The sequence below is a fragment of the Anolis carolinensis genome, chromosome 2 (genome assembly GCF_035594765.1).
Source record: "Anolis carolinensis isolate JA03-04 chromosome 2, rAnoCar3.1.pri, whole genome shotgun sequence".
In the NCBI taxonomy this organism is placed as follows: domain Eukaryota; kingdom Metazoa; phylum Chordata; class Lepidosauria; order Squamata; family Dactyloidae; genus Anolis; species Anolis carolinensis.
This window is the reverse complement of record NC_085842.1, coordinates 90,145,468-90,289,646: the sequence shown is the minus strand read 5'-3', so window position 1 is coordinate 90,289,646 and position 144,179 is coordinate 90,145,468. Positions and strand designations below refer to the sequence as shown.

At 41.3% G+C, this 144,179-nt stretch overlaps 2 protein-coding genes across 11 annotated transcripts in view; both read left to right on the top strand.

Annotated features, from left to right (window-relative positions):
* LOC103280688 (serine protease inhibitor Kazal-type 1) overlaps nucleotides 1-3,145 on the top strand; it is an 8,835-nt gene extending 5,690 nt beyond the window's left edge. Inside the window, exon 5 of the mRNA XM_008120511.3 lies at nucleotides 2,968-3,145. Within this exon, the coding sequence (XP_008118718.2) occupies nucleotides 2,968-3,013 (46 nt within the window). The 3' untranslated portion in view covers nucleotides 3,014-3,145. The remainder of the gene's footprint in view (nucleotides 1-2,967) is intronic.
* Nucleotides 3,146-52,543: 49,398 nt separating this feature from the next.
* On the top strand, nucleotides 52,544-124,603 carry hrh2 (histamine receptor H2). 10 transcript variants are annotated; one of them, XM_062970220.1, is made up of 10 exons: nucleotides 52,544-53,030; nucleotides 80,108-80,176; nucleotides 91,602-91,663; nucleotides 93,771-93,974; nucleotides 94,258-94,400; nucleotides 95,166-95,440; nucleotides 98,082-98,196; nucleotides 107,185-107,249; nucleotides 108,700-108,891; nucleotides 124,238-124,603. In XM_062970220.1, the coding sequence occupies exons 6-10, from the start codon at nucleotides 95,286-95,288 to the stop codon at nucleotides 124,422-124,424; spliced, it is 714 nt and encodes a 237-aa protein (XP_062826290.1). In that variant the 5' UTR covers nucleotides 52,544-53,030; nucleotides 80,108-80,176; nucleotides 91,602-91,663; nucleotides 93,771-93,974; nucleotides 94,258-94,400; nucleotides 95,166-95,285; the 3' UTR covers nucleotides 124,425-124,603. The 10 variants fall into 10 exon arrangements, with proteins under 10 accessions (XP_062826290.1, XP_062826291.1, XP_016852855.2 ...); XM_062970221.1 differs by lacking the exon at nucleotides 94,258-94,400; XM_016997360.2 differs by having other exon boundaries at nucleotides 52,565-53,030; nucleotides 107,185-108,891.
* Nucleotides 124,604-144,179: the final 19,576 nt, after the last annotated feature.

Below are 144,179 nucleotides of genomic sequence, written 5' to 3'. Positions count from 1 at the left end.
TCTTGGATTCTGTTTTGTTGCAGATCTGGTTCTTCCAGGACAGAGTGCTTAATAAAATAGATTAGGTGTCTATATCTTTATTTATTCAAAATACATTTATGGTTTATTTGAAATCTCCAAAGTGAATTTTTACTAAATATTAACATATATTTGTGTGCTTTCTATTTTGAAACACATTGCATGCCTCATACAAAAACCGTAGTCCTTGAGGCATTCTCCACAATGTGGAGTTCATGTTCTTTAAAGACTGACCACTCGCTGGTTTCATCATCAACAACCAGAGATTTACTCATTCCTCTTTTGGTCTACAACTCTCAGAATCCCCAACCCAACATAAGGATTAAAAGGATCAGACCCTATGTTTTCCCCCATGGCTTTTTAAAACTTCAAGCAGCTCTTCAAGGGATAGATCAATCAAATAATTGTTTCTGGTCATTTGGCAAGTCTCATTTTGGCAAATTGAATAAATGCCATTGTTAATCTCAACTAGAGTGGAACCATTAAATCAAAGGAATTTGCAGCTTAAGCACTAGTGCAGTAGCTCAGCAGTGACTTCTGGTTCAATGCCCACAATCCTGTGGGCAGCTGCTGCTGCTGCAATGATAGGCAACTGTTCCCATCAATTAGGAAGCAGCTGAGTGACATCCTCACCCCATGCGGTCTCAGTCACAATGCCCCCTTGCACTGGAGATCACTCATCCAAGCAGTGGGTGGGTATGTCAGCACCAGTTGATTCCCAATTGATAGGGGAACAGAGCCCCATTGATCACAGAAGCTGCTGTCCAGTAAGTGGGGATGGGGAAATTATCATGGTCCCTTTGTATCTCCTAAACAAGGGGATGCCTAGGGTTTGTGGATAGAAACCAGTCACAAATGGACAACTCTAGGTTATGCATTGCAAATGGTTTTACTAAATTCTAGCCTAACTTAGAATCATAGAATCATAGAATAGTAGAGTTGGAAGAGACCACATGGGCCATCCAGTCCAACCCCCTGCTAAGAAGCAGGAAATCGCATTCAAAGCACCCCCGACAGATGGCCATCCAGCCTCTGCTTAAAAGCCTCCAAAGAAGGAGCCTCCACCACGGCCCCGGGGAGAGAGTTCCACTGTCGAACAGCTCTCACAGTGAGGAAGTTCTTCCTGATGTTCAGGTGGAATCTCCTTTCCTGTAGTTTGAAGCCATTGTTCCGTGTCCTAGTCTGCAGGGCAGCAGAAAACAAGCTTGCTCCCTCCTCCCTATGACTTCCCTTCATGTATTTGTACATGGCTATCATGTCTCCTCTCAGCCTTCTCTTCTGCAGGCTAAACATGCCCAGCTCTTTAAACCGCTCCTCATAGGGCTTGTTCTCCAGACCCTTAATCATTTTAGTCGCCCTCCTCTGGACGCTTTCCAGCTTGTCAACATCTCCCTTCAACTGTGGTGCCCAAAATTGGACACAGTATTCCAGGTGTGGTCTGACCAAGGCAGAATAGAGGGGGAGCATAACTTCCCTGGATCTAGACGCTATTCCCCTATTGATGATGATTGAACTTACTCTAGATTCAGTGGGTGTACCCTGATTGGGACTAGCAGTCAAATATTAATCTGTTGAATTTCTTCATGATTTCAGATAGTTTGTCCTATGTTGAACTATAACTTGTTTCAGAGAGGCAAAGTGTTTGTTCTACTGATCTTAGGATGATACTCCAGGCTCTGTTTTCTTTTCAGCTTATGATGTGTTTGTTTTATCTAGTTTTTATTTCTGTGGTTATCTGAATGTTGTGTTCAAGCATCCATGAAGAAAAGGCAGAGTGGGCTTCCAACATCAGTGGGGTGGGAAACCCTACCTGCAAAATAGGTTCAGTACCTGCTATATCTCTTTTAAGATTCCAGAAAGAACCACCACACTGACATTGGAACTAACCATTTTCTCCTGAGCAAGGAGAGCATTTATAAACAAATCAAATGAATACACTTTAAGGAATGCACAGCAATGTTTGATAACAGTATGCCAAAATAGGTAACTGACATTTAACTGAACAAAATAGCCATCGTGCATGTAGTCCTGTTCAAAGGTTATTTTAGATTTACATCTGTTTTAGAGTTGCTCATGGCCCAAGGGCTAGCATGTGTCTTGGCTTGCACCATAGGGTCAATTATACTGACAAGTCATGTCAAAAAGTCTTATCTCCGAGGCAAGCAAGAAGTCAATGCATGTGCTCAGGTTCCCACTCTGCTTAATCTGAAATCCTCCCTCTTTTGGGCAGCAGAACAGAAAGTGTTCCTTAGTATTGAGAATGAGGGAAATTTTATTTTGTTCAGGAATTTTAAAAAATAAGAGCTTACCAAAATTTTCAGATCTTTTCATGTGATCAATGGAAAGAAACTGAGAGTATTTAAAACAATAGCAACAGCTGAATATTAGAATAACCAAGATTCACAGATTTGTTCAATTTGAATGCTTTTATTTTAAGAATTCTTTGTGTCTGTGTGCATTTAGCTACTTGGGGCTGCCAACTATTTTGTGGGGAGGGGGGGGCTGACAAAATTTTCATTACTAATAACTATATGTCACTGGGGATATAAAAACATTCACATGTTTGTCAACATGTCAAGGTACCCAACTAAAAGAAGAAAAAATCAACTGTCATGACAGGTATTTGTTGGCATTTGAAGACTTCTGTGAAAATGTCATAAAGATTTTTTTGTACAAGTTTTGTATAAAATAAAATATTTTGAATTTTAAAAACTTTTAGTGAAAAATCTCAAAATGCATAAATAAATACATAACAATAAAGATAAAGATATAAAGTGCACAGAAACTATTAGAAAATTTAACTGGCACTGTTTATGGCTAAGAATTTCATTTGGTTTCTCTTGATAAACATTAATTCAAATATATAGAGGTATAAATAGCATGTGTGGGATAAAAGAAAGGACAAACTTGTGCACATCCTTATTCAGTACATTTTATACCATTTTTCAGGAAAAGGAATTTGCACATCAAAATTAAGAAATCTGGAAACTGCTGAGAAGGGAGTATCACCTCTACCAAAGAACACAAGTGAAGCTTTCCTGGATGCTCCTGTGGAAAATATGCAGTTTACAATTATACTGTTAACTACACGTAAGATTTTTCAGTCAATAAAAATGAAAGCATAGCACCTTTCTGAATGAATCCTCATCATTGACCTGGAAAGGAATTCCCTACCCTCTTCTACCATCATCCAACAAGGCAACAAACTGGCTTGTTATATGTGAATGCATAGAAATAGTATATAAACTGATCATATCTCTTCTTCATTCACTCAGTTGTTTACGACTCTTTGGGACCTCATGGACCACTCCACGCTAGAGTTCCCTGTCGGTCGTTGCCGCCCCCAGTTCCTTCAAGGTCAAGCCAGTCACTTCAAGGATACCATCCATCCATCTTGCCCTTGGTCGGCCCCTCTTCCTTTTTCCTTCCATTTTCCCCAGCATCATGATCTTTTCCAAGCTTTCCTGTCATTTCATGATGTGGCCAAAGTACTTCATCTTTGCCTCTAATATCCTTCCCTCCAGTGAGCAGCTGGGCATTATTTCCTGGAGGATGGACTGGTTGAATCTTCTTGTGGCCCAAGGCACTCTCAGAATTTTCCTCCAACACCAAAGTTCAAAAGCATCTATCTTCCTTCGCTCAGCCTTCCTTATGGTCCAGCTCTCACATCCATAGGTTACTATGGGGGATACCATTGCTTTAACTGATCATAGCAAAAATACAGTAAAATCCACTTGCCATAATGTTTTCACGGCTTTAATACAGAAAACATCAGGCAGACTTGCTCAACATTTAAATATGCTTGCTCAGCTGAAAGAAAAATATATACTATTTTACCAGCAGGTGACAGACTTGTACTGCAAAATGCCTCAGGTCAATTACATTTAGTAATCTAAATACAATTGATAGGAACACTGGAATCATAGAATCATAGAATAGTAGAGTTGGGAGAGACCTCATGGGCCATCCAGTACAACCCCCTGCCAAGAAGCAAGAAATTGCATTCAAAGCACCCCCGACAGATGGCCATCCAGCCTCTGTTTAAAAGCCTCCAAAGAAGGAGCCTCCACCACAGCCCGGGGCAGAGAGTTCCACTGCTGAACAGCTCTCACAGTGAGAAAGTTCTTCCTGATGTTCAGGTGGAATCTCCTTTCCTGTAGTTTGAAGCCATTGTTCCGTGTCCTAGTCTGCAGGGCAGCAGAAAACAAGCTTGTTCCCACCTCCCTATGACTTCTCCTCACATATTTGTACATGGCTATCATGTCTCCTCTTAGCCTTCTCTTCTGCAGGCTAAACATAACCAGTTCTTTAAGCCTCTCCTCATAGGGCTTGTTCTCCAGACCTTTGATCATTTTAGTTGCCCTCCTCTGGACACATTCCAGCTTGTCAACATCTCCCGTCAACTGCCCAGAATTGGACACAGTATTCCAGGTGTGGTCTGACCAAGGCAGAATAGAGGGGGAGCATGACTTCCCTGGATCTAGACGCTATACCCCTTTTGATGCAGGCCAAAATCCACATTGTTGGCTCATGTTTAACTTGTTGTCCACAAGGACTCCAAGATCTTTTTCACATGTACTGCTGTCAAGCCAGGCGTCCCCCATTCTGTATCTTTGCATTCCATTTTTTCTGCCGAAATGAAGTATCTTGCATTTATCCCTGTTGAACTTCATTTTGTTAATTTTCACCCATCTCTCTAGTCTGTCAAGATCATTTTGAATTCTGCTCCTGTCTTCTGTACTGTTGGCTATCCCTCCCAAGTAGTTACTTGAATACACAAGTAACTACTAGGGTTTGGCGAATTTTTCGTATGCCCATTAAATTCGTATCAAATTTGGATTTAAAGCACTTTTGAAGCATGTTTTGACGCGCCTGCTCACTGCCATCCTAATATTAAGAATTTGAATCAAAAGGCACTTTTTTTGTCTGTCTCGGATGTCTTCGGATGTAGCTATGACCAAGCCCCGCTGAGAGGTGAAGCCAAACATGTTGGCATGCCTCTCAGCCAATCAGTGCTGACGGAAGAGGGAGGGAGAGGCAGGGCCATCGTTCTTGCAGCCTTTTAAAAATGTTGTTTAAAAAAACTGTGAAAATTCCTATAATATCAGTGGATGGGCCAAACATTATCAAACTTGATAGGCAAAGAGTGGTAAATGTTTTCTGCGATTCTGGCAAATTTCATGCTAATAGCTTTAAAAATGGAGAACAGAGCCTCTGAATTTTCCCCATTTATTTAAGGGGAAGCAAGAAGCCATATGCCAGGATGAAACTACATTTCCCAAAAAGCGGGCATAGTACTATGCCCGCTTTAAAACTACAATTCCCAGATGTCCCAGGCCCTCTCTGCTCTTAACATTCCCCACCCCCTTTTGTCCTCACTTGACTATCTTGACCAAACTTTCATATGTGAATTCTTGGAAGGTATAAGAAGTTTAGAGAGAGAGAGGGAGTGGGAGGGAGAGAGGGAGAGGTTTGAGGGCTGGACTTCAATTGTGGCTTGATTCCTCACTCAGCCATGGAAACCCACTTGGGCAAGTCACACATTCTCAGCTCCAGAAAATCCAATGAAACAGGAAATAGCATCTTCAAACCAGGAACAGATTTCCTTATTCAGAGGCTGATGGCCCTCTGTCAGGAGTGATTTGATGGTGTACTATGATTTTTGTTTCTGAGTGATAAATGTCATTTCCTAATATGTTCTGTCATAGAAACATGTCTAAACTTTATTACACTGCCTGTACTTTGTCCTTGCGCAAGAGACATGGTGCTATGATAGCACAATATGGTTTCCTGGGACACTGTGTCCACCAATTTCACTGAGTTTCAGCCACAAAAACAAAGTTTCTGAAGTAGAACAATGACTTTCGAAGTAAAGACAACCCAATGAAACAGGAAATAACACTTTCACACCAGGAACAGATTTCTGCAATTATTAAAAAATGTTTTTATATAAGCTATGAAAATTCGCCAAAAATCAGAGGATAAAGGAAATGTTCTGAATTTTGGTGAGCTAGCAGTGTTAAATGTGTTCTACCACTGTACCAAGTTTGAAGAGACTAGCTCAAAAAATGAGGATGGGAGAGTCCTGTAAATTTCCCCCCTGGTGCTGTTTTTGGCTACTGCGCATGCGCATCCACCATTAACGAATTAATCATGAATATTCTGAATATTTGTTAAGTTTCAAAATGTTGGGGGTCAAAATTTGGAAGTAGTTTCAGAAACGAAACACCAGCACCCCCTACTTTAGAAGCAATCATTGAACCATTTTTTTTCATGGATCGCACATGCCTTGTAACTACATTCCCATTCATTCATTGGAAATATTGTTGTTAGGATTAACTGAAGTGAGGCTACAAAATTCCAAAAGTTGTATATTTCTTCCCCATGTTTATAGGGAACATGTTCATTTTTCTCAGTAACCAGTAAATACAACAAAATCCACAAAAACAACAATATGTTTGTGGACCAACTGAAAAGCACAAAATATATTGTTCAAGCTTTTAAAGATGAGAAGAAAAGTAATGATGGTACAGTCACAGGCTTGCATTCTGTCCTAAGATGTTACTTCCGTTGTTAGTTAAGATGAAGATGTAGCATGCACCTTAAGACAAAATGTAAACTGTATATATTTAATGTTTGTTTTCTGATGAAAAACCAGATGTCCCAGCCAGCATGGCCAATAGTAAAGGACTGTGATAGAATTACAGAAAACAAACCAGCTCTATCTTCAATATTATGTCTTTACAAATATTAAAACTTGATTTTATTATCTCCTCTTAACTTTCTCTTCTCCAGGGTAAGCAAACCCAGCATCCTAAGCTGTGGCATTGTTGTAGTCTAAAACATGCATAGGGTCTCAGATCCCCTCAACATATAATATTACTTGGTGTTCTATAGAATGATGATACATGTGGTGAAATTTCAGCAAACTATCCCTCAGATATGGCACCAATTAAGTACTAGGAGACATGATAGCCATGTACAAATACGTGAGGGGAAGTCATAGGGAGGAGGGAGCAAGCTTGTTTTCTGCTGCCCTGCAGACTAGGACACGGAACAATGGCTTCAAACTACAGGAAAGGAGATTCCACCTGAACATCAGGAAGAACTTTCTCACTGTGAGAGCTGTTCAGCAGTGGAACTCTCTCCCCCGGGCCGTGGTGGAGGCTCCTTCTTTGGAGGCTTTTAAGCAGAGGCTGGATGGCCATCTGTCGGGGGTGCTTTGAATGCGATTTCTTGCTTCTTAGCAGGGGGTTGGACTGGATGGCCCATGAGGTCTCTTCCAACTCTACTATTCTATGATTCTATGATTCTATGATTCTAGGTATCTTGCAACTGCTGAATGAAAGCAATGATGTCTAAAATGTCTAAATCCAAGATGTGAATACAAGAATACTGGAATGTCTTGTTGCTTTGACTTCATGGCTCACTGTCCCAGAAATGCCCGTGGCTGCTGGAGCAACAAAGCTTCGGGGGATGGATTAGGAGAGACCTATCACAATCCTTACCTGCCCTCTGAAATACTGCTTATTGCTCCCAGTGTGACAACCACCACCACTGTCCATTCCAATCATCATTACTGTCCACCCCAAATCTAAAATCACCCTGGATTCAGTGATAAAAAGATTTTCCCCCTGCCTAAAAGAGCCTTCGTCCCTTGCATTTAATGGTGGCAGCGGTGGGATTCGAACCCACGCCCCCGAAGAGATGCATTTTTGCAACTAGATCCATTCAGAATCCCAGAATTTATTGGGCCACCTATGCTATCACTACTAACAGGGCAGCAAAAGCATTTTAAAAAAGTAATCCAGTTAATCATGAGGAGGGAAAGGAGTTTAGAACAAAGTGTCTTCTGCTCACTATCACTTCCTTACATTATACAATTCCCATGGAGCCTCAAGCTTGGCACTTTGCAGGTCATGGCTGTTCTGACCCACCTTTTTGAACAGTGTTGGCAGGAACATAAGCCAGAGAAGAATGTCAGAATGCCTAAAATTTGTTCAGTGAAACTCAGCACTGAACAAGAAAATTAGAGGTAAGTGACAGCCCATATCCAGGGGCTGAGGAGCACACTAGATACTCCCACCCAGCCAAAACCTTAACCCATCTCATAACCACAATTTCTTCCCTCCAAAATAGGTATTTGAACAGGAATTGACCAACTGTGTCCCAGGAGATGTGATTGCACTTTTGGAGACATTTTCCATCCCACTTAGCTTGTTTAAGTTTAGTGGTGGAAGTTATATAGCCCTCAAAATGTTTAGCTGCCAGCACAGCCAATGTTCAGGAATGCTGCAAATTGCAGCCCAGTAAGGTCGAGTGGCCTGCATGTTTTCTACCCCTATTTTAGGCTTGTGGTGGCCCTTTCCCCAAAGATGAAAGTGATGTCACTTCTAATATGGAAACAAAATGGTCAGAGATCTAAACATTTTGATAAAGTGAACCACTAAGACCAAGATGCTGATACTGGTGACTGATGGCTTCCATGGCTGTTGAGCTGATAATTCATTATGTTTTCTAATCTGAGCTTTGAAGATAATACCCACCCAAGGTGCTGAATTATATCATTGAGTCCCTATATCACAACTCAGGTTAATAATAAAGTAAATAAATAATATCCCTAAAATAGATGCAGAACCTTGGATAGATCCTTTAAAATTCAGACTGGATTCACCACATTAATGAAATGGGAATAAGCAGCTGACATTCAGTGCTGACTGGGAAAAAATAACCTGGTTTCAATATGAGGTATGGGAAAGTAAGATTCTGCACAGTGTATAGGTTTGAGTCTTGCACTTTGACTCTAGAGATCTGAGTTTGATTCCTTGTTCAGTCACAGACACTGACTGGATGGCCCTGGGAGATTAAAGTACTCTCCATCCTAGAAAGCCCTAGAATAGGGTCACTGTAAATCACAAACAATTTGAAGGCACCCAATAACAATGGGAAAGTGTGCAAGATTTGTTTTTTGCATGTAAAGAGGGAGTGGAGGGCAGGCTATATAATTGTAATGTTGTAATACAATGTTCCACAGGATCAAGGTCTGTTCTTGATCTTGACACAAGGTGGCAGTCTACAGCAGCAACTAGTCCAAAAATAACTCTGCAATCTTGCTCTGTGAGTAGTAACTAACAGTATTTCTTGTCATCACCATGTCAGAAATGTTGGGTGAGCAAAGTTAGATCTTTAAGAATGGAATTCAGGGTCAAAGAAGCCAAGTTTCTCCCAGCAAGATTGCCTTAGGCTTTTTAACAAGACTCAAGAAGCAAGGTTATAGATAACTGCACAATTCAATTGGTACACTGAATTTTGCATCTTTAAAATTAATTTAGAAGCCACGTGAATATTTCCTCACATTTTTTGACTGTACAGGTTGAGAATCCCTTATTCGTAATACTTGGAACCAAAAGTGATTTGGATTTCAGATTTTTGAATGCCTACATTTGTATATTCGTATAGATACATAATGATGTATCTTGAAGATAGAACCAAAATAAAAACAATAAATTCATTTATGTTTCTTACATATCTTATGTACATAGCCTGAATGTAATTTTAAACAATATTTTAAATAATTTTGAGCACAAAACAAGGTTTGTGCACATTGAACCATTAGAAAACATAGATATCACTGTTTTAGCTTACTATGTTGACAATTTTGCACTTCAGATTTCAGAATTCCATATAGGGGATGTTCAACCATGTCAGAGTAATTTCCCAAAGCTTTGTATCTGAGCAGGTGTTTGTATCAAAAACTTTACTTAAAATTTTAAAAACCTTAATTCAAAATATTCACGGAAACAAGTAGATTTAGAAAGAATGTCAGGTTTGTTCTTTAAATTGACAGTTTATTAATATTGTATTACAACACAATTGTTTTATACCTTCAAGTCTGACTTATGACTGCCATATTATATGGTTTTCTGGGCAAGATTTATTCAGAGGAGGTTTGCTTTTGCTGCCCTCTGGGGTTGAATGTGACTTGTCCCAAGGTCTTTTGCTGGATTTCCAGGACTGAGTACGGAGTTGAACCTGAAACTCTCAGAATCCTAGTCCGACATTCAGATTGTTACATCATGCTAGTATCCCTACGCACTGTGTACTAGTTTGATTATTTGCAGTTTAATGTATACATATCCTGAAAAGATGAAATGCACAAGCCTCTTTCAGGTATTAATCTCCATGTAAACAAATGTGGTGGAGTGGGACCCTGCTTGACAGGATGTTCATTCACTGTCAACCTTTCCAATGTATCCACCTATGTCTCTAAAAAGCGGGTTAAATAACACCCTAGATAGGTTTGGCAAACTGCTCCTCTGAAGATATTCCCCTCAATGTGTGGATAGGTTGGAGGTGGGTTAGCAAAAACAGTCAACCTCCCCACCTTCCTCTCTTTCCAGAGTCTTAAACGCATGAAGTGTGAACATGGGTATGAAATAGCTCGCATTTTTTGAGCAGGACCAGAAATTACTTTCATCCAAATATGCACTGAAATCAATAGGACTTTACTCGTGACTTCATGTACTAGTGATGTTAACAGGTCTGCTCTAAATGTGAACCAATCCATTTATTTTTGGGGAGGAAACTTACTTACTTAGGTGATCCCTCGTAGGTCGAAGACAATTGTCTTCCATTTCTGGTGTCTTGGGGGTGGGTCTGTAGGTGGCTGAAGAGACCTATTCTTGACCCTCATGTTCTCCCGCAGTGAGGACATTGGGTTCCAGGTGGAAGGCGGTCCCGGTCCTTCTTCTTGGCCCGTTTCTCCCTTAAGCCCTCCGTTTGTGCCTCTTCGAACTCCGCAGCACTGCTGGTCACAGTTGACCTCCAATTAGAGCGCTCAAGGGCCAGGACTTCCCAGTTCTCAGTGTCTATGCCACAGTTTTTAAGGTTGGCTTTAAGCCCATCTTTAAATCTCTTTTCCTGCCCACCAACATTCTGTTTTCCATTCTTGAGTTGGGAGTAGAGTTACTGCTTTGGGAGAAGGTGATCGGGCATTCGGACAACGTGGCCAGTCCAGCGGAGTTGATGGCGTAGGAACATCGCTTCAATGCTGGTGGTCTTTGCTTCTTCCAGCACTCTGACATTTGTCCGCCTGTCTTTCCAAGAGATTTGCAGGATTTTGCAGGAGGCAATTTTCAGGAGGCAACGCTGATGGAAATGCTCCAGGAGTTGAGTGTGACGTCTGTAGACCGTCCATGTTTCGCAGGTGTAGAGTAGGGTTGGGAGGACAATGGCTTTATAAACGAGCACCTTGATATCTCTACAGATGTCCTGATCATCAAAAATGCTGTACTCGTAGAGCTCAAGCGGTGTTGTATTTCAGTGTCAATGTTGACTTTTGTGGAGAGGTGGCTGCCAAGGTAGCAGAAGTAGTCAATGTTTTCTAATGTTACACCATTAAGCTGTATTCCTGGCATTGCAGAGGGGTTAGCTGGTGCCTGTTGGAAGAGCACTTTGGTTTTCTTGATATTCAATGAGAGGCCGAGCTTCTCGTATGCTTCTGCGAAGGTGTTTAGAGTGGCTTGTAGGTCTTCTTCTGAATGTGCATAGACTACATTGTCATCGGCATATTGCAGTTCTATAATAGATGTTGTGGTGACCTTGGTTTTGGCTTTCAGTCTGCTGAGGTTAAATACCTTGCCATCTGTCTGATAGATGATTTCCACTCCGGTGGGAAGCTTCCCATCAACAAGGTGAAGTATCATAGCGATGAAGATGGAAAATAAGGTGGGGGCAATAACACATCCCTGCTTGACACCTGATTCCACCTTAAATGGGTCACTTTGGGAGCCATTGCTGTCCAAGACTGTTGCCATCACGTCATCATGGAGGAGCCGAAGGATGTTCACAAATTTGTCAGGGCACCCGATGTTTTGGAGGATGGTCCAGAGAGCGCTGCGATTCACTGTGTCGAATGCCTTTGCAAGGTCAATGAATGCCATGTACAGAGGTTGATTTTGTTCCCTGCATTTTTCTTGGAGCTGCCGTGCAGTGAAGATCATATCCACTGTTCTTCTGGAGGGGCGGAAGCCATTCTGGGATTCCGGGAGGGTGTCTTCTGAGACAGGAAGAAGGCGGTTTGCAAGGATTCTTGCGAGGATTTTCCCAGCGGAGGTTAGAAGAGAGATACCGTGATAGTTCCCGCAGTCTCTTCTATCCCCTTTCTTGCAAAGGGTGATTATGGTGGCATCCTTCAAGTCTGCTGGGATTTTCTCGGTCACCCACACTTTTTCAATGAACTGGTGGAGTTGTTGTATCAGCTCAGGTCCACCCTCTTTGAAGATTTCAGCAGGGATCCCATCAGGTCCGCTGGCTTTGTTGTTTTTTTTTGTTGGCTGATGGCATTGCTGACTTCTTCCAAACTAGGCAGTGCTGCAAGCTCATCCCTGGTTTGTTGTTGTGGGATTTGTGAGAGGGCCTCTTCGGCCACATTGGAGTTGCGATTCAGAAGGTTCTGGTAGTGCTCTTTCCAATGTAGTGCAATGGAAGTTTTGTCCTTCAGAAGTTTGGTTCCATCTGATGAGCGTAGAGGCTGTATGCCATGGTTTCTTGGTTCGTAGATTATCTTTGTGGCTTTGAAAAATCCCTGAGCATCATGGGTGTCTGCAAAGTGTTTGATTTCTTCAACCTTCTTTGTCCACCAGATGTTCTCTGGTCCTTCTTTGGACCTCAGCTTTTGCACTGGCATAGATCTTTTTTTTAGCAGCACAGCTGGTGTCTCTCTGCCATGTTTGGAAGACTTTCCTTTTGTTATTAATTAACTGTTGGATTTCTTTGTCATTATCGTCAAACCAGTCTTGATGTTTCTTAGTTTGATATCCAATGGTTTATTCACAGGCTATGATGTTGGAGGTCTTCAGTTTGTTCCAGTATTCCTCAATGTTTTCGGGGTGTCCTATGGGTAGATGATCCTTGAGTGTTGTTTGGAGAAGGGCTCGTTTGAAGAGTGTTGTTTGGGGAGGAAAGCAGTATCCTGGCATAAGTAGTAGTTCTGAAATCCAATAACAGTCTTTTGTTACTTAAAAGATACTTCTCAGAGTTGTTTCACCTTTGGAAAGGCTGCATAAAAATGCTCAGCACCTTTTTTTTAGAAGTAATCTGTCAAGTAATCACAGATTTGTGTTGCTATTATTTTCCTCATCAACATCTCTTGCACTAGGTGTGCTTTATTTTGTGGTTGATCACGTGAAGTTAGACATAGGCTTAATATATGAAGAAATTGTGCTGTGGATAGGTAAACGGCTTAATAGGCAAACACATTCCCCTTAAAATCTAGTTTGATTCTCAAAGAACATCTCCCTGTATTTAATGGGACAAACTTTCTCAGTAAGCTTGTTTGGATAGTTTCAGCATGTCTCTCCTGCAGTAAGCTCCATTTAGTTTCCCATTATATCAGTCACTTCTTAAGTTTCTGTGTAATTCAGATCATAGACAATGCAATTGAGCTAATACATTAAATGAAGAGGGGAAAGAAGTAATTTGATATAATGTGGGGAAGTTGTCATTTTATTTCGTGTGAGTCACACCATTGTGTCATCCTGTATTCCAAGGGATAGCACTTCTGAAAACTATTGTGTGGGATAGCTTTGAATATATTTAAAATGATGCTATTAGGAAACAGGGTGGGAAGCCTGTAATAGCTTAGGAAGACGCCAATTTGTCATTCAGCTGATCCCTTCCAACTTTTGAGCTTGTTCAGCAGCTACTTGTGAAAAGAACACAAGAAGCAGCATCTGCATAGAAATTATGATTGAGATGCTATAATTAAACTTTTAACATTTACATACACAAAGGAATCAAGACCTTGTTGAAATTAACTAATGTAAAACTTTAGGCAGGCTACATACTCCCCCACACATTGGTAGGGGCTGTAATCCAAAGAATCGACCTGGTTTTATAAGCATTTGATTCTGGAGAAACTGGACATAAGAAATGTTCAACCACAACCCATGAGAGACAGATTGACTTTGCTTTCAGACAGTTTCTCTTTAAAAGACAGAGTTCCAGGATGAAGAAAGGTCATTTGTGCCAAGAAGTAGAAAACATAAAAAGTTGCCTGAAGGATAGTTTTTTGTGAAGAATCAGTAGGACAATGTGCTTGTTATTGGACTGTCACCCCCATTAGCCCTAGGCAACATAGTTTATGTCATCTGGAGGGCCATGTCATCCTTCTTTCCATCATTTTTATATGGCAGCTATTTCGTAATTTTTTTTCTCATGTCAGGAGTGACTTGAGAAACTGCAAGTTGCTTGTGGTGTGAGAGAATTGGCCATCTGCAAGAATGTTGCCCAGAGCACGCCCAGATATTTTGATGTTTTACCATCCTTATGGGAGGCTTCTCTCATGTCCCCTGTCAGCTGGAGCTGACAGAGGGAGCTCATCTGTGCTCTACCTGAATTCGAACCAGCAACCTTAAGGTCGGCAACCCAACCTTCAGGTCAGCAATCCTGCAGGCACAAGAGTTTAATCCACTGCGCCACCAAGGGCTCCTATTTCATAATGTGACATGGGGTATATCTTCACAACACAGTTATAACAGCTTCGTATCATTTTAACTGCCATGGCTGTACTGTATGGGATTCTGGGATTTGTAGTTGGGGTGGGGGTCTTAAATTACTCTGCAGACAGGCATTAAAGCTCTCTGGCATCTTACCAAACTCAAAATCCCAGAATTCCATAGGAGAGAACAACAAAAGTGAACATGGTAAGAAACGAATGTAACAGTATGGTGCAGGTACACAGTGACTTTTTCTATGGGACAAAGCTTTGAGGGGAATTTAAAACAATCAAGTGACCAAATAAGTAAACATAATGGTATCAACTCACCTTCCCTATTACTTTTTTTCATTTTTTCCTCTTTTCACTTTCTCATTATTATGAGTTTTATTACGTCATCCCATGGGATAAGTAAAATGTTTGGGATCGTTGGTTTTCCCTTAAGCCTCGCAATGCCCCGTCTGGAAATTAAACAGATTATTTCCCTTCTTCCACCACATCTTGTCCTTTTCTTTGCTTTCTTTAGGATTTATCAGCTTAATTTGCCATTACACGGGAGAGATTTGTTTTCTCCCATTGTCCCTCCAGGATTTTATTATTTATCTTAAAAAAAAAACATCACCCAGAAGTGGTTTTAAATTAACCCTGGTATTTCTCCCAGCTTCTGCACTGGGATCGTCAGGGAAATGGGCATTTCAGCTCCGCCCACACATGGCCTCATTGTTTTATTTACAAGTGGGCAACAGGGATTGCCAACACATGAAATTGGCCATTTTTCCCATCTCTATGCAGGGAATTTAAAAATAAATCGATTGCCAACCGGTTTAGGAATCATTGGGGAAACCAACACATTAGAAACAGCAAAATACCTCAAGCCTATGGTTGAAGCTTGCGTCGGTGAAGGGCACAGTGGGTTGCTGTTTCTTAAATGTGTACAAACACTGGTTTTACTGCCTGGGATGAAGTCCTTAGAGTATAGACTCTCTGTTGTAGCTCAGCCTGAGCCTGAGCTTGGACCCATTCAGCCAGTAATTGTCCCTGCACCTGATTTGCCAGAGGACCCTGGGTTAGGGCCTGACATGCAGCCAGAGTTTGGGCCCGAGATGCAACCAGCTTTGCCAAAGGACTCTGGGTTTGGGCCTGAGATGCAGCCAGAGTCAGTTCCAGTGGATTCTGGGACCAGACACAGAATGGTTGCAAGCAGGCATTTTGAACCTCATTCCTCTCTGCCGTCAAAGCCAGATCACCAGGTGTCAGATGGACATTTTAGTTTAGAGGAGGATAATGAGTTTGACAGGAGAGGAGCGATAACTCACCGAAGGAGAGAACGAGAATATTTACAGAGAAGTAAATGACTGCTTTTGAAGCGGTCTAATGAGTAGTTTTCTCATGAGAGAAAGAGTTTTCTCATGAAAGAAAGACCTTGGATTTTCCTTAAATGCCTGGTTCTTCTCTGCTATAGCAGAGGTGGCAACATTGCAATTCAAGAGACAAAGATCTTTGCTCCATGTTCCTATATATTCTTGCAGCCGTGGATTTTCCTTCAAATTCAAGCCTTGTTGTATGTTCTAGTAACTTTGCTGTTTGGATTTCTATTACCTTGGATTACTTTGGAGTTTGATCCTGCAATCTAGCCTTGTTTCTTGTGGTTCTAGTTTGTCTCATGCCTTGGATTTGAACCTTGTTTGGACTATTCTTGATGCCTTTCCTGGGACTGAGTTCGATAATTGGTTTGAACTATGTTTTTTAGTTGCTTTCTTAGACTCTTGCTTTAAGATTTTCAAGTACATTGCTCTTGTGGATTTAAACCCATTGTATTGACTCTGAACCTTATTCACTTGTGCTTACTTATAACCTTCAATAAACAGCTTGTTTGCTTATATTCTGGGGCTCCAGTGTGTTTTTGAGGTGCCTACGCAGCCTAGGGGGTGCATCACTCTCTAAGACAGGGATGACTTTTCTGTTTTTGTTATTCCACAGACAGGATGTTTTTGCCTCTAATGCATGAAACATATGATATGCAGGCACATGATATGCAGACACAGTTCAGACAATTATTTCTGAATTATATCATTTTAGACTAAACTAAATGGTCCTTCATTTGACCAAAATCTATACTATAGAAAAGATTTATTTCTCCACTGTGAAAACTAGCATGTAAGGAAGAACAGTGGACTAATAGAAATAAGAAAAGGTCATTTTGGGCCACAATCAATGCACATAAAGTGAGAATTATTACTGAAAGTTGTGGATAGAACTGTATTTTATATATTTTCTTGAATATATTCAATATATTCATGAATATATTTAAAACATTTCTTGAATATATTCAAGAAATATTTTCTTGAATATTTATTCAGAAATAAATAATTCAGCTTATTTATTGAATGTAAGTATTTTGCAAATGCTAATTGAAGGAACATTTTGTGAAGCATAACAGAAATGTACAATTAATGCTCAGAATGATATAACTGAATTTTTCAATATTTCAGCTGGAAAAAAATAATGAAAGGATGGCATTTAATGAACAATGAGTGGTCATTTATCAACTTATTAAAGCTGATGAATGCCCACTCATTGCTCATGAAAGGCTCATCCTTCATGTTTATATCTTTACCCAATGAGTTCAATTCATTTTTGATTAAATCAAAGATCTTAACCTATTCCATGCATCTGAATTTTGTCAAAATGTATTATAAATCTTCAGGGACCATAGACTGCCTCATTCATAGGAACATTTTAATCATAATTTTACATATATATACAAACAGAGATTTATAAGATTTGTGGGCATTGAGAGCAGAAAGAAATTAAACCCAGAAAATATTGGCAGTAATAACTTTAGCCAATCAAAAAATCTGTCACTGATAATACAAAATAAAAAGGTTTTCCCTTGACATTAAGTCTAGTCATGTCTGACTCTAGGGGTTGATGCTCATCTCCATTTCTAAGCTGAAGACCTGGTGTTGTCCATAGACACCTCCATGGTCATGTGGCCAGCATGACTGCATGGAGTGCCGTTACCTTCCCGCCGGAGCGGTACCTATTGATCTACTCACAATTGCATGTTTTCAAACTGCTAGGTTGGCAGAAGCTGGGGTTAACAGCGGGAGCTCACCCCACTCCCCAGATTTGAACCGCCAACCTTTCGGTCAACAAGTTCAGCAGCTCAGCGGTTTAATCCGTTGCACCACTGGGAACTCCTAATACAAAATATCTATGCTAATAATACAATTTTGCATTATATCCAGCATTTAGATCACTTTGTGAAGTTCAGCCATCTTTGCTTCTCTAGTTTCTGACTGTGTATCACTCTTTTGCCCCAACAATATTCAAATTCCCAGATTCCTCCAAACCCTTTTAATGTCTTTTAAAGAAATAATCTATGAAAAACGTTTAACACATCTGCAGCAGAATACAAACCAGTGGTGATTGCAGTTTCCTGGCAGCTCTGGTTTAATATACTACCCAGCTTCCCAACTTGAGTACACACCAGTATCAAATTGCATACTTTCTGAAAGGTGATGGAAAATTATCATTTTAAAACTGTGATTCAATTTTTAAAAATATGACCTGTTACGTTGTATAACTTTACAGATACCAATGCTATGTAGCAGTTGCATTAAGAAACCCATTCACTCAATTCCAAAATATGTAATGGGACACTGGCAAGAGTGCCTAATGCACATTAGTGCCAATTATGTGGATTGGGACTGATGCAGCACCCACCTAATTGTGCATCAGTCCCTTATACATTAGTTGCTTTGCTGGCTTTGCCACATAGTAATGTAACAGTAGCCCTCTATTGGATACAAAGACCGGGAACTTTCCAATTTTAATTCCCACAAATGCGGGTCCACTTTTGAAGACATATAATTACAAGAAGAATCTTGCCATTATTTCTCGTTCTGAGACAAGAATATATTTTTAAAGGATTTCTAGCTGACATGCTAATTTGATTTAATGGCCAATGCATAAAGGATATCAAACCCAACTCCCATCTTCCCTATAAATCATATGTGGCCATATTCATCCAACCAGCCCGTCAGCCTAACCTTCATCAAACAATTGTTGCAAAGATAAAAATGTAGGTAAAAAGGTTTTCCCTTGACGTTAAGTCCAGTCATGACCGACTCTGGGGGTTGGTGCTCATCTCCATTTCTAAGCCGAAGAGCCGGCATTGTCCGTAGACACCTCCAAGGTCATGTGGCCGGCATGACTGCATTGAGCGCTGTTACCTTCCTGCGGTACCTATTGATCTACTCACATTTGCATGTTTTCGAATTGCTAGGTTGGCAGGAGCTGGGGCTAACAGCGGGCGCTCATTCCGTTCCCAGGATTTGAACCTGGCACCTTTTGGTCCGCAAGTTCAGCAACTCAGCGCTTTAACGCACTGTGCCACCAGGGCCCCCCACAAATGTAGGGGTAAGGAATTTAGCAAATTGTGTCCATACAACAATTTTACTTCCAGGAAATAAATGATAGGAAAGTAATTATAGGGGATGTTGGGGGAAAGTAATTACAGGAAGCAGTTCAATTAGATTTTTCCAGAAGTTTTAAAGATGTCCCGTTGAAGATGGAGCAACCCCTGCTTAATGACCTCACCACATTGGGACTTTTATGGTCCTTTTTTCCACTTTTGAACGGGGCCTGCCAAGCGCCACCAAACAATGTTGGCTTGGCCCTATCCACCTTCCTCCCGAAGTTGAGGGAAAGTGTTGCAAGATGTTTCCTCTGCCATGACGCAGAAGAAAGTGGTTTTGCATAGCTCCAATTGAGCTACCCAATTTCTTTTGCCCTTTCCTCTATCTGATGGGGGAAAGAGCAATGTGGTAACTGCCCTTTCACCCATCTGATGGGGACAGGGAGCCAATGCATCTTGTTCCATCCCCACCATGTGATGGGGTAAGAAGGTAGGGTGAGCGGGGTGGGCAAAATAGCACGGCCCCAGGGGCTGTGTGAAAAGGTCCTAAGTAGCTTGAAACTTCATTTTGAATAGACGTAGGCCCCTTCTACACTGCCATATAATCCAGATTATCAAAGCAGATAATCCACATTATCTGCTTTGAACTGAATTATATGAGTCTACACTGCCATAAAATCCAGTTCAAAACAGATAACCTGGATTTTATGAGGTGGTGTAGAAGAGGCCATAGACTATAAAAAGCTAATCTGTGATCACACCAGGCAGGCAAATCACACTAAAAGCAAAACAACAGGGCTTTGTTTTGTTTTGTTTTTTGCCTTGGACGTATTACATGATGTCATTCCTTTTCTACTAGTTTCCCAGTGGGAGGCTATTTTGCAAAAGGAGATCATTAATGTATTATTTGTGTTTGTAAAAGAATCATTTTCCAAACTATTCCCCGCCAGGAAAGCAGTGGGAAAGGAGTAACATCATGTGATAACTCCAAGGCAAAAACATTATTGTCTTGCTGTAATTTAATTTACTTGCCATGTGTGATGAACTGCTATGTGAGAGTTAGCATGCTGTAGTGGTTTGAGTGTTGAACTTGGACTCCGAAAGACCAGGGTGCAAATTCCTGCTCAGCTATGGAAAATCCTTCTGTGACCTTAGGCAATTCACGTTCTCAGGCTGAGAGCAAGGTAAGAGCAAACTTCAAAATAAACGTTGCAAAAAAAATCCTACAACATGGTGGCCACAAGCTGAAGTAGACTTGAAATATACAGTATTCACTTGAATCTAGTTTGCCATTGGATGTAACACACACCCTAATTTTCAACACCTTGAAACAAAAACAAAAAATTTTTTTGCTGGTGAATGTAATGCAGCAGCAATGCATTATTTGGCTTGTTCAGAACACACAAGCCAGATAAAATGAATTGCTTCCTTACCTTCTCTCTGCGACAGTCAGAGTACTTGATTGTATTACATGCTAGCTACACTTGCAGTGTGAGCAGTCTCTCTACATCTATCCTCAGCAGTGGTTACCAATGACAAAACACTCTACAGAGCCAGGCGCAGAAAGAGAAAGCAATTAATCTCTTCCAAATGCTAGACTCTTCTCCCTATATAAAGGAACATTATGCTTCCATTTCTGTATTATTGAACTACCGAGTGTTCTGGAGATCCCTTCTGGAAATCTAGGTTCTGTCAAGCTAGTTGCATTCACTTCCAGGAGGCCATTGCAACTTTTCCTAATAAAACTTGGAAAGAACAATTTCCCATCTTTATCGGAGAGGTTGGTATTGGGGCTGAAAGAAAAGAGGCCAATATAAATCCTTCCCAATGTTCCCATCTTATTAAAGAAGGAGTGGGATAAAGCAGTGGGGCTTCAGAATCATTCACTTTAAATCAATTATTGGTAGGAAACTACTGTAATCTTACCCTTTTTTTCACTCCCTCCCAAAACACTGGAGATGAATTGGATACCGTCTTCACTACACCAAATCAGAACATAGGTATGCGTCTCCCTGTCTTTGCTCCTTTCTTCCCTATCACCCAACTCCATAAATCTGCTGCATTTCTCTCCTTTTCCGCTGACCCTTTGATGGGGCGACATTGCTCTATTCTTTGCCAAATGCCTGCCTAGCTCTTCTTACTTGAGTGAGCAGAGGGGGATGGGGTGGAATGGGGCTGGGGGAAGGGTACATCATATCAATTTTCCTTTTTGTCCTGTAAGCCAAGTGGTTTTCATCATCTGAGCTTTTATGTCACCTCATCTTCACTTTCCAGGTATTCCTCTTTTGATCTAATACTCCAGCTAGGATCTCATAGCTTAAGGATCTCTCACTACATACTAGAAGAAAACCAATGAAGGGTGTGTGTGTGTGTGTGTGTGTGTGTGTGTGTGTGTGTGTGTGTGTAAATAAATATATTTTCCTTATATTCTGAAGAATAACTGACCTATATAGATGCAGATGGAGGGGAACTCTGCCAAGATTTCCCATTTGTTTTCCCCTCAAAGTTTGTGTGTCAGATGCACTGTGTGTGCAACACAAAACAAGACTTTATGTATCTGCATGATCTTGTAAGTTCAAAGTGATGTCTTTAAACCAACATTATTATTTCCAGCTTTCAAAATTTTCAGCAACTATGAGACTGAGGATAAAAGGGTGTATTGGATAAAGACGTGTGTCAGTATACTATGATACTGATTTCTTTTTTTAAATGATGCATATTTTTATTTAGGTTCATTTTTGCCAGAACAATATAAACAGAAATCCTTCCTTCTCTTTTCCTTTTAAAAAGTTTAAATAATTGAGAAGACAAATTTTTATAAGTGCTAGAAAATCCTGCCAGCATGCATGGCTAGAGAGAGGTCAGTTTTCCTGGCCCTAAAAGGAAAGGAATCCAGCATAAAAACTTCCAGTGTGGTAGTTGGGATTGGGTCAAAGTTGAAGTGGATGAGAAAAAAAGGTTGATAAGCCTGCTCTGCCCTGCTCACTTCCTTGTCATGGCACTCAGAAACTGGAGCTAGTAATTTGAGTTGTTTGCAGCAAACCAGTTCAGAGGAAGAAAATGGATAACTGATATTCATGGTTGGGAGAGGGGATGGTAGATATTACCCAAAATAGTTGGGATAGCCACCCACATAACAGGTTTGAGGCAGGTAAAAAGAGTCACCTTTTGTTAGTGAGGTGGCCTAATCCATTAAATGTTTTATCGCCTTTATTTCCCACAGCCTAATATTGACACACAGGTTATAGGGAGTGAAAGAAAAGAGGGATTCCTATTTCATTCAAATACATACTGTAGTATCAGCCATAATGGGATTTAAGCGTCAATTAATTTCGGTCATTGTGAGATTGGCAGCCAGGCTCCTAACAGGAGCTAATTACAGGGAGCATACAGTACCTCTGCTAAAACAACTCCACTGGCTGACGATAAGCTGCTGGTCCCAATTCAAGGTGCAGGTGATGGCCTATAAAGCCCTATACGGTTTAGGCCCAGCCTACTTCCGTGATCGCATCTCCCCCCCCCCCCTTAGTGTGTGCTCTAAGATCTTCCGGGGAGGCCCTCCTCTTGCTCCTGCCACTGTCACAAGCATGCTTGGTGGGAATGAGGGAAAGGGCCTTCTCGATGGTGGCTCTGGAATGCCCTTTCCAGAGATATCAGGCTAGCCCCCACTCTATCTTCGTTTAGTAAGGATCTGAAAACCTGGTGGTTCCAGCAGATCTTTGAATAGAGCTTCCTTAGCCCTCCAGGCTATGCTCTCACTTAGCACTTTACCCACTACCTTGCCCACTCTGTACTGTAGCACCTGACACGTCTAACACCTTATAGTTGGCCACTCCAACGTTGAATCCTGGACACTGTATCTGGGTTTACTGATGGAGTTTTGCTATTAAGTGTCAATTCTTTGTTAATTGATGATTATATGTCTTATACATTTATGTTCATGGGGCATTGTGTCCTAATCGCTGTATAGTTTTTAACTTGTCATATGTTTTTTGTTGTATTGGAAACCGCCCTGAGTCCCTTGAGGAGATAGGGTGGTATATAAATAAAGTTTTATTATTGTTTATTATGTGAGGGCTCCTGAAACCAATCTTCAGCAGGCCTCTATGTACTGCCATGTCATATTTGTACATAGAGAGCAAGCTTGGCTTCTTCAAGACAGTATGGGAAAACATGAACAGGGAGGTTCAAAAAAGCTTTGGGTAAGGACTAGGGATGGGCGAATTCCTCATAATCGTTGTTAATTGTAATAAAATCATATCTATTTTGGGTTCTGAACGGTGTTCCAAGGTGGTTTGGCGATTCGGAATTAACCTTCCAATTTGAAGAGTTGGAGCCCATTTATTTAATGGCCTCGGAAAACCTTCAGATATATGAGAAAGCATTTTTAATTCAACCAAACTTTGTTTGCAGGGAAGAGCAGCTTAGCCTGGTGTTGCCTCCTTGCCCAATCAATGCTGAGTCTTGGCAGAAAGAGAAGAGCGTTTTCATCCGGGCTTAATAACAGCCCCATAGAAAGCAACCAAGTCCTGGGCATTTTCTCTCCTGGCTGTGGCTAGCCATGGGCTTAATGGCAGCCCCATAGAAAGCAAACAAATCATGAGCATCTTCCCTCCTGCTGGGGGTAGCCATGGGCTTAATGGCAGCCCCATAAATGGCCACCAAGTCCTGAGCATTTTCCCTCCTGGTTAGCAGCGGAGTTAATATAATCCCCATAGAAAGCAACCCAGTCCTGAGCGTTTTCCCTCCTGGTTAGCAGCGGAGTTAATATCAGCCCCATAGGAAGAAACCCAGTTCTGAGAATTTTCCCTCCTGGTTAGCAGCGGGGTTAATATCAGCCCCATAGGAAGAAACCCAGTCCTGAGCATTTTCCCTCCTGGTGAGCAGTGAGCTTAATATCAGCCCCATAGAAAGCAACCCAGTCCTGAGCGTTTTCCCTCCTGGCTGGGGCTAGCCACAGGCTTAATGGCAGCCAATGAGCTAGTTTCGCAGATCAGAGTAATCCACACTCTGTTCTGCTGAACATGAGTCAACAGTGTGATGAAGCAGCTAAAAAGGCCAATCAATAGGAGTATAGATAAAGTTATAATCTGATTGTATTTTGCTTTGGACAGGAAAGGAGTCCAGAGAAGGGAGACTGAAATGCTTAAGGGCCTGGAAACTATGGATTTTTATCAAGAGTAGCTTAGGGAGTTGGGGATGTTTAGCTTGGAGAAAAGAAGGTTCAGAGGAGACATGAAAATCATATTTAAATATCTGAAAGGATGTCCCACTGAGGAGGAGGGGGCAGGGCTTCTTTTCTGCTACTATGGAAACTAGGATACAGTGCAGCCATGGATTCCAATGGCAGGAAAAGAGAATCCAGCAGAGGCTGGATGGCCATCTGTTGAAAGGGTTCTAATTGTATCTCCTTGCCTGGGAGTCTGGGAAGTTTCCTTCTCTGATGCTTTTTTAGACAGAGGCTGGATAGCTGTCTGTTGGGAGGGTTCAAATTGTGTTTTCCCTTCTGGCTGAAAGAGGTTGGATTGGAAGCCCTTTGGGTGCCCTTTCCAACCTTAGATTACTTAGATGTGTGTTGGAATCCACTTCTCTGGAGAGTTTTGAAATAGAAACTGGATGGCTCTGAATTGGCAAACTCTACTGGGGTTTCGAGTTGATGAATCTGCTAGGGCCAGTTTGGGCCTGGTTGTTAATAGACAATTTAATTGCGTCTGCTTGCCTGCCATATTTGGATCTTCTTCCTTTGCTCTGAGAAACCCGCACAGGGTGTCCACACAATTAGCAGGCACAGGTTTTTTGTTGGTACTAAGCAATTATTATTTCTTCAATTAACACTTCCTCCAATACCTAGATTGAGGGGGTTTATTGGTAATGAGACAGACTATGAAATATTTGACAGTGTGCCAAGGCGATTAGACATTCATTCCACTTCAAATGATTTTGCCGGTTGACAAACTATTGGTTGTTCTTCCATACATTTTTTGGGGTGAAGATTTGTCCTGGGAGTTGTAGTTTTGTGGGCACTAGCACCCTGGCAGCAACCAAGTCCTGAGAGTTTTCCCTCCTGGCTGGGGCTAGCAGCAGACCAGTTCTAAGACAGCATGGTGTAGTGTAGTGATTTGAGAGTTGGAGTATGATTGTGGCTTGATTTCCCACTCAGTCATGGAAACCCACTAGATGATCTTGGGTAAGCCACACATTCTCAGCCCCAGAAAACCCAATGAAACAGGAAATAATACTTTCAAACCAGGAATACATTTTTGTTATTATTAAAAATGTTTTTTTAAATAAAAAATTTGAAAATTTGCCAAAAATCTGAGGATAAGTCAAACGTTCTTAGAATTGGTGAGCTAACAGTGGTAAATGTGTTCTACCACTGTAGCACGTTTCACTAGGATAGCTCAAAAATGAGGGAGAGAGAAGCCCCTCAAGTTTCCCCACTGACAATAATGTTTTCCTTCATGTGCATGCGCATCCACCGTTAATGAGGTACATACAAAGTTTTGGAAAGTTTTGAACTTTTTGTTTCAAAATTCAGAAATGACTTTAGAAATGAAGCGCCAGCGCCCCCTACTTTCGAAGTGAGTTTAGAATAATTTTTTTTCCTGGATCGCACATGCCTAGTAAGGACCTTAGGAAATTTTTGCTCACTATAGTTTTTGAAAAGCTCTATGGGGCTGGTTGAGTTCACCTATCTGAGCAGGATAATGTTCTTTTCCAGTCTGACCTGAAAAATAGCTGTGCTTACCAAGTTGGTAGGCTTGGTGGAGAAAAGAGGTCAGACACTTGCTTCTTATCCTTGGCAGGTGGTGTGGAAATAAAGTAATAAGTATGGTGAGCACTACTAAGCATTTATTTAATGAAAGAGAAGTCTTTGGAACCACCCCTTCCCATCATGACACCCAAGGAAGAGATTACACTTGACGTTTTCCTAGGGAATGTCCTCAGACGTGGGGAAGGTGTTGTTTATGGAGGGCTCTCCAAGAAGAAGGCATGCGGGAGGACCTCCAAGGTAACTTGGATCCATCGCCAGGACTAGGTGGTTGAGGAAGAGGTAAGCAAGATCTCCCACAAAGTAACTCCTTACATTGCAGTTCACATTTTAAAAGTTTAACATTAAATAGTAGGCATGGTCAAAATACTGAAATGATTCTTATATTGGATTAAAATCGGATTGTTCCCGCTTTTTGAAGCGGTATCCGACTTGTGGTATCACGGCCCATCAAGCTTGTTAATTCAAGGCATTGTAGCACTACTCTTATTATGTCTTATATTTTTTCTTTTTTTTTGCCCCAAAATAATTTTTAAAAATATTTTAATTTTTTAAATTTTTTATTATTTTTTAATGCAACCAAACTTGTTTGGGAGCGCAGCAAACATGGCCGCGGCTCCCCGACCAATCACAGGACTCCACAGTGGATGCAAGGGTGGGGGCTAACGTCCTCTGCATGCCCACACATTCTTCTTTTATAAAAATATTTACTATTTGGATTGATGGGAGCGCTCGAGAGGGTGGGTGGATGGTTCGATGCTGCCTGGGTAGGCTGGTCTGCTCTATCTGGCTGGCTGGCAGTGGGAAGGGAAGCAGAAAGAAGGGACAGAGAAGCCAGCCAGCCAAAGGGAGAAGCGGCTTCAGGGGTCCGTGAGGACTCCATGTTGGGATGTCTGGCTGGCTAACTGGCCGTGTTTATTTTGCATTTTGTCCCTGCTGAAAGGAAAAAGGAGAGAAATCGGGAGAAGGAAGAAGCAGGCCTGGGGGTTAGGTGATTTTTTTGCTAGAAAGGGCACTTGTGACTGGCTGGGCGTCGTGCTTGCTGCTGCCAGGCAGCTGGCTTTGAAAAGGGATTTTGAAAAGGCTTTTGAAAAGGGATTATTGGAGGGGGTCTTCCTTAAAAAAAGAAAAGAAATAAAAATATATCTCCGAACTATGCAGCTGTGTGTGCGAGGTTCCCTTTTGTGCCTCTCCGCTTGGCTTCTGGCTGGTGGCCAATGAAACTGGTCACTTTTAAGTGCCTATTGAAAGAAGTGTCTGTTTTTGTTTTATTTACCATAATTTTCTAAATTTAATTTATTTTTCTGATCTCCATTCCCCTTTGTACTCAGCCAGCATTGATGCTTTGCCTTTTTTCCTGATTTTTTATTTGGCAAGGCAGTAGGCTAGCAATCCTGAACGCCCATTGTGAGAAGTGTTAAATTATAGTTGTTGTTATCCTTTCAAAATTTAAAAAGAAATATATATTTCTCCTTGTTAAACAGTATTTAGCTCGCACAATGCACGAGGGCACACTACAACTCCACACACACAAACACTGAGGTGGTATAGCCTCCTCCCTCAATGATTGCTGGTGCAATCAATGGTGCTGTTATATCTTTCTTCCTTCGTATTCGCTGGCGAGAGCTAACATCATAGCTCTGGCACTGTTTGTGGACCATCTTTCCTGTTTGAGCCCGCCACCACGTCAAATCTCCACCTGGCCGCTCCCTGTGGCTGCCACCATGTCACCTATTACTGTGGTCCTATAGCTCTCTTCCTCCTCAATGGTTGCAGCTGGAAGCTGGCGTGGTAGCTTTCCCACTGTCTGTGGCCCATCGCTCCTGTAGGCTGCCTCCTAGCCTGGCCGTTCCCTGTTTATGGAACCACATGACGGAGCTCTGCCTCCTATTGCCGGTTGTTGGTGTGAACCAACGACTCTGTTTGGTCTCTGTTAGTGGTGGTCCTCTTTGCACGTCCACACAGTCGCGCGTTGGCACTGTTTAAGCTACCCATGGGGCTATCCTGTCCTTTGGCTCCAAACACCACGTCAAATCTCCATCTAACTGTTTTCTGCTGCTGGCACCTCATCCAAAATCAACGGTGCTGTTATATCTTTCTTCCTTCGTGTTCGCCGGCGAGAGCTAATGTCATAGCTCTGACACTGTTTGTGAACCATCTTTCCTGTTTGATCCCGCCACCACGTCAAATCTCCACCTGGCCGCTCCCTGTGGCTGCCACCACGTCAACTATTACTGTGGTCCCATAGCTCTCTTCCTCCTCAATGGTTGCAGCTGGAAGCTGGCGGGGGGTGAAGCCTTTTCGGATGACATTGGCTGCTCAGTTTTCCTCCAACATGTTTTGGAGAGGGTTGGCTTGGTATAATGATGGTGGTTGGATTGCTGCTGGCTTGGTTTCTGTCTGTAACAGACTGGTCTTTTTTTTTGTTTCCCCCAGTTCAGAAGACATAAGCTCAGCTGAATGTTTTGAATGGTTTTTATTATTTCCAAGATGCAAAGTTAGCTACCTAAGTAGAAGAAGGACTTTCAGATTGAAAAAACCCAATGGAAAAGGAAATAAGTCTTTCAATGCAGGAACAAAGGGATTGCTTTGAAAATTCACCAAAAATGAGAGGGAAAAGGAAACATTCTGCAATTTGGTCAGCTGGCAGGGCTGAATGTGTTCTCCCACCATACCAAATTTGATCAGGATAGCTCAAAAAATGGGTGGCGGGAGAGCCCTATAAAAGTCCCCCCCGGAGCTGTTTTTTTTTCCGCGACTGCGCATGCGTGTCCGCCATTAACGAACCAATTTAGAGCATTACGAATTTTCGGAAATATCCGAAATTTTTGAGGGGAAAAATCGGAAATAGTTTCTAAAATGAAGCGGTGGCGCCCCCTACTTTAGAAGTGAGTTTAGAACAATTTTTTTCATTGATCGCTCATGCCTATTAAATAGCTAATAAAAGTAGCCCTACTTAACCCAAGCTTGGTGTATAAAAGTGTCCCTTTTTCTGGAGTGTGTCAGCAATAACACAGAAAGTACACATTTGTTAAAGATGCCCTAGCAGACAAACAGCACTGATTGGATATGGTACCATGATGGGATGAACATTTTTACATTCTCAAGTTTTTGAAAGTACAGCTGGAATTAGTGTAGCAAATGCATCTCAAAACCACAAAAGGAAGCTAAAAATTTTCAGAGAGACCATGTTTATAAGAAGCACTTATGAAAGATAAACAGCACTTTCATATATACAAATAAGAGAGTGGCCGCACCATCAATAAAACTGACCTAATGGATCAGATGCAGTGAAATCAGGTCATATTTTGCACTTTGTTATGGGGAAAGGAAGAACCTTCTGGTCTTGAAAGTCCATTCATGGACTTACCAGCTGGCACTTCTAGTGCACTTGAGTTTAAAAGTAGTGTTGAAAAGGCTATTCAATCCAATGTATAAGCTGAAATACATTGAACTTTTTATAGAACAGAATAATCGTTAAGGCTTTCTATATAATATAATTTAGACTCATCTCTTCCTTTGTTTGTAGACAGATATTTAGACAGACAGATTAGTATTGTACATAGATGTTATACAGAGTCATACTGCATTTTTACCATATGGGTACTTGTAGACCATTAGGCTCCCTGTTCCCCTGGTTCCACTTTATAGTGTTTTTCCTGGAATACGGCATTTCTTCCACAGATACCAGACATTTAGTTTATGTGGAAGACAGAAAGCCCTGCTTGATCTTCACAGAACTGTGCCCCAGGTAGAATTTAATTGAAGCCGTTAAGAAGCAAGTATATTCCCCACAATATTACTTCACCAAGCTGTGTGCTCTTATTTTCTTTCTGCAGTGTGCCCTCTATACACAGATGTTACAATTCTGCAGACATTTCCTGGAAGGAAACCTCATAAAATTTGTGGAATTTCACTCTGAATCATGCACCGTTATTGTGAATGTCTCAGGGCCCTTCCACACAGCCATATAACTCAGAATATTAAGGCAGAAAATCCCACAATATCTGCTTTGAACTGGGATATCTGAGTCCACACTGCCATATATTTCAGTTCAAAGCAGAAAATGTGGGATTTCATTCAGCTGTGTGGAAAGAGCCGCACTGAACTCCAAATTGAGATTTTCAGTATAATTTGACAAACTATTCAGTAGCTTCAGAATAAACTTTATTGATGTTCACAGGAAGACACCAACGTTTGCTGAGTTCCAGATAATCCATCACATACCGAAACAATGAAACACTGAACAGTGACAATAAATGTTTATACATCAGCCAACAGAAATCTATAGAGACAAGAGGAGCATCTGGCAAAGAACTAAAAATACCTCCATAAACTTGGATTCGAGCATTAAGGCTAATTGTGTAATGCTGACATCTGGAGTTGGCATATTCTTGTAAATGGCTAGTGTTTTGTAATTTGTTGGCAAGGACCCCTGTCAACTCTGTTATATGGATGGCTCATTACCCAAGTACATAACCTCAGGAGATGGAGGAGAATCACAATGATTCTGAAAATGACAGGTGGGTGGAAGAGAAAACCAGCCCTCCCCCAAAGTGTTCTGATCTTGCACGCATCTCCTTACTTTAGGATGGATGGGTGAGATTGCATCTTAGATGGATGAAACTATATTTAGGCATAAGAATCTCTCTGAGTTCCTAACTCTAAAGATTGAGAAATACATGAAAAGGTTCCAAATGAACAGAAATTCAGCAGAAAGAATTGGCAGTGCCTCACTGTTGAAGCACTGGAGACAGAAAGATAGTTGCTGTTCATTGATTTTAAGCAGGGTCTGCTGTCTCATTAAGCAGGGTGAGGCAACTACTCTGGCCATCTGTTGGAAGTACTTTGATTGTGTGTTCCTGCAGGGGGTTGGACTAGATAGTCCTTGCTGTCTTCTTCTATGGGTGCATCTATACCAGGGGTTCTCAAACTTTTTATGCTACGGAGCTCTTATGAAGTAAAAGTTTCTAGTGGAGTCCCAAGAAATGTTTGTATATTATATTATATATATAATGTATACATATTAGGCATGGGCAAACTTTCTAACCAACATAAACTTAACAGTATATCAGTGGAAGACCCCAGTCCAACCACCTTTTGCCATGCAAGAAAAACACAATCAAAGCACCTCCAACAGATGGCCATCCAACCTTTGTAATAATAGTAACAACAACAACAACAACAACAGAAACCCTGAATGCCATCCAATCCAACCCCCCTCTACTATGAAGAAAAAGCACAGTCAGAGCACCCTCTAAGCAGTGGGAGGGAAACAGGGATTTGGAAACAAGCTAGGTGAGGGGGAAAGGATCTGGAAGGCGAGGAAGGCGAGAAAAAGGATTTTTGTGGGTGAGGGAGATGGAGAGGAACAGGAGAGAGGAGGAAAAGCTTGGAGGAGGAGAAGGAGGAAGAAAATACAAGGCCACTCCCTCAGTATGTTTCACGGAGCCCCAAGGGTTTTGCGGGGCACACTTTGAGAACCATTTCTCTATACTATATAATAATTGCAGTTTGACACCACTTTAACTACCTTGGCTCAATGCTAAGAAATCATGGGAGTTGCTTGAAGTTTTCTCTCAGGTTAAAAAGATAGTGTTTATAATTGTTATTTATATTCATGTTTTTTTTCCACTTTCTCAGGGACTACATGCTCCTAACTCCTGTGAGTGTAGAAGAACTAGAGGCAGTAAATCTTCACTTTTATATTTGATATTTTTTCTTTCTTTTTTTCCCTTTCTCCCTTCCATGGGAATTCTTTTAAATGATTTCCAGTATGCCATTCTAAAATGAAGTACAAATCACAATAAACATTTTCCACTTTCTCCCACAGTAAAACCGAATGGGTACTAGGAAGTCAGTTTAAGGGTCATCTCAGGAATGTAGACTTGAAAACACATATATACATAGAAAGAATGTGGTACTATGGGAACTCAGGAACAAAGCTGAGCTGGGCAAATATAATTTTGTATAAATTATTGGCTTGGAGCCTTAAAAAGATTAGCATTTCAGACTCTGCTCTGCTAGAGATTAGTGAAACAAATGAACTTTGAATGTGCCAGGGCATCATACGTTACAAGTACTGGCTGGATATTGTGGAATTATTTGCTTGTTAACCTATTTCTAACTTGCACATATCAATGGATCTCAGGATGTTTTATTAACAGTTTTTCAGGGCTTATGAAAACTGTAGTGTAGACCACTAGTTTGTGAGCAACTAGTGAGCAACAATCCAGTGTTTCAGTCAGGATTCTTGTTACTTCATTTTTTTAATGTTGTTTACTGCTATAAAGTCAATGTTGAAACATGGTGATCCAATGAATAAGAGAACTCAAATTCAACCCATCATCAATTTCTACCTTACCAAGCATTATTGTCCTTTCTAGTGCCTTCTCACATTATGTCCACAGCACCCTAGCTCAGTTCAATCATTTTGGCTTGTAGAAAGAGTTTTACAGATTTACTTTGATTTAGAATCTAAGTATCCTTTTAGAAGATCACAGTGTTCTCATAATTCTTTTTCAGCACAGATAGAATTGTCTTCCTATCAGTTTTCTTCACTAACCAGCTTTAACAATCATACATAGAAATTGGAAATACTGGACAACTTTAGTATTCAATGACATAGTTTTACACTTCAGGATCTTACCTACATAATTCTTTCATGGCTTCCCTTCTAACTCCAAGTAGGGAAAATAAAACATCCACCCCTTACTTCAAAGGAAGGAAGAAGAAATATGTGTGTAAAGGGGAGGACAAGGATGAGAAAAGATTGGAAAATTTGCCCTTAAATCTGTCTGCTATGAACTCAAATAAAAGATATTTTGTATGTTGGTAAATCTCCCTGCTTTCGTTTGAGAACAGTCTGACAGAATTGACTCAGATGGCAAAGGGAAGCTTTTGCTATGCAGTTCCTCTCCACAAGGAAGAGAGTCAATTTGCAACAATTGCTCATTATTTTAAAAAGTGCAGCAAAGCAAAATTCTAACCCATTTATCTGATTTCCATTAATGAGATTAGAAGCAACAACACTGAGTCCATTTTTAAAGAAGTTACCAAAAAAGCAATTGCTGTGCACCTGTTAACTCCAGTGTTAGCTGCTCTAGGACCTCATCAGATGAGTGTATGGCTCTGATTCCATGCGCTCCAGAAACAGAGCCCCACGGGAGTCCCATGGAGACCATCACATGATGTAAGTGCACTTCCGGTGTGACTCCGTGTGGCTTTCCACAATGCATGGAAATGGATCCCTATACCCATTTTGAGGAGTCAGGTGTTACCCAACTCCAAACAGTTAGGAGAAAGTGGAGGGAAGACGGGCATCAGTGCGGTAAGGACATGGAGTGGCTGCCCATTCTACCTGACAGGGGAAGATGGGAGGGAATGGGAAAAGATGGTACACTCCACTCCCCTCTATTCCCCCCCCCCCACTCTGTCTGATGAAGTATCTAGACTTGCTTAGTCCTACCAGGATTCTATACATTTTCTTCCTTAAATGTAAGCCAAACCTAAGCATCTGGCCTTCGGAGCATCATGATAAAACAATCTATATTTTATATTTAATTATTATATCACAATTCTGTCGCTTTGAAATCTTGACCTAGGACCTCATCACATTTGGCAAATTCCCCATCCTAGAACACTTCACCAATGCAGCCAGCACTGAGCATGCTGGATCTCACATCTACTTCCGGTGGGTCTCCGTGATGGCTGTGTCAGCAAAGTGTTCTATGACAGGGAATTCAACATGGGTGACTACCCTTGTTCGGTTTGGAAATCATGGGAAAGCACGGGGCATGCTGGAAAAGTACTCTTTATGGTGGGTGATGGGCAAGCAGGTGATGTGGCTGATACAGGGCAATGTGGGGCACTGGGCGATGGATTCATCCTGCTGCCTCACAATTTGCCCTGCTACCCTATTGATCTCACTGCTGTCCCTTGCATCAAGGACCTTCATGTGATGAGATCCATAATAATACTGATTACCCCACTTGAGTTCTGCCAAGGTTTTGTTTCCACATTTATATTAGACATTTGGAGATTTGGGCAAGAAGGTATGAATCAGTTTAGATTTATTGTTCTTTAATGAGGAGCAGAAAAGGCTGTGTTCATCTTGAGAGACCCATCTACATATGAAGATTGTAGACACCATTGGTATTTATCAAATTTATGGGTCTCCAATTGGGTCCTGGTTTAAAACTTGCATCCAGAGGAAAAAGAGGGGCTTTTATTTACTGAGAAGGGAGATACGTTGATTTTGGTCACTCCATGCTTGGTGGGAGAAAAAAAATTGTGCTAGAAATGGGTTTGTAGGAGCTGTAATCGCTAAAATCAGGGAGAGCTTAACAAGTTCTTATTTTATGTTTGACTTTTTAAATCAAGCGATTTCTTGGGAGCAGGATGGGAAAGTTCAATCTTTTTAAATCTAGATTCTCCCTGAGAACTGTCTATACCCTGACTTTTGTCTAAAACAGAAATAGAGTTTGTTTTATAGATAACAGTATCAGAATATTTTGAACAAGAAATGTGTAGAGTTGCCAGGTCAGGACTATCCCAGGCCGTGTGATTTCAGGGCCAAAGCCTGAGACTAGGGATGACCCCTGGGATGTGATGTGATGTTACAGGGGGCTGGCCCTGGTGATCTCATGAACCATCACAACTTCAGCACCAACCACAATTATATAGACCACACAATTTAAATAAAAATGTATAAGTAACGAGAACAACACACGTACAATTGACTCTTCATATCCACAGAATGTGCACCCACAGATTCCACTATTTATGGCTTAAAAACATCCCCCTCCCACAAAATCCAAAAAATGAAAGTTGATTTTGCCACTCTATATAAAGTACACCACATTATTACACTTTTGTACAGGCTAATGTACCCAATTTCAAAGCAGTACAGTGTATTTCACAATGGCAACAATGACAATTACACAAAAAATTACAAACGGTTATCAAATAATCAATTTTATTAACTATTTATTAAAAGTTTTATATGCCCTCCACCTGCAGTATGGTTAAAATCTTGCTGAACTGCAGAACACAAAATGCCTTATGTAGCAGAGTTGCCATCTTGGAAATGACCGAGGTTAGGGGGCTTTGTGTGTGTGCTAGGAGAGGCGTCTGGCAATAACATTGCCCAACACATCTTTTAGTGCCTTAAATGTTCCTTGTTTCTGGGTATATTTGACCTGCTGATTCCAAAAATGGCATCAGTTTTCCCCTATCAGCACTAGTTTTTGAAATACAGAACATATGCCATCTACCAGTTGCCATTTGCTCACCCACAAAAAATCATGATAACCATATCTAAGAAACGAGCTGATGCAGTCTATCCAATGCAATTTTTGAATGATCACCCCAAATAACCCCAGGAATAGACCGAAAAACCAAGAAGCCAATAAACATTTTATGGTTGGGCTGTGTGATCATTTGAAATGTTATACCTTACACTTTCAAATGGAAAAGGTTTCTGTCATAGGTGGTTCATGGTTGCAAAGAGCTGGTGATTTCAAATTGGGTACATCTTTTTTGAAACAGCTTGTATAATTGGATCGGAGCATCCACAGAGTTTGGTACCCACATGGAGTCCAGGGACCAAGCCCTAGAAGACACCATACTATACACACACTATATACACACTTTTCATGGCAGCAGCCTAATCCTGAGACCTGGAAACCTAGGCCCTGAAAACTAGGAGCCCTGCCCTAAATAACAGCAATAATATGTCAGATCTCACATTTCTAAAACATCTAACCAGTTTCCTTTCCTCTCTACTCAACTGCCCCACTTATTAACCAACCACCCTCTTCTTCATCTCATTCTGTCACTTCCCTCTGAGTAGTACAATCTTGGGTATTTAATGATCTTTAATAACATTTACAGAACTGTTTCTATTTTTCTTTAAAAATGTAATTTAGTTAAAATATTATACAAACAACAGATTTAGAAGTATAGAATAATGTAGAGCATATAGAACAACATAGATCCAAGTTCATAAAACACTAAAACAGTGGTTCTCAACCTGTGGGTCCTCAGGTGTTTTGGCCTACAACTCCCAGAAATCCCAGCCAGTTTACTAGCTGTTAGGATTTCTGGGAGTTGAAGGCCAAAACATCTGGGGACCCACAGGTTGAGAACCACTGTACTAAAAGGAGTTTGTTTGCTAGTTTTCATTTTCATTTTATGCACATTTATGTTCTTTCACGAACATTATACAAGGGATTATTCAGTGTACCACCAGCAATCCAACTTTATAGCATCACTACCTTCTTGACCAAATTGGGAGAAAGGGGCTCCAGGATAGAGGTGAAGTTGGCCTATATTACTTCTTTCCTGTCTCTTCACCTTCCTTTAGTGGGAACAGCCTATAAGAACAACTTTGGTGAAGGAGTAGCATAGTATTAGTAAGACATTCCGTATTAGTAAACTATTGCCCTAATATGAATATATTATAGAGTTATAGAGTTGTACATTCATAGAGTTGGAAGGGGCCCCATGGGCCACCAGCTCCAAACTCCTATTCAGTGCAGGTATAAAAACCCAATAGAACTTATTTGTAAATAGAAAGAGAAAAGACCTACAAAGATCATTAGTAAGGAATCAAATTATTTTTTTTTAAAAAGAGTCATTGTGAAATGTATACAAAATTATGGGAAATTCTATAATTAAAATCATATAAATAGCTCACACAACACTGGTAGAAAGCAAATAGTCATGGTAAGAAATGTGGTATAATCTTTACTACTGCTGTGAATTTTGATTGTGAGATTTTGATTCCACAGCAGGATTTTTTATAATTTGGTATATTTTTCAAAATAAATCTGTTTTTCTATTGTATAGTGCTTTATTTCCAAATTACTTTGAAGGCCATTTCCTTAATTGTTACTTTATAGAAAACTGCCCTTTTTTTGTTTGCTTTGCATTACCCGGGTTTGCACTGTACAAATCATTTGTCCTGCAGAGAATGCCAGCTAATATCTGCAAACCACATTAGTTCCACAAAATTGATCATCCAATGAGAATTACTTTACATTGGTATATAGTAAGGTTTTTATTTGAGATTGTGGACAGCAGTAACAAAGAGAAGAATAATTTACTACATTGGTTTTTGCAGCACTTGGTGTTACGTATATCAAAATTGTAACCATTATGCAAGTGGAAACATAGGGATACTGTCTGTACTTCAATACTCATGCCCATGCAGTGGTATGAGGGCAGGACCTTGCTTCAGTGGGACCTTACCTCAGCAATTGCCAGCTGATATTTATTAAGTTCCTGTTGTGCAGTCTGGTAGACATTCACTGTCTCAAACCATCTGGACACACTCACCACAGACTTCTTTAAATGATGGTCTCGTATTTGACAGTTAAACCACTGACCGAAGTGTATACACATACATTTTGTTCTGCAGTTAAACCACTGACGCCTGCACAGGAAGGATGATGATAAACTCATTTGACTGTATATAGCAGGAACACTGAACAAAGGAAATTGACTGCTTTTTTAAACAAAAAACAAAAAACAGCTGAAAGTGGAGGGACCAGAAAGCTAAATGTCCTAAAATGTGAAATAGTTGCAAGAATGTGTACTTCACAGGGAAGAAGAACTGTACTAGCATCCAATTGATTCAGGGTGGTCAGCCCACAGCACATGTGGCACTAATGGCATGCAGACACTTTGTAAGTGGCATACACATTCACCACTAGATAAATGTAATAATATATTAAACATACCATCTTATTATCAGAAAGCTACGTTTTTTTTTTTATGCCACCACTATTGTAGTTTTCTCTGTTTCTGCTAGAGCACACTTATTCCTTCCAGGGAGAGAATGCACAGGCCCAGAAACATTATCAATAGGTGCTTGAGAAACAAAGCACGGCAACATGATTCTGAGAATTTTGTGCCTTTTGTATTACTGTGCCTTTCATGGAACCATCCCCTCCATTTTCGCTCACACAGAGCTCCTGCAATGATTGGCAAAATACGAGGCTTTGTTGCCTTATTGGAAGATTATTTGAAATGCAACATTTTCAAATACCACTGTATTATTAATCAAGAAGCCCTCTGGTCCAAGCATACAGAATTATCTTATGTACTTGAACCAGTGAATCAATGTATTAAGAAAATCCCTACTATAGCACTCAACAGATGGGAATTTTGCAAACTCTTACATTTGCATGAATGCCAAGCGGAACTTAATTGTAGCACCTGATGGCTTCATGGGAAATGGCATTTGAAAGGTCCTGGGACATGAAAGAAAACATTCTGAAGTTCCAAGAAAAAAAAGAATGAACTTCCTGAGAAGTGTGCACTTCTTCAGAATGAAAATTAGCAACTGGATTTGGCATTTGCAACAGACATCGCTGGCCACCTCAATAATTTGGATCTTCATTTGAAGAAACAATTTCCCCCTGTTTTATTCAGCTCAGGTCAGGCTTTTAAAGCAAAACTTGTTCTTTTTGAAATGTACATTTTTCAGCACAATCTGTCCAATTTTCCGTGAATGAAAGAGCTGTCAAACAATGAATGCAGTGAGCCTTTTGACTTTTCCAAATGTAAACAATTTATTTTTGAATTACCATACTAACTCATTTGAAACCAGGTTTTTGGACTTCCAGAATGAAAAACAAAATCTTCTGCTTTTCACAAAACCCTTCTCTATAATTATGGAGGATATAATTCACTACTCTTCTGATATACAGACTGAAATTTTGAGCTTCAGAACAACACTACAATTCATTGCAAGTTCAAGGAGATCTTTGGAAACCCAGTTAGCTGGGAACTTTCTGCCTTCTGGAAGTGCTTCTCCCCTTCTCATGACCTCATCACAAAGGCCCATGGATTCACCATGCATCAAGGCAAATCAATGGGACCGTGGCGGGGAGCACAGAAAACCCATGGCTACACGTCCCGCATCACCTGCCTTAACTTGACCCTCATCCCATGGGGGCAAGTGTCACTGCACAGCTCCCCCTCATTGCTCTTAAGGCAATACAAGAAGCCTCCTGTTTTGCTGCTCTCCTCTTCCACCACAGAGGCCAACCAGAAGTACACATTAGGCTTGAGCGATCCACGAAAAAATTGATTCTAAACTCGTTTCAAAAGTAGAGGGGGGTAGCGTTTCGTTTCTGAAGTCATTTCCGAATTTTGCCCCCCAAAAAATTCGAAATTAACGAAAATTCGTTAGTTTCAAAAGTAATTCGTTAATGGCATGCACAGTGGCCCAAAAACAGCCCAAGAGGGGGGGGGGAGTTAGGGGGCTCTCCTGCACTCATTTTTTCAGCTATACTGATCAAATTTGGTACAGTGGGAGAACACAATCCACCCTGCTTGTTCGCTAAATTGCAGAGTGTTTGCTCTTTCCTAAGATTTATTGCGCAATTTCATAGTTCATATAAAAAAACTTTATTTATTTACCAATTGCAAAAAATCTGTTCCTGCTTTTGAATTGTTATTTCCTGTTCAATAGGGGTTCCTTCACTGTGAAAGTCCTTCTTCTACTTGTGTAACATTGTTTCAGTGCCCGTAAATCTGTCAAAATGTTAGGGCATTGGGGGCCATTGGCCAAGAGACACATTGTGCTGCCACAATGCGCAATGACTTTCCCCAGGCATCCATATTGGAGGCCATTATACCACAGTGGTCAAGCTCCTCCCCCTCCCAAGAAATGTAAGATTTGTGCGACGTTGGTTTGATTTATCGCCTGATGGCAAAATGGGGGCTTGGATCCCATTCCCCTGGGGAGCCGGCCACCGTGGGCCGGCTCCCATCCCCGCCCCTTTCCCCAAAGCAGCAGGGCATGGGCTTAAACTGCGGAAATAGACATGGGGGCATGGATCCCACACCCCTGCCCCTTTCTCCAAAGCAGTAGAGCGGTGGCTTAGCTGCAGAGATACACATGAGGGTTTGGATCCATTTAAAGCACTGGCAGGGGGAGTGGGAAAAATTGCAGCAAAAAGAAAGAAAAATCAACGTGGTGATCCGAACCGCAATGGCCAAGATGGAGAAAAAAGCAGAAATAAAAAATTCCCGTGGGGATCCAAACCCCAATGTCTATCTCAGCAGCAAAGACCCCACCCTGTGCCGGCCACAGTTGGCCGGCATGCATCCCGTAGAGAGAGAGAGAAAACCAGAGGACCCCGCCCCAAAGGAAGGATCTGGGAAAAATTGCCCAAATATGTACGGAAGGACACCTGCAAGAGAAGAGAGATGTGATGCATCGTGGGAAACTCGACCACGTAGGACGAGAGGCAGCAAAAAGAAAAGAAAGAAAAAAGCCGCAGGCAGCAAAGACCACACCCTGCGCCGGCCACAGTTGGCCGGAACGCATCCCTGAGAGAGAGAGAGAGAGAGAGAAAAAAAACCAGAGGACCCCGCCCCAAAGGAAGGATCTGGGAAAAATTGCCCAAATATATACGGAAGGACAGCTGCGAGAGAAGAGAGATGCGATGCATCGTGGGAAACTCGACCACGTAGGCCGAGAGGCAGCAAAAAGAAAAGAAAGAAAAAAGCCGCAGGCAGCAAAGACCACACCCCTGCGCCGGCCACAGTTGGGCGGAACGCATCCCTGAGAGAGAGAGAGAAAAAAAAAACCAGAGGACCCCGCCCCAAAGGAAGGATCTGGGAAAAATTGCCCAAATATGTACGGAAGGACACCTGCGAGAGAAGAGAGATGCGATGCATTGTGGGAAACTCGACCACGTAGGCCGAGAGGCAGCAAAAAGAAAAGAAAGAAAAAAGCCGCAGGCAGCAAAGACCACACCCCTGCGCCGGCCACGGCATCCCTGAGAGACCGGCCCAGCCCACCCACAAAGTTTTCTGCTTTTGCGACCTTAGCCTCTACCCACGCCACCACCCCACCACCCAAGGGGAAGGGGGTGTCGCCTTTTGGGCAGCTAGTTAAAAGGGGTCCCAAGCCCCACTGCCCAGGGGGGCCGGCCACCGTTGGCCGGCCCCACGCCACCACCCCACCACCCAAGGGGAAGGGCGTGTTTTCTTCACGTCTGCTAGTGAAATGTGGGCCCAAGCCCCACTGCCCAGGGGGGCCGGCCACCGTTGGCCGGCCCCACGCCACCACCCCACCACTCAAGGGGAAGGGCGTGTTTTCTTCACGTCTGCTAGTGAAATGAGGGACTCTGAGCGGCTTCCATAGGGCGTGCCCGTCAACAATACAATGGGAACAATTAAACCAAATATATATATATATATATTAAAGAAAATGTTGCATCAATAACACATAAAATAAAAAAGCTGTCACAGTCAGCATACAGCATTACCTGCTTAAAAAACAGTGGTGTAAAAACACGGCTCTGGGCCGAGGGCTGAATACTTCCACAGAGATGAGGTAGTTTGACAGTTAAAAATCAATAAAGTGCGAAATACTCTTGGCCTGGCAACCAATTCTTCAACAGGCAACAATCCACCCCACAGTCCTCGAAGGCTTTTTGGAAGTGGAAGGTTTTAAGGCTCTGATGTAAGGTTCATGTTTCTATGGAGTTGAACTAGAGGGAAGACTTGTGTGTGTCTGGTGTTATTAAAGATCTCTAGCAGATGAGCTGGAAAGAGGGAAATGACTTCTGTTGGTATACAGTTTCAGTAAAGTTGTGGATGTAAAATAATGAAAGATATTGTCTTTATGGAGTAGAAATGAAACCAAAGAACTAAAACATAGCACAAATGTTGAGACAAAAGAAACCATGAAGACATAACTCATTGTTTTTAATAGCAATACAGAGTTTCTGAGTGGTTTGTTTCTCTACTTATGAGTCTGCGGAAGATTAGCATCACATACTTACCTTCTGTGTCTTATCCTCTCAGACACACGCATAGAGAAAAAAATTGTAGCAGGCAATGGCTGGGATCCATTAAAAAAAGGTTTATCCCTGTCATTGTGGGATTTCAGTTATCCCATATTGTAAAAGCATTGGAAAGGGGTGGGAGATAAATAAAATGTTTCCGTTATCCTAAACGACAAGAGGCTTTGGGCAGGGTGTCCCACATATAACAATGGCTGTGTTAACAAAGTTGGCTTGTAAACCACCTTTCGTCTCATCCGTCAAAACACAGTCCTCATTTTCAAATACAAAACGCTAAGAATTGTCCTGGACTGTATCAGCTTAAGTGTTGGAAAAGTGCACCTGATACTTTTGCACAGCAGACATTTCTGCAAGTAGCGTAATATTTTATGATGTCAAGACATAAAATTATTTTATTACTTTCATTAAAAAAAAAATTACTGCCCCAAGTAATCCGCACCGAGTCCACGCAGGGAGATGTTGGCGGGAAATAGAAAATTTTTTAATCATTTTACATTGATCGTTTTATAAACTCTCTGAGAGTCCTCCTCGCTTCAAAGGGATTTCTTGATATTCCAGGATCGGGAGTTTGGCCTCGAGGAAGAGTATTCTCAGATCGGTCACTCGGCAAGCTGCTGCAAGGGGTCACACCATCGTCGGCCATGTTGAATACTCTCTTCAAAGCCTTGAACTGCTTGGAGGATAATTAATGGAATGTGCTGGGTTATTTGGGAATTCCAAGTCACCTAGTCTGTCCCACGAAAAGTGTTAGTTGACATGCTGGGAACAGAAAATGGATCAACCGCCGTTTTCAAGATTGGGAACGGGTTGCGGCAGGGCCGCATAAGTTCAGCCTCTGGAATCACCTAGCTGTTTGTGTGGAACATTAAATGCGACATGCGTGGCTAGAGGACCTGTAGGCAGGATTGGAAATTTATGGAAGGCACATTTACAATCTATGGTATGAGATAACAGTCTGCTGGCTGAAAGAGAGTAGGGGCAGAGGAGCCTTCTCTCAAAGGTGAAAGAAGAAAGGACCAAAGCTGGGTTGTAAGAGAAGAAAGCCTAAGGGAACCACACAGATTTATAACTGTCAACAACATGGTTTGGATGTGGAGGGTTTGACAGATGTTTTATTTATTCTTGCGACATATCACTGTAGGTGCGGACTGTGACCTGCAAGTTAGTAGAGGTTTTGCAGAGCTATGTCCACACTTGACAAAATAAGAGCAGAGACTTCACGCAAACATTGGAGGACCGCATACTTGCATTGTCATCGCAATGCCATACCCCATAGCAACCTGTGGATGTGAGAGCTTGACCGTAAGGAAGGCTGAGCGTGGGAAGAATGGCACTTTTGAAAATAATTGCTTTTGGAAAAACAGGACAGTGCCTGGGAGTGTAAGAAGATCCAACTGGTCCATCCTCCATGTTTTAATGCCCAGCCGCTTCAAGGAGGTAGTGAAATTACAGGCAAAGCATCAGGATGGCATGGACTTGAAGGAAATGTCGCCGTTGATGTCCGACAGGGAATTCTTTTGTGAATCCGTCCGAGAGTTCTCCATAGATCGGAGAAGACTACAAGTCTTAGCTCAGAGTGAAAGACTTACTGCGGTGTGATTCCACCCTCTTCTATCGTCCCGTCAAAAAGCCAGCAAAAAGCACTTCCGAAGCCAGAGAATCTGCGCCCACAGGTCACTAGCAGCCGCAAAGGCACACGCCCCGACGGGCAAACGGCTCTGTACGCATGCGCGTACAGAGGGTGAGGGGACCATCAGGCGGCCGTCCCACGGCCACAGCGTCGACCACAGCCTTTCAAGGCGATGGGACAGTGAAAGAAAACAATTTTGAGAAATGGTGGCCAAGGCCGAGGTGTCCCACTTTCTGCGGTGTGATTCCACCCTCTTCTATCGTCGCACCAACAAACCAGCAAAAAGCAGTTCTGAAGCCAGAGAACCTGCGCCCACAGGTCACTAGCAGCCGAAAAGGCACACGCCCTGACGGGCAAACGGCACCGTCCGCGTGCGCGGCCAGAGGGCGCGGGGACCATAAGGCGGCCGTCCCGCGGCCACAGCGTCGACCACACCCGCTCAAGGCGATGGGACAGTGAAAGACAACAATTTTGAGAAATGGTGACCAAGGCCGAGGTGTCCCACTTTCTGCGGTGTGATTCCACCCTCTTCTATCGTCGCACCAACAAACCAGCAAAAAGCACTTCCGAAGCCAGAGAACCTGCGCCCACAGGTCACTAGCAGCCGCAAAGGCACACGCCCTGACGGGCAAACGGCACCGTATGCGTGCGCGGCCGGAGGGCGCGGGGACCATCAGGCGGCCGTCCCGCGGCCACAGCGTTGACCACAGCCTCTCAAGGCGATGGGACAGTGGAAGAAGAAAATTTTGAGAAGTGGTGGACAAGGCCGAGGTGTCCCGCTTTCTGCGGTGTGATTCCACCCTCTTCTATCGTCCCGCCAACAAACCAGCAAAAAGCACTTTCACAGCCAGAGGACCTGTGCTCAGAGGTCACTAGCAGTCGCAAAGGCACACGCCCTGACAGCCAAACGGCCCCGTCCGCTTGCGCGGCCAGAGTGGAAGACAATTTAGAGAAGTGGTGACCAAGGGCGAGGTGTACTACTTAATGCGGCAAGACACATCTGTGTCTAGCAGCCACAAAGGTTCTGATGGACCCTTATCTCTGTAAAGTGAGACTCTGCCGTATTCCTTCACTAAATATGTCTTACCGAGGGATCCACATCGATTATAACAATGTTCTTTCTGTACAGGAACTGCGAGGATCTGGAGAAGACCTTACAGTCATGGCTCATTCCCGAAATATTTTTTGCCAAAAAAAGGGTAGAGATTTGAATTTAATCCGTTCTGAACCCAAAGCGGATGCATTTCCTACCTTGGCTTTTATGGACTAAGTTCCCCCTGAATATCCTTCTTCCCATCCGGAATCATTATTACGGGAGACAAAACCTATAGGAACCTCAGGGAACGGCCCCTAGAGATTGATTTACCCAAAAACGAAAGTGGGCAACGGTGTGTGATGATAAAGACGAGAACAGAAGGGATGAGAGGAAGGAAAGCATAGTAGGATAGAGGAGAGAGTTGTTGGACATAGGCCAAAGGGGCAACCCCCCCCCCAACAGAAATAGCCAAAGTTAATCATAGAGCTGCTTAAAGGAGGAGAACTGTTGTTCTAGGAGGCGTCGGTGTCAAAATCCAAATCGGGGAAATTCAACACGGGAAGGTTGGCCTCCAGGAAGACCAGTTTCTCAACTGTTTGAGGGTCCAGCAAGCTGCGGTGGGGTGTGACTACATCTCCCGCTAGGCTGAAGACCCTTTTGCTCTGCACGCTGGTGGGCGGACAGCTGAGAAACTGGCGGGCTACGTGCGACAGATCCGGCCACATGTGATCACGTGAAGCCCAATAGGCCAATGGATCACAAGAAATTATCTCAGGAGGCTCCTCAAAGTACCTGTTGACCGAGCATTCGGCCGAGTCTACCTTTTGCGCAGAAGCCAGCAAAGAGGAATCTTCCGAGTGGGCTAGTATGGCCACCGTCTCAGCAAAGAAAGCGTTTCCTGGTCGCGGCTGGAGATCCGTAACCCTACGGCAACCCCCTGCCGGCTCCCCGGGACTATCACTCTCGCCACTAGCGCTAGTGCTGGGGGTGGCAGGCATTTCCGGTAGAGGGGCCACTGTGCCCGTTTCCCCCACCCTGGCAGCAAAGACCTCCCTCACAAGGTTAACTAGTTGGGCCTTCCATACGGTAAAGTCTTTTGGGCAGACGTTGTACTTTAGCCGTGGATCACACAAGGCCGCCAGCCTATGGACCTTGCTGGAAAGAAGTGGCTCTAGGCGTTTCCGTACAGCAAAGGACAACCTCCTCACCACCTCCTGGACCGGCGGTGTCAGCGGTCCAGCCAGGGAGTCCAGTGTTCGACCGGCCCCAAGCCTTTCTAGGTGCCTCCTTAACCCCAAGACCATGGGCACTGCCTGGCTAAGAAGGGCTTTTGATTCCGAAAGGGTCTCTGTGGCATGTTTGAATGGCTTTAGGACGTCTACCAGCTGGGAGATGGTGTCCCACTCTTGCTTAGTTGGAACAAGCTTGCTAACAGGCGCAACCAATGTAAGGGAGATGCCGTGTACCGCCTTCTGCTGCTCGACCATGCGTTCGAGCATCTTATAGGTTGAATTCCACCGGGTAGAGACGTCCTGGAGCAGCTTGTGCTGCGGGAGGCCTTCAAGGCTCTGCCTGTCTCTCAGCTGCCAGGCTGCCTTGATGCTCCTGTGGAAGTAGCCCGCGATCTTTCTACAGCGCTCGATCAGCAGGGCGATGTTTGCGGTGCTGGCCGGCTGCTCTTCCGGGCTCTTTAAACCTTCCTTGACGGTATTGTGAAGCAAGTGGGCCATGCAGGTGACATTAAAAAACCCTGCACTTTCAACCGCTTTGATCATATTTTTACCTGCGTCAGTCACCATGAAGTCCCTCCTCATTTCTTCCGGCCTGCACTGCATCCACTCCCCCATCATGTTTCCCAGATAGCTGCAGATGGTCTCTGCCTTGTGATCACGATCAACTACCTCCAAAGCGAGGAGTGCCCAACGATGGGATGTATCCATACTGCCTTCCTTCTCCCACCAATGTGCTGTGAGAGAGAGGTAGGAATGGCCTCCTCCCAAGCTTGACCAAATATCAGAGGTAAAATGGATGTGTCCTCCCATGGCGCTCCGCAACATCTGGATAATGCGTTCCTTGCATCCCTCGTACAATCCGGGAATAACTTTTCTGGAAAAGGTGTGACGGGAGGGGATTTTGTAGCGGGGGCACAGGCGTTTCATAAGGCGGACGAAGCCTTCTTGTCCAACCAGGCAGAAGGGATGGTGATCAAGGGCCATCATCTCTCCCACACTTTGGGTTATCTGCTGGGGTGTGGGTAATGTTTCCCCCGTTCTCTTCCTGGCTAAAGGCATGCCCCAATCCTCCAAGGTGGACTGTGTCTGCCTTCCACCATCTACACCAGGAGGACTTTGTGTGCTAATGCTGCCACTGCAAGGGCTTGCAGCTCCCCCTCCTACCGATATCGAGGGATGGTGTCGCTTCATGTGAGAGCTCAACCCCGAGGTCGCAAGATGTCTCAGGTCTCTGCCTCTGCTGATATTTGCCCCACAGTGTCTACAAACTGCCAAAGTGGCACGCTGAGTGTGGACATGGAAATGGTCCCAAATATATGACCTTGGCCTCCCCACAGCCACTGTGCCGACGCCCAGGGAGATAGGAGTCGTGGGCACCCTTTCAGCAGCATGAGAAAGTCTATGATTTGATGGTACTACCTCCTCCTCACTGTCAGTAGTGGGTGGAGGTGTGGGGTTATCAAGATCCTCACTATCCACCACCTGTAGTTCCAGGACGGCAACACCTGCATGTTCCATTGATCGTCCACTTGTCTCAGCTCCAACCGACAACTGGCTCCGGGTGGAGGGCTGTGAACTTTCAGCAGTCGAACAGCCAGCTTCTTCATCAAGTCCACCCACTCCCATCGTTCCGCGTTCCAGACGGATGGGACCCACCCTAACTTTTTTGGCCCCCCACAGTGTCCGGGCTGTTGCTTGACCACTAGCAGGACTTGCTCCACCAGACCCGCATTCAGCTGAACGCTTCATGATAACGGGAGTGTTTTCAGGTTACAGAAGGGAGGAAGGTATTGTGTTACTGGGGGGAAAGATGTGTTGTTTCTTGATTGGCAATGTGTTCTGGGTCGAACTGCCGCAAACCCTTCTATTACAGTTGTTCTTATTGTTATACGTTAAAAAGGGGATACCTGTATTTTCCAGACCTTGATAGGGTTAATATAGGAGAAAGATATTTGCAGCAAGCCCTACTTGAGCAGCTGAGAAGAAAGGAAAGAGGGGGAACCAAAAACAGGCTCCCTTGTTTCCCAAAGCAGGTGGTATTCTACGGAGGATGATGGGATGCGCAACCCTTTTGCCAGACTTTGCTATTGAATCACTGCTGCCCTGGCACAGACTGCAAGCCCTTTAGAGCAGCACAGCAGGAAAGGAACCAAAATCAGGCGCCCTTTTTCCCCAAAACAGGTGGTATTCTATGGAGGCTGATGGGATGCGCAACCCTTTTGCCAGACTTTGCTATTGAATCACTGCTGCCCTGGCACAGACTGCAAGCCCTTTAGAGCAGCACAGCAGGAAAGGAACCAAAATCAGGCTCCTTTTTTTCCCAAAACAGGTGGTATTCTATGGAGGATGATGGGATGTGCAACCCTTTTGCCAGACTTTGCTTTTGAATCACTGCTGCCCTGGCACAGACTGCAAGCCCTTTAGAGCAGCACAGCAGGAAAGGAACCAAAATCAGGCTCCTTTTTTCCCCAAAACAGGTGGTATTCTATGGAGGATGATGGGATGTGCAACCCTTTTGCCAGACTTTGCTTTTGAATCACTGCTGCCCTGGCACAGACTGCAAGCCCTATAGAGCAGCACAGCAGGAAAGGAACCAAAATCAGGGTCCCTTTTTTCCCAAAACAGGTGGTATTCTACGGAGGATGATGGGATGTGCAACCCTTTTGCCAGACTTTGCTTTTGAATCACTGCTGCCCTGGCACAGACTGCAAGCCCTATAGAGCAGCACAGCAGGAAAGGAACCAAAATCAGGCTCCCTTTTTCCCCAAAACAGGTGGTATTCTACGGAGGATGATGGGATGTGCAACCCTTTTGCCAGACTTTGCTTTTGAATCACTGCTGCCCTGGCACAGACTGCAAGCCCTATAGAGCAGCACAGCAGGAAAGGAACCAAAATCAGGGTCCCTTTTTTCCCAAAACAGGTGGTATTCTACGGAGAATGATGGGATGTGCAACCCTTTTGCCAGACTTTGCTTTTGAATCACTGCTGCCCTGGCACAGACTGCAAGCCCTATAGAGCAGCACAGCAGGAAAGGAACCAAAATCAGGCTCCCTTTTTTCCCAAAACAGGTGGTATTCTACAGAGGATGATGGGAAGTGCAACCCTTTTGCCAGACTTTGCTTTTGAATCACTGCTGCCTTGGCACAGACTGCAAGCCCTTTAGAGCAGCACAGCAGGAAAAGAACCAAAATCAGGCTCCCTTTTTTCCCAAAACAGGTGGTATTCTACGGAGGATGATGGGATGCGCAACCCTTTTGCCAGACTTTGCTACTAGCGTTGAAAAAAGAAAAGTTTCCTAATCAAAACGAAAGCCCACCCCGGCAATATGGCGCAGCAGAAAAATTGCAGGCCTGGTGGGCAAATGGCAAACGCCAAGCTTGTGGGGAAAAAAGGCCACAGGCCCTTTGGAAAAAAAAAATTCAGAAACACCCAACAGTTTCCCACCCCACCTCACCCACCCACCCTTTTCTCCCGGTCTTATAATCTGTAGCTCAGCCAAGGAAGCTGTGACACAGCAATCTTGCCTGCCTGCCTGGAATCTCACTCCCAACTAGCGTTGAAAAAAGAAAAGTTTCCTAATCAAAACGAAAGCCCACCCCGCACGCACCAGGCAATATGGCGCAGGAGAAAAATTGCAGGCCTGGTGGGCAAATGGCAAACGCCAAGCTTGTGGGGAAAAAGGCCACAGGCCCTTTGGAAAAAAAAAATTCAGAAACACCCAACAGTTTCCCACCCCACCTCACCCACCCACCCTTTTCTCCCGGTCTTATAATCTGTAGCTCAGCCAAGGAAGCTGTGACACAGCAATCTTGCCTGCCTGCCTGGAATCTCACTCCCAACTAGCGTTGAAAAAAGAAAAGTTTCCTAATCAAAACGAAAGCCCACCCCGCACGCACCAGGCAATATGGCGCAGGAGAAAAATTGCAGGCCTGGTGGGCAAATGGCAAACGCCAAGCTTGTGGGGAAAAAAGGCCACAGGCCCTTTGGAAAAAAAAATTCAGAAACACCCAACAGTTTCCCACCCCACCTCACCCACCCAACCTTTTCTCCCGGTCTTCTAATCTGTAGCTCTAGCTCAGCCAAGGAAGCTGTGACGCAGCAATCTTGCCTGCCTGCGGAATCTCACTCCCAACCCACCCTCTCTCTGCAGATCCCGAAATGAGCCACGAGGTGCCCGTGAACGCTCTTTTAATTCAGGTCGTACCAGCCCCTCCCCTAGTACACATGTATCATGTAATGGGCTCCATGCTGTCTCACCCCCTTTAGTTGTTTGTAATTCAGATTTTGTAACTCAGGGACTGCCTGTATAGCAAATATGGGCTTTGGATGTGAATTGTATTCAGTGTCTTAATCTGAAATACTAGAAATTTGGGGACTGAAAGAAAATTTAATGGGGGTAGGCAAATTCTTATTGGGGGGGAATGAAGCCTTTCCCATAACTACACCACCTGGCACCTACTCTCTGAAATGCATAGGTTAAAATTGGTATATGAGTAGCCAAGTAACTTCAGAGTGTGGTCAAGATGATAAATGTTATTAATGAGGAAGAAGACATCATCCAGAGGGGACTTCACCAGTCTGCTTTTACCTGACATTACTGGGCAACATTCAACCCCACCTCCTTTCTCCCCCTGCTAAGTTAGCAGAGTGCAAACTACTTTTGCACTCTGAACTCAGTTTGCAGCAATGAAAGTAACTTACTTAGGCGATCCCTCGTAGTTCAAGGATGATTGTCTTCCATCTTGGGGGGTGTCCGTAGATGTCTGAAGAGACCTATTCTTGATCCGCATGTTCTCCTGCAGTGAGGACATCGGTTTCCAGGTGGAAGGCGGTCCCTGTCAGGGTTGGCTTGACGCTCCTTCCTCTTGGCACGTTTCTCCCTTAAGCCTGAAAAAGTGTAATGACAGAATATTAATTGGGACTGTTTGAGGACATGATAGCAGTTCACATTCCAAAAGTATATAAGTGAAGTTTTTATTTTCTGCACTATGCATCACTTTATACTTTTTTAGACTAAATTATTACTTTCAAGATATTCACATGGGGGAATCATGTGCATCTTTTCAAGAAGGCTTTTTCCAGCTAAATGGATGGAACTACATGAACAGAGTATTATACTCTGGCCTGGGCAAGGCAGGATCTCAACCTGGGTGTAAGAATGCTTTTTAAAATGGAAATGGCATTACTGTAGTGGTAAAATCTACATCTGCTGAAAATTCTCTTTTGTGTCACTGCCTCAAGTTCTCTCCTAGGAAGCGGAAGCTCTCCATATGGAAACATAAAGGAAAATCTGTGTATACAAACTTTTGTTGGAAATTTCCTTTTAAAAGAAAGAAAAGGACACTATTACTTTAAAGAGGAAATCTGTTTAAAGACACTTTTGTTTGAAATTCCTTCCTACAAGGAAGAAATAGCAATTAGTATTGTGAATATAACAAATTTATGTTTCATTGTATATCGCTTACTGTTGCATCCTTTATAAGTTGTGGGAACAAGTATATGTTTGTGATCACTTTATAATTGTAATTGTGGATTATTGTTTTGCTGATTCAAGGGAATCCATTTTCTTTATATTACTGTAGTGGTAAAATCTACATCTGCTGGAATTTCTCTTTTGTGTCACTGCCAAAAGGCCTCTTTTGCAGTTGGCCATCCTCCTATCCTTTTCATTTATAGAATGGCTTATATAAATGTATGTCTTATTGTTCATCAACTAGACAGGGATGTGTGTCCCTGTTGGTTCTCCTGGATTTCTCAGCAGCTTTCGATACCATTGACCATGGTATCATTCTGGGTTGTTTTGCTTGGATGGGACAGGGAGTCATTGTCTTACAGTGGCTTCAGATCCTTCCTGGAGGTCCGTACACAGAAGGTGGTGCTGGGGACTCCGAATCCCTGGCCGTTCACCCCAAGATTCCATTTTGTCCCCCAGGCTGTTCAACATATACATGAAACCACTGGGAGAGGTCATCTGAATTTTGTAGTTCAGTGCCACCTATATGCAGATGACACCCAACTCTACTACTCCTTTCTATCTAATGCCAAGGAATCTGACCCTAAACCAGTGCCTATCATCAGTAATAGACTGGATGAGGGCAAACAAATTGAAACTTCATCCAGACAAGACGGAGGTGCTCCTGGTTAGTCAGAAGGTAGATCAGGGAATAGGGATTCAGCCTGTGCTGGATGTGCTCATACTACCCCTGGAGACACAGGCCCGCAGTTTGGAGGTCCTCCTGGACTCAGCACTGAACCTGGAAGCCCAGGTATCTGCGGTGGCCAGGAGGGCCTTTGCACAATTAAAACTTGTGCGCCAAATGCACCTGTTCCTTGAGAAACTAGATCTGGCCACAATGGTACATGCCTTAGTTACATCCTGTCTGGGTTAATGTGACATGCTGTATGTAGGGCCACCACTGAAGAGTGCTAGGAAACTTCAGCTGATCCAAAAAGCTGCAACCAGGTTACTAACTGGGGATGGCTACAGGGAGCAGACAACCCCCCTTTTGCAGCAGCTTCACAGACTGCCAATCAGGTGCCAATCTGGACACAATTCAAAGTGCTGGTTGTGACCTTTAAAGCTCTAGACAGTTTGGATCCAGGCTATTTAGCCAATTGCATCCCCTTGTACTAACCTGCCCGGGCCTTGAGATCTTCAAGAGAGGTCCTTCTCTTGGTCTCGCCTCTATCTCAAGCTCAGTTGATGGGAATGAGAGAGCAGGCCTTCTTTCTTGTTGGCTGACCCTCAACTCTGGAACTCCTTGTCCAGGGAAGCCAGAATGGCCCCCTCCCTGCTGTCCTTCTGGCAGCAGGCTTAAACCTTTTTACCCAGGCAGGCTTTTAAAGATGAAGGTGATTCAGATCTAGTTAAGGGGATGCTATGGTTTTTAACTTGAATATGTTTGATGGGTTTTAACTGAAATTTTAAATACTATTTGTTTTTAATACTGTTTTAATGTTTGTATATTTGTATATTTCAAATTGGATACCAGTGTTTTTATGTCAAGATGCTTTAAGTCCCCTTTGGGGAGATAAAGTGGGGTATAAATAAATATAATAATTATAATAATTCATCATGGCTTTTATAAAAAACCTTTTCAATTTTAGGGGAGGGGGTTGTAGGTAACTAGGTTTGAAATCTTACACCTCCCTGCTTTCTAGCAGAATATATTTAATTTGATCTGAACATAAAACTAATGTTCAGAAAGCTTATGTTTAAAAGAAAAGTGCTCCCATAGTATTGTCAAATGATCCACCGTGAAATATTATGCATTTCTATTCACAAAGAGTTCAGTAGGGATTAGTCTGAGGTTAAGTGGGTATAGGCCTGAAACCCAATGTAATGTTTAATAAATTACTCCTCCTACAAGACTCATCCCATAATTTTCCTTGATAGACTGACAAATTCAAAGAACACCAAAGAAATGGGCAAAGCAGTAGACATTTATCCAAGTTCAGCCTGACCTCAAGTCGTCATTGTGGATTCATTATACATGGAAATGACATTCATTCCAGCAGATGAACAAGAAACTGCAGGGCACCCGACAGCCTTGGAATTTGCTCTGCTTGCTTCACTACAGACAACATAATTGTAAGTAAAGGGCTTAACCCTAATTTCCTCCACTCATCATGACTATTCTAGCAGACTATCTCGGGTTGCTAAGCAGCCAGCATTTAAAGCTGTTGCAAAATAGGTCCACAGATTTGCTACTGTAGTAATAGATAGCCAGTTTAGGAAATAACTAAATTTGTAACTGGGCTTGCCAGTATCTCATAGTTTTCATTTTTCATTCTTTGTTTTCCTTTTTAAGCAATGTTTTGGCTTCTGCAGGAAAGAAAGAAAGAAAGAAAGAAAGAAAGAAAGAAAGAAAGAAAGAAAGAAAGAAAGAAAGAAAGAAAGAAAGAAAGAAAGACAGACAGACAAGGCAAAAACTGATCTCACCCTCCTGTTTTAGATGTCTCTGCCTCTAAAATATTATTTTAGGGAGAAACTACATCAAAATTTAAAAACCATAAGAGATCAAAGCCTAGAGAAGTAAAAAGTGTTTACTTGTTGCATAAAGGACACGGAACTTGCACACCGATGCCATGTTTATACCAGCTACTTAAGATCTGGGGCCAGTCTAGAGTGAAGATGGAGATGGCCAGACACTTCTATCTGAACCTGCTGCCATGGAGCATTGGTCCAGCTGGCCTAAGATCACATTATCCCCACTGGGCTGTTACCTTGTCATCTGTGTCATCAAGAGCATTGGCCTCGGAGCTTCCTGCAAGCACTTGGTTCTTGTGGTCACATCGGTTGATGTCATGATGGGGTGCCCATGTAACAAGTAAGGGTTAAGATTGACCTTCTTTTTCTTTTCTTGCTGGCACCTCATTATGACATCAGCTGATTCAACCTCAACAGCCAGGCACTTGCAGGGAGCTCCTTGGCCAAAAGGGAGATGTGGTGGTGACACATAGAATCATAGAATCATAGAATCATAGAATAGTAGAGTTGGAAGAGACCTCATGGGCCATCCAGTCCAACCCCCTGCTAAGAAGCAGGAAATCGCATTCAAAGCACCCCCGACAGATGGCCATCCAGCCTCTGTTTAAAAGCCTCCAAAGAAGGAGCCTCCACCACAGCCCGGGGGAGAGAGTTCCACTGTCGAACAGCCCTCACAGTGAGGAAGTTCTTCCTGATGTTCAGGTGGAATCTCCTTTCCTGTAGTTTGAAGCCATTGTTCCGTGTCCTAGTCTGCAGGGCCGCAGAAAACAAGCCTGCTCTCTCCTCCCTATGACTTCCCCTCACATATTTGTACATGGCTATCATGTCTCCTCTCAGCCTTCTCTTCTGCAGGCTAAACATGCCCAGCTCTTTAAGCCGCTCCTCATAGGGCTTGTTCTCCAGACCCTTAATCATTTTAGTCGCCCTCCTCTGGACCTTCTTGCATGCAGTCTGGGCTCTGTTTCCATGTACTTCAGACATGAGAGCCCTTCTGGCAGGAGTCTATTTCTGCAGCACATGGAATTGGAGCCCAGAATGTGTCTTCAGGAGTTGGGTGCTACCTGATTCCAAACTGAGATAAATGGTAGGAAACTGGGAAAGACAAGGAAAGGACAAAGAATGGCTGGCCATTTCAGAAGACAGACCTTGGTAGTAGGGAACAAAGTAAGACAGCTCCCTCCACTTTCCCCCTGCTCATGGGATGCAGTCCACGTAGAAGAAGTCACGCCCTCCCCTGTGCTGATCAGTGCAGGGAAAAGGGTCAGTCCCATAGCCAGAGGGGGGTTTAAGGGTTCAACCCCCATGAAATGTGTCAGTTAAAAAAAAAATGTTATACTCATGAATTTTAACTAGTTAACCAATTCATGGGGAAACCAGGGTTTTTTTTTAACCCTTAACCCCCCCCCCCCCCCCAAACACACACACACCTCTGGCAATGGGTTTGGAAAGGGTGATAACAGCAGAATCTATCTGGACTAGGGATTAAGCTAAACCTCTCCAAAGATCCTGTCCACACCCTTAGGCTGCACAAATTGAAAGTATACAATAACACTGGGAATATAGGAGCCAGGGTTACATACACTGGAACTTTATCAACTACAACATCTGATGGTGATCTTGGTGTACAGCAGGCATGGGCAAACTCTTTCACATTGGGGCTGCATTGCATTTGAAAATTGCAAACAGATGGGCTGGGCCGAGAGAGCGGGCAAGGATGGTTGGTTGGGTAGTGGTGGTTGGCATAGGAGGAGGGAGAATTCATGTGTTAGACCCCCACTTTAATTATCAATGGCTCAAGGCTATAGAATCCTGGGAGTTGTTTTTCAAGGTCTTTAGCCTTCTCTGCCAAAGAGTGCAGGTGTCTGACACAGGCTACTCAGAGCTCTCAGTAGAGCCCTGGGCAGCTGTGTGTGACTACAGGGGCCTCCTTTCAGCAGGAAGATGCAGCAGCCTGCCATGTCTTCCTGTCAAAAAGGATGCATGACACATGGCTGCACAGAGCTCCAGAGCCAGAGGAAAGAGCCCAATGGGCTTCATCTGGCCCATGGGCTGTAATTTGCCCATGTCTCATGTAGAAGAATGCTCTACAGTTCTGTGGCTATCACCCCATCATTATCTGTTCATGCTTAAGCGCATTGGGAAATAAAACCTCTGCAGTGGTGGGGAACTTCTTGATTCTGTTATACAGTAGAGTCTCACTTATCCAACATTCACTTATCCAACGTTCTGGATTATCCAACGCAGTTGGCCTTTTAGTAGTCAATGTTTTTGTAGTCAATCTTTTCAATACATTGGTGCTGAATTTGTAAGTACAGTAATTACTACATAATATTGCTGTGTATTGAACTGCTTTTTTGGTCAAATTTGTTGTAAAACATGATGTTTTGGTGCTATGTAAAATCATAATGTAATTTGATGTTTAATAGGATTTTCCTTAATCCCTCCTTATTATCCAGCATATTCACTTATCCAATGTTCTGCTGGCCCATTTATGTTGGATAAGTGAGATTCTACTGTATATCATTTATACTTAAAATGGTTTTCAGAATATGATTTTTTGCTTATAAGGTAAGCCACCTTGGGAGGACTAAGTAGCCTAAGAAATGTTATTTATTTTAAGCAACCCAAAGTAATATTTACTTTCTGCTATGAAGGCAAATATGTTAAGTACTGTGCATTCTACAGAACATGGCAGCCTTTTGACTTTCAGAGTTGCTCACTGAATAGCTAGAATACCTTAGAGGCGGCTCATTTATATATGGCTTTCTGCCCACACTGCAACCTTTTGCTCACTCACCATGTTTCTTTATGGATTAAAATGAATAATTTACATGGCAACCTACTTTGGTTGCTGTTGACCTATCACAGAGCTGCACACCTGCTGTTATCACAACATGTAGTCACTGTTCATTATGACCACTAAAATGTCTAGTACACTTCCCCTCTGCCACCTGCCCAAGTCAAGCAGGCTTAATTGAATCCAATGATATGGCCCACAACTCATTTCACCCCATTGATTGCCCTTTCTAGCCAAGGCATAAAAACACTGTGACTAATGATTTTGTGGGCTTCCCAAGGAGGTATTTACTGTTGTGGCCATTAGGCTTTCAGCTGCTGCTCCCCTCTGAGATAAAACTGACAAAAAAAAACACATTCCTTCACAAAAAAACTGGCAGTTTCTAACAATCTTCTCCTGGAGTCCCTCTCTGTATAAAGCTGCTGCTGATTTCTTGCCCCAGCTGTTGAATCTCTTGTTTGATCCAAGCCACAGAGCATCTGGAAAGATACTATTCAATGCAGTCAAAATCCAAAACCCACTGTAAGCTTCACACGGGGGGGGGGGGGGGGGCACACAAAGCTTATGAGTGGAATAAATCATAAAGATCAGTGCATTTATTTGTTCAATTTTCATAGTTTAATATGTTTTAATACTAAAGTTTTATGCATGCTTCAATTGAATTTAATCAATTTCATAGGATTGGGGAAGACAATTGCAATCCTGTACATTAGAGTTGTGAGTAAACATGGATTAGTTTAGGTTACATAGCTTTGCATCCCTTACTTTGTGACAATAAGCAAAGTATCATATGCCTAGACAGCCACCTTTCTCCTAACATCTCTCATCCCATCACTGCCATAGACTAGTTTCTCCTTCACCTTGCTAGATAACTAGAATATCAAGCAGTTTTAAACTTGAAAGCCCCATCTACATTGCCATTACTATGCAGACTGAACTGGGTTATATGGCAGTGTAGACTCATATAATCCAGTTTAATGCAGTTCTGTCTGCACTATATAAGTCTACACTAGCCATATAATGCAGGTTCAAACTGCATTATATGGCAGTGTGAATGGGCCTAACTTTCACCTGGTTCCATTATTGTTTTATACATTTCTAGTACTTATCCAATTGTTTTACTAATTTCTAGACACATTGGGTATCAAATTATTTGAAAAAATGTTATCAAAAAGTTTAGCCTCTGTGCTAGTATTATTGTACATTTCTGGTCCTATTTTAATAATCTTATTAACCTAAATGATGAAACTTTCGTGATATCATTTTCAAGTTTGGGAGTGTCTACAGTCCTTTCAATTTCCAGTCTCCCTTTTAAATGCTATTGAATAATTCTGTCAAATGTGGTGTTATCACTCCTTCAATTTTTTTATAGATCATTGCTGTAAAACCATCCAGTTCTGGTATCTTGCCACTTTAAAACTTTTATTTATAATTGATCTTATTTCTGCATCTGTGAATGAAGAGTCGAAAAATTCCTCTGATATTTTTGTAGTGGATGTATTGACAATAGTCCATATACCCCTAATTGTGGTATTAAATTTCACTTTTAAATTTAGTCACCTTAACATAAATCTTATTGTCAAATTCATATAGTAAGCTCTTTGTCAATCCTAAAAACTGAGCAGTGTCGGCAGTATCCTTTCAAAATTTCTTAGTGCATTTGTGCCCCCTTATATTAGGAATTTCTTGATATAATTTCTGGGAAGATATCACTTGAAGATTCTCCTGGCTGCAGTGCAGAAATCTAAAAACGGAATTATCTCTTAACAGAAAACAAGTAAGATTAGAGTAGACAGAAAAGTGGCTGACAATCACTTCCATGACTTTTGTACACAAGAGCTCTGTTGAATCAGAGAGGTGGTCCATGGAGTTCTGCATTCTTTGTTGGCCAGCCACATACTTCTGAGAAGCCCATAAGCAAGTAGCTTGTGGTTCCATATAAGCATTATGCCTATAAGCATTGGGTTGCAATGTGTCAAGGACAGAACGCCACAAGATTCAAAGTAACAGAGTTTATTAGATTACAGAACTCAAAAATGCCCGTAAAACACAAGGGCCAGGCAGTTTTTGCCTTTAGGAGCAAAAAGGGGCAAAAGTAAATGTTCAAAAGATAAACCGGATTAAACCGGAGTTTAATCCGGGTAAAAACAAACTGCTTGCTTCAGCCTGGGTATAAACGAAACGAAAGCCAAGGAACAAAAGATACAAAGAATGCAACTAATTGGCAGCAGATTCCTCTCTGCTGCCAACACTGTGCTTAGAGTAACTTGCGTCGCTCCCCCACACACACAGCAGACAGGATCTCCAACACGAGTAAATCAGCCAAGGATTGTAGCAGTTGAGTAGACCAGTTCCGTTCCGTAGATCAAAGCCAGAAGCAGACGTTTGTAGTTTTTCCAAGTCCAAGAAGGGGGGGAAGACAAGCCGTGGTCAGTTCAGTCCGAGTTCTCAAAGCAGGAGATGGCGTCCGTCAAGAAGACGACGGAAGGTCAAGCTAATAAGAGTAAGCACAGGTTTGCACAAACAAATGCCCACACAATCCCTCCCGCCGTCTGACCCTGGATTCCAATCAACTTACGTCACAGCACAGGAAAGCACACAAGTCTTCAGGGAAGCGTCCCACACACACACGGATCCCAAGCGTTTGCCCAGATTACCTTGCCCAACGCAATTTGCAATTGCTCTCAAGCCCCATTTTATGCCAGTTACAAATCTTCATCACTGTCAGCTGTCCTCCTTAACCCGGGCGTTTCCTCATCACTTTCCTCGTCAGAGCTGGAACACCTCTGACTACGCCCAACAGCATCTCCAGCTGTGGATCCCGTCCCATCCCTCCAGCTAAACCATGGGTCTAATCCTGAAGGTCCCCATTCATCTTCTGTCCCATCATGGCCAGTGGCACCCACTTCCTCCCTTACCCGAGTCCAATCCATCTCATCCTCCTCTGAGCTAACCAGCCCCTCCTCCATTCTCTCCGTAAACCCTTCGAAAGACTCCTCGTCAGATGGTGCTGCAAATATGTCTCGCAGTCTTTTTCTCTCTCGCTCCTCGAGAGTATCTGACTCTCGAGGAGTCTTACGCCCACGTCTGTCAGTAACAGAGCCATGAGGCTCAATCATAACACTATCCCCTCTCACAAAGGCCTCCTCCCCCGATGGCGGAGAAGTGGCAGTGATACCCTCCGCTATAGCACCACGACGACTAGAGGTATCAAGTTTCAACAGTGAACGATGAAAGACTGGATGGACCTTTAAACTAGACGGTAAACGTAAACGAAACGCAACAGAAGAAATCTTTTTAACGATAGGAAAGGGACCCAAATACCGAGGCGCAAACTTTCCCCCAGCCTGTTTAATATGTTTGGAAGATAACCACACCAAATCCCCTTCTTCCAACTCCTCCCCTGCCTGCCTGTGGCGGTCAGCCTGAGTCTTCTGCGTTGCCTTAGCTTCCAACAGTAAGCGACGGGCAACATCATGCAATGCAGCCATTTCCGAAGAGCGGTACACAGGGTCCGAAGAGACCACATTGGTCGACGGCGCCACACCTCCCCGTGGGTGAAAACCATAAGTTAGCTCAAATGGCGTATGCTGACTAGACGTGTGCACCGCATTGTTGTAAGCAAATTCCGCCACCGGTAACCACTTTACCCAAGCCGTGGGTTGATCTAAACAAAAACAACGCAGATACTGCTCTAAGAGCCCATTAACCCGTTCCGACTGTCCATCCGTTTGCGGATGGAAAGCTGAAGACACGTTTAACTTAGTCCCCAAACACTCATGGAAGTGTTTCCAAAAGCGTGACACAAATTGCGGAGCCCTATCTGAAATAATCACCTCGGGTGCTCCGTGCAAACGATAGATGTGCTTTGTAAATAGTAAGGCCAACGTAGGGGCCGCCGGAATGGTTGAACAAGGAATAAAATGAGCCAGTTTACTAAATAAATCCACCACCACCCAAATACAAGTATAACCCCCAGACTTAGGCAAATCTGAAATAAAATCCATGGAAATGATTTGCCATGGCCTCTCCGGAACAGGTAAAGACGATAACAACCCTCTAGGGCGCCCAACAGGCGTCTTACTCTGCTGACAAACGGCGCAGCTGTCACAAAAGCGCAGAATGTCTTGCCGCATCTTTGGCCACCAGTAGCTCCTGGTGATAAGCTGTACGGTCTTGAACCTGCCAAAGTGCCCAGCCATGGGTTCGTCATGGTGGGCTCTAATCACCTCCAACCTGAGGGTCCCCACTGGTACGTAAACCTGCCCCCTACGCACCAATACCCCGTCTTGATCCTGGAGATGTGGCAGTATGGTACGGTTACCTGCAGAGAGCAGCATCAGTTGCTCCTGAGTCCACACATCATCCTTCTGAGCCTCAAGGATCTGGTCATGTAACCCAAGCTCATTATCTACAACACACAGAGAGGCAGTAGGCAAGATGGTCTGACATACTACCTGCTCATTGGTCTTAAATTCCGGCTTGCGGGATAAAGCATCGGCCCGCAAGTTTGCCTTCCCCTCCACGAACTGCACCTTGAAGTTAAACCTGGAGAAAAACAAAGCCCAGCGGATTTGACGCTGGTTTAACTTCTTTGCTGTTTGCAAGTGCTCTAAGTTCTTGTGATCAGATCTGACCACGATCTGGTGCCGTGCCCCTTCAAGCCAGTGCCGCCACACCTCAAACGCCACCTTAATCGCCAACAACTCCTTCTCCCATATGGTATAGTTCTGCTCGAAGGGTGTTAGTTGCCGCGAGTAAAATCCACAGGGACGCAAGGTCCCTGAGGAATCCTTCTGAGACAATACAGCCCCCAACGCGTAGCTAGAAGCGTCCGCTTCTACCACGAACGGTCTGTCAACATCAGGATGGGTTAGTATGTTGTCCGATTGAAAACTAGACTTTAGTTGTAGAAACGCCTCGTGAGCTTCCCGCCCCCACACAAATGGCTGTTTCTTGCGCAGAAGCTGCGTCAAAGGTACCGTGAGCTTTGCAAAATTCGGAATAAACTCCCGGTAGTAATTAGCGAAACCCAAGAACCTTTGTACATCCTTCTTAGTCTTCAGCTCCTGCCATGAGTTGACGGCGTCAACCTTATGTGGGTCCATTTTAAGTTCCCTACCTGACACTACATGACCTAGGAACTCCACTTCAGGCACATGAAAGACGCACTTGGAAGCCTTGGCGAAAAGCCCATTAGCCCGCAGTCGGTGCAGAACCTGCTTGACATGTTGACGATGTTCTTTCTCGTCCTTAGAAAAAATCAAGATATCATCCAAATAAATCACTAAAAATTGGTCAATTAGGTCCCTGAACACATCGTTCATGAACCTCTGGAATACCGCAGGAGCATTACAAAGCCCAAAAGGCATGACTCGGAACTCGTGGCATCCGAAACACGTGTTAAATGCCGTCTTCCATTCATCCCCTTCCCGTATACGGATTAAGTTATAGGCCCCCCGCAGGTCAAGCTTGGTAAAGACCTTAGCCCCTTGCACCCTTGATAACAGTTCCGAGATTAAAGGGAGCGGGTACCTATCCCGAATGGTGTATTTGTTTAGGATCCGATAGTCACAGACCAGCCTAAGTTCCCCAGTCTTTTTGGCTACAAAGAATACTGGTGCCGCAGTTGGAGAACTAGATGGGCGAATAAACCCCTTGGCTAAATTTTCATCTAGAAACTCCCGCAAAGCTTGCCTTTCCGGTACAGTCAAGGCATACAGCCTCCCTGCTGGCAGTTTCGCACCTTCTGCTAACTTGATGGCGCAATCATATGGCCTGTGCGGTGGTAATTTGTCCGCTTCTCTTTTACAAAATACATCAGAGAACTCCCCATACTCAGCAGGCACTCCCTCCATATCAGAATGAGTAACATTTAGAGTGCAACAGTCCTGCCTCTTTAAGATCACTTTACGTGTTGCCCAATCTACTTGTGGGTTTACTACAGCTAGCCAATCCATCCCCAGGATCACATCATATCTAGGCAAGCTCGTAATATCCCACACAAACGTTCCCGTTACTCCCTGCACCTCCCACGTTACTGCTGAGGTTTCATGGTTAACCACCCCAGTCTCCAGCAGTCTCCCATCTGCTCCTTCCACCCACACGTCGCATGCCTTGCGCACTCTAGGAATGCCATGCTTCTTAGCAAACTCAATATCTACATAGGAGACCGTAGCCCCTGAGTCCAGCAGTGCCAAAGTAGAAACAAGTTCCCTTCCCCCAACAGATAATGTAATGGGTACGAAAACATGCTTCCTCCCCTCAGTTGACTGCTTGAGGAGCCCTAGTGCGTTGGACTCACGTCGCACTAGGGCTGACCTTTTCCCGAAAGCTGGGAAGGTTTCACATTACAATTTTTGGCAAAATGCCCAGCATTCCCACAGTACAAACACAAGCCCAACTGCCTCCTACGGCTCTTTTCCTCTGTAGACAGCTTTTTAAAGACCCCAAGCTCCATGGGCTCTTCCCCCATCACCACAGGTGCCCTGGTTACATGCATGGGTGGCGCACACATTGCTTTTGAGTGTTTACGAGCCTCGAACCTTGCGTCTAAACGCAGCACCTTAGCTACTAAGGCGTCCCAGCTTTCAGCCGGCTCCAAGCGTGCTAATTCATCCTGGAGCATATCACTTAACCCGGCAGTAAATAAAAGCATGAATGCATTTTCCCCCCAATCCAGCTGGTGGCGATACAGGTTAAACTTATTTAAGTAATCCAAAACAGTCCCCTTTCCCTGTTTCAACCGATACAGAGCCCACCCAGCGTTCTCCGTGCGGAGAGGATCCCCAAAAGTATCAGTTAACAACTTTTTGAAATTATTCAAATTGTCCTTGACTGGGTCATTTCCCAAAATTAAATTAGTGGCCCATTGTCCTGCGGGACCGGTCAACAAACTCAAAATAAAGGCCACCTTGCTAGTGTCTGTAGGAAAAGCATGAGCACTGAGCTGAGAAAAATAAAGCTCCACTTGTGCCAAAAAGGTTGGCAACTTGCACCTGGTTCCGTCAAAGCGTTCAGGAGTCAAAACATGTCCTTTCACAGCCTGAGCTGTTTGGCTAACGGTAAAAGCCGTTTGCAATTGGTCTACTTTGGCCCTTAACTCATCCATCGTCTTCCTGACGGGTTTATTGCTGCAATAAACTTTTTATGGGCGTTGGGCAATCTGTCAAGGACAGAACGCCACAAGATTCAAAGTAACAGAGTTTATTAGATTACAGAACTCAAAAATGCCCGTAAAACACAAGGGCCAGGCAGTTTTTGCCTTTAGGAGCAAAAAGGGGCAAAAGTAAATGTTCAAAAGATAAACCGGATTAAACCGGAGTTTAATCCGGGTAAAAACAAACTGCTTGCTTCAGCCTGGGTATAAACGAAACGAAAGCCAAGGAACAAAAGATACAAAGAATGCAACTAATTGGCAGCAGATTCCTCTCTGCTGCCAACACTGTGCTTAGAGTAACTTGCGTCGCTCCCCCACACACACAGCAGACAGGATCTCCAACACGAGTAAATCAGCCAAGGATTGTAGCAGTTGAGTAGACCAGTTCCGTTCCGTAGATCAAAGCCAGAAGCAGACGTTTGTAGTTTTTCCAAGTCCAAGAAGGGGGGGAAGACAAGCCGTGGTCAGTTCAGTCCGAGTTCTCAAAGCAGGAGATGGCGTCCGTCAAGAAGACGACGGAAGGTCAAGCTAATAAGAGTAAGCACAGGTTTGCACAAACAAATGCCCACACAATCCCTCCCGCCGTCTGACCCTGGATTCCAATCAACTTACGTCACAGCACAGGAAAGCACACAAGTCTTCAGGGAAGCGTCCCACACACACACGGATCCCAAGCGTTTGCCCAGATTACCTTGCCCAACGCAATTTGCAATTGCTCTCAAGCCCCATTTTATGCCAGTTACAAATCTTCATCACTGTCAGCTGTCCTCCTTAACCCGGGCGTTTCCTCATCACTTTCCTCGTCAGAGCTGGAACACCTCTGACTACGCCCAACAGCATCTCCAGCTGTGGATCCCGTCCCATCCCTCCAGCTAAACCATGGGTCTAATCCTGAAGGTCCCCATTCATCTTCTGTCCCATCATGGCCAGTGGCACCCACTTCCTCCCTTACCCGAGTCCAATCCATCTCATCCTCCTCTGAGCTAACCAGCCCCTCCTCCATTCTCTCCGTAAACCCTTCGAAAGACTCCTCGTCAGATGGTGCTGCAAATATGTCTCGCAGTCTTTTTCTCTCTCGCTCCTCGAGAGTATCTGACTCTCGAGGAGTCTTACGCCCACGTCTGTCAGTAACAGAGCCATGAGGCTCAATCATAACACAATGACTGCTGGTTAGATAGGAGAACTGGAGTAAAATAATTCCCTGGTACTTTTGAAATATCCCTGGAATACTTTCTTGTTTTCCCACAAAGTACTGCTATCTTCTACAACCAGGGTGAGCAACTTGCAGATTTCCAGATGTTGCACAGCGATTCCCATCATCTTTAGATAGCCTAGCCAATGGTGAGCCCAATAGCGTCAGGAGAACCATAGATGAAGTAATAATAAGCCAACCAGGTATTAGCATCCTTCTTGTATATACTCTAGGCTGTATACCTTTGAAAAGCTGCATTTCTCAAATGATAAATACAGTTATACGGTTAACTTTTATTTTTTATCAACACAAAGGCTATGGTTTTAAAGGCATATCAAAACAAAACTGTTAGCTTGGAAGCACTGTAAGACCATAGCATAATTAAAAGTTTAAGAGAGAAATGCCCTTTTTCTACTATTCCCAGAGTCCTTCAGCAACAGAGGCGGTCCATCCGCGAGTTGACTTACGCTGTCGCTTGGGACGTGCACCAACGGGGGCGCACTTGAGGTGCCCCCGTGTAAGAATGGTGCCACTCATGTCGCTGCGTTGCCCGCCACCATTGGCCCACCTGCTGGCTGCCTCAGGCCTTACTTTGGGGACCCCTGATTTAAATGATGAAACAGAAGACATACCTATCAAATTTGATGATGACACCAAATTAGGGGAACCAGATAATTTTGATCCAGAGATCAAAATTCAAAATGAATAGATTGTGGAGCTAGACCAAAACTAACAAATGTGAATTTCAACTGGGAGATAAGTAAGATACTACATCTAGACAGGAAAATTGAATTGCACAAATATAGAATAGGTGACAACTGATTTGACAACAAGCATAAAGTGGGTCCTAATAGATAACAACCTAAATGTCAATCAACAAGCTAAATGTGAAAGAGTGCTTTGTGGCTTGGTACCTCTGTTGATGTCTGAACACATCAGCCACAATGGACAGCAACTGGGATTGGGGATGGAGAAGAGAAGGTGAAGTGACAGTGCGGTGGGGCTGATGTGGGTCCAAATGGACCATGTGCATGGCAACTCAGTGCCACAGCTGATTCAGCAACATGTGTATGACCACCTTCAGGGCCAGTTTGGAACAGTTTTGTTCCAGGCTGGCTGTAGATTTACTGGCTTAATCTGCCAGTCTATTCTTGAGGTATGACAAATAATCTTAAGTAGTGAAAGGATGTGGGGCTAACATAGAATTTATGCACTCATGAACATTAGCAACATTCTAGTGAGTAGTGGGCCAGCATGATTTGAACATTGGACTACAACTCTGGAGACCAGGATTTGAACATAAATCAGAAATTACTTGAAGGCACACAACAACATCGAAACCCAAATACTAAGTACCAACACACGTGCTTAGACATTAACTTTTATCTTGTATTTCAGATGATGTGCAGAGTTCTCTTCAAACAGAATAGCTTGAGTGACTTCAGATTAGAAGTTGCCAGGAAGATCTGGAGTGAGTGTGAACAGTCACATATTTATGGAAATTTGAGTCTAGGAAAAGTTGGCCCCCTAATAAAGGTGGGCTGTTATTTTGTCCAATAGTGAGATAATTTTAATTTTTAATGCCAGTCGTCTAGTCAGCTAATTAGATTTTTTTAAAGATGCTTACACTACCTCCCTATGTTTGCAGATCCCAAAAATTCACTGGTTCCAAGTATATGCAAAACAACTAGTTTTGTGATACAAATATGTGGTGCTTACTATGAAACAAAACTCAGAATATATACTTGTTTAGGATTCACTTGGAGGGCATTAAACTCTAGGTGCTCCTGTTGTTGTTAACTGCAATCAAATCAACTTCAGTATATGGTTGACCCCATGAATGGGACGCCTTCAATCATCCTATCCTCAACAGCCCTGCTCAGGTTTGCAGAGTCAGAGCCATGGCTTTTTTGACTGAATCTTTCCATCTGGAATGTGGTCTTCTTTTTTTTCTACTACCTTCTACCAAGTATTATTGCCTTTTCTAGTGAGTCATAGCTACTTGAACAGTACTGTAATAAAGTTTCTCATTCCAGTGAGCTGGAAATCAAATTGATGCCATGATTCTGTAATAATGTAGAGTCAAAGTATCTAAAACCCAATTTTCCAGCAGTGACCTTATGGACCATTGAAAATGTTTTGTACATTGGCTTGGATGCAGCCTATGATAATTGAACAAATGTTCCACTGCAAGGGATGCTAAAGTCAGATGTGTTAATTATCATGAACTGAATTGCGTTGGCAGGATCCAATTGGATCATTCCATGAACAGAAGAAGCTCATCAACAAAATGAAGAGGGAAAGGGAGGAATTGTTCCCTCTCTGCACATGCCCTATTCCATATCTGCTCCAGAGGTCTGAGAAAACCTTCAGAGTAGAGTTTTGACGGGTATAGAGAGATGTGCCAGGTGGGAGGGAAGAAAGGCACATGGAGAAAAATCATATAATTAACCCCACAATTCCATGTGTGTCTACTCAGCAAGATATTTAATTTAATTTAGTGAGAGATTCCCCTAGATAATTATGTATAGAATTGTCTTCTAAATTGATAAGCGACAAAGCACACATTTGTTTCTGGAAATATATGCATGGGGCATTTGTGCATTATATTATCACATTTATTTCACTGGAAATGAGGCCCATGATATAGTAATAGAAGTAAACAGATGTAAATTGAACTTTTCTGGGTAGGCTACCATTAACTCATTGATATACACCCAAACTCACTAAGGGTGATGCATGGAAAGAGAAGTTGTACAACCTTTTGAAGCTGCTTTTTACACACCTTCAATATATGTAAGCACAATAAAGGTCTTGAGATGTATATATATCCAAGAGATTAGAACAGAATAAATGGTATCCATATCAAAAAATCCTCCTTATAACTGCTCTCTGAAGTAGTTTGACAAAGAATGAGACATGCTGGCTCTCTGTTGCTTAGAGAACCCAAAATCTCCTTAATCATATAGGAATAACACTAGTCATACCACGCTATACTATTTTTATTTTTTAATCAGTAATTTTTATCAGTAATTTCAAAGTGTACAAAAATTAAAACAGGTTATAAGACAATAAAAGTTAAAACAAAACATGCAATGATGCTGCCATCTTAGTTTTAGCATGCTAATTCTTAGTATTATACAATTGATAAATGTCTAGAACCTTTAATATACAATATATTAGTTGTCTTTTCAGCAATCCTGTAAGGTACACCATCCTTATTATCTATATATTAACAGATGAGGGAGGCTTGTGCATTTTGAAGCCCTAAAACAGAGATATGCTATCTAGTGCTCTCCAGCTGTTTTGGACTACAGTGCCCAAGATCCTCAGCTAGCATGACCAATCCTTAACGTATCTGTGAGTTTTCATCCAAAACCTTTGGAAGAGATTCTGTTGTTGTGTGCCTTCATGTCATTTTCAATGTATGGTTATCCTAGGGCAAACTTATCACAAGCTTTTTTGGATTTGTTCAGAGGGGGTTGCCTTTGTCTTCCTATGAGGCTGAGAAGAGTGTGTGACTAGCCCACGAATACTCATAGATGAGCAGCGATTTGAGCCCTGGTCTTCAGGGTCCTAATCCAACACTCAAACCACTACACCATGCTAGCTATTCCTACCTTTCCTTAAGGTCATGTATTACACTGAGCAAAAATGTGAGATTTGAACTAAGGCTTTTCCACTTAGGTTTTAATAAATATTTCTCATGTCCAAGCAAAGACAATATCAATGTGTTGTCAAAGGCTTTCATGGCCGGGATCACAGGGTTGTTGTATGTCTTTTGGGCTGTGTGGCCATGTTCCAGAAGTATTCTCTCCTGATGTTTCACCCACATCTATGGCAGGCATCCTCAGAGGTTGTGAGGTATGGATATCAATGCTTTTTTTAAAAATCATGTAAACCTTTAACAGCTGAAAATAGATACGGTTCTCTTTTAGCAATGTCAGCCTTTTTATTAATAAAAGTCAACACCCTAGGTTTATTTTAAAAAAATGGTTGCTGCTCCCCTGAATCTGAATGATTTGGCAAATACATTTAAAAACCTATCAAGATTATTAAATATATATAATGTGGCAATTCTACTTCCTTTTGAGTTTTCTAAAGTCATTGCTTGGAAAATTACCTTTCTGGACTGCAGTCCCTTAGATGGGGAATTCTGGGAGTTATAATCCCAAAGAAACTTCCCCAAGGTGCAAAAGTAGCCAAGCAGAGCAAAATCCATGATGGAATTAGAACTGAGAGGCTGTTAATTTCCCCACCACACCACCTCTCTTGATTCCCTTCCACTTAGTCTCACTAATTTTATCTGCCACCAATGAGTTTACTTGGCAGTATACATTTGTACCACCAGTTTTCAAATGTTATAAAGAATTTAATGGATTTGAGCAATTTGGGACCAAATGCCAAGTTTGAAGTTTTGTCCTTCTCGCAAGGAGGCATGCCAAACTTCTGGCACCACAGGAATGTATGGAAAACAGTAGCAGGTGTCAAATATGTGATGCTCAGCAGAGATCAGCAGCCCAAGTGCAAGGAAGTGAGTCATTAGCATGAAACAAGCAATAAAATGGTAAAAGCAGCAAAAAATACCAAAAGGAAACATGCCTTTTCCTTTCATTGAAAAGGCTTACTGTTTATCAAAGCATTTGTTGCCTGTTCCCTAAAACGAGTAGTGTAAAATTAGCTACATTTTATGATTCAGGAGACTGGCCAACAGCCTGTTTTTGTGGCACCACAATAATTTCCCATGGGAACCGGAGGAGAAGTTTTTACAATCCTAAGTGGTACATATATTTCCCATTCACATTCAGGCTTGTTTTGCATTCAGTGTTATAGAAATTCTGAGATTGTGGGAGATGATTTGGTGAGAAACAGATTTTTAAAATAGTACAATAAAACAGGCATTTGAAGATTCAATTGTCAAAGGAATATAGATTGTTTAATACAATGTATAAGAATCCGGATATTGCAAGAATATATTATAAATTCTGCTCTTGGAGGCAAAGCATTTGTGCTGTTTGGGACAAATGCACATAACTCAAAGCCAATGAAAACGAAATATGCATGTGCAGGAATTGACAAATTAGGCAAACCTGAATGGATATGGTTTCTGAGTTTTTTCTTTGTTCTGAAAAAAAAATGCTATTGGAAGAAATTACTTAAAGATACTCTTTCATCAGTTTTCAAATATGCAGAATATTAGATCCATATTTAGGGCTCAGTAACTCTGCATCGGTATAGTACCATTATTGTATTTTAAGTACCATGACAACAGTTGTATCCTAGGATAGTTTAAGGATGGGGCCTGTAGAATTCTGAGCCAAAGAGTTTTTGAACTTTACTAAATTACAAAGACCGAAATCCCTGTACTGGGTCAGCCTGTTCCTCATGCCTCTAGTGAGGAGTCGGGGGCTGAGTTGCCCCTGGAGACTTTTCAGAGCCATGAGCAGGAGGAAATTCAAGACCTAAATCTGGATATAGACTTAGCCACAGAACCAGAGGCACCAGAGGAGGATGGAAATATGGCAACACGCCAGCCTGCAGAGGCAGAGCAGGAGCAAATTCAGAATCAGGATTTGTCCCTTCTTTGTCCCAGATTATGAAGCTGCCTGGAAGGGCCCTAAATGGACTCACTGTGTTTGACTGAATCCACTCCAAAATAAAGCTGAGCTCAGGTTGTGACTCCAGTGTCAGTTGGGAAGTACCTTTGCTCTGGGTTTTAGTCTGCTATCCAACCTTGTTATAAATTTGCTGCCAAATCAATTTCAAATTAGGGCAACCCTATGACTGAGATCCCTCCAAGAGCCCTGTATATCAATGGTCCCACGTTTTCAAACTTTGAGCGGTGGTTTCCTTGACTGAGTCAATCCAGCTGTAGTGCAGCCTCCCTCTTTTCCTGGTACCTTCCACTTTACCAGCATTCCCATCTCTTCCAATGCAATTTAATTTTAAGATTTGATACAGATAGTTTTCAATGCCTTTTTCCTTCTCATCTCCGTCTAGCTGGAATGTTTTAGCAACATTATCATTGGGGAAATGGTGAAGGATTTTTATTTTATTTTAGGACACACACATACACAACATTTACAATTCCCACCACCACCACCACGAGGATTATTTTCTTTTACGTATTAATCCTGTTTGAGACAATTCTTCTAGATTTACATACTGTATAACATTTGTATCCTTTTTCTTATGGCCTGATCTCTAGACTTATTCCTAATATAATTCTTGACCCGGTTCCATTTTTCTTCAACTTCTTGCATTCTATTTTCATTACCTTTTGAATCATTTAATTTTACATCCATAATTTCAAATTCCATTGGTCCACCATATACTGATACCATTTATTTACTGTCCACTTTGATTTATCTTTCCATCCCAATACTATCACCTTTTGTGTGCACTCAATTATTGCTTCCTTGATTTCCTTGTAATTTTCCATTCCCTCTCTTTGTACTAAGACCGCCATTTCTTTTGTTATAACCCAATCAGTTCCTAATATTTGGTTTGACACATTTTGTATAATCTGCCAGAAGTATTGTACCTGTTTGCATTCCCACATCATGTGCATAAACCGCCCTTTCTGTTGACATCCATGCAGGCACTGACTGCTCCCCTTTTTATAATAATACGCTAATTGACAGTGTGTACGATACCATTTATGTAATATTTTCCTCCTCATTTCTCTTTTTTTTTGTATTCCTTGTCATTCCCATTGTCTCTACCACTTGTCTCATATCTTGTTCTGTAATTTGTAACTTTGTTTCCCACAAACTTTTCAAGTCCTGTCGGCCTCTATTAGCATTGGATATATTTTACTGGCCTGTGTGCTATTTCCTTCCATTTTTTCTCTTACTATCTTTTCAAAGATGGTGTCTTCTCTTTTTACCATATTAATATTTTCTTTAGTATTGAGATAGGTACAAATTGTTCTTATCTGTAGGCAATCTTTCTGTCCAATGTCATTTTCCCTTACCCTTCCCTCCCTATTGTATAATTGTTCTACTCTATTCCTTTTTCCTTTAATATCTGGATATTTCTATTCACATTTGATTCTTTTTCTTTATTAATTGACCATACTGTTGCCATTTTAGATTTCAAACTGCCTATTCTCCCTTGCCACTTCTTCCACACTTGCATTGTTCCTTTCATTGTCCTGTTAGTTTATCAATATTCCTTTTATGCCATTTTCTGTAGATTATTTCTTCACAATCAACTCCATTAATTTTGTTTTCAAATCTCACCCATTTTTTATTTGTCACTTGTAATTCTATTAGCTTTTCAATTTGGAAGGCATCGCCATAAAGCTCTAGACTTGCACAACCCCATCCTCCTTTTATTTCTTTTGCAATTTACAGTTTTTTCCTTACTCTTGGTCCCTCCCCCCCCCTTCAATCCAATAATTAAGTTTCCTATCCCATTCTTTTAATTTTGCTGGGGGAGGAATGCCTGGAAGTGTCTGGAATAGATACATCATTTCCGGAATTATCAACATTTTCAGTGCTCTTATCCTAGACATCCATCTCAGGTTTTTATTCTTCCAACTACTCCTTTGTTTTAGCATTCTCTTTTCTGTAATTTCCATCTATTATTTTCTGTTTTATATATTTTATATAACCAAATTCTCAAATACTTCACTTTTAATACCCAGTTTTAATCCTGATTCCTTCGTTATCTCTAATTGTTCCCACTTCACCAGTTACCCTCAACCTGTTAAAAAAAACCACATAGATCTCTAAGTCTGGCCTCTAAAATGGAAAAGGGGAAGCTGGTGAAACAAAACTTCCCTGGATATTTCATTTCACATAAGGTTACTGTCAGTTCTGGACAAAAAGACTCCTAAAACTAGTTGAACTTCTCTTCTTTTTGGTGATGAAATAAGCTTTGGTAAGAGCTAACATGGTGTTTTGGTTTCAGTGTTGGAAACTGGAGAGCTGGGTTTGATCCCCCACTTGGCTATAGACAGCTAGTGGCTGATCTTGGGCGAGTCACAAACTTTCAGCCCCAGAAAACCTTGTAATAACTTCATCTTTGGGTCATCATAACTCAGAAACAACCTGATTGCACACAATAAGAAGAAACTATCCCTATTCTTTCCTCATTATTTCAGCCCATGTACTAGGTTTTCCATATACATTATGCCCAGGAAAATATTTACTTGGTTGAAATATAGCTGTGAGTTCTTAATTGATCCTATATCACAGTGATTCCCAACATCTAGTCCTCCACATGTCTGGAACTTCAACTCCCAGAAGCCTCAACTGCCTTGGCCAATGATCAGGGGCTCTGGGAGCAGAAATCCAAAACATCGGAAACACCCAGAGTTTGGGAAACATTGCATGTATCAGGTGTTCGACAGAATAGCCTAGAAAGATACTATGATGAATTAGGGTACATAGCATTGGATTAACCAGACATATAGTATTTCCTGGTACAAGGCAGAATCCTCCAGCCTTGGTAAGTACCAGTCCTTTAGCAAAGAAGAAAAAAATTGAGGAAAAATAGACAGTGTTATGTTATGCTATCAAACAGACTGCACTATCTAAAAAGCAGTTTTTGTTGTTGTATGTTTTCTGGGCTATATGGCCATGTATCAGAAGTATTCTCTCCTGATGTTTCACCCACATCTATGGCAGGCATCCTCAGAGGTTGTGAGGTATGGAGAAACTAAGCAAGGAAATTTTATATATCTGTGGAAGTTCTGGGTGGGGGGAAGAACTCTTGTCTGTTGGAGGCCAGTGTGAATGTTGTAATTAATCACCTTTGTTAGCCTTAAATGGCCTTCCCAGCCTCTCATCCTGGCCTTGGGGAATCCTTTGTTCAGCATCCTTAGCAGTTTTCCTTCCTTTTCTTTTTACATGGTGGTCCAGGAACTTGGAGCCATGGGGAAGAAGAATTCAGCAAGTTCCTGGACCACCTCAACAGCATCCACCCAAACATCCAATTCACCATGGAAAAAGAAAAGGAAGGAAAACTGCCATTTCTAGATGTTCTAGTCATCCGCAAACCCAATCAACAATTGGGCCACACAGTTTACAGAAAAAAACCTACACACACAGATAGATAATGTCATAAAAACTCCAACCATCACCCAAGTCAAAAACAGAAGCACACTCAAAGCCCTGACAGACCGTGCACAAAGAATCTGCGAACCCCACCTACTCCAAGGTGAACTAAAACACCTAACCTGGGCTCAACAAGCCAATGGATACTCCACCACAGACATCAGAAGAGCTGCAAGGCCAAGAACAAGCCAGGAGAGAAAAGACAAAGATCCACCCAGAGGAAAGGTGTTCTTACCATACAAAGGAACCACTGACCACATAGGCAAACTGATGAAGAAACACAACCTACAAACTATCTGCAGACCCACAAAGAAAATTCAACAAATGCTACGGTCAGCGAAGGACAAGAGGGATCCTCTCAGCTCTGCAGGAGTCTACCGTATATCATGCAGCTGTGGACAAGTATACATAGGGACCACCAAATGCAGCGCCCAAACACGAGTCAAAGAACATGAAAGGCACTGCAGACTAACTCAACCAGAGAAATCAGCCATAGCAGGGCACTTGATGAACCAACCAGGACAGAGTATATTATTTGAGAACACAGAAATGCTCGACCCCTCCAACAACTATCATGTCAGACTACACAGAGAAGCCACTGAAATCCACAAGCATGTGGACAACTTCAACAGAAAGGAGGAAACCATGAAAATGAACAAAATCTGGCTACCAGTATTTAAAAAAAACTCAAAAACCGGAACAGTAAATAAGAAGCAATACTCTGAAAACAGAATAATTCCAGACAGGAATCAATCAGGGGCAGCTAACGACTCTGAACAAAGGATTCCCCCAGGCCAGGATGAGAGGCTGGGAAGGCCATTTAAAGCTAACAAAGGTGAATAATTACAACATTCACACTGGCCTCCAACAGACAAGAGTTCTTCCCCCCACCCAGAACTTCCACAGATATATAAACCTTCCTTGCTTAGTTTTTCCATACTTCAAAACCTCTGAGGATGTCTGCCATAGATGTGGTTGAAACATCAGGAGAGAATACTTCTGGAACATGGCCATACAGCCCAGAAAACATGCAGCAACCCTGTGATCCTGCCATGAAAGCCTTTGACAACAAAATCCATAAACGTAATGTAAGTTCTATCTAACTTTTTGCAGAAGAAGTGTTTGGTGCTGATAAGGACAGAAAACATTCAGAGGCTTCAGTAAAGCTGCTGTTATTGGCTTCATTGGTTGTAATAAAATTCTGGACTTCCTCACAGCTAACAAAAATAGAAATACGGTCATTGCTGTTTTTAGTCATTTTCTAGGCAGTAGAATAGAAGAGAAACTTTTTATTAATAAGTCCTCTGGTTTTACAGGGGACAGGGGCACAGAATCCTCACACAACTAAAAAAAAAGAAACCTTTTAAATTAAGAGAACACTTCTCTAGGAATCTCCAAGTTTTTCAGTGTGAATATGGTCACCTGTCATATGCTGAGGCCATAGCACCATCAACCAACTTGCTGTTTCCTAATTTTTTTTTTTTCGTGTCAGGAGCAACCGGAGTTGCTTCTGGAGTGAGAGAATTGGCCGTCTGCAAGGACGTTGCCCAGGGGATGCCCGGATGTTTTGATGTTTTATTATCCTTGTGGGAGGCTTCTCTCATGTCCCCGCATGGAGCTGGAGCTGATAGAGGGAGCTCATCCGCACTCTCCCCGGGTGGGATTCGAACCTGGCAGCTTTCAGGTCAGCAACCCAACCTTCAAGGCTTTTATCCCCTTGGCCACCGGGGGCTCCGGTGCAGGATTTCCTAATGCCACTTGCATATCCATGCCATGCCTCCTATACTAGAAAGAGGGTCTCTCAGAACCAAGGGCAAGACCTTTTGGGGCAGTGGCTCTCAACCTGTGGGTCCCCAGGTATTTTGGCCTACAACTCCCAGTTTACAAGCTGTTAGGATTTCTGGGAGTTGAAGGCCAAAACATCTGGGACCTACTGGTTGAGAACTACTGTTCTAGGGTATTATGCCTTTTTATTATTTATTTATTTTTTATTTATAATTTAAACTTAGGGCCTAGGGCTCGGGGAGTGTAAGTATGGGGATTACAGTGGGAAATTCGAGGGCCAGCATCTACCCCTGGCACCTTTTTGAACCCCTATATGCTGACAAAAATCCTAAAAGCAAAAAAAGAAGAAGCTAGAAGCCTGCTTCTAATTTTTTTTTTAAAAAAGTGCATTTGTTTGTGTGTGTGTAAAATGTTAAACAGTGTATGTGTGTGTGCTTCATCTACTCCAAAGTCTCACTGACACTCCTGAAGAGGTGAATCGCCCTGTTTTGAAGTAAAAAAAAACAAAAACAAAAAACAAATGGGGAACCTCAAGAGACAAGAATAAGCCTTGAGGGCTGCACTTTGCTCATCCCAGCCTTAAAGACTTCTTAAAACAGAAGCCATCCTAATATGATTTTGCCCCTTCATTCAAAACAACCTTAAAATTGGTTGGCAAACTACTGTATATACTTGAGTATAAGCCTAGTTTTTCAGCCCTTTTTTTAAGACTGAAAAAGCCCCCCTCAGCTTATACTCGGGTGAGGGTCCTGGTTGGCTTATACTCGAGAATATATGGTACATTTATTATTTTTCTCTATTATTGATGCTACTATTACATTTATTTTACTCTATTTTTATTTTTATTATTAATACATTTATTATTTCACTCTGATCTTATTATATTTATTATTATACTCTATTTATTACTACATGTATTGTTTTTCTGTATTTATTATTATCATTACATGTATTATTTCACTCTATTATTATTAAAAGGATACATAAGCACATTTACATTGAAGAAGATGAGAATAATGATTTAATCAGAGTTGGACAATCTTATCTTAAATTAGAGCTTTATGTAAATATTCAAAAACATTTAACCTACTGATGCCTTAATTAATGTAATTTTATTGGTATCTGTTTTTATTTCTGAAATTTACCACTTTCGGCTTATACTGGAGTCAATGTTTTCCCAGTTTGTGGTAAAATTAGGTTCCTCGGCTTATATTCAAGTCGGCTTATACTCAAGTATATACGGTAATTTCACTTATTCAGCAGACAAATGAGTGTAAGTCAAGTAACAGAGTTCTAACTTGTAACCTGATAAAATCAACTAGAACTCATCCCTGAGTAGGAATTGGTTAAGTGTATGCAATTTAGAAAGAATCCAGCAGCTGTTCTCTTTGCATTATAACAGCAGAAGCAATGGACTCCTAGTAATTTCTTTCTTTGCCCCAAGCTAAGCCCACATTTGTGTACAAACGAATTATTTCATAACTCATGAACAATTGGAGTTTTTAATCTCCAAATGCGCTTGGGGGGAGGGGGGAGACATGGGAAGGTTTGCTATGTTTTTAGCCCACCTGAGCCATTATAAGCTCAAAAGTGGTCTTTTGAACAACAGGAAATGAGTATATAGATATTCCACTTGTTTTACCACTATTAGATCCTCTGAAGATGCCAGCCAAAGATACAGGTGACATGTCAGGAGAAAATGCTGCTAGAACACAGACATATTGCCTGGAAGCTACACAACATCCCAGAAAACGAATTGTTCATCTCTTATTTTGTTTTTAAAGCCTCTCCATGGCTTAAGTTTGCCCTAGATTAGCAAAAAAAAAAAAAAGGCAAAATTTCATCACAGTGTTTGGGGGGCTGCTTTGTATGAAAGCAAAATGGATTCCTGGGATTCTTCCAGGCTGCGCCTTGCCCACAGCTGGTTTAGGAGTCAGGGACTGTTGTGACTGTGCCTTCGGGGATTATGGTTGATGGGGATGGAATTCGAAGAGGAAGAAAAAACCCTCGTGATGAGGGTTCACTGGAGGAGTTGCACAGGAAGCGACTTAGAGAGCTATATGGGGGATCTTCTGAGGAAGATTCAGATGGGGAGATGGATGCTGAGGAACAGGTGGTGGCTGGGGAAGCGGGCACTGAATGGGCACAGCCACCGGAGATGTCTGGGGATTTGGGGTCTATGGATACTTCTGAACCTGGGGTTTCTGCAGGAGCTGATCCCAATTGGGATGCTTGGAGAAGGGAGGATGGTTCTTTAAGTGTTCATGGGGCTAAGTGTGGGCAGGATGATTGGGACTCCGACGAATTTCTAGGTACTCCAGATCCACGAGCTCTAGCTGTGTGGAGCTCAGACTCTGAGTAGATTTGGGACACCTGGTGTTTGGGTGTGAGTGTTTGGTCACCCGGGAGGAAGGGGAATAAAATGGGAATGTTTGGCCACTGCACTTTGCGTGTGGCAAGGTGTTGCTGAGGCGCCATTGGGATCTCTGTGTTTCCATGAAGACTGGATTTGGACTATGATTTGAATCTGCTGTTATCACCTAGCTTGGCTCTCGCTGTGTCTTATCGTGGACCTGTTTTGGATGACTGCACCCTCTTCAGACCTTGGATCGGAATTTGACCTTGCTACTGCCTTTGCCCTGTGATTGATGACTACTATCGGCTTTTGACTCCTGGCTTGCTCTTTGGACACCGCTGTTATCTCCTGACCTGACCTTGGAATCCTGGATGACGTCTTTTCACCATCCTTTTGGAGCCTTCGGCTTTATCCACATTGTGGAAGCAGTCTACTGCATTCTTGGTTTGTTTGTTTGTTTCCTGACCAATTTGGTGTTTTCTTTTGGGAACTGTTCCTTTGAAAACTACAGAGCCGGCTGGCAGGGCTTGGACTCAGAAAATGCAGTTTGCACTAAGTTTGTTTAGCTTTGTTTTTACCTGCTTGTGTTGCTGAATTATATTTTTGTTTGAACTGCCCTTGTAGCACTGATAGTGAAGTGTTTCAAGGTTTTTTCTGTGTTAACATTACTTTTTGGCTTATCTGCTGAATAAACTCTATTTTTGTTCGCTAATTGGCATCTGACTCTTGACAGGGACTGTCTGCAAAACAGCTTTGGTAAGTTCGCCCCACCCTTGTTGCAAAAACATTCATGAAAGGAGGATAGGTAAACTCTAAAAACATGTGGCTGAAAATGTTTACAAGTCTCCGCGGCTCTAGGTACTTTAACTTAACCAGAGTTCTAATTCATGAAAAGATTTCTAGGCAAGTTTATCCAAAAGTGCCTGCAACTTCACTTCAGAGTAGTGTGCATACACAAACCTCTTTAGATGAAGAGGTCCAGGAGATATGAAGGGAAGGCACGTGTCACTTCCAACTTATGGTGACTCAAAGGTGAACATGCCAAGGGTTTTTCCTGCCATGATTTGTACAGAGGGGATTTGCCACACAGATTAGTACTTCTCCTTGTCTGTGAAATGAGTACTATGGGATATTTAAAAGCAGGCCATATTTCATTATGATTCCATATCATATTTCTCCTCTTTATGAAATAAAGCAAATCCTTTATGGCACACTTAGCAACCCACATAATCAGAAGCGCAAACTCTTTCAAGCATTTACTTCCTTTGATATCTGTAATAACATTCACTTCGCAACTGATGATGCTTGCATCTTGAAAGCACTCTGTCTTGATGGAGAACATTTACAATTGCTTTTGGGGAAGGATATTTGCAAGTGACTAAGAACAATCTGCATCTTGCTTCAGGAAGTTGTAGGCGGAAACTGTTTATCATATATATATATATATATATATATATATATATATATATATATAGGTTGAGATATTAATTTTGCTCATTGAACAGACAAACGTGTTTTAGCTAAATCACAGAGAAGTCATTGTGACATTGTACTGTTTTAATTTGGGTTGCTGTGAGTTTTCCAGGCTGAATGGCCATGTTCCAGAAGCATTCTCTCCTGACGTTTTGCCCACATCTATGGCAGGCATCCTCAGAGATTGTGAGGTCTGTTGGAAACTAGGCAAGAGGGGTTTATATATCTGTGGAATGTCCAGGGTGGGAGAAAAAACTTGTGTCTGCTTGAAGCAAGTGTTAATGTTTCAATTGATCACATTGATTAGCATTGAATGGCCTTGCAGCTTCAAAGCCTGTCTTCTTCCTGCCTGGGAGAATCCTTTGTTTGCAGGTGTTAGCTTCTGGTGTGAGAGAATTGACCATCTGCAAGGACGTTGCCCAGGGGACATCTGGATGTTTTGATGTTTTTACCATCCTTGTGGGAGGCTTCTCTCATGTCCCCGCATGGAGCTGGAGCTGATAGAGGGAGCTCATCTGCGCTTGCAGTTTCTCAAGTCGCTCCTGACACACACAAAAAGGTGTTAGCTGCTTTGAGAGAGAGAAAGTGGGGTACAAATATAATAAATAAATATTTGCTTGAGTAACTACAAATCATGATGAGGATATATACCCTTCAATACAAGAGTTTATGTGACTCTGCATTTCAGTCACCTGTAACATAGTGGCCTGTACTCCCATCCCAAAGGTTGTGCCCTATGAGAACAAAATGGTGAACTAGCTTCTCTGATTTGCAAAATAGTCACTTTATTTCAATGTACGCAAAGGGCCACTGCTGTGGTGTGCCATTGACTGAAATTTTGTCTTTCTTAGGAATTCAACAGAGACTAGCAGCCAATGGCCTTTGGACCTGCACAGATCCAGGAACCAACATAGATGAAGGTGTCAACACTTTGTATAGCACTGGACTACTTAATTGTTTGCTTTAATTCAGCATCTCTTTATGTTTTTCATTTTGATTGTGGATTATTTTTCCATATCTGACAAAAATTAAAAAGAATAGCATTTATACAAAACCAGAATTAATTTATGGAATTCTTGGCTACAGGAAAGTGCAGTGATGGACCCAGCTGTATGGATTCAATCATGGAAGATGCATCTACCATAGCCCTAAAGCATGAAGGTGTAAGAGAACCCCCCAGTTCAGGAAAACATTTCCACCCACTCCTCATTACTGGGAAAAGCCTTTATGCCATCTTCTGTAGTTTTCTAGATACATCTGGTTGGTTACTATTGACATCAAGGTACTGGATATAATGGACCTTTGGTCTAATTCAGTAATATATAACAGGCATGTATCACCATTCATATTTCTTTAAACTGAGTGTTCTTTATCATTTGTCAGCTAATCGGTATCTGTTTGGAGGTCCCTGTTAACAATATCAGGTTATCAGGGCATCCAACTCATGAATCACATGAAGTCCAAACAAGCAGAATGAACGCTCCTATAAAACACTCTGTCAAATTAGAATCTCACGATATTGATTCAAAAGAATGAGCTAAGTCTGTTAGTCTTTTAGGCTATTTATTATATGCAGTCATAGATATACAGTATACACTCCCTTTAGGCAGAAACATGGAATTTTATTGTCTAGGCACATCACATATAGGGCATTCTACACTTTACATTCTACACTCCTAAGGAGGCCCCTGGTGATGGCGCAGTGTGTTAAAGCGCTGAGCTGCTGAACTTGCAGACCGAAAGGTCCCAGGTTCAAATCCCGGGAGTGGAATGAGTGCCCGCTGTTAGCCCCAGCTCCTGCCAACCTAGCAGTTCGAAAACATGCAAATGTGAGTAGATCAATAGGTACTGCTCTGGCAGGAAGGTAACGGCGCTCCATGCAGTCATGCCGGCCACATGACCTTGGAGGTGTCTACAGACAACGCCGGCTCTTCGGCTTAGAAATGGAGATGAGCACCAACCCCCAGAGTCGGTCATGACTGGACTTAACATCAGGGGAAAACCTTTACCTTTACCTACACTCCTAAGGAACTGAACATTTATATAATTTGCATTTCCTTATTAGGCATCTCTAAACCTAAGATCTCTGCAGCAATCATGGTCGCAGATTAAGCCTATATGTATGTTGAGTGACTGATTAAACAAAGAACACTTAATGCAAGATATATTGGTGAAAAAAATTATATATTCTGACAAATAGGTATCTTTTCACCACTTGATGAAATATCTCTTTTGAGCCCTGAGCTAATTTTGTGACTGATATCTGATGACTCATGATGCCCTGACACATTAATGAAAAAGAAAACAGATATCCTACTCTTATTTGTATGCACACGGATATAAGTACCAAATTCATTTAATTAGTCTGTTCCTAGGAGTTTTGTTCAATGGTTTTAAAACACTAAATGCTTTGGACCACTGAAAAGGCAGCAGTGTAACGATGTTTTATTAGATGCTTTTTTTTCAGCATCTACTCATCAAGCTATTATTTTGTTTCCTCTCTCTTTAAAGGCTGCTTCTAAGGCAATAATAATTTATGTAATCTAATTACTGCTAAGTATAAAATCATTTGTTGTTATTATGAATAATGTCTGTTAAAACATATCTACCTCTTAATCTAGCCAAGGATTTCTAAGCAGTTGACAGAAAACAAATGGAAGAAATAAAACCAATACAAATATAAAAGTAGAAAATAATATCCCTAGATACAATTTTGGAGTTTAAAGTAAAGCTTAAATGTCTGACTGAATACAGATACATTTCTGTCTGGAGAATAGATTACAAAAATTGGTGAATCTTCATTGGGAGTGCACGTCACAACCTAGAAACACCATCTCTCATTTAAGACCTACTTGATTTCTAACAGTGGTGATACTTAGATCACCATATAATACACAGGGCAAGGTGATCGGGAAGGAAGTACTCTATCAAGTACATTTTGGGATCTGAGGCTGTAGATTAAAGAATTGGGAAGCAGAACTTTTGCTTTTTTGGCAGACAGCACCCAGAATCCGTCATCCATTGGAACTACTGTAGTGGCCTCTATCAGTGTGGACAGGATTGCAATGCACCAAATAAGTAGCACAATTCTTGCAAAAGTAGTCAGATGGGTCTCAGAGGATAATCCCAACTAAAGCTTCTAAACAATTTTTGTGTATGTTGCAAACCATCATCATCATTAAATCATCTTGTTTTTACTCTGACTTCCAAATATTTTTTATCTTATTGTGGATAAACATGGCTAAGATTTTTTATTTATTTTGGTCAAATCCTTATTTGTTTGTCTTGCAACATTCCTATCCATTCTCAGCTCTGATGCTGAAGGTTAGCAGTCATAAACCTTGCCTCTACCTGGAATTTCTTGTAAAAGACATTATTTTATTTCACTAGTCCACAGTAGATAAGGCCATCAGTACATAAATGACAGCTCCTTTTATAGAAGCAGTATTGCTTTCTGTTTCTGATACAGGAAAAAAACCAGAAGTGCCTTTAGGAAACTCCCAAACACAACACGAAAGCTGTAACCAAACCTATGTTGTTTCTCAGCACTGGCTTTCCACGTAGCTACAGAGGATAATAGCTGACTGGAACATCAGTGTTCAGCAGTTTACTGTTGAACACTATGTAGATTTTCTTTTGCATTTTGTGTGGAATCTTTTCTGAAGAATTTAAATGGGAGTACTAAATTGCTTGATTCAGCAGAAAGCATTTTCAGATAAACCAGCCTCTAAATGAAAACCAGAGGTTCTGTTTAAACCTCTGTTTAATTGCTTATTTACTTATTTGTTTCTGCATCTGAATGTATTGCTAAACCATACACCCAACATTGGAAATTTTAGTCTAGAGATGACAGTTCCCAAACCCAGCATCCAACTTAGCTGACTGGGAGTTGTGTCCAAAAAGGTAGCTACTATAATGAGTTGTTCAAAGGGAAAACAGTTATTTTGGCTTTCATAACAGATTTCAGATGCTAGGTAATGGGGAAAATGCAATATTTCATAATAAATGGCCAAACATCATTCCATCATTCATCAAATCTATCTTTTGAATTAACCACCGTCCTGTATTTATTTTTATTTATTTATTTACTACATTTATATCCCACCCTTCTCACCCCGAAGGGGACTCAGAGCGGCTTACAAATTAAATGTATATACAATATTATATTATTAACATAGCACAATACTGACATTAAATTACTATTACTGTAGGCAATTTGATTCTCCTAGATCTAAAATGAGATACAACAGAAATGTATACATATGAAAATTATTCTCTCATGTGCCTTCCACCTGCTTTCCACATATTATAAAATAAAACAATCTAGTACTAGAAATGAGTGAGAGCCTTTCTTCAATTAGTTTCTTAGGAGTTTACAAAAAAAATTTAAAATTTCAGAATTGAAATAATTTGGAAATAAGTTAATTTGAATAGTAGAAGCCAGCTTTAAAAAAAGTGGAGACTTGTGCGACCAGTACCAGAGGCCTGGTGAACCTACCCCAGTTTTTAGTCTAAACCATAAAAGAGCTATCCAAGGTGTTGAATCTTAGCTCCAAAAAGTTTCAGCACCATGAGTTGGTCCCTTAAATTTCAAATGGAAATTGAGCAGATTCAGTGTCTCACTGGATGAGAGCTACCAGCTTCCACTGTGGAAAGATTTCTCTGTCTAACCTCAGGACTTTGAAAAAGGTGGCGAGAGAGCTTTCCAGTCCTGTGTATTCAACTATATTGGTAGTAATGTAAGAATGCTGCTCTACCTATATGGCAGGCAGGTACAACATGGTTCTTTCTGTGCTAGGAATTGATGTACCTCTTGAATTTGACCAGTGAAATTAAGAGGTTTTTTTCTGTATATAAGAGTTTCAATTCAGCTTCAATACAAACTAAGCAAAATTCACAAAATAATTCATATTAGAAGCAGAAAGAACCTCAGATGTAAAAATATTCTACTATCCAATTTATGATTTGCCCAGATCAAACATTTTTTGGTATTTGGATTCAAAGTCCAGATTATATAACATATAATCTGGACTTTATTTATAAAGTGTTACACATAAAGTGTTATTTATAAAGTGTTATTTATAAAGTGTTACGTATAAAGATTAACACTTATATTATAACACTAACTTTGTGAATGTTTTATGTTCCAAATAATGCAAGTTTTCCCCATGACATCTCCATGCTTCCTCACCACAACTCAAGATGATCTTTCCCATTGTAAGCAAGAACTTCTAAATGTCTATGGGCTTTTAAAAGAGACTTCATTTAATTACAAGGACACAGAAAACCATAAGACACAACACTTACTCAAAGGTCCAGCCTAAGAAAATGTAAGTAGATTGGAGTTTTTAGGGTGATTTATACCAGTCTAATGTTCAGTTATGCCATCATAAGGCAAGAAGGATGTGAAATTTAAGCAGATGAAGGAAGAAAAAAGCCATAATTATTAGCAGGAATGGTAGAGCTTTTTCACAAAAACAGTTCCCTGTGCCTTTTGAGGCCATTCTATCCCTGCCACCAGCAAAGACACTGCCTCTAACTACTGTACTGGACAATAGGATTGCGATCAGAGTTAGGCCAAGGAACTGAATTTTATATCCCACTTCGGTCTCATTTTACAATACTGCCTCTGAGAGCCAGCGTTCTGGAACTGGAAGTCAATGGGAGCAATTGCTTCAACAGCCACTGAGGTGCCATGCCATTGTGGGAAATTGTTAAAATATACAAATACACTTGTATTATGACTGCACTTTGCAGAACAACCTGACTTCTCTTTCCACTTTCGTTTCAGAATGATTTTTTTAAAAATTTAGTTGTTGCTCTACTGTCAGTTCAAGCATCTAGGTTGTCTTGCTGTGAGCAAAAAGAAAGAAAGCCGGTGAAAAAATTAAAGAAAACAAATGCAGCTTGTATGTTGCAATGGGTGCAAAATGGGAGGGCTTTTTATCATGTAATATAAATAAAACACTTGCTTCTCAGCAAGAAAGGTCTTGCTCCAGTCCTCTACATACTGTTCTGATTTCTTAACTGAAAAATGATTTTTCCATAAACGATCCTTTAAAAGTGATACTCCCATAGTTTAAAGTGGTACAATACATTAATCTATCTGTGGGGTCCACCACTGAATCCATATATATATGGGACAGAGGTGGGTAAAGTGTGGTTCAGGGACAAAACTACTTTTAAAAACTCCATGTTTTATTCTAAAATGCCTGCAAATGTACTCTAGGGGTGTGAATGGTATTTCTGCCACATTTTGGATACTCTGGTTCCCCAAAGTGTCAAAAAGATTTTTTGCTAAATACCACCCCCCCCCCCCACCAAAGAATTGTCCTGAAATTATCAAAAATTTTCATTAGAGGGCACAGGGTACATTTCCATCCCATTTTGCACATACACAGAGATACCTCTTTTGGTACAGGAATGGGTTTTTCTTTAAAAAAAAAATTGAAAATCTGATGAAAATGCCCCATACCACCTTGAGATGTTTTGGATCTTTTTGTAGAAGCAAGAGCAACCTTCTAAGGGCTCTTCAAGACAGACCCACAATTAATAAGAACATCAGCCCTGGCCTTGTCTTTCTCAACTGCTGAGTACGCCTGTCCTGTCTGGCACAAGTCTGTCCATGCGAAGCAGGTGAACATAGCACTGAACGAAACATGTAGAATAATCACAGGATGCCTTAAACCTACACCTGTTGAATAACTCTATAAGTTAGCTGGCATTGCTAAGAAATAAGGTTAAACATTGTGAAAGCCATCCATTGCAAGGCTATCAGCCCCCTCCCAGTAGACTCAAATCAAGGAAAAGCTTCATGAGAACCACCACTCCTCTTAATGTTCCCCCAGCAACAGCAAGAGTATCCCTCTGGGCAGCTAAACCAGGCAATTCCAACTGGATGGCCCCCCCATGAGGGTCTGCCTTCAGGGGCAAACCAGGAATGGGCAACTTGGAAGTCCCTGTTCAGACTCAGAAGTGGAGTGGGCAGATCAAAAGACAACCTGGCAAGATGGCACTACCTGGAAGAATCCCCCACCTTGTGTGACTGTGGAGCTGAACAAACAACTCCTCATATGTATGCTTGCCCACAATGCCCTGCCTCATGCATGGAGGAGGAGTTGTTTAAAGCTACGGACAATGCAATTGTGGTTGCCCGCTTTTGGTTCAAAACTATTTAGCTGTTTGTGATTCCTTTATTTTATCACTTTTAAACTTATTTATTATGCAATGCTTTTGACACAAAATAAATAAAATCAATAACCTCTTACAAATCTTTTTTTTTAATAGAATACAATGCCCAAAATAATCACAAAAAAGGCAAGCTCTTTCACATTTTCTTGGAACTCTCTTGGAACCCTCCCTAAGAGATATATCTCTTTGCCTCTACTGCTGGTCCAGTTATAGCCTCAACTTCTCAATCAACTACTGTCATAAGGAAATGCAAAATTGTCTATATCAGGACTGGACATCTGTAGAAGGCCGGGTGATCACATTAGTCCCAGGATATCACAGTACGCTTCCAGGCAGGACTTAAACCCACTTTGGAACAGGTTAAAGAAACCTGCTCCGAAGTGGGTCTATGTTCCCACAGGCTTTCCCAGGGGTTGTCCCCATGCTAGTGAGGAAACTTCTGCACTAGCATGGGCCCCCTCCCACCCGTGTTAAAATAAAATTACCGGGTCGCCATGCCTCCTCTCCAAAGGCCTCCTGGCACATAGAAATGATGTGCCAGGAGGCAGAGGAGGAGTGATTTTCTCTCTCTCTCTCTCTCTCTCTCTCTCTCTCTCTCTCTCTCTCTCTCTCTCTCTCCCCCCCCCCCCCAGCGTGTAATTTCTATGTGTCAGAAGGCCTCCAGGGAGGAGGCATGGCAGCCCAGTATTTTTATTTTAAGGCTTTTGGGGGGAGGTTGAGGAGGGGGAGGGCTCTGTCCTCCCTCCAGGCTTTTGGAAGCCTAAGGATATGAGATGGATGTGGGGACTGGCCCCCTGAAGTACCAGTAGACTGGATGTTATTGCATGCAGCTACTTTGTGCTTGGTGTTCGTGCAGTGTTTCCTATACGTTAGTGTTCGGTCTAAGGTGACACCAAGATATTTAAGATGGAAACAGTGTTCGAGCTCTTGGCCTTCCCAAGTAACTTTCAGTTTCCTGTTGGCTTCGCGGTTACGTAGGTGGAAAGCACACACTTGTGTCTTGGCAGGGTTAGGCTTCAGGTGGTTATCTTTGTAGTAGCTGGAGAGATCTTTCAAGGCATTGGTGAGTTGGTTTTCAACTATTTCAAAATCTTTTGCTTTTGTTGTTAGGCCAAGGTCATCAGCATATATAAAGCTCTTTGTGAGTGGTGGTTGTGGCTGATAGTTCGTGAAGATGTTAAACAAGGTTGGTGCAAGAACGCTTCCTTGGGGTAAACCATTCTTTTGCCTCCTCCATCTACTTTTCCTGCCCTGAAACTCCACATAGAAGCTGCGGTTTTCCAGGAGGGTCTGGACAGTTTTTGTAAAGTCAAAGTCCCGGGTAATATGGTAGGCTTTATGCAGCATTTTTCTATGTTGCACTGTGTCATAGGCTGCCGTAACGTCCACAAAAACTGTTCTCATAATGCAGCCTTTCTCATAGCCTTCCTCGATATGCTCAGTCAGATGAAGAATTTGACCTGTACAGTTTTTCCCTGGTCTGAAACCTGCTTGTTGTGCAATAAACTTAGGTTTGATGACAGGTCTTAATCGATTTAATAGCATCCTCTCATATACTTTATATAGATGACATAAGAGAGAGATTGGTTGGTAGTTCCTGGCATTGGAGGCATCTTTACCAGGTTTTAAAATGGCAATGATCTTAGTTTTCCTCCATACTCTGGGAATCTGTTTGTGTGCCAAGCATTGATTGTAGAATTTCAAAAGCCAGTTTTCAGCTTTGGGCCCCAAGTGTTTGATTTGCTCCATCATTAAGTCATCTAGGCCAGGTGCTTTACCAGTTTTACATTGCTTGATAGTTTCTCTGAGTTCTTTCATGAACATCTTTCATGATGACAACTGGTGGATTTCAAGTTCTGGCACCCTGTTGATTTTCATCTTTATTCCTGCAGTTGGTTTTCCCATTCTGAATTAGCTGGTGGGCTATCTGGTCTGGTGTTACGTTTGCGTGTCCATAGTTGACCAGAGGGTCACTATTCCGGCGTCTCAGCAGTTGCCAGGCTTTTCGGCTACTCTTGGACATGTCAAGGTTCTCAAGCAGCTCTATCCAGCGGTCTTTCTTAGCATTAGCTAGGGCTATAGATAGTTTTTGGCCTGCTGCTAGATTCTCATCACTATATGGATTCTCTTGAGATAGTCTGAGATATTCCTGTAGCTGACTTAGCGATTCTTCATTTAGGCCTGGTAGGTAGCTTGTGCAGCAGCTTCTAAGGATTGAGAGCCTCGAGGATCTTTTCACAGCATCTACAAACAGATCATAGCCTTCTATAGAAAGTTCTATATCAGAAATAGCTGCTTCCAAGGTCTCTGTAAACTATGTCCAGTTAGCTTTATTGAAGTTATATCTTCTGTGGAATGGGACACTTTTTGACCTTACAGCTACATATGCTACGCAGCATATTGTTCTGTGTTGAGTATTAGGTATCTGGTTTAATACCTTTTTAATGCATTGGTGGATTATGCTTTCATTTACAAAAATCACATCAGGGTTATAACCACGCTTCCATTGGCTGCTATTCAATGATGGTGGTAATTTACTGTCATGAAGGAGGCGCATTCTACTATTCTCAGCCCATGTTAGAGGCTACTGATTAGTTTAGGTTAGACTTAGTATATCCAAAACACAATAATAAGCCCTTAGCTCCTCCCACAGAAAATGATTGCATAGTCATGTGAAGAAGGATCACTAGTGAGGTCAGACAAACAACGATAAGGCAAAATCCTGGCAGCACCTGATATAATGTGATGGAAGGCTGCCCTGGTGCTTCTGTTTTGTTCCTCCTCCTTAGTATACAGTAAATGCTAGAGAAGCCTGATTTGTTCAATTTAGGATGTTGTCTGGTCCAAGGATCCAGACAACACCAACTAGAGTTGTTGCATGCAAATGCCAGCATTAGATATATATCACAGCCTGAAAAAACTCCTTCTTGGATGTTTATTCAGGCCATTTCTGACTTCTGGTGATACGAAATGCACTTATTATAAGGTTCATGACTAGATTTATTCAGAGGAGGTTTGCCATTACCCTTCTCTGAGGCTAAGCATGTGAGACTTGCTCAAATTCAGCCAGTAGGTTTCAATGACTGAGTGAGAATTGGAGGATGACTCCCAAAGTCCTTTGGTCAGCATGATTACTGACCATCCAAACTAAGGATTATGGAAGTTGTAGTTAAAATAGTAACATTTCCGTGCATCTATCTATATATAGATCTGTCTGCCTTTTCATATACAGAGAGACACATACATGCACACAGAAACACACATGGGGAAGTGAAGAGATTTTCTACACTGGTAAAATATTTTAATGTAAGTGTTGTTGGCAGGACAGCGATATCTAAGCTTTGATTTCATTCCTTTACAGTGCAAGGAGCGTTATTGCCACAAGTGTTTGTAGAACTATGGCCCATTCTTTAGATAAAGAATTTCTCATGCATGGTGCCAGAGACTCTCTTGTATTTCTGTGTCAAGATAATTCAGAAAAAGATGTCGCTAAGAAAGAGAGGAAAAGGGAGGTTTCATCCTGTACTGGCCCTTCCCCAGTTATATTTGGGAAATCTGCACAATCTTATTATAGAGCAGTCAGAGGAGCCATAAGGACTTGAAGTGTTTGTAGAAGTGGTACAATGACATTTGTCTTTCCACCAATGTTTTAGTTATGATAGAATTGTCTTTAACAGCCAAACGTGGAGGAATTAAGTCATAAACAAATCTTGATTGTGTGTCAATTCATTAATTAATGCCTTTCATGGTTTTTAAAGGGCAATCCAAGCTATATTTGAAAAAAATGTTTCTAGAAAGTAATTCCTCTGTTTACTGGGGACTTGGATGGGGAAACTGCGTTTCAAAGAAACTTTGAGTTCTCAGTGTCTGTACGTGATTTGTCAGCTGAGCTTCTGTATCATTTATTCCACTCCTATCAGGAGTTTTATGCTACATGTTTTATGTTGTTTTAATTGCCATTTTCAACATTTTAGATGCTTGTTTTTCCCCTGAAAGCCACTCAGAAAATATTTGTGGCTGGGAAGCCATATAAGTGTAGTACATACGTAATTTAAAATCCCTTAGTGCTTTTGTTTTGGCTAAATTGTTAAGGCATATTGTATGGATTATGACTATGAGGAAATTACATTATAGTGATTTTATTACAGGTTGGAGGACTTTTACAGTTAAGGTAATAGTGTCACCATTGTGAATGCTTAGTCTTTTGTGAATACAAAATTTGCAACTGTAATTGCAAATTACAGCCATCATTTTTAAAACTCACAAGAAGGCAATTTCCTTAAATGTCACAGTGATTTCCAGTGGTGTCCAGGATAGACTGGTTTTTAAAATTTTCTATAGAGCCAGATCAACATTTTACAGCCTGAGGCATATACAAAATGGCAGATGCCTACATATTCTATACACAGAGGCCACACAAGAGAGTGTTAAATTCTAGCTGAAGTCTGAAAAATTGCATGCCAGTAAAGAGGTGCAAAAAGCAGGCCTGATATCACAGCTTGCTGTGTATCACACACACTTGCAGCCACTCCACATTCCACCCAAAGTTGTTACTGCATTGGCAAGAGGGACTTACTGGAAACAAGCCACAGCATTTAACATCATGCTCATATGTCTTTTTAAAACTTTTATTTGTGTGTTCTAGTTACATCAAATTAAATATACTACTGAAACTATCTTGACAGTTCCAGATATATAAACCCATGAATGAGACAACAAGATATGTGTGTGAAGTATTCCAGGGCACTATTCTGCCCAGAAGAGGAAGGGGAAAAAAAACACTTCAGTCACACTGATTTCAAGAATAGCTCACACCAAGAACATCCTAAACATCTGAATTAACCTTATTTATTTATCTATTTAGTATATTTATATACTGCCTTTCTCACCCCTGGGGGGACTCAAGACAGTTTAAAACATATCCAATGCCAACATACATATAATAAAAAATCATAATAACTAAACACTGACATATAACTATAAATTAAAATCATTAAAACCATTAAACACAAGAATATATGAGTACAACATTTAAACACTAAGACAAAGCATTAAAAGCATCCTAAGGTCTGTAATTTTGAACCAATTATTTGTCTTGATTTTCTTTGGGAATTAAAATAATACTAGCCTCTTTCCATGTCTCTCTTTCCATAGCCTCATCAATTTCCTGTATTGTAATCGATCCATCTAATCATTCCTGGTCTGCTTCAGATAGGGTTAGTAGCTTTTGATTTTTTTATGTATTCTACAACAATATGCTACTGTATGCTACTGTTGGGCCCTTTTAAATTTTGTATAGATCCTGATAAAAATCTTTAAAAGATTGTTTTGTCTTAATTTCTTTCTTTCCATGTTTCAATGAGATTATATGTTTATTTTGATGTTGTTGTTTTTTAAAAAATTGTTTGCAAGCCAATTCCCTGGTTTATTTGCATGTTGGTATAATTTCTGCTTACTAAATTTCAGTATTTTGTCCATTTGTTCCACCAAAATCATTGATACTTGGATTGTTAATCATTTTAGTTTTCAGCTAGCTTTTTATCTTTTGGTTGTTTTTTATATTCAGATCCTGCTGATTTCTTTCTCCTTTCACCTTTCTTCTCCCCTTTGCCCCACTTCGTGTCTTGTTTTAAGTTCAGCTTTAATCTCTTCTCTTCTTACCAAATAAGTTAAATCTCTGCTCACTTCATCTTATCAAGGGTCTATATCATTAGTCTTCAAACTTTTTAATTTAGCTACTACAAGGTCTGTAGAGAGTACTTACTTTAGGAAAAAAAAACCCAAATGACTGTTAGTGCTTTTGCCCGAACAGCAGCAAGATAACAGCCTTGGATGCCTCTCCAGTCTTCTTTGGTCTTTCTGCTAGAGAATAGAGATAAATTAGATAGAGAGCAAATCCCTGAACTAGGTTGGCCAATCAACTTGCAAACAGCCTCTGAGCAGCAGCAACACTCTTGCATATGATTATATATTTATAGGAGGTGATAGAATCACTAAGGGAGTGTGTGTGTGTGTATGCAGTGGTGGGTGATACATTCAGAGGTGGTATCTACATTTCTGCAGTATTTCAGCAGAAATGTATTATTTTTATGAAAATATCTGTGTAATTAGATATAACCAGTTTATACATACATTTAATATACCAACAAAGCTAAAACTTTATGCTAAATCGTTTTTGAACATTCTAAGGCACATGTACTCTGGTCAGAACTTTCATTATTACCCAATTACAGTGATGCTTCAAATGACATGGCTTTGTCTGCATCAATTACAAGCATGTTGTTTTCATTGTGTTGTTTTTCATTGTTGCTAATTTTGTCAAATTTTCTGGCATTTTGCCTATATTCTCATATAGGAAGAATTCCCCGAGCAGTAATACCATGAGTTAGCACATCAAGTGACACCAGCCCTAATGATGCTGCCTGGTGTTATTCCCCTTTTCTATCTTTTGTGATTTCTTTTTCCTTGATTGTGGATAACACGCAAGCAAGCCACAGTCTGTATTTGGTACTGTCAATTTTGCAACTTCCAGACCGCCCTAGACTATCATTCAAAATTAAATTTAAAAATTAATCCAGTGATGAAAATGTCATTCCTGGAAGCCTGAATAAATACGTCCTTTTCATTTAGAAGAGTTTGATATTGATTCTAAGCAGCCAACCTCCCAAATGAAGGCAATATGAAGTTCTGCAAATAGAATTTATCACCTTGAGCTTGTTCATGCTATGCAAATGATTCCATTTTAATTACCATGTTTACATCCTATGTAATCCCAGAGTTCATAATTTGAAGCAGCACTAGAAAAACTCTCTGTTTTGAAAATTCTCCTTCCTAAATGGCCAATCCCAGGCTTTCATAAGACAGATTCACCACCGTTAAATTGGAATCGTAGTGCTATAGTTGGAGAGTGTGGAAGGTCCCTAGCTAAGAAAAATGGTAATCTTACCCAACTCTCTAACAAACTACATCTTATACTTTTTCTGATGTCTCGCTCATATTAATTCTCAAAACCAACAGGTATTGGATCATTTTCTTTTTTCCTCAAAAATTCTATCGAGGGTTTACAATCAAGTTTCTAATTATTTTTCTTTAATCCACTTCTGCTAACTCATTCATTTTGAATCATCATTCTTCCAACTTGGTTCAGACTTTAAAGGAGCTATCCAAGGTGTTGAAACCTATCTTCAAAATAGGATCAGTACTTTGGGTAATTCCTTTAAATTCTGGACTAAACCACGGAATGGATTCTAATGACGTGGTGCCCACTGGCCAATGACATGAGCCAGGAGTCAGATTTATAATATGAAACTCTTTCTTTTAAAGGGAAGCCTCAGGAAGCACAAAACCAGGTCTCACTGGCCATTGGCCTATCAGAGGAATTGGCTGAAGAAGCAGCACAGCCCCCAAGTCCACAGATCCAGTGAGTGGAGGAGAGGAGAGAGCAGAGCAGAAGCGACAGCCAATGAGGCTCCTTTCTAGGCAGCATGACCTGTGGCTCCTGATTAGGAGCAGCTTGTTGCAGCCCATGTAAGAGTCAACTCTGTCTGGTGTCCATTGCTGGAAGCATGTGGTCTGCTTTCTGGCTGGTGTTCTTGTTTCATTACTTCTTTGATTATGACCCCTGAATTGCCTTGGGGCCTTGCTAGATTCCTAGATCCTGGGTTGCTGATGCCATTGTTTATTTCCCAGACTAGCCTTGACTATGCTTTTAGCAAATAGATTAGCAAGGACACTTTCTGAGACCTGTTGATGTATTGCCCTTGCTTCAGCTATCTCTGAATTCTAATTGCTTCCTCTCTGTCTGTTTTAGCTGAATCAGGGCAGCCACTATTGGGACAAGATAATAAGATCTAACAACCTTATTAACAAACCATGTCTGGCATCTACTGAGAGTCTATTTTGTGAGAGATTCATATTGCCCAGTTGGAACTAAGAGGCACAACTAAAAAGCAAGTAAGGACCAAGAACACAGAAGCACATCAGAGCTCACAAAGGCCTTGCTAGGGAAAGCATCATTGTCCAGTATGATCCAAAGGGCAGCCTTATTGGGTAGGGCCTAAAGGCATTAGGCTATAACATGCATTAGATATGTTATTAAGGGCTTTACACTGTAACCTATGCCTAGCAGTTCCTTCTGAACTTTCTAAATCTTCCTCTCATTTGGATGACAGTTCTTTGAGCCAAATGTCCTATTTTGTATCCTCTAAATCAGCAGTTCCCAATCTGTGTTCTGCAAAATCCTAGGATTCCACAAATGCATCATAAGATTTCCACAAAAAATCTTTAAAATCAAATTTAAGGGGAAGTGCAGGTTATTTCCAAACACCTGTTCAACAATGGAAGTTGTTTCATCACAGCCCAGCTACTCAGACACACACAGCATTTCCAGGGAAAGCATATAGAATTTCCAAGAAAGTTCCTTGCACATATGCTTGAATGTTCTAGGCTTTTCTAGCAACATTTTGGGCCCTTCCACACAGCCATATAACCCAGAATATCAAGGCAGATAATCCATGATATCTGCTTCAAACTGGATTATCTGAGTCCACACTGCCATATAATCCCGTTCAATTTGGATTTTATACAGCTGTGTGGAAGGGGCCTTTGTCTTACAAATACTGTACTAGTGTATCATTGCTCTCTTCATTTAGTTCAATTCAGGGCAATCTCATATTGATTAACATGGTTATATTTTAAATGTGTTCTCTTTATTTCCAGATCTACTATGCTATACAAAGCACCCAGGAAACAGGATAGATGGAATAAACTTTGTGGGTTCACAATGCTTATGGACATAGTTAAAGTTCAGCAGGGAAAATAAGTCTTCTGAAGGGTTACATGACCAAAAAGGGTTACATGACTGCTATCCAAAATTATCTCATCACCTCAAGTATTAGAGAGGATGCCATCCCACTGATGTTCCAGTTAACTTCTGTAGGTGGGATATTGAAGGGCACCCACCTTATGCTTTGCCTCTGCAGCCACATGTCCAGGTATCTTTCCTTGCTGCTGCACTGATGTTAACTTATAGCTTGTAACTTAATTTCCATAGTCAGGCCCATTTCTAGCAAACAAAACAAAAAAAACAAAAAACAAAAACGATTCACTGTAGGACCAATGAAGAGGAAATATGATATAGCATTAAGTCAGACTTTTCATTTCCAAAAACAATGAAAGTTGTTTTTCGACCTTAGGCAGTGGTTTTTGAGAACTCATTCACTTAGCCCACCATCTATATATATAAAAGAGTGATGGAATCCTGACGACCGACAAAACAACAAAACTACAGGCCCCCCAACCTCGAAATTTGACAACACAACCCATCATCCACGCCTCTAGGTTGATACAACAAAAAGAAAAGAAAAATAAAGTCCTAATTAGAGGGAGAGGAATAATTGCTTTTATCCAATTGCTGTCATTTAGAAGGCTAAGCTCTGCCCACTTGGTCTCCTAGCAACCCACTCAGGGGACAGGCAGAGCTAGGCCTCTTCCACACTGCCTATAAAATACAGATTATCAGATTTTAACTAGATTATATGGCAGTGTAGACTTAAGGCTCTTCCACAGAGCTATATAACCCATTTATAATCTTATATTATCTACTTTGAACTGGATTATATTGACTCCACACTGCCATATAATCCACTTCAGTGTGCATTTTATACAGCTGGGTAGAAGAGGCCTCATATAATCCAGTTCTAAGCAGATAATATAAGATTATAAATATACAGTACAGTATCACTTATCCAACATAACAGGCCGGCAGAACATTGGATAAGTGAATATTTTGGATAATAAGAAGGGATTCAGGAAAAGCCGATTAAACATCAAATTAGGTCATCATTATACAAATTAAGCATCAAAACATCATGTTATACAACAAATTTGACATAAAAAGTAGTTCCATGTGCAGTAATGCTATGTAGTAATTACTGTATTTACAAATTTACCACCAAAATATCACAATGAATTTAAAACACTGACTACAAAAACATTGACTACTAAAAGGCATACTGTTTTGGATAATCCAGAACATTGGATAAGTGAATGTTGGATGAGTGAGATTCTACTATAATACGAAATAATTACTGTGGTAGAATAATACACAACAATATAATCTCTAAAACCAGGACAGTAAATAAAGAGCAACACTCTGAAAGCAGGGAAATTGGGAATTCCACAAAGGAAACAATCAGGGCCAGCTAACACCTCCCAAGAAAGAATTCTTCCAGAAAGGAAGCTGACAATGGAGTGAAGCAGTGTGTATTACCAAAGTCATTGGTAATTATTATTATTATTATTATTGTTGTTGTTGTTGTTGTTGTTGTGTTTCTGTGAACCGTGAAAATGAATACAATCTGGCTCCAAGTATTCAAAAACACTAAAATCAGAATATATAAAAATTACTGTGGTATAATAAAACAGAACAATACAATCTCTAAAATAAGAACACTAAATAAAGAACAATACTCTGAAAACAGGGGAATTCCACACAGGAAACAATCAGGGCCAGCTAACACCTCCCAACAAAGTCTTCCCATCACCAAAGTCTGGCAAATCCTCTGTTTTCTGAGGGCCACAGACAGTAGAAGCACATAAAATATCGCAAACAACGATATTTGAAAACAAGGGAATTCCAGACACGAAACAATCAGGGCCAGCTAACACCTCTCAACAAAAAATTCACTCAGGGAGGAAACAGCCAGGCTTTAAAGTTGCAAGGCCATTACATGCTAATCATTTTCCCTAATTACAACATTCATTCAGGTTTGAATTGGGGGATCAGACAGAGCCCCCACTGTAAGCCCCAGCTTCTGCCAACCCTAAAGTTCAAAAACATGCAAATGAGGGTAGATGAATAGGTACTGCTTCGGTGGGAAGGTAATGGCGCTCCATGCAGTCATGCCACATGACCTTGGAGGAGTCTACGGACAACGCCGGCTCTTCGGCTTAGAAATGGAAATGAGTACCAACCACCAAAGTCAGACACGACTCAGCTTAATGTCAGGGGAAAAGCTTTACCCTTTACCTTAACTACCAACAATTCCTCAATACTTTATTTCCCATACCACCATACTTCACCACAGCAAAGCGTGGCCAGGCATAGCTAGTGTTATATATGCTAAGTTTTTAGTTTATGCTATTTTCACCACCCCAATAATTCCAAACCTGGTGTACTATAAAGATGGCAAACCGTTATGAATCCTGTTCTCATAGATATCACCCTCTTGCTATCTTTTTATTCCTGACACACTTTGTAGGGTGTCAATGGGTGGCCCTTCATTTGGCTCTTCAGCCCTCACATAGTACTTGTGGTTTGCAATGGTGTTGCTAACTGGACATTTAAAGTGTGATTTTCTTTGTGGGCATTGCACTTCCTATGGATAAATTCTAACTCTGGTGGGTTGCAGCGCTGTCCTTGAGAGTGGGGGTGAATCTAATCCTGCCGACTGCTTCCCTGATTCACATTACAATCAGTCGAACTCACTGGTTGCTTTGATCTGTTTGAGGGAAGTGGGAGGAGAGGAAGGAGTGAACGAGTGAGAGAGGAAGAGAAAGAGAGAAAAGGGGAAGGAGCTACCACTCGCTCTAACAGCCCTAAGCATTTTATTCTGTCTGTTTCACATTCAACAGCATGCTGCAAGTGAAACAGAACTTTGAAGGAAGCCCAACCACAACTATTTCACCAGATAGTGCTACTCCTTCTATTACCACCACTTGGCTTTCCTTTACTCTCGTCTCTAAGCAGGTAATGCCTCTTTCTGTTCTTCACAGCTGACTTAATGCCTTTATATGAATGGGAAACAAGGAAATCTGTTTTGACTTCTTGTATATGACCTGTCACCATGGTGTTGGGGCAGTGGGTAGACATGTTGTATGTAATGCAGCAGATCAGCAGCAGTCCTTTTCCGTGTGAGCTGTTTTTTTCTTGTAGGGGGATGCTGTTTGTAATGCAAAGAACCTAGAGTTAGAAAAAGTTTCAAGATGTGTAAGTCCTTCTTCAGCCAGCAGCACAAATGCAGACCTTGCATCTGTCACTATATTTTGAGTATAAAAGTATCCCTTAATTTCTCTGCAATCCTTTTCCCCATAGCACATGCATACATTCTCTGAGAAATCCTTATTCATTGAGGAAGAGTATATTTGTAGTTATTGCTTGCAGTTTAATAGCCATTTTCCAAATTCCAATAATATGAACCCTGGGAACAACTGGAGGTTCTTGCAGTGGAACACAGGCAGACTGATGCATTTATGGAGATTATGAGATTGTGTGGTTGTGCAGGAAAAGCAATTTGTAAACATAGTTGTTTGAACTTAGTCACTGTGCTAATCCCAGTGTGCATATTGCGGGATTGCATTCTGGAGCAGCAAGAAGTGGAAGCAACAGTTTGAAAACACATTGAAAGCTAGGAAGAGTATGATATGAAAAATTGGCACAAAGAACCGGTGAGTTTAGATCTTGCTACTAAATGACTGTCAAATCCCACAGCATTTTGCAACTAGTACATTAGAGTGCATGGAAGAAATGTTTGTAAGCTTTTTATGTTCAACAACAATAATTAAAACTGAGTGGGTTTTTTCCCTGTGGATAGTGTTGTGAATTTATATAGAAATGAATGTAGTGGCGATGGATCTCTGGCTGGTTTGCAGAGGCCAACAATTTATGGCTCCCAGTTGTTTAAGAACAGTAGCAACAAAATGGCAAACATACTTGTCTCACTCTAAATATGCTGCTGAAATGGGGAAGGTTTGACACAACCAGGAATGAATTTATAAGGTTGATGATCTTGATTCCTTTCTGATATTCAAAGCAATTTCCTTGACCCAGAAGTCTTTATTTCTAAGGAGATTCCTTTTGCACCAGGCTTCAGTAGGTTCTGTTGTTGTTGTTTGCTTTGATCTAATCCAGGGGTTCTTAAACCTTTTCAGCTGTGTAGCCCTTTTTGAAGCAAAAGTTTCTTGTGTAGCTACAAAATATGTGTGTGTGTGTGTATAAAATCAGGCATGGGCAAACTTTTGGATACAGGGGCCACATTGTTTTTAAAAATTTGAGAGAGTATTTGGAGAGTATTTGTTTGAACAAATTCCTACGCACAGTGCACATATCTCATTTGCAGTGCAAATAAAGAATACAATATTGAAAATGAAGAAAAATGTTATCCAGCATTTCTGGAGGAGGAGGAGGAGGAGGAGGAGGAGGAGGAGGAGGAGGAGGAGGAGGAGGAGGAGGAGGAGGAGGAGGAGGAGGAAGAAAGAGGAGGAGGTGGGAAGCAGCATGGTGATGCAGAGCCCCTCACTATCACTTGCCGAACCCCAAGGGCTCCACAGAGCACAGTTTGAGAACCTCTGAACTAATCCCACAGACATGAAACCCTTCCTTGTCTTGGCCACTTGAGAAGGGCTGACAAGTTTAGCAAGTAATACTCTTCCCACTTCATTGATGGAAAGAATACCTTTTTAACTGAACTCAAATGTAGAGATATTTATTTACTTATTTACTTATTTTATACCCTACCTTTCTCCCAGTGAATGACCTGGGGTACCTATGTCACTAAAACGAAATACAGTACAGCTAAAACCTTAAATTTCAATGTTGAAGAGCAGTTAAAATAAATAAGCTATCTCATTAAAACAAAATGCTTTGAAAACTTAAATTGTGTTAAAACAACTTCAAACATTTTAAAACATAAGGAGAAGAAGGTAGATCTCTCACGTTTACGCAGACATAAACATATCTTGTTTTGAAGGTTTCTCTTTTAAAAAAAAGTTAGGGGAGTTTTCAACTAATTGTAGAACTAATGCTACTCTTAGAAAATACTAGTTCATTGTCTTCTCTTGTTGGCAACCATTCCTACTGCTTTGTCACAAAATTGTTAAGCCCCTGTTAATTCTGTTATACATTAGACTAATGCAACAATTTGACTTCACACTCTTAAAAGTTTGATATATTTATATTACTTTTCCTCATCTTCCTTATCATCTTCTCTCTTCTTCTTTTTCCACTTTTTCTTTCCATTCTCTTGAATTGCCTGTTAGTTGCATTCTATATGCAGCCCAAAAGTAAAGAGATAAAGACTATTCCATAAGGAAATCTGAGATAATGAAGGCTGAAGAAAATTGAGGAGGGAAAATAATGCCAGATGCATCATGCACTGCATATGAATGGCCATCATGGGAAATAGTGTTGTTCAAATAGCCATATAAACCAGCAGAGAGGTATGATAGGAAGTACAGAAGTAAGCATTATATGACTGAATGCGATTTCCTGCTTCTTAGCGGGGGGTTGGACTAGATGGCCCATGAGGTCTCTTCCAACTCTACTATTCTATGATTCTATGATTCTATGACAGTGTCGATGGGACCGTAGTTTCGGGTAGTCTTGAGTCTACTACTCCTGGATTAGACAAACACTTGAAATGCACTGTATTCCTAATCTAGTTTCCATAATATAAATAGAAAAATCAGAGTCTACTAGGATCTTTAGTTTTCTAAAGAAAATGCTGTGAAAGAAGCTGTGACTGTCCATGGTTGACAATAGCAAGTGTGAATACAGCTCTATAGCAAGCAGCTGCTTTGAGAAAATGATAGTGTGACTTAAGTAAGTGTTGTTCACTGTCATAAAGTGAACTTTGACTTATGGTAACCCTATGAATAAGAGGTCCCCAAGTCATGTACTCAGACCTTGCAGACTCATTACTATATAGTGTCCGTTACTAGTATATTGTATAGTGCCCACTACTAAACTTCGACTATCTTCAGACATTTGAATACTGCCTCCTGCATGGACTGTAGCTTTATAAAATTGGTGGTTTTAAACCTTCTAACAATAATAAACTATATATCATATTTTGGAAAACTGTCCAACCCTACCCCAGGATTATAGCACATAACATGTTGTTATCGATACTCTTAATGAACAGTTGACTTCATCAGACACAATTAAATGAGCATTCTACACACTTAAGAAACTATCACAGTTTCTTCACGCAACACAAGCTTCAAATGTGGAGCAGAGGTATCTTCCTGTTTCTAAGATGTGGGTTTTTCCTACAATTCCTGAGTTGATTGGTAAGCGACTTATTCCTCAATTCCCCACATAGATATGTGTAAAAATCCCCAATTTAACGTGTGATAGCAATCCCCCCAGCCTGTTTGTCAATAAAAGGATGATGTCATCATGGAGAGAGGAGCCAAGATGGGCAGAATGTATTCTTTTCTGCCACCACTAATATTTTGGGACTGAGGAGGTATAGGAAACAAGATATTCAAAACATTCAGGAGAACATAGTAAGCATGCAAATCCTGTGTTTCCGTGTCTTTGCAACTTTGACAAGCTCCCTCTTTTCAGCTCCCTATTCCTGTGTTGGGTCATAAAAATCCTTTTGAACTCTTAACTGAAGCTCCTGCTATGCTGCTTTTGCCTATCAAAAGGATAGCAGAGAGAGATTTAAGAGAGCTAAAGCTTCATTTTCCCCCTCCCTCCTTTAAGAATGCAAGAATAACCCCTATAATTCATTCCTTTGATATCATTCATTATGATGCATTCTCACCGGCCCTACCACTAGGAAGAATAAAGCAACTATTTCAGGTGGCAGATGCTGAGGGCATCTGGTTGGTTGGTTGTTGCCATTCCGTCAACTGACACCTCTCCCATACACACACAGCAAAGTGGCTTACTGCCATTGGGAGCCTTAAAGGACATTGTTCCATTGCTGGTGTGGAAGCAAAATTGAACTGCCAGTCCAGTTTATCTTGTGCATGGAGTTGGTGTGTGTGTTATCTGTTGCCTTCGGTAGGAGGAAGGTATCTTGGACCAGGTCTAGATTCAAACCATGTTGTACCATTCACTTTGTTTCCTTTCACCTTCACTTTCAGCAGTGCACAGGCATTTCGAGTTGGCATTTTGCTTTCCCATAGCATCTTCAGGCATCTAAATCATAGAGGCTATTCTTCCCTCCTGTGTGTAATTCCTGTTCTTTTTACGTCATTTACGCACAACTCTATTGACTTCATGGTGCTAATCCTGCTCCAGGCAGCCTTACTTAGCTTCAGACCTTTTTGTAAATTAAGATTATTGAGACTTCAGAGAAATAGGGGAAATAAAATAAAAGAGGAAAGTTTTTGAAGGAGGTGCAGTTTGCCTTCTTTCAGGCTTTTGTGCAATTATGAAATATGAAGTCAGTGTGCAGGAGTAGAAAATAAATCAGCAACAAGAAGATAGGAGTTCTGGTCTTTGTTATTTTTCTCCTTTTTAATATTTAACTTTATCTTTATTAGACCTTCAAATGAAATCCCAAAGAGCTATTTAGTTTTAGCCTTAAAAGGAGCCCCCGGTGGAGTAGTGGGTTAAAGCCTTGTGACTTGAAGGTTGGGCTGCTGATCTGCAAGCTGCCAGGTTCAAATCCCACCCGGGGAGAGCGCGGATGAGCTCCCTCTATCAGCTCCAGCTCCATGCGGGGACATGAGAGAAGCCTCCCACAAGGATGGTCAAAACATCAAAACATCCGGGCATCCCCTGGGTAATGTCCTTGCAGACGGCCAATTCTCTCACTCCAGAAGCGACTTGCAGTTTCTCAAGTCACTCCTGACATGAAAAAAAAATAGCCGTAAAAGGAAGAAAAAGGAAACATTAAACAATTTAGCATGCTGATCCCAGGACATATTTCTTGTTCCTGATAAATTTGTTGTTATACATATTGTTATGTGCTGTCAAGCCAGGGTTGACTTACAATGACTGTATGAATGCAAGAACTCCAAGAGACCCTGTTGTTACCTTTTCCCAGTCCCATACATTATCATAATAATTCATCCCCTTGTTTTATATGTTCTTCCTGCAACATATCACTTCTCATTTTCCACCCAATACATTTCCCTCTTTTGTTCAATTTCCTCTTTCTGGGGACAGAATTGAAATGTTGATTAATACATCAATTTTTCAGAAGCCTATATTGTTTGTTCAATCCAAAAACATCTTAAAGATTTCTTCTGCAAGAGTAGCACAGACACAAAGGGGCTGAGCACCTTTTTGTAAAGTGCCACCCCATCCTCTTTTTTTCCCCAATTGGCAAAAGCCCGAATAGGCATCGGTGACATTACAAATGTATCTTGTTTGTGCTAGACAGTTACATCATTTTTGATACCATTTAACTACCATGGTGTGGAATTTTATCATTTTGTAATACATTTGAAATGTTCATCCAACTACAAATTGCCATGGCAGTTAAAGTGGAATGAGAGTGCTCAATTTGTGTAGCATGAAAGAGTCACACTGCACGCTCTAACATGCTCTACGCCATCTTTGGAATTGCCCTGTCAGTATAGTTATACTAATCAATCTGCCAGTTAATAGGTCTTTAAAATGCTGTATAAATAAAAACAACTAGCAAATTTTGGTATAAAAATTATAAAGCATACTAAATAAAGTCCATACTCCCCTTTCTTTTCTATTTTAATGAAAAAGTGTAATTCATTCTATCATTTATTGCTTCACTTTTGAAGTCTGGTTCAGACCATTGCTGAGTTTTTGATCCGAGTGAGAGATATGGAATGAATATGGCATAGTGGCCTGAGTGTTGGACAAGGGCTCTGGGAAACCAGAATCCGGATCTCTAATCAAGTCACACACTCTAGGCCTAAGAGGAAGGCAATAGCAAGTTTCCTCAGAATAAAACAAATGCAAAAAAACCCCCTCTATGATAGGATTATTTCAAACCAAAGTTGGCTTGAAGGCTCAGAACAAAAACAGACAGATGGAGGGATTTGCAATTTATCAAGAGATAGTTTAATTATGATAATGCTCCAGTCTACTAGCCTACTGTTGTTCTCTTGAATTTCTTTTATTTCCTTCTTAGTCTGAAACAGTTTGCAAAATGAGCTAATATCTCTAGCAGTGTTAGTTGACAAAATAAAAAATAATCCCTATGATGGGAAGTATTGAAGATGAAAACTGGAATGTCAATGCATCTTGTTATTGTTGCTCTGTGGGTTCAAATCATTTCTGAATAATGGTGGCCTATTGCGGGGATTTCTTGGCCAGATTTGTTCATCCTTGATAGGAGGCTGTGAGTATGTGATTTGTCCAAGGTAACCCAGTGGGTTTCCATGGCTGAGTGGGAGATTTTAACTCTGTTTTCCCAGAGCCCTGGTGCAGCATTGCAACCACTAAACCACACTTGATATGCTGCATAAACTACAGACTAATATAGATTTGGCTGTCAAATAAGCCTGAAGTAGAGCAATGTCAATGATCTCCCAGTTAATTTCCTCCACCCTTTAGAACAAATCCACCTTGTCCAACACAGGTTAAATATCACTGATGATGATTCTAAGATTTTGAGTACCATATAAACTCATGTATATATGAGCCCCAGTGGCGAAGTGTGTTAAAGCACTGAGCTGCTGAACTTGCAGACTGAAAGGTTGCAGGTTCAAATCCCAGGAGCGGAGTGAGCGCCCGCTATTAGCTCCAGCTTCTGCCAACCTAGCAGTTCGAAAACATGGAAATGTGAGTAGATCAATAGGTACTGCTCTGGAGGGAAGGTAATGGCGCTCCATGGAGATGTCTACGGACAACACCGGCTCTTCGGCTTAGAAATGGAGATGAGCACCAACCCCCAGAGTCAGACATGGCTGGACTTAACGTCAGGGGAAACCTTTACCTTTAGCTATATACTCATGTATAAGTCTAGAAATCTTAGTAAAAAAATCAACCCCACAAAAACTGGGTCAACTTATCCAACAGGCAATGTCAGACCTATTCCTTAACGTTTATATTTAAAAAAAGAAGCCACACCCCTTTCTGAGTAGAATGGCAAAAGGCAACAGCATAGCTCAGCTCAGAGGAAGCACCAACCCTCTATTTTCTCTGTCGTGGCACCACGTCTGGATTTTATAATGCCTCGGTGGAGAGATTGCTATGGTGGCCAAAGGCTTCTGAGCCCTGAGGTGGCATTCATGCTTTCCCCTCTCTATGGACGTATCCAGAAGTCATATCAAAATCCATAATTTTGACACCAAAAACTGCCCTCAACTTATACGTGAGGACAAATTATACATGAATACAATAATGTGTATTTATAATAATGTCCAGTATTCCAGAGGAAGAGAGAAACCTGAGATCAGAGAAAATAAATGCTTTCTGCAGTTCTGTTGATTATAAAAATCAAATTGCCTTCAAAACATATCCAGTTATGTTTAGAAACAAGATTCTTTGCGTTTCTAACTCTCATTACAGGTAATTATTTGGTGCTTTTCTGCCATTAAAATAATAAACCTTTCTTTTGTTTTCCATATTACATTTATAGAAAATTGGTTTACAGCCATAAATTTCTGGGTTTTTTAAATAATGGAATCATATCTCCTGCTTCTGTAGGTGAAGCTCAGTTTTCAATTAACCCACTCTTTTCATGATCACTTCTGAAATCATTCTAGTTCATTGACTTGTTTGCTTCAGCTTGAATTTATTATTTTTTTGAGGTGGCAGGTAAAAGCAGTTTTCTTCAGCTGCTTCCTTCAGTTGCCCTATATGCTAATGGTCATGCTAGCTGGGGATTTTGGGAGCTGTCACCCATCAATGTAATTTTTCTGAACCATTTTATTTCAAATTTGCACCTGTGCTGCCTTAACATCACCAATACATCCATGGCCAAAATGAAAGATGGGGATTAATCAAGTCAAGTCAACTTTATTTATACCCCGTCCCATCTCCTCTTGGGAACTGGGGCAGCTTTAAGAAATAATAAAAAATGCAACATTTCTATATATAGAAATATAGCCTGTCCCCTTATCCCTTTTCCATAGACTTGCTTCCATGGTTTCACTTAACAATGCTGCAAAAATATTCTCTCCAGAAGGGTTTGTGGGCCTGTCTAGGGCAATTCTATGGTATTACTCCTGCCCAGGATTATGAGATAATAGCACTTTAGAACCTTAAGAAATCCACAAATGGAAGTGTTTGTAGGCATCTCTAGATCCTCTAATGCTATTCTATTATATGTTTCCATCCCTAGTCATAATAAAGGATTCTCTATTATTTGCTGTTTCAGGTATCCATGGGTGGTGGCAGTGGTGTTTTTGGAGTATATCCTTCATGGATACAGTGGCCATAGTATATAATTTCTTAAAGTAATTGCCGTTATCCTCCTACATTACTCTTATCCAAAATATAATCAGGACACACACTGTGTGGGAGTGCTCCATAACCTTGAGCAGATTGTTGGTCCTACATATTTATCTGATCTTAGCCTTTGGCTTAGCCCCATCTGAGCCATGGCTGATGTGCTCAGTAACCATAGTGATGTGATTGAAAGCACAAACTGACTGGGGAAGATGAGAGGAGATGTTCTTGCTGCGATGCAGTGCCTTTGCAGTTTGGGGAAGTTCTGGATGCTTCACTGAGCTGTCACCTAAGGGTTCATAAATAGAAATCCTTACCTACTTCTTAGGACCATGGTCATGGATGGATTCTTGGAGTTGTATCCCAAAAATGTAAGTTTCCAAGTTTAACTTAGAACATAGGGAAAAAGAATGTAGTGCTCTGCATAAATGGATACAGTGCTTTTTGTTTGAGCTAAATTAGGGAAGATCAGGTGGCAGGTGATGGGAACGACCCTTCCTATCTGACATTTTTGAAAGCTGCTGCTTATAATTTCTTAGTTCATTGAACATACTTGCTGACCTGATATAATATAGCTCCCTGAATCCCATCCTTATCATCTAACACTATTTTTTCTTACAGATTTTGCCCAAGAAAGAGTCTCCATCTTGCTTCTCTCCAGTTATTATAATTTACCTTCAAGATATGTAAGTGGAGAAATTGCCTAAGAGTAACACAGCTGGAACTCTACCATTTCTTTTTTGGCCTGACTTATGAAACCAAGTACAACTTCTAACGTATCGCATCACTTAATATGTCCCAATGATTACTGTGAAAGCAGGAAAAAGAAGGTGAAGAAAAGGGTGAGACCAAACCAAAAGAACTGGCTAGAACATAAGAAACATGAGAGGAAACCTGCTAGATTGGGAACCCTAACAGATCCAGCCTGGCATCTTATTTCCAAAAGGAACTCTTGGTGGAGCATTGCAAACAGGAGAGTTTCAATATGTTCAGCACAATATTTTTCCTGGATCCTTCCGCAGCAGAATGAATGAGATGAGGACTTGTTTAGACATACCAGTCTTCCTATAGATATATGTATAATCGGAGATGGTATTAGATTTCTCTTGCTGAGGAAATGCATTTTGTCACATTTTATAGGGGACAAATAGAAGAATGCAGATAAATTAGAACCTGACATAGCAGTTCTTTCCAAGGCAACTGCCATGTAAATCTGCATAAAATAAAAACGGGAGTTGTGTCTCCTGTCATCATGAATTCTACAAATGTTACAGACAGTTCTCTCCACCAGGTGCTGATTGGGATTACCCTTACAATCCTTGTGGTTGTGACTGTTTGTGGCAATGTTATGGTGTGCCTTGTAGTCTGTTTCAATCGAAGGCTCCGCAGCCTGACCAACTGCTTCATTGTCTCCCTGGCCTTCACGGATCTGCTACTGGGCTTATTGGTGATGCCCTTTTCAGCTACATATGAGATCTCTTCCCATACATGGTCCATGGGCATTACTTGGTGTAATATCTACATCAGCTTAGATGTCATGTTGTGCACAGCCTCCATCCTCAACCTCTTCGTGATTAGCCTTGACCGCTACTATGCTATCACGGCACCTCTCCGCTACCATTCTGTGGTCACTCCCTTCCGGGCAGGTGTGGCTCTGGTCCTTATCTGGGTAGTGTCACTCATGGTCTCCTTCTTGCCCATTCATTTGGGCTGGAATACCAATAACACAACTATCCAGAATACACACGTCATGGATAGAAAACAGGAATGCATGCTTGAGGTCAATGCCCTGTATGTACTAGTGGATGGCTTGCTTACTTTTTATCTCCCTTTGGTTGTCATGTGTATTACATACTACCGTATATTCAAAATAGCCAGGGAGCAAGCACAGAGAATAAACTACACCAGCTGCTGCACAAGCACTAGAAATGCATTGCCGACTTTGAAGGAACACAAAGCCACTGTGACCCTTGCTGCTGTGATGGGAGCCTTCATTATCTGCTGGTTTCCTTATTTTACAGTGTTCATGTACCGGGGCATACAGGGTGCAGTATGTGAAACATTAATGACCATTGTCTTGTGGCTTGGGTATGCCAATTCAGCCTTGAACCCTATCTTGTATGCTGCACTGAACAGGGACTTCCGGACAGCTTATCAGCGGTTGCTCCGATGTAGGAAGGTGGTACCAGACGCCAGGAAAATACCTCTGAACCAGGAGATGAGGGACAAAACCTCTAATCAGACACAGTGTAAACTGGAGGATAATTCTCTACAGCTGCATACAATGGATGAAAAGGGAAATTCTCTTGTCCAAGACAGCTTGGAAAGGTAAGATGTTTCTGTGTGACCTTGTAGACTTTATGATATTGTTCTGATGGTAGTAAAAGGACTGAAACTGAATAACATCTTCTTTGATTCTGAATTCATGTGAAATTTTGAAGTGGCACTAGCTTTCTAGACAGTTTTATGGGCCAAGCATCTACTGATAGAGAATACTTTAAAAAATTAGGGCTTGTGGTTAAATGCCATTAAATCAGCTCCAACTCATGGCAACTCTGCCATGAGGTTTTCTCAGCCAGACTTCTTGAGATTGATTGTGACCATAAGGCAAACGTATCACAGGGATTTCTTGACAAAATTTCTTTGGAAGAGCTCAGCCATCATCCTCATTTGAGTCTGATAAAGAGTAATTTGCTCATGATCAATCATTGGATTTCCATACATGAGTAGAGCTTTGAACTGTGGTCTCCTGGAGCTCTGTTCTAATATTTACATCACACTGGCTCTTACTCAGGGTTTGTTTATCTTCAAACTTGAGAAATTCATTCAGGAACTATTTTCAAAATGGTTAAAGAAAATCTACAAGATGATCTTTTGATTCCTAATATGTTTTTAAAAGAAATGAAACTGGAGTATCTCTCTTATGAGAGTTATGAGAGCCAACATATGTAGGCTTTTCAGTTTTGGGTGAGAACACTGGGAGACTATACTTTCAAATTCACTTGGTAATCCTTGGGCAAGTCACATCTGCTTGCCTCGGGGAAGGCAAAGGCAAAACTCCTCTGGACAAATACCATAAGATAAGCCCATTATAGATTTGCCTTAGGTTCAGCATAAATCAGTAATTATCTAAACATACACAGTAACGCTTTCTTAGAGGCATATGCACAAATTCTTACATCAGAAAATATGACATTTGTGCTTATAAATGTGATATCAGCACACATAAAGGATCTCTTTTTATATCACATCTCATGAACCTGAGTTCAAGTACCAAGGAAAAATGGATCAAATTTGGGAGTCCCAATCTGGAAGAAAAGTGGGGTAGATGACAATGATTGGTGATGATAATGGGTGAATGGAATGCCAGTCATTTGGGTTTAAAAGTTATTAGTAAAAGGGGGGAAATCCCATAGTAGCCTTTTCTGTAAAACATGCTTTTTTTTTACTGGCAGACCAATACATAGGCCAGGGTTCTTCATTAAAAGGTGTAAAATAGTGGTTCCCAAATGTTAGTCCTATAGATGTTTTGAACTCCACCTCCCAGAATTCCTGGCTGTTAGTCAAACTGCTCATGACTTCTGGGAGATGAGACCAAAATATGTGGAGGACCAAAGTTTGGGAACCACTGACGTGTAGAATGTAATAATGTATAGATATAGCTCTCTTCCCCTGGCAGCCTCCAACTTCTGGAGTTGTAGTGGTGGATATTTACAGGCTGTAGAAAGGGGAGGGAAAAATGGGGCAGCCAGGCAACATCTGGCAGTGGCTACAATTCTGTAAGGGGAGATAGAAGTAAGGCAGCTCCAGATCGCCAGCTATGCAATTGCCTATTCCTATAACAAGACTGGAGCTGGTAGCACTAAACTACAAAATAGGATGAATTTATACTGGCTAGTATATTCTGAGATTTGCAGTCCAAAACAAATCCAAATGATTGGACTTTTCCAATCATTCCTACAAGATGTCAGGTTTTATGTGTTACCCATACTTCATTAAATTAGAGGAAGCTCCCCAGAGTCACAAAGATCTTGCTAGGGATTTGGAAATATATGCCCTTTCTGTCCTTAAAATCAATGGCAAAACCAGCATTAGGTAGATCTTTGATACAGTAGAGTCTCACTTATCCAGGCCTCGCTTATCCAAGCTTCTGGATTATCCAAGCCATTTTTGTAGTCAATGTTTTTAATATATCATGATATTTTGGTGCTAAATTCATAAATACAGTAATTACAACATAACATTACTGCATATTGAACTACTTTTTCTGTCAAATTTGTTATATAACATGATGTTTTGGTGCTTAATTTGTAAAATCATAACTTAATTTGATGTTTAATAGGCTTTTCCTTAATCCCTCCTTATTATCCAAGATATTCGCTTATCCAAGCTTCTGCCGGCCCGTTTAGCTTGGATAAGTGAGACTCTGCTGTACTTTCACTTTCATATTGATTTGGTTGTGTAGTGGAGGAAACAACATTTTCTCCTTGAGGGTCCTAACAAACCAATGAGATCATAATCATTTGTTCTTAGGAAAGCCTTTGTTCTTTTGAATGGCAATTACGAGAGTGAAGTAGATGTTTGAGAAAGGGAATAGACTGGCACATATCCAAAGCTTAAAGTACTGAAGGAGATCCTACGTAATCAGCAGTGGAAAGAACTCATGTGGGTTTAATTGTGTAATCCCTTAAGCAAATAATAATAAGATTTAGGTTCTAAGAAGAAGGTGGGCACAGTTGATAACCAGGCTATAGTGATTGTATTCCTAAAAAGCAAAGGAAAAGGTGGGAGTAGTGGTGATACTCCTTGCTTCTCATAAGCACTTCTGAGTTCCCGTTTCTTCCCAAACTTTTATCTAAGGCTAGCACTACAGCTGGGTCAGTTGAACAGAAATTGTCCAGCTAGCGGATAGTGCTTGCTTTTGCAACCATGATCCCAGGAAGTGCCAACAAAGATTTGATTGTGTTGTCGAAGGCTTTCATGGCCAGAATCACTAGGTTTTTGTGCATTTTCCAAGCTGTATGGCCATGTCCCAGGAGCATTCTCTCCTGACATTTCATCCACATCTATGGCAGGCATCCTCAGAGGCAACCTCACAACCTCTGAGGATGCCTGCCATAGATGTGGATAAAATGTCAGGAGAGAATGCTTCTGGAACATGGCCATACAGCCCGGAAAATGCACAACAAACCAAGGATTTTGTTCTTCTCTTTTTCCATGGCTGACTCTGGTATGAGGTCATAAAACAAAAAGTCATATTAATCTCTTTCCACTTTTAGTCACTGATGTTCTTGGCTTCACACCTCTTTCTTTCTCTTTACCCTTTCTGCTTTTCACCCATCGCCTCCTATGCTTCCTTCAGCTTCTTACTTACTCCTTTTAATTATCCACTTAAACTAAAATAGGTGCAGATAAAAGTTATTTTATTATATACTTTATTATAAAAATGAGTATGCCACAGATTATTTTTGGGACCCTTGGCTTCATCCAGCATGCAGAACCTGCAATCTTACACTGACCTTTGCACTCCGTTCATCTTGACAGGGAGTGAGGAAGCAAAAATGCAGTGGGTCAGTTGTACAGAAAAATATTTTGCAGATGCTCAGAGACTCTCAAAAATTCAAATTAAGTGTTCTACGCTCGTTTTACTGATTGATCTTCATTAGCTATCAACGTGCCCTCTGTGCCCTCTGTGTAAAATAAAGGACTTATCCTTTAATAAATAAAATATTTGAAAGGGAGTGGATTTTAATAATAACTTTAATATGTTTCATCTCTGTTTTTGTAACTGATTTTATTTTTTCTTAACTTCAGTAAGTTTTCTGAGATCCCATTACTGAAGGAAAAGTCTGGATACAAAATAATAAGCAATCTTTCTTGGGTATAGTGGGTTTTCTTCCTGGGTGTAAATGAGTGTAGCATTGAAACCTGAATCAGTTGGTTTGCAGAAAGATTACTAGATTGAGAACTATGTTTATGTAAAAAATCTTACTCTTTAAAAACTCTCCTTAACTGCTAACACAAGTTCTGCATTTCTATAAACCTGGCCCATTAATTTATTCAACTCTCATTTTCTAAATAAAGAAAGTGCCTTATTAGATCCCACACTGTTCATACAATGTGCAATTGAATGGAAAGCTTTGGAAAATGCAAATTGCAGGTGTAGGTGAGTGATATTGTTTGGAATCTTGGTAGGAAGGGCGAGAGGAGTTTTATATCTCTTTCCACTTCATGTCCAGTTTGTTGGGGGAGGTTTGTGCGTGTTCCTATTTTTACTAGTGAACCATTCACTAGTAAAAAATAGTTTCCTTTCCTTTTTAATGTTTTGTGTGTATGTGCCCATGCCTTTAAGTGGCCTGTCAAGTTATAACAACTGCATGGGTTTCCTAGATTTTCTTGGGCAAGAAATACTCAAAGGTGGTCTTGCCCCTTCTTTCCTCTGAAATCTAACCTCCAAACCCGGTATTCGTTTGCAGTTTCCCATTCAAGTATTATCTGAGGTTGACCTTATTTGGCTTCTAGGATAAGAAGGGATCTGTTGGCTAGGGTATTTACGTTACTGTGAAATAAGATGCCAATATGACATAAAAAATCCAAGAGATGGCAAATGAAAGAATGCATAAAAATTATTGAGGAAATTTTGGGTGTAATAAGTGTAATAAGCAGTACAATAGACTGAGTGGGAAAATCTAAAAGGACACTTATTCATAACAGAGTTGAGAAAGTAATTGTAAAAACTGATATACAGTCATTCATCGCCGGGGTTGAATTTCTAGATTTTTTAACAAGTGTTTGTCTAGGTTGCACAAGGGATCAGGCAAAAAATCAGACCACAGAGAACCTTTATTCTCCAAAATATTGTATTCAGACCCTCAGATTCTCCGAAAACTGCTGCTAGGCGGCCCCTTATTTCTCTGTGGTAAGAGTCACCTTGTGACAGATTCCTGTGGGGCTGTCACCCAAAAGTGCAACTAGGCCACCGTCAAATCAAAAAATTTTTTCCTTCAAATGAATACTTCTGTATCAGTGATATGGTGGCTGAGAACATAGTACATTGGTGTTCATAGTTAAAGTGTCAGTTATTCTTACCTATAGTATGTTATCATACAAATATACATAGAACATAAAATATAAAATAAAATATAAATAAAGCGATAAAATATAGAACTGATACTACAAAGTAGCCAAAAGATAATCCACAATGAAATCAGAGAAATCTGTCAAAGTAAACAATTCCTGAATTTGTAAAGTATTCCACATCTCAGATGCTATAACTGAAAATGCTCTCTCCTTTGTTGATATGTAGCCTGTATGGGATACTAGTGTATGTACTTTGGGAGATAATGTGCAAGGAGAAATTCAGGACTCCTCCACGCAGCCATATAACCCAAAATATCAAAGTAGATAATCAACAATATCTGGTTTGAATGAAATTATCTGAGTCCACGCTGCCAAATAATCCAGTTCAATGTGGATTTTATACAGCTGTGCGAAAGGGGCCATAGTATCTCCTTGTACAACACACTAAGCAACAGCAGCTCAGGGAAAAGGAACGCTCAAGTGTAGTTTCTTCTTGTCTCCTAGCCACTGTCTGAACACAAGGGTGCACTCAGTGACTTTCCTACCGTCTTTGGGTAACAAAGGACCTCATCCCATTTGGGGGGGAGGGGAGCAGGGAAAAGCCGAGGGACTTCTTCTATTGTTGCCTTTCATGCCTTTCCATGTACAGAGAATTTCTGTCTCCCCATCATGTGTATTGTTAATGGCAATCACCATTCTATTTGCCATCATAAACCAGGACAACAGAGACATCTAGCAGTTGCCACCACACATTAAAGTACCCGCTTTTCTATGCTTCCAAGTAAATTGAGAAGTCTGGATTCGGGTAGCACTCAACTCTAAAAATGCCAGTTACTTTAAAAGTCCAACAGGCAACTCCTAGAAGTAGTCTTCTATCATTTGATGGCCTCTGTGGGATGCCATTTTTAAAATGTCTAGAAACAGGAGATGTCTGCATGTGGTGAGGTCCTAAGAAGGAACAGCTCCACAGCTGTCAATAACCAAGGGAACTGAATTGCACAAGATGTCAAAATAGTTTCTATCACAGAATCATTGAGTTGAAAGAGACTAAAAGGGCCATCCAGTTCAACCCACTGCCTTGCAAGAACACACAAAGCACACCCAACAAATGGCAATCCAGCTTCAGCTTAAAATCTCAAGAGAAATGATGTCATAAGAATACTTTTCCAGACCTTGTTCTACCATAGAGATAAAGCAGGTGGGAATGGGCAGAGGAGAGTATGATTTATTTGAAGACATCCTCTGCTTGGAGGGCTGTCCAGTCCTGGTTGAAAGATGAAGAATTATAGGACAGGAGATCAAGGAAGGGTTTTAAAAGCATCCATCAGCAGTTAGCATGTGAACACCATAGGGTACAATAGACATGCATGACACCTGCAGGTTTTGATGCAAATCTGCATTATCCTCTGTCTTCTTTTTTGTTCATGCATTCTGTGTGTGTGTGTGTGTGTGTGTGTGTGTGTGTGTGTGTGTGTGTGTGTGTGTTATACAAAAGCGACCATCATCCATATGATATACAAGTACTGAGGCAACAGGGTTAGAATATTTGAAGTATTTTAACAAATAGTGTTTGCAGCTTTTGTATCTAAGTTGCGTGTGGAAGTGATTTGTATTAGATATGAAGAGAGATGTGTTCATTTTCACTGCAGAAGAAAACACATTACTGATGACAGATGCAGCTGTTTTGAGTTGCAATTCTGGTTTTCCTCACTGGTTCATATTGAATCCAGACTTGGGTGATATAAACCAGAGCTTATGGAAAAAAGTGTGTCATTGTGTTGCCAAGGTACAGGACACAAAAAAACCCTGAAACACATATCTTTTAATTATATTATATTCTGGTGGCACTGACAGATCCTTCCTTCCCCTTTCTCTCTCCCTCCCCTGCTCTCCTTTTCTTCCTCCCTTTTTCCCCCTTTTCATTTTTCAGCTCTGGCACTTTTTCCTAAACTGCAGGCAGGCCAGGCCATTAGCTGTGACACAATTCTAACTGTCCTGTTCCAAAATCCATGGAAGGACAGAAGGAAACAGTTAGATTTTCTGCTGTGGAAAATTAAAAGCAGGGGTGCTTGGGTGAGTATTTGTGTTGTGTTGCATTAAGAAAGTGAAAAGGTCCTTTGATACTGTTGAATGATGCTTCTTCCTTCTATGGCCATTAGCTATTTAATTATTATTGAAATTCTTCAATTTGAAGAAACCATCAATTGTAAGGCATGCACCAATTTCAGTACAAACCAACAGAAAAATATTTCTATTTATTTTTAAAAAGCACCTGTGATTCTAAGACGCACCCCATTTTTAGAGAAGTTTGCATGCCAAGGAAAGGACGTGAGCCTTAAAACTGAAGAAAAATGTTATTATTTTTGAGATTTCTCAAGCCTTTACTATAAATTCATGCTATCTTGGATTTTTAACTGTGAAAAGCCTTTTCCATTGGCTTAATGGTAACTCTACCTTGGGCTGGATTGTCAGTCATGCTCTCAGTGGAGTGGGATCCTATATTATTTCAGGTGGACCCAAATCCTTGTCACTTTCTCCCCCAACCTCCGATATCTGTCACTGACAGCAAACTTTTACTGTATACTTTTTAATCAAGGATGTTTCCGGAGACAACTACTGGTGTGCAATTTCTATGTTGCTTTCAATGCATTTTATATGTGAACCAATTAACATTTTAAATTTGTAACCCTTCTGTGTTTCCCTGTTGTTTCCTTCATATTTTTTCTTTCTGTGGGAAATCACTTAAGTAGGGAAATACAAAATAGCTGTGCAATGTTTTTGGATTGGCAACAGCAGGAAATGCATTTTTGGACTGGGAGTTTAGAAAGTAGGAAATGGGAGACAGATATAATAAAAGCTTCAGTCCCTCTAAAGCTAATCTCTAGGAAAGAAACTTCCAGGAAAATGTAAGAGCTCAGGTAGATAAAAGGAGGCCCATGAGAAGAGTTATTTCCCTCATAGTACCATGGAATGCCCAGGAAATTATGAATAATTCCTTTTTGGTTCTCAGACTGGATTAGTCTCTGGAGAATAATTTATCTGACCTAACTGCTAGTCCATACTGGAAGATGACATCATAAAACTTCCCTGTCTTTGCAACATGCTAAGCTTTGTTTAACATTTCCTGAAGGAACATTTCTGAGAAATTTTGCCTGAACCAGTGAATGTCCAGTTTCCCTGTGGGGGCTAATCATCCCAAGACATGAATGAATGTCTGCATTCTCCCCAGCTTCTAATATTTATCAGATGGAAACCAGTGTGTGTTTTCTGCATTAGAAAAGATAACATTTTATGACAGTCATTGTAGAACTAAAAGGAAACCAATGAGGAAAGAGTAGTCTGGGGATATTGGCTGGGTGACATGAGGTTTTACTGATCCCTGTTCTTTCTGTCTTTGGAAATCACTGCATTTCTCTTCACCATCAGTAAGACCAGCTATGGGAATGGGAGGGAGGAAGATCAAGTAATCTCCCTTCATTCCTCTCTGCATGATTTAGTTGGAGATGAGGCTTCGAGATCATACAATTGTCAAAAACATGTAAGCCTAAATCAAATAGTAATAGAATTTGGAAATTAACACTTATATTAAGTTTCAATAATCCACTGAATTTATTCTAATGAAGAATAATATTGTATCCAACCTTCACACACTGAGTAATTAAATGAGGGGTCCGCTGCCCTTGATATACATCATAAAGTATTGGGGTAAGCAAATGGGAGCCTAATTTAAAACTGGAGTGAGCATACTCAGAAAGTGAGGGGGGCATTTTTAGATCACTGTGACTCTTGGCAAGCTATATCAGTATACTTATCAGTGCTTGAAGTCATTCTCAGTCTATTTCAAAGTATGTAGTGTGGTAGGTTTTTTGGGGGGGCATTCTTGTTGTTTTGAAGGAGGGTCAGAAACAGCATTAACATAGAGAAATGTGCTCCCTGTGATTTTTTTTCAGCTGAAAAAAACTTTTTAAAATGGATGTTGCTTTTGTAAATGGGGTTCAGGGACCCAGGAGGGTCTAAAGACACATTATTCATCCCATGGGTCACACCATTTCCATTCCTCATTTTAAATAATGTATATATACTGGGGTCTCTGTAGATCAGTGTAAATACTCTACATTTTTATCAAAAATGGAACCATCTTCTCTGAGTAGAGTGACAAAGGGCAAACGCTGCAGTGCCTTTTTGAATGCTAGGCCCCTAATCTTGCATTGGTGCTTTCTCCTCTTAAGAATAACCCTTGGCTTATCAACGGGTTGTGTAAAAACACCTGCTTTAGGCCTTAATACTTGCCTTCAACTTATACATGAGACTGACTTATGCATGAGTATATTCGGTATTCATTTTCACCCATGTATCACACAAAAAAGAGATCAAAGCCGCCGAGGGACCAATGTCAAGATTTGGGGCACAGGTGACAGCTGACGCAAAGCAGGTACAGACTTAAATACATAGGCCTTTCATCCACCGTTTTTGTTCTTTCTCTGCAGATATCAGAGGGCACATTGTCAAGGAGAAATCTTATCTGCTCCGTTACATTCAGGATGTTGTCAAAGAGGATAGCATATAACTGAATGAGGGACATGCTGCCTCGATTAGCTGTACTTCCCCTTCCCTGAGCATTTCTTGTGGTCTTCTGTTTGCAAAGGACAGAACTGTGGTGCTGCAGCACCCACCCACATGCATGCAAACAAGCATACAAACATATACGGAGTCTAGAACTCATCTCAATGAAGAATCTCAAAATAAAATATCCATCTGAACAAGCACTTTTAGGTGAAATCATATTTGAGGATCAATTCCATCATACAGGCCCCCCCCCCACACACACACACATCTCATAACTGTTTCCTCTATGTTCATAATCTACACCAGATGGAAAGTCAGAATTAGTCATCTATAGAAAGTTAGAAGTTCAGACTGTAATGGAATTAGTATTTACAGTGAGACTGGAAAAGAAAACCTGGGCAGGGCTTAGCAAGGTAAGGTCAGAGTCACCTCTGCATACCGTCTCACAGCTTTCTGCTGCTGATAAGCTTGCTCTTTCTATTTGCCTCAGTTTTATTGATAGTGTCGTGGGGGTTTAAAAATAATAATAATGAAGAGGTCACTATGTCTGCCCAAACTCAGATACAATTGTTATGCTGGCTCCAAGACAGGGTACTTATAACCTTGCGCAAGATCACACACGCTTGGCATTTCTACCTATGTGAGGGAGAAAGAAATGCGACTGCTCCAGTGCATGTCAATACCTCCTTCAAATGGGTCTACTCCCTGGCAACACTTAAAACAAGCTAGCAGGGAATTTACAATCAAGTCACCTCTTGGGGCTTGTAATGAGGTTTCCCTGAAAATGTCCCTTGGTCCCAGAATATTTATGTGACAGGCAGTGACCCTTGAATGCATTCATCAGAGAGGCCAAAGTGGCAGGGACAGCAGTGGTGACTGAGCCACTTGATGTCTTTTGAATAAAGATGAGGGGGCACAGCGTGGCCCGAATGGAAAAGAGTAGAGTCCCTGCGCATGACAAAACTACTTGATGAGCAGGCAACAAAGTGGGTCACTGACACCCTCAGAGGCCTGCTCCGATCTCTTACCTAGACCATTAACTTTCTTTGCATTCGTGTCTTTTCTGTTGGCAAAATGACTGTTAGAGCTTCTCAAGAGTTCTGTTCATGTCTCACTAGCTACAGATTGGCCTCTCCTCGGGAGTTCTTTGCCTTTTGCTTGCCCTGCAGAGGAAGATCATGGACAATTTCGGGCTTCACATACTTATATCCATCCCCCCTTGACAGGAAAGCGAAAAAGTCAGTTAATAGCAAAAGGTCGTATTTCAGCTCATGTCAGTGAGCAGTCCAAGCCTTGTACAAAAAAAGAAGTAAATGTAACTGAGGACTATATTTAAAGTGGTAGCTGCCAGTCCTTGAATTTAAGCTATTATAGTTTATTTACATCAAGTTTTATTTCAATCAGTGTTTTCTACATGTACACTGTAATTAGGAATCCAGTGCCTCAAGGCAGCTACCATATTTCAGTGTCTCCAAGTCTAGGAAAAGCTACCATAATTTTTAAAATCATGACAGTCGTATACATGATGTCAATGTGAGGCTATGATTTTGTACAGATAGCATACTTCAATTTAAGTGTATCCCATTCAAAAGCTTAACAACAGCTCAGCCTGTTATCTGTGCAGATCCAGAGCTTGTAAAAGTTATTTTGGGAGAATTATCCAGTTGGCAGGGTCAATGGCCACAAAAGGCCTGGGAAGTTTGGACTTACTAGTGATACCAGTATATCTTATTGCTCTGCACATATTTTATAGCTGGAGAACTTCACTCAAAATTTTCTTTGGGTCCTCTGCTGGGAAAAAGGTGGGATATAAAATAATTATTCAAGCTGAAGTTCTTCTTTTTGAAAATACAATATTTTCTTGTATTGGCAAAGATCTCAGCAACCAGAATTGCTGGGATCCCAGTAAAACCTCCCTGTAGATGACTTAGAGATGTTGGGATTTTAAGCTATTTAAATAAAATAAAAGCTAAAAACAGGCATACCATAGCAATCAAAAACTATGAAGACAGATCTCCAATGCTTCCACAGAAGCACTCAGTTTTGCCATTAACAAGTTGAATGCTGATGTATATTTTAATGAGTTGGGAAAGGAGTGACTTTGGAGATCCTCTACATCCACATCCTGTTTCTTTATCTCTCCCTGTCTCATCATCAACCAGCTTCCAGTTTCACAGATGTAAACCAGGACACCTCTGACTAAGCATCATCAGAATGTTGTCAAGAGGGTAAAAGTTATTATTGAGAAGGTCACAGAGGCCAGGAGAAGTTGAAACAGCTTACTTTTGCCTCAGTCTACTGGGTAGAGCAAATTTCTGCCTTTCCTCTCCTCCCTGCTGAGTTGAGTGCAAACTGCTTTTCACTTTGAATTCAGGCTTGCATAAATGCTGGAGATCAGAGCACTGGACAATGATGTCCTGAGCACTCATCTGTGCACAGGGTTCCTTGGGAGAAGCAGGACCCAAAAGGCACCTCATGACTACAAGAGTGCGGCAAATTCTTTTCCCCAATGCTCCAATTTCCAGAGTCTCAGAAAGATTTTGATGAGGAATCTGTCAAGCTTCAAATATAGATGCAATGAAAATGCAGGATTTCAACTGTAATTTGCTTTACCAAGAAATCTGCACCCTTCCATGTTATTGTAGCCATGAATTGTCTCTGAATTTTAGTCTGGACTTTAAAGGAGTTATCCAAAGTGCTGAACCCTGTCTCCAAAATAATGTGCAACACCTTTTTTTTTTAAAATATAAATCTTTATTAGAAGTTTCCATATATATTATAAAATAGCATTGGGGAAAATAAAGAATAAAAAGAGAAAAATAGGGGTAAAAGTGAGGGGGCAGATAGAGGGAAGACAGGGATGGAGGAAAAGAAAAAGAAGAAAAAAAAGAAAAAAAAAAAGAAAAAAAATTAATTAAAATAGGACTTCCAGGTCATCCGGTGGGATTGGTCTTCTGCTCGTACTTCTTTCTCCTTCTTCATCCAATCTTTTTCCTTTTGTGTGTGTGTATATCTGAATGTGTGACCTCTTTTTTATTTGTTTATCCTTTCTCCTTCTTATTTATGTAGTTCTCCACTTGTTGCCAATTTGTTTCTTTTCTTGGCTTTCCCTGTTGTTTAGACATTAAAAAGGTTAACTAAAATTTTAGAAATAAAAAATATGGACAGAATGTGCAACACCTTTGACAGTTCCCTTAATTTGTACTAATCTGGAGCAGATTATGTAATTGACCTTTGTCACAAAAGCCACTTGCTGCCACATGTGATAAACTATGGATGAATTTAAGCTGGTTTCCTCTTGCCAATATTTTTGGGAAATCTTTGGTCTAAACCCACTAGCCCTGCATAACACTTCAAGCAGAAGCGTGTTCAGCTTTTCAAATTAAATGTGAGCAAAACCATGTCTGCTTCCTCTCATGCTGTGAACTGAGGTGTGATCGTTTCACGCCTCATATTTTTGCTGGGCCATCAACAATGAGAAAGAATAACTCAAATGTCATTTTATCTTGTTGGTTTTCTTTTTGTGTTGTTTTATTTCCTCGCTGATGAATCCTTTAACTAATTCTCAAGTTTGCTACATACTGCAGAGTGCAAAGCATTTGCGCATTTTCACTTTGTACAGACCATTTCCATCTCTCTGCTCAACTGTGGTTACAGATGTGTAGATTCTATGCACATTCCTGTTGTTTAAACTGAGAAATGAAACACAGGCATACAGCCCTCATCTCATTGTGGCTTCTGTATCACAACCCATTAACTCATTTGCATCAAGTCTGTATCTCACTGACAAGTTCTTGGATGATTTGAGGAGTTAATCCAGTTATTGAATTAAGTAGCAGACATTAGCCTTCTTACCAGTTTATATGTAAAAGAAGGTCTTCTTGCAGAAATATAATAATAATAATAATAATAATAATAATAATAATAATAATAATAATAATAATATCTTTATGGCTCAAGATGGGGCACCACATAGTTAAAATACATCATCATACTAATTACATTCCATATAAGGCACATATTAAACAATATATCTATGAACCACATATTAATAATACATTTTATTCCCTCATAGCTGAGCCCCACCATTAAAACAGAAAAGTTTCAGAATAAAATCCTCCCAGACCTGATAGTCCTAAGAGATACATCTAGATGAAAAGATTTCATCTCTCTTGGTGTTCCCAAGCTGTGTGCAGTCTATTCCTATTTAATACAGCACTTCAGAGAACTAAGTATGCAACTTAATTCACAGTGGTAAAACAGGTGGCATTCTGCTCCAACACAAATGCAGCCAATGTGGAGTCAACCCACACTACAAAGTTAGACCACGATGATTCCATTTCCAATATCATTGCTGTATTCTCTGGATTCCAAGATTTGCAGTTCAAGAGGGGCATGTTTTTAATGATCTGGTTGATTTTTTTTATTTTTTAGAATTATTTTTGCTTTTCATAGAATCATAGAGTAGAAAGAGACCAAAAGGGCCATCCAGTCTAACCTGCTGCCATGCAGGAAAAGCACAATCACAGCACCCACAACAGATGGCCATTCAGCCTCTGCTTGAAAACCTCCAGAGAAGGAGGCTCCATCACACTTCAAGGCAGAGAGTTCCACTGCTGAAAAGATCTTACCTTCAGAAAATCCTTCTTAATCTTTAGATGGAATTTATTTATTCATTTATTTATTTATTTTAGTTTGAATCTATTGCTCCATGCCCTAGTCTCCAGAGTTGTGGAAAACAAGCTTGCCCAGTCCTCAGTGTGACATACTTTCAAATATTTAAACTACTTTTAAACAAATGGCTCAATGAATATACAAAACAATAAAAATAGGGGCTTTTCTTTTGGTAGAGACTAAAGCAGCCTTCTCTTCCTTTCTGCAGTCCACAGGGCAAAGGCACAGCTTAACAAACTAACACCTGGGACTACAAGTCCCAGAATCCCCAGTCAACATGAGTGAGAGTTCTGGGAAGCAGAGGACAAAAATAATGCTTTCCAAATGTTGAGTGTTTTTTTTCTGTTAGGAAGAGTGAAGCTAGCTTTCTTCAATTGCCTTCCCTTTTCCCAGTGGCTAGAGAAAACCTGATCTTCCTGGGGCAATATCGCAATAAAATGTGTTCAATATTTATCTTTGGAGTACACTGTGTAGTGCCAGGTGTCTTTCTGTCTTAAAGATCCCAGCATTGTGTGGCTCGCAAGACACAGTTCATAAGACACGACATGACTGACAAAGTTGTTTTCTGAGATGTCTGCATCAAAGCCTGTAAACTTCATGCTTGTTGTGGAGTTTGGGGAGTTGTGGGATTTGGGGAGTTTTCATTCAGAAATGTGCTTCTCTTATGCTGTGATGTATGATAGTATCTATTAAATAGTTTTTTAATGCCAAATGAATTCGTACAGAAGAAAAAAGTATCAGAATAACTCCATAATCCCTAATCATATTCTTTTGATCTATTTTGCTTTTCTATCTCTGTCAGGTTTAGGAATGGGAGACAATTTTGTTTTGCTTGCTTTTTAAAAATAAATTTGCTTTTCATTAATGTAGCAAAAAGAATTTGAGATTTAAACAATTGGAATGCTGGTGAAAAGAAACCAAGAGATTTCCCCAGCCAAGCAGAGAGCATCAAATCTGATTTTGAATAGTTTGTGTTTAGAATTGCATTTAAGGTTACCAGTTTTTCCTCAACAGATTCTCCATCTTTAAAACACACACTGTGGGCTGGCATACCATGTCCCCTCTATGCTGGGAACAAATGTGCCTATCAATTTTTAAAATGCAAATGGGGGAAGGTGAAATTCAGTATACTTCTGATAACAACAGTCCTAAATGTGGCACAGTTCTTTATAAAGGGTATTAAAAGAATTTGAGGTGTTGCTTTGGTTTTGGTTTTGGAAAGCCAATATGGTCAAAAGAAAAACTCATCCATCCTGACTTGCGGACTCTGAAACAGATTCTATAACACTAGGAAATACTTTAAAATACCTTCCGGCAGCAAATCCAATGACTTCCATTTGTGTTTTCTCTCTAGGAATCTGAATCCAGCACGTGATAAAACCTCATCTGCTATCGTATCATGCTGCCAATGCTTCTGGTTGGCTAAGATCCTTCCCAAGAGGGTTGTGTGGATCCCAGTATTTGAGGAGCCAGGAGCAAATGGCCAGAACACAAGACAATCCTCTGCACAGCAAAGAGTTATCTACTGTGTTGTCTCCTGAGTTAAAACCTGCTTTCTCATAGAGTCACATATGGAGATTAAGGAGCCATGATGGATTTGTTTTTTCAGAGGCTGCACCCATATTATAGTAGTTTAAACAAATAAGTTCTGATGTGGGCTCACTATTCAAGCTTTGGGATATTGCTTTAAGACTCCTGATTATACTGTATGGTGTGTGTTCATAAGCACACAAGGAAGTACACAAAGTTAAATCCACTGAAGTATTTGTGTGGCCACAACCAAGAAGTTGTCATCCATTTTCTAGCCATTTGCTCAATATTCTTCCTTTCCAATAATGAGAAGAAAGGCTTGGGCAGAAACTCTGTCTTTGCTTGAGCATATGAATGGGAAACAAAATCCACAGAGCAGCTCTGATACAATCCTGGACTTACATTTTCCCATAAGGCCGACTAAGTGTCTTAGGCATCCACTTTTAATGTACTTGACTGTTCAGACTCTCTTCATCCACCTTATCTGAATCTGCATGAGATATTGGTCTAAAATAATTATCCCCAAATGTTGGTCCTCCAACTGTTTTAGACCTTACCTCCCAGAAATCCTACCAGTCTGGAGGACCAAAGTTTGGGAACCACTGGCCTAAAATAATATGCATATGTCAGGCAATAAAATGAACAAGGCAAGAATGAAAGGTGGGTTTAGAAGATGTGAGGAAGAAGGGGAAGGGGTGTGTGTTGTTATGGCATTGAAAGTGCTCCTTCCCATTTGTTAGAGGGAAGTACTGAAAACATTTATATTATTGACAGCATTCACTGATGAGCCAACGTGTATTTCTGAAATGGTTCATAGTTTCCAAAGTGTCAGATAAAATGCATTTGAAAAGACTGAGAGTTTTTAATATTTAATAAACATTGATTTTCATGATTAAGCAATGTTTGGTTCGAAAATATCAAAATAGTGGTTTTTAGTGTATTTCAGTTCAAAATGCCATTTAAAAAAATAGAACATGGTGGGGTGGGAATTCCATTTAGGAAGAATATTGCTTGAAATGTTTTTTAAAACACAATAAAATGCTAACATTGCTTGAAATGTTGTCCTTCTTTAAATAAGGGGATTATACATCTATAGTTTTGATATCAAAAGTAGTCTTCATGTCTGAAATCCCATTTTATGTTTATATAAAATGAAATGCTACCAAAACTGGATGCTATTTTCAAAGGCTACAATTTCTATGAACATTTTCAACCAGTTATTAAGCTAGAACAACACAGAAGGAAGACAGTTTGTGGGAATAACAGCAAATTTGAAATAATTCCACTTGTTTTGGGATGGCTGGGAGGTTTTTAACTTTATATTGCAGAACTTTATATTACTGGAGCAGATAAGGGGGACAGAGAAACACGAAGGAAGAGGGAGGGAAAGACTGGATACTCCAGAGCCATGAAGGATAACAAGGTTTTTAATCACCATTATACTTCCACATTTGCAGATTTTATTTTTTATGGAATTGATTATTCATTGCTTTGATTGATATGTTTTCTCTAGGAATCTCTAGGTCTTCCAGTGCGACTCTATGTACAACATCTGTCAAAAGCTGGAAATTGACCATAGAGTCATGCTGAAGGAACTAGAGATTCTAAGAGTAGTGTTCTCTCAGGTTCACAGTTTTTCACTTTTGCTGAGATCCCTAATCTCAGCCAATCTGTACAGCTGGCTGCATTTTGAATGATACTAGTGGCTCTAAGGAATTATAAATGAGCTCAGTCTTTCTCATAACAGTATGAGTGAATACATGACAGTGTTCACTGTGTAGCCTCAGGGCAGGTATTTCTGTTATCAAAGACCTCCAACCCCACCCCTAACAAAAAGAAAACATAGTTTGATCAGTGGGAATTGTAGTTTCCCAAGGATGAAGGGCCAGATGAACTAGAAATGGCCCCCCATCCATCCACCTCTCCTCAAGCCTCCCAAGAGGCAGCAGCAAATCCCCTTCCGCAGGATTAGCGGAGACTACTCAACTAGGTTCCACTTTCTCCCAGCCAAGGAACAAACTAGATGGCCACAAAGTAACTCAAGCACCTTCATTCTCCTGATCCTTGCTACCATGTATCTCTTTCCTTGCTACCATATATTTCTCCATATTTCTTAATTTTTTAATTTTCTCATCTGTGAATGTGTGCATAATCTAATAAGTTAAAAATTAGAGACCCCCACTCTTCTCTCTCCCCCCCCTCCCTCCCCCCCCTCTCTCTGGTTCATACCAAGCACCACAGAGTCTACTCCTTCTTTTTCTCTATTTTATTTGAGAAATTTCCATATATCATTCACACCCCAGTTGACAGCGAGAGTTGGGTCATGATTCTTGGACAAAGGACCTTCTAAAATCCCAGCTCACAGCCTCACAATTTCCTTTTGGAGATCCCATCTACCCACAGGACAAAGGTCCAGGACGAAACTGTAATCATGATCCCATCACCAAATAATACATCTTGGAGATTCTCCCTTTGTCCCCTGGCATGGCGAAATGTCTGGGGCAACAACTCCCATTGTGGACAGTGGTATCTACATAATCCTGCTAGATCAGCTTTTGGACATTCCTTTGTTTACTACATTCCATCACCACACACCCAGGGGCGGGCACAGCCTCTGGAGTACCCTGCCTCCCTCAGATCACTTTTGTGAGCCCATTGCAAGCCTCGGGGCTTCCCTGCCCAACTGGGAGAACATCCCCAGCTACATCACTGGTGCCTCCGCCAATCAGAGAAAACATCAGCATAGACTTGCCTCCCAACCAATCAGAGGCCAGGGAAAGTGCCGGCCAGCTTCACTGAGCTGGCCAGTCAGGAAGGAGGGAGGGAGATTTTGAAATATGACAATGTCCATGAATTGAAATTTATGTGTATAAAGCTGTCTGCTTCTAAATACATTTTTATACTTGTAACTTTCAAGCACCTGTGCTGTACAAGTGTCCTTTTTACGCAAATTGAATAAATCCTATGTCTTTTACCTTCAGCCTGGTGAGATTCTCAGTTCCTGATTCCTGGTTTGCCATCCACAGTTAGCAGCTTGTCAGGCATCCCTCGGGGCTTAGAAAACTACAAATTTCAGCATCACTTTCATGTCAAATGTACATGGCGGCATCATCTCAATCTTTTTCTTTCTGTGTCTGCAAATTTGCCAATAGCAATCTGCTGCTGTAGAACAGGATTCTGTTGATATTGTTAATATGCTGAGAAGCTTTTTTTGATCTTCATAAGATAAAATGTATTAATTCCCACCAGCTCATCTGGTTCTCTAGATTAGAAATGAGATGGAATAATCCCCCAAGATACTATAAAGTATACATAAACAGTTACACAAGTGAAATAGGATGTAATAGAATGTAAAAGATACAAATCTTGACATTTGCCCTAAATTTTCAAAGGCCTGGGCAGGTTTTTTCAGATATTTATAACTGTCAGTTAGCACTGGCATGTGAAAGCAATCCATCTGCTTATCAAAAGGTCAATTATCAAGAATGCCACCTCTCAAAATGAAGTTTTGTCATGGTTTTTAAGAACATGTGATTCCAAGAGTTGAAAACCAACAATGTTGGTCAGCCTGTGGATGAAATCCAGTTCAAAAGGTACCTGTTTGTGTAAACTGCAAAGTTCATTCCCCTAAAAAAAAACTGGCGGAGTGGTGAGATACTATTGATTGTATATTTATTTTCTTGGCAATTGGTCCAAAAGACAAAAAAGAAAAAAAGAAGGCAGATTTTAAAAAACGGTAATAATAGCTCAACAGCAAGCCATACTGGGGATTCTTCCACATAGTTTCTGCAAAAGGAGTTTCTGTTTTGCAAACATTTTAAAGTCCTTTCTAGGTAAATCAGTTTATCAAACAGGGGAAGCAGACTCCTCTCAGGCACCTTTTGACAAATATGTTGATTTAAAATAAGAAACTAGTGGGTTAACTAAATTCTACAAGCAAGTACATCACACATACATTTTTAACAAAATTGTTCCAGAAAGAAAGAGCTGGATTTAGACCAGATTAACAAGGCTGTTCTCTTTTCTCACAGTTTCCATGGTCCAAATGTCCTCAGAGCATTCCCTCCCCCACCCCCCACATAAATTATGTTTCTTGCTCCATAATGAAGGACTAGATGGATAACATGCAGATTTGAAAATCTCTGTAATAAAGATGGGCTACAGAAAGCACAGCAGTGCCACCTACCTACTAGATGCTGTGGGTTTGGGTTTTAAAAAATGTTCTTAATACAGAAGCAATGTCCATGAATATCTTGTCTCCTCATATCCCACAAATATAGTCCACAAAACTATTTAACTAGGAAAAGGAGGAGAAAGAGATCACAATACAAAAATCTCACATAATAGCCTCCAAAATATTGGTCTTTTTTGTCCAGGGCCAGAAAATCTATTGGGATCTCACACTTTGTTTGTGGATCCGTCATAGTCTATTATCACACTGTGATATGTGTTTTTATAATGCACAATATACATATACACACCCATTATTCAAATCATATGCAAATATCATTTACACAAGAGATTTAGTTACCTCTGTTCATACCGTTTCCCCTAAAATAAGACATCCCCAGAAAATAAGACCTAGTAGAGGTTTTGCTGAATTTCTAAATATAAGGCCTCCCCCGAAAGTAAGACCTAGCAAAGTTTTTGTTTGGAAGCATGTCCGCCAAACAGAACACCAGAGCATGCAGGATCAGGAAACGTACATACCATAGAGTGTTGTACATGGAAATAATGGTAGTAACGAGAAATTCTTGATAGGATTCACAGTTTGTCTGGTTATGCTGGTTTGTGATGACAACTACTGTACAGTATATGATCTTTTTTTTGTTCAAGAATAAATGTGAATTCTTCTTCATGGAAAAATAAGACATCCCCTGAAAATAAGACCTAGTGCATCTTTGGGAGCAAAAATTAATATAAAACACTGTCTTATTTTCAGGGAAACACGGTATATCTTTCTGAAGGAAAAATAAATGTAATAGGTGAATGGTTTAAATTAAGACAAGCAATTAAAATCAACAAGAAAAAGGCCTCTGTAAATAATTTATTTAAATTAGATTTCCCTTTTGATATTGCTTCATAAATATCCTGAAGAATAATGTAAATACAACCACTAAACCACAAATGTTTAAAACTAAATAGCTTGACACTTTTCTTGCATTCTTTAAATTGAGATTTGCATCTATTTGTCATTTTGTATCTATTTTGTATAAACTATTCCAAAACTCTCCCAGAAACAGCATGAAAGTGCCCTGAAGCCCTTTTGTGGTCCAGACAGACCAATAGCACATTGGAGCCACCGTCACCACTGCCACAGTTTCACTGGCTAAAATCAGCTTCCTGGCAGAGCCTTGCTGGTGACGTTACTTCACTGGGGCACTGGCTTAACTAAACTCAGTTCAAAAGGTACCGGGAAGCTGCTTTTAGCCAGTGACACAACAATGGTCTTTTAGCCAGTGACATAAACAATGGTCTTTTGGATGTGTAGAAACTGGATTTCCCAAGATCCAGCCTGAAACAACTGTTCATTCCTCAGGTTCACTATGCCACTTTGGACCCTTTTTTTTAGCGAAAGTAGACATGGTACTTTGTGAGTTTAAGGATAGAAGCATAGGAACTTCAGATTGGATAATTTTGACTTCTGTACAATGTCACTCTTTTCTATTCCACTCTTCCTTGATTTACCCCCATCTCGCAGGTGAAAAAGAAATTGCCTGTGTTTGATAAAGTATAAAATATTAATAACTGAAGAATTATCAAAATAGTTTCACATTAATTGAGTGGCTATGTTCCAATATGATGTTTATCTATTGTTTGGCTTCAGTGAAATAGCAGGTGGATTATGGTGAACAATATGGATGTCTCATAATACTAATCAAATCTGAATATTCATGTGGCAGTCCCGTCCTGAGGAAGTGAATGAGGGGGCTGTTTCACCCAGGTCATCCCTTCCTTTACCCCGGCAAAATAGACACACACAGCATGTTTGGGGTCCTGGCTCCAAGCACCACTTCATTTCCCTGTTGAACCAGCCCATTTTTTTCTTCTTGTATGTCACAAATGTCTGATTTGCCAAGGTTAAGGAAGAGAAACTTTGCATACCGGAAGAGGAGGAACAATCAGAACAACCAGATCCACTGAGTGAATGATGTTACAGAACCAGTTCCTCATCTTTATCTATTTGCCACATGTTTCTGTTCTGTGAATATCTCCCTCGATGTTATGAGAATGTCTAAAAGTGAATATACTAAAGTCACTCCACTGGTTGCAAGTTAGTTTCCAGGCAAAGTACAACGTATTGGCAGGGCCGGTTCAACTGCAGGGCAAATGACAAGCTCGCCTCGGGCGCCATCATCTGGGGGTGCCGTTGAGGTGTCTCTTGAGGCACCTCCAAGTGCCCTAAAGACAACTTTCTGTTTGTGCCTCTTGCCTCCCTTTTGTTTGCGCCTCTCCCTCCGCAGCACTGGAGCTGATCGAGAACGCCCCCGACGCCCGCTACGGAGGTGAAGAGATGGCAGTGGCAGTGCGGGGCTTCTTCACACTTTCCCCCCCTTCCTGGCTACGGAGGGGTGCTGGTGAGAGGCGGAGCCAGGCCCCAGCAAGGCCCCAGTCGCTTCCTCCTTCCTTCCCTTCTTCCTACCTTCACCCGGCTGGTGGGGCCTTGCTGGGGCCTGGCTCCGCCTCTCGTCGGGTGGCTCAGGGGAGGAAAGAGGAGAAAGAAATTGGGTTTTTGAACCCATCTGGCGTGGTTGGAGAAGTGAACCCTGGTTTGGCACCCTTCTTTCCTAGCCTCTTTCACGCGGATCTCTTATTATTCCCCTCCTCAATGGAGAAGTGTGTCTGTCCTTCTGGGGGGCATTTGGCCTCCTCTCCAAAGGGCATTAAACAGTGTTCAGGCTGTTTATTTATTTATTTATTTATTTATTTACATCACTTTTACCCCGCCTTTCTCTCTGAGGAGACTCAAAGCAGCTTACATTAAATGGCAAAAATTCAATGCCTAAAAACAACGTAAAAACAACAATTCATATAAAACAATCTACAAAACAGTTCATATAAAACAGATACTATTACAAAATAAAATCACATTATATAAAATTTTAAGAATGTCCAAAATTAAAATCCATTCATCCAGAATCCTCAAGTCTTTGTACAGGTCATGTAAAGTCCATGTTCTCATTCATTAAAAGCTTGCGTGCACAACCATGTCTTTAAGGCTTTCCTGAAGCCTAGGAGAGTTGGTATCTGCCGTATGTTGCTGGGGAGGGTGTTTCGGGATTAAGCAGGCGGCAAAGAGTTAAAGAGACACTTGTTACAAAGAGAAGAGGGAATGAGGGTGTGTAACGGTGTGTGTGTGTTTGTGGATAAACCTCACAATCTCCCCTCTTCTTCCTGCAATGGATGTTGTTATGTTGTTCCATATCTAGAGCCTTGTTGAAATCGAGAGGGGAAAAAAGAGGCAGGGGAAAAAATGTTGACTCCAAAGTTTGATTTAAAGAGGGCTGGAGGCTCCCTCCTCTCCTGCGTTGTGGGTATGCTGTGTTGCATGGATTGAATACAGAACTAGAATGGACTGTATCTGTGTTCAGGGAGGCGAGGGGCCTTTCCACACAGCCCTATATCCCAGAATATAATGGCAGAAAATTCCAAAAATCTGCTTTGAACTGGGTTATCTGAGTCCATACTACCATATATTCCAGTTCAAAGCAGAAAATGTGGGATTTTATTCTGCTGTGTGGAAGGGGCCTTAGAGTGTAGTAGGAGTTTATGGCCCCTTTCTATACTGCCATGTAATCCAGATCATCAAATCAGACAATCCACATTAACTTCATTGATCTGGATTATATGAGTCTACACTGTCATATATAATCCAGTTCAAAGCTGATAATCTGTCTTTTTTATGGTAGTGTAGACGGGGTCTATATCTCTGAAGGCTTTTAAGCAGAGTATTGGATTGTTGGGTTGCTGTGAGTTTTCCAGGCTGTATGGCCATGTTCCAAAAGCATTCTCTCCTGATGTTTCACCCACATCTGTGGCAGGCATCCTCAGAAGATGTGAGGTCATCTGTTGGAAACTAGGCAAGTGGGGTTTGTATATCTATGGAATGTCAAGGTTGGGAGAAAGAACTCAAAGAACTTTTGTCTGTCTGAGGCAAGTGTGGATGTTGCAGTTGGCTACCTTGATTGGCTTTGAATAGCCTTGCAGCTTCAAAGGCTGGCTGCTTCCTGCCTGGGGGATCCTTTGTTGGAAGGCGTTCGCTGGCCCTGATTGCTTCATGTCTGGAATTCCCCTGTTTTTGAGTGTTCTTTTTTTTACTGTCCTGATTTTATTTATTTATTTATTTATTTCCATTCCTTGTGTCCTGCCCTTCTCACCCTGAAAAGTTTTTTTTTGGGGGGGGGGGCAAAATTCTGTTCGCCTGCACTTGAAAATTACCTTGGGCCAGCTCTGCATACTGGTAATAACCTTTATAATCTACATGGTTTGGGACCAGGTTACCTATAGCATCACCTTCTCCTGCACAATCTGCCCCAGACACTTAGGTCCTCCAAGGTCATGAGCTATATATAAGCCAGCAGCCAGAAGGCCTTTTCCAATTGGCTGTCCAAAGACTGTGGAAATACCTGCTGGAAGAGATCCAACGGCTGAAGGAGTTGTCAGCAGTCAAGACAGAATTAAAGATTTATCTCTTCCTGTGGGCCTACCTAGTCAGTTTTAAACAGTGAATTTTAAATTTACATTCTATTTGTATCTTAATATATGTATTTAAATTGTATTTTAATCCTTTCACTATATATTTTGTGATGGTATGCTTTAATGTATGTACAGTGTTCCCCCGCTACTTTGCAGTTCGCTTATCGCGGACTCGCTGTATTGCGGGAAAAATTATTATTTATTTATTTATTTGCCCCATTGCTGCTGCTTCTCCTCCTCAGGGCCGCCCCCTCACTTTGGCCCTGCCATGTTGCTCTGGCTGCCTCTGCCAGGAAAGAAGGAACACCATTCAGCTCGGTGAGTGAGCGAGGGAGGGTGGGTGAGAAAGTGAGGGCGTGTGGCAGCGGCAGCAGAAGAGCCTGGAAGAGGCAGCCAGACTCCTCTTCTGCTGCCCCCCCCCCAGCCGACCATGTCAGGAAACGTGGAGGACTCAGAAGAGGGGGCGGAGTCCTCCATGAGTCCCACCCCCTCTTCTGAGTCCTCCACATCTCCCAGTGTTGTGACCCAGCTTCAGAGTGACCCTGATGAGGATTTTGGGATACAGGTTCAGGATGAGGGGATCCAGGTTCAGGATGAGTTTCAAGATGACTCTGATGGGAATTATGGGATTCAGGTGCAGGGTGTTCCTGCTGTGGAAGATGGGGAACAGGGAGGCTTTCCCACAGGAAGAAATGGTGTTGTTGTTGCTGATGTTTCCCAGGTGCAAGGAGCAGGAAGGGAGAGCAGCTCCCAGCCTGATAACACTAACGAGCAGGTTGGTCTTGACGATACAGCATCTCTGGACTGGGCCAGCCACTTGGAATTTAGGGGGGTTGCGCAGAAGTCTTAGAATAGCAAATAAGAGAGAGGTTAAAGGGCAAAGGAATGCCTTCATGTTATGCTATTAAAATAGTCTGTTGAGAGAGGAATCTTTGTCAAAGCAACGTCTCATTGGAGTTAGAAGCAGCTCTTGCTTTTTGGATTATCCTGTAATCAAGTTCATGGGACAATGTCATGTATTAATGGAACCTTGTTTTATGCCTAAGGTTTTCTTGGATTAATCTGTATAGCCTTTGTTTTGCAACTATCTTTTGGATCTTTACTTTTGCTTTTTAAGAACTATTTATTTCCTATTTCCTAATAAACTACAAAAGACTTCAACCTGTGTACAGCCTAGTGTGTTCAGCAAGGTGAAGCTATCCTGAGGTGCGACACCCGGCATGGCCATCTGGATCAGCAGCAGAAGAGGAGTCTGGCCGCCTCTTCCAGGCTCTTCTGCTGCTCGCCCTCACTCTCTCAACCCCCCTCTCTTTCTCACCGAGCGGAACGGCATTCCTTCTTCCCTGGCAGAGGCAGCCAGAGCAACATGGCAGGGCCGAAGCAAGGGGGCAGCCCTGAGGAGAAGCAGCAGCAACAATGGGGTAAATAAAATATTGTATAAATATTAAAATTAAAATAGCGTTCCTACTTCGCGGATTTCCACTTATCGCGGGTTGTCCTGGAATGTAACCCCCGCAATAAGTGAGAGAACACTGTATTTATGGTATGTATTTCATGGTGATGTTTTTTAACTGTGTTGTGACCTACTGTAAGGAAAGGCAGATAACAAATAAATGTTTATTTATTTTTTCTTTCTCCCAGGCAAAATAGATACTCACAGCACACAGGTAAGAGGAAGAGACAGCCCTGTACATCACTTCATTGGAGGAGACCCTGGTGGTGCAATGGGTGAAACCCTTGTGCTGGCAGGACTGCTGACCAACAGGTTGGTGGTTCAAATCCGGGGAGAGCGGGTGAGCACTCTGTCAGCTCCAGTTTCCTATGCAGGGACATGAGAGAAGCCTCTCACAATGATGGTAAAACATCAAGCAGATGGCCAATTCTCTCACACCAGATGCGATTTGCAGTTTCTCAAATCACTCCTGGCATGGAAAAAAAATCACTTCATTGACACTACAGAGCTGGTTCATCTTCCTTTTCCTATGTGCTGCAAATGTCTGTTTCACTCAGTGAAAGAAAGGAAGGTACCAAGGGGAAGGGGAGCACATGGCACATACAGGAAGTGGAGGACCAGGGTCATCTCCTCTTTCTATTGCCCCTGCGACCACACCAGGTAGTCCAACACTTGCCCTGATTTTCTGGAGAAGCTGGCTGTTTAAAGAAGAAAAATATTTTATTTATTATAAGGATATATAGTGAATACAATAGATGTAGTTTATAGAGGAGGAATATAGTATACATGGAGAAGACTTTAATATGACACATCCTTGATTATGCAGTATAGAACTGAATTACACAATGAATCTTTGTGTTAACATTCTTCCTGGCAATAAGAGCATATGACAATAAAATAGTTTGCCTCTGAATATAGCAGACTCTTCCTGATTTGAGATTTTAAAAAAGAGATTGGAAGGCCATTTGTTGGGGGTGCTTTTAAAATATATTCCTGCACTGGTAGGGAGTTTGACTAGATGGCCCCTGGAGTTCTTTCTAACTACGAGATTCTCGTGATTGTGCAATATTTTAATCTGGATTAAGTGACTGTTAGAAATCCTCAGAACAGCATGTGGATTCTTCATGTTATAGTTTATGTATCACCTGACCTTCAAATGACCAGCCTCACCTGCCTCCAGGCAAGTAAGAGAAACTTGAGTTCTGTCAGCTGCCTTCACAACTCCATGTCATAAAACAGCCCAAGAAATGCTAGGTTTTTCTATTGATTGCAACTCATGTCTGTTACTTCAAGAAACTGAAGGAAGATGGTGTGAGAAAGCATTTGTTAGATATCTATATATATAAAAAGATGCGGGCGCAGTGACTATAACAACAAAACTAAACATCCCAGAAATACGAAACTTGGCAACACAATGCAAAAGCCTTGCCTCCCGGTTACAAAAACACAACCACACCACAAAACCACAATCTGGACCCACAAAACTCACAACAACACATCATGACTATAACAACACAACTAAACGCCCTAGAAATACAAAACTTGGCAACACAACGTAAAAGCCTTGCCTCCCGGTTGTAACAACACAATCACACCACAAAACCACACTGGACCCACAAAACTCACAACAACGCATCGTGACTATAACAACACAACTAAACACCCCAGAAATACGAAACTTGGCGACACAACACAAAAGCCTACCCTCCCGGTTGTAACAACACAATCACACCACAAAACCACAATCCGGACCCATAAAACTCACAACAATGCATTGTGACTATAACAACACAACTAAACGCCCCAGAAATACAAAACTTGGCACACAACTAAATGGCCCAGAAATACAAAACTTGACAACACAACGCAAAAGCCTTGCCTCCTGGTTGTAACAACACAACCACACCACAAAACCACAATCCGGATGCACAAAACTCACAACAAAGCATCGTGACTATAACAACACAACTAAACGCCCCAGAAATACGAAACTTGGCACACAACTAAATGCCCCAGAAATACAAAACTTGACAACACAACGCAAAAGCCTTTCCTCCCGGTTGTAACAACACAACCACACCACAAAACCACAATCCGGACCCACAAAACTCACAACAACGCATCATGACTATAACAACACAACTAAACGCCCCAGAAATACAAAATTTGACAAAACAACGCAAAAGCTTTGCCTCCCGGTTGTAACAACACAATCACACCACAAAACCACAATCCAGACCCACAAAACTCACAACAATGCATCGTGACTATAACAACACAACTAAACACCCCAGAAATACGAAACTTGGCGACACAATGCAAAAGCCTTGCCTCCCGGTTGTAACAACACAATCACACCACAAAACACAATCTGGATCCACAAAACTCATAACAATGCATTGTGACTATAACAACACAACTAAACTCCCCAGAAATACGAAACTTGGCACACAACTAAACGTCCCAGAAATACAAAATTTGACAACACAATGCAAAAGCCTTGCCTCCCGGTTGTAACAACACAATCAAACCACAAAACCACAATCTGAACCCACAAAACTCACAACAACGCATCGTGACTATAACAACACAACTAAACGCTCCAGAAATACAAAATTTGACAACACAACGCAAAAGCCTTGCCTTCCGGGTGTAACAACACAGCCACACCACAAAACCACAATCTGGACCCACAAAACTCACAACAATGCATCGTGACTATAACAACACAACTAAACACCCCAGAAATACGAAACTTGGTGACACAACACAAAAGCCTTCCCTCCCGGGTGTAACAACACAGCCACACCACAAAACCACAATCTGGACCCAAAAAACTCACAACAACGCATCGTGACTATAACAACACAACTAAACCGGATGGCCATCTGTCTGAGGGGTTTGGGTGGGTTCTCCCTCCATGACAAAAAGAAAGAAAGGGGTTGGACTGGATGCAAACTACAAATCCCAGCACCCCATGGCATGGAGTCCATGCATTTCAATTAGAGGCCTCTTCCTTCTTTCTTTCCCTGCCATCCAACCCATTGACCCAGTTCCATGGATCCGCATGCAGGAAAGGCTGGGATGGATAGAACGAAGGAAGGAGGGAGGGAGGGAAGCGAAGGAACGCCAAGTACAAGAGCCCTCCTTCTTTGCCCAGAAGGCCAAGAGCAAAAGGGAGAGAAAGACCATTGATCCGGTTATATTTACCCTCCTTTCTGACCAGTGTGTCCTTATCAGCAAGCTCAGGATCGGAGAAGAGAAAGGGAACGGCATAGGAATAAAGGAAACAAGGAGAGCACCCACTCTATCCATCCACTCATCTATCCATCCACTCACCCACTAATAATAAACACCTACACAGGCAAGAATCAGCCATGCACTGAGTCTACAAGGCCATTCAGTGCTCATCCACCTCCCCAATCCCTACATTTACACTTGGCCTCCAAAAAAACAATTACAATAATAACAATGACAACAACAACAATAAGAATCTACACCATCACAGGCAAGAAGCAGCCAGGCACTGAGGCTGAGAGGCCAGTTAGTGCTACACTGGGCCTCCAAAAAACAATACAGTAGCATCTAACTTATCCAGCTTCATAACCACTACAACAACAACAATAAACACCTACACAGGCAAAAAAAAAAAAGACTATTGTACCACAATAAGATGTAAACCGCACTCAGCAGAATCAGACATCACGATTAACAACAAACCAAAGACAACAGGGATCTCAAGCAATTATCAATCAACACAAAAATTGAAGAAGGTAACAGACTTCAAATACTACTACTAATGTGAGTATAAAGAAGGGTGAAGGTCACAGCATAAATACAACCTAATGTAGACTGACCAACACCACCAGACTAAGCCACAGCAACGCGTGGCCGGGCACAGCTAGTAATAGATAAAAGACGGATAATTGATAAAGGAGATAATCATTCTATGATAGCAAACAAACAATCTTTTAAAGTGCCGGTTTTGTCTGCTACACTATTGAAAACCATCCCCACCTTTCCTCCAGAAAAGGAAAATGGAAATGCTTCCCACCTAAGATAACAATTACAGAGTAATCTAATTGAAAAAATAATTACAATTGAAGTACTTAATTGCCATGCAAAGCAGACAGAGCGGCTTGCAGTGGTTACAGTTGTTCTCCTGATTCATCAAATCAAGCCTAAGACTTAGGTTTGTTTTGCGTGTGTTTTTTTCTTATCAGACTGTTGCCCTGGGGAGGATGAAAAGATTTACTAATTAGAGTCTTGGAAAAGATATTTCAATTCTGAAATATTTGCTTTGAATTTCCATCCTACCAACCATCTGAGGTGGGGAAGAGGAGGAGGGAGGAGTACGTCTGTACCACCAACTACTGGTTCTTCTGGCTTAGGATTGTCACCATATTGGACCACAAAATCATGAGGAAGCTTGGAAATGTGTCAAATTGGCTTGCAGATTCTGGGAATTGTACTCAAAAGGGTAAATATTCTAAGTTCTTATCAGACTCTTTCCCTGCCTGAAGGGGCGGTTCAACCGTAAGGCAAACCAGGCAGTTGCCTGTGGCGCCATTCTCTTTGGGCGCACTTGAGGAGCTCCCCCTTGTGTGTGCGCGCACACCCCCGCCTCCCGGGTTTGCTCGTGAACCCCCCCATCACCAGGAAGTTGAAGGCAGAGGAGGAAGAAGCATGCAGCTGGGCCATGGCTCTGGCTCTGGCTCTAGTGCAGTAGCAGGCGAGAAGAGGAAGGAGGCGAGGCAAAGGCACCAGACCCATCCCATCTCCCCTCCAGACTCTCCAGCAATTCCTCAGGCTCCTGCTCCACTCCTGCCTCACTTTCCCACCTTCCCCCACCATCCAGGCCCCCTCCCACTGCCTGGTGCTCCTCAGGGGCATCTACACACAGGATCAGAGGCAGGTTGGCACCACTTTCCCTGCCCCGGGTATCCTGCTCCGGCCCCTTCTCTTCCCGGCTGAGACCTCTCCAAGGCTATTCAATGCTAATCAAGGTGGCCAATTGCAACATTAGGAATTGTGGGAGTTAGTGGAAATAATAGCCATGAATATGAACAAAATCTGGCAATCAGTGTTTAAAAAAAACTCTAAAATCAGGACAGTAAACAAAGGACAACACTCAGAAAACAGAGGAATTCCAGACATGAAATGGTCAGGGACACCTAACACCTCTCAACAATGGATTCCCCAGGAAGGAAGCAGCCAGGCTTTGAAGCTACAAGATTATTTAATGCTAATCAAGCTGGCCATGCGGACGGCTGCCCTTCGCCTCTGAAGGCTCCGTGTTCTTCACCCACAGGGAGGCCAAGCATTCAAGGCGAGCCTTGGGGGCTGTTAAGGTACTTCTTTCTGACTCCAAGGAGAGAAGGGGAAAACTACATTGGGCTGAGTTGACGGTGGAGCCTCCTTCTCTGGAGGCTTTAAAGCAGGCATGGGCAAACTTGGGCCCTCCCAATTGTCTAATATTTTTGTGATTTTTGTAATGTATTATTATTATATTATAATGTAATACAATATAATAATATATAATACTAATATGCTATATTGATAATATATTATATTGTTTATGCATATAATAGTGATAATAATATTATAATAATGTAATACAATATAATAATAATACACTATTATAATGGTATATTATATATTACATGTAATATTACTAATAATATTGCAGTATAGTGGTCTAGTAAAATATAATAATATATAATACTAAAATGCTATATTGTAGGCCGTTAGGAATTGTGGAGTTGAAGTCCAAAACACCTTGAGGGAAGGCCCAAGTTTGCCCATGCCTGCTTTAAAGCAAAAGTCGGATGGCCATCTGTTGACTGTGTGGATCCTAGAGTGGAGCTTTCTCCCATACTAGGATCCTAAGACTCCTTAGGAAACCTCTCGGGTTTCCTAGCAGTTCGAATACATGCAAATGTGAGTAGATCAATAGGTCCTGCTCTAGCAGGAAGGTAATGGTGATCCATGCAGTCATGCCAGCCACATGACCTTGGATGTGTCTATGGACAACGCTGGCTCTTCAGCTTAGAAATGGAGATAAGCACCAACCCACAGACTTAATATCAGGGGAAAACCTTTACCTGTTACTTATATTTATTTATTCTGTATGTCACATTTTCCCCTCTAAAAATGCTCCAAAGTAGACCATAAGCATTAAAATAGCAACAATTTAGAAAATGTGTTATTCCACACAGCCATATAACCCAGAATATCAAAGCAGATTAACCCACAATATCTACTTTGAACTAGGTTATCTGAGTCCACACTGCCCTATATCCCAGTTCAATGTTTGGTGCTAAATTCAAAAATATAGTAATTCCTACATAACATTACCATGTATTGAACTGCTTTTTCTGTTGATTTGTTGTAAAACATGATGTTTTGGTGCTTAATTTGTAAAATCATATTGTAATTTGATGTTTAATAGGCTTTTCCTTAATCCCTCTTTATTATCCAACATTTTCACTTATCCAACGCTTTTATTTTTCAGGGATTGGTTGGGCTGGTGCCAAAATTCTGTTCGCTTACACTTGAAAATTACCTAGGGCCGGCCCTGCCTGCGTGAAATGTATAACATAGAATCATAGAATAGTAGAGTTGGAAGAGACCACATGGGCCATCTAGTCCAACCCCCTGCTAAGAAGCAGGAAATCGCATTCAAAGCACCCCCGACAGATGGCCATCCAGCCTCTGCTTAAAAGCCTCCAAAGAAGGAGCCTCCACCACAGCCCCGGGGAGAGAGTTCCACTGTCGAACAGCTCTCACAGTGAGGAAGTTCTTCCTGATGTTCAGGTGGAATCTCCTTTCCTGTAGTTTGAAGCCATTGTTCCGTGTCCTAGTCTGCAGGGCAGCAGAAAACAAGCTTGCTCCCTCTTCCCTATGACTTCCCTTCACATATTTGTACATGGCTATCATGTCTCCTCTCAGCCTTCTCTTCTGCAGGCTAAACATGCCCAGCTCTTTAAGCCGCTCCTCATAGGGCTTGTTCTCCAGACCCATCTTGTTGTTGTGTGTGCTTTCAAGTCACTTCCATGTTATGTTGACTCTAAGGTGAACCAACCTGAAGTTTTCTGGGTCCGAGAGTGTGTGGCTTGCCCAAGGTCACACAGTGGGTTTCCCAACCTAATCAGACCCTGGTTTCCAGAATCATAGTTCAAAACTCAGGTCACTATGCCACACTGGTTCTTCAAATGCAAACCTACCTCACTCCAGTTACAAAATTATCTTCTTATTCCCTCCAGCTTCTTTTCTCCCACATTTCAATTCCTACATGCACACACCTTGGAGAAACAGAGGAGTTGCTTAAAACAGATCCCCCTCCACCACTTGTTTCAGAATATATTTCCTCTTTTAATAGAGATGGAATATAAGAGCATGTTGGTGCAGATTTGTGGGAAGAGAAGTGAAAGTCCCTGAAGAAGGAATTATAAACCTGAGCATAATAAATTATTGAGCATAATAAATTATTCTGAAAGAGAATTTTTCTAATTCCAAATGAGCCATGGATGGTTCATCCTGTAATAATTTATAAGGCATTCAGAATCTATATCAGTAAAATTAATATTCTGCTTCCCGTTGCTGTTTTTAGACTGCCTAAAATATGGGCAAGAAAATAGCATGAAGAAAGGAAACTAAAGAAATATGAATCTCCAGAAAGGTAGGAAAGGAAGTAATGATCTCAGAAGACCACAAGGGGTCAGACATACGAAAGGAATATGGGACTTGTGAGACATCTACTGAATCTTAGGTGTTAAAAGTTTGGGGCCATTGCCGAACCTAACGCGCACAAACAGCTGCATTTCCTGGGAAAAGACCAAAGAATGTGTGGTTACAATCTTTTCCCATTGTTATTAAATCAAGCAAGCGCTACACAAGTTCCTTAAAAGTGAGTACAGAATCATATGAAGAATTTGCATCTATGAGGCAGCCAATCAATCAGAATTAAGGCTTGGGGACAAAGAGCACTGATCAGAAGGTTGTAGAGGGAAGAAAGTGAGAGGAAGGAGACCTAAAGCAGTGGTTTTCAATTTGTGAGTCCCCAGATGGTTTGGCCTTCAATTCCCAGAAATCCTAACAGCTGATAAACTGGCTGGGAGTTGTGGATCGAAACACCTAAAGGATGGGGAAGGGCTGAACAAAGTAAGTACTGATCAATCTGGGAGTTGTGGAGATGACAATGAGCAAAAAGATAAACGCTGGACTTTTTGTGAGAAGACACAGCTCTTTAGAAAAGACAAAATACCCCAATTTGTCTCTTTCACCCTCTGTCCTCAGATTATTCCAAAGCAATGCTCAAGCACATTTGGTTGGAACAAGGGAGAGGGCCGTTTCAGTGACTGCACCCAGACTTTGGAACTCCCTCCCAAAAGAGACCAGGATGACCCCATCCTCAAGCAAGTTAAGACATTTATTTGCCATCAGGCATCTGATGGAGGATAAGGAGACTACTGCTGGGAGGGTAAGGTGAGGAGGATATTTAGTTTTAAATGTAATTTTAATTGCAGAAATATTTTTATTGTATCTCAACTATATTTTAACTTATATATCAATGGCACAAATATTTAATTGTTTTTATTTTTGTACTTGCCATATTTTTAAATGTATTGGGTTGTGTCATGTCCCCATGGAGAAAAAGGTAGTATAGAAATAAAATTATTATTATTATCATTATTAATAATAATAATTTCATCTCTGGTCCATGTTACTATCACCTCAGCACCTACCCCATCATCATCATCGTCGTTGTCGTCGTCATCGTCATCATCATCATTATAGGCAATCACTTGTGGATTAGTATGAGTCTTGGTGGTCTAGAGTCTTGGTGGTGGGTCCATAAGTGACTGTAGAGACATATTCTTGAGTTTCACAATGAGGACATAAATGTCTAGGTGGAAGGCGGTCATGACAAGGGTCTACTTGATGTGACTTCCTCTTGGCATGTTTCTTCCGTTTGCCCTCTATTCATGCCTCTTCAGAATGCACAACACTGTTGGTAACAGGTGCTCTCCAGTTAGAACACTCAAGTGCCAAGGCTTCCCAGTTCTTGGTGTTTATTCCACATTTTTAAGGTTTATTCTAAACCCATCTTTAGCACTCCTACATTCAGAACATTCATTGTCTGAGCTTTCTATGTGCTTTTTGTTAACTAGTATCTAATTGACTTTGACTTATGGTGACATCATGAATTAGAGACTTCCAAGTTGCCTATCGTCAACAGCCCACTCATGCCTGGCAGACTTAGAAACATGGCTTTCCATCTATAGTATGGTCTTCCTGTCTTTCCAATGCCTTCTTCTTTACCATGTAGACAAATGTTCACTACATGGGCTGAATAAGGGTTCAATTTCCCCCTAAAATAACACTCACCTTTAAACTGTCATATTTGATCCCTATATATATTATATCTCACTCCATTGGCTACTCAATGCTTTCTGAAATAAACAGTGAAAATGGCTTTGCTCTCTCTGCACTGAAGGTCAATCCATTTCCAGTGCTAGTGGGGCTGAAGGTTAACTGTTCATTTTTGTCAGGATGGGGGCATCAAAAACACATGCTGAGTTGCTAGAGAAAAATTTTTAAGGCACTTTAAAAA

Coding starts and splice junctions, on each gene's coding strand:
- hrh2 (XM_016997362.2), top strand. CDS start 107,816: ATGAATTCTACAAATGTTACAGACAGTTCTCTCCACCAGGTGCTGATT. Junction 108,892..124,237: donor GTCCAAGACAGCTTGGAAAG/GTAAGATGTTTC, acceptor TTTTCTCTCTAG/GAATCTGAATCCAGCACGTG.